General features: G+C 37.2%; 3 protein-coding genes across 8 annotated transcripts; 1 reads left to right on the top strand and 2 right to left on the bottom strand.

The window, feature by feature from the left end:
• Positions 1 to 5,200: 5,200 nt before the first annotated feature.
• Positions 5,201 to 18,671, bottom strand: LOC149833971 (persulfide dioxygenase ETHE1 homolog, mitochondrial-like). Of its 3 annotated transcripts, XM_090011148.1 has the most exons (10): positions 18,335 to 18,659; positions 16,362 to 16,490; positions 16,070 to 16,228; positions 15,161 to 15,295; positions 10,073 to 10,114; positions 9,910 to 9,969; positions 9,772 to 9,825; positions 6,463 to 6,487; positions 6,241 to 6,369; positions 5,376 to 5,514 (listed from the first exon to the last, which is right to left on the bottom strand). In XM_090011148.1, the coding sequence occupies exons 1-9, from the start codon at positions 18,599 to 18,601 to the stop codon at positions 6,266 to 6,268; spliced, it is 975 nt and encodes a 324-aa protein (XP_089867274.1). In that variant the 5' UTR covers positions 18,602 to 18,659; the 3' UTR covers positions 5,376 to 5,514; positions 6,241 to 6,265. The 3 variants fall into 3 exon arrangements, with proteins under 3 accessions (XP_089867275.1, XP_089867273.1, XP_089867274.1); XM_090011149.1 differs by having other exon boundaries at positions 5,201 to 6,369; positions 16,121 to 16,228; positions 18,335 to 18,671; XM_090011147.1 differs by having other exon boundaries at positions 5,201 to 6,369.
• Positions 18,672 to 70,460: 51,789 nt separating this feature from the next.
• LOC149833970 (C2 domain-containing protein At1g53590-like) lies at positions 70,461 to 91,984 on the top strand. Of its 4 annotated transcripts, XM_090011140.1 has the most exons (14): positions 70,483 to 71,000; positions 73,020 to 73,175; positions 73,880 to 73,954; positions 74,119 to 74,262; positions 87,398 to 87,493; positions 87,585 to 87,716; positions 88,757 to 88,909; positions 89,002 to 89,043; positions 89,283 to 89,349; positions 89,898 to 89,990; positions 90,082 to 90,265; positions 90,436 to 90,565; positions 90,648 to 90,983; positions 91,058 to 91,287. In XM_090011140.1, the coding sequence occupies exons 2-14, from the start codon at positions 73,050 to 73,052 to the stop codon at positions 91,070 to 91,072; spliced, it is 1,593 nt and encodes a 530-aa protein (XP_089867266.1). In that variant the 5' UTR covers positions 70,483 to 71,000; positions 73,020 to 73,049; the 3' UTR covers positions 91,073 to 91,287. The 4 variants fall into 4 exon arrangements, with proteins under 4 accessions (XP_089867264.1, XP_089867266.1, XP_089867263.1 ...); XM_090011138.1 differs by having other exon boundaries at positions 70,461 to 71,000; positions 90,651 to 91,984; XM_090011137.1 differs by having other exon boundaries at positions 90,648 to 91,984.
• An 18,991-nt stretch (positions 91,985 to 110,975) lies between these two features.
• On the bottom strand, positions 110,976 to 139,328 carry LOC149833969 (NOL1/NOP2/sun family protein). The gene is made up of 13 exons (XM_090011146.1): positions 139,274 to 139,328; positions 139,004 to 139,125; positions 137,151 to 137,562; positions 135,128 to 135,275; positions 131,632 to 131,769; positions 129,985 to 130,047; positions 129,574 to 129,695; positions 125,652 to 125,871; positions 120,305 to 120,516; positions 118,413 to 118,513; positions 116,557 to 116,638; positions 115,912 to 115,976; positions 110,976 to 111,301 (listed from the first exon to the last, which is right to left on the bottom strand). Exons 1-13 carry the CDS (start codon positions 139,304 to 139,306, stop codon positions 111,187 to 111,189), a joined length of 1,833 nt encoding a protein of 610 aa, XP_089867272.1. The 5' UTR covers positions 139,307 to 139,328; the 3' UTR covers positions 110,976 to 111,186.
• Between the last annotated feature and the right edge of the window lie 4,851 nt (positions 139,329 to 144,179).

Below are 144,179 nucleotides of genomic sequence, written 5' to 3'. Positions count from 1 at the left end.
GGGTCATCTGCTTGGATCTGTTGGAGGGTCCACAGTCCTACCTATCCATATTGGGAAACTATAAGAGAAATCCAGATTAGGATTTGCCCCAACTAATTGGCACTGAGGTGTAAGTTGGCTTTTGTTTATGTGGGCTCCGCCATGATTATGTGGCTGATCCTTATTGGTTGGTGCGTATTCGATGGGGCATGATTTGGAGGTACACGTAGGATAGGGGACAAAAAAAATATTTGTATGGATCCATACACATACCGGATTAAATTTTTTTTTTTTTTGTTTCTAAACATTATTGTATGTCTTAACAGAGTGTTTAAAGATAAGATCATTAGCATTTTGGCTTTGTTAATTTCAACCTGAGGGGTGTTGCCTTGAGGGGCATTTTGGTCATTTAAGATACGGCAAGACAGTCAAGTCTAGTCAGACCTGGCCTTTGTTCTGCAGCCTGCCTGGTTGGCTCGACAAGCTTACCGGGTCAGGCCGGTTGTCTAGGATCCAATATCCCCTTGCCAACTTGGAATTGAACCGGGCTGGATACATTTCGGACTCCTGTTCTGGTCATCTGCATAATACAACAAATTTGCTGGTTTAGTTTAGAACCTGATCATGCATGGCTGGGACCAGATCCAAACCCGCATAAGTTTCTGATCATAGTCACATGATATTGTCAAAATATCACAATTGTATAGCTATATATTCCAAAAAGGATAAAATCCGAATAAAGTCATGATATTTTTATTTTTCAAATTTCTTTATATTTATATTTTATTGATAATTTAAGTGTTGTATATGCTAATATTTTTCTGATATTTTCTTTGAAAAACATTTTTTAGCATATCATGATATTTTTCCTTGCTAAGAAAATACGGACAGCGAGATATGTGGTATCGATTTAGATTTGAGCCCATGTTAGGGTGCCAATAGTTTGGACCGGATCAGATCCAACTTGTTTGTATCCCACATAACAACCAGAATGTTATGGTCCCAAGGTAGGTTATCAAAGATGGCAATCTCAAACGAAAAAGATTACCGGACTGCTGATCACAGAACCATTTCTGGTTGGAGTGGATGCCACTGGGTCTGGTCCTATGCAGACCCAGTTTAATTCTTTCTTTTCCAACAAGGATCAGATATTGGGTCTGCATTAGGGCACCCAACTTGGTTGGTAGTCGGCTGTACCACTTGACCCATTTCAGCATAAAAAAATAATTTATTTTGAGGAAATCCTGATATTGAGATTTGTAACATTTCTAGGAATTATATCGAACATATGCAGGATTTCATTCGAAGATCATAAGTTGATGGGTGGTTGGATCGCAGAGCCAATCCCTTTCCTTTGGCCATAAAAGAATACCTATACCTATATATATATATATATATATAATACATCGGTGCTAAATGAAATATGTTAAATGGGTTTTTCGACTTTTTCAATATTTTTTCGTTGTTTGACCCATAAATGTGTTAGGCATGATGGATTTACTAGGAATCGTGTGTTTTTGATGAAAAAAATAATATTTGAAGCCTTAAAAATTGACAAAGATTTTGGACCGTTGATTTTTAAAACCTTATAAAAACCCAACCATGCATGGTGTTCGAGAATTGAATCCAACGCTTAAGAGTTGATCCCTATAAAATGAGATAATATCTGTATGGTGATAATTTAAAAATAAAATAAAAGAAGCCTGAAAAACCCATTTAGCATTTTTTATTTAGCACGAATGTATATATAATGTGAAACCAATGCCTTCGCACTATTGTCATCCTATTACAGGTGAGAGGTGTTTTGACGATGAACTTATTTCATTATTTGGCACTATAACACTCCATGAGTACTCTCATTCTACTTATGGATTTGGTCTTGGACTGTGTGCCTTAGATATTGAACGCAACTATCCTTCAACCTGGATGCCCTAAGCCAACCTACACAGCCAGATGCACAAAGCACTTGTAGTTGTAGGTACGGGTGTCAATGGGTTGGATTTTGTTCGAACCTATATAAAACCAGACTTGAACCAGATTTTCGGGTATGGTATCGGATCCAAACTTGGGTCTAATCAGGTCAACTATAAGAGAAACCATACCCATACCCATACCCAATAAAAACTACATAAACCAGACCCCAACCATACCCAGTAAAATAATATTTTTTAGTATTTTTACATTGAAAAAATGCAGGTCTTAATTGAAACTCGGGTCGGGCCCGGGTCTGGTATAAAATTTCACAAACTATACCTGGGTCCATGTATTAATCGGACCTTTGGGCCCAGACCTGATTCTTCTTATTTATCACCATACCCGGACCCTATAGGGTTTGATCTTGGTCGGGTCCGGGTAAAACCGACCCGTTGAGACCCCTACTTGTAGGCCACATTTATAAGGTTAGATTAAGCAAAACGCAGGGCCAACCATGTTTTTATTGCATGATCTTAACAAGGGTCTTAACGGATACATTCTTCTATCTTAAACACATTTGTAAGTGATAGGTTTGAGGCAGAATGTCATAACCCCAAATCTGACCCATGATCAAGTCTTAAGATGTGACTATAAGCCGTTCATTTTTTGTATGTTAGGTATTAAATACCACCAACAAATACTGGGTTATTCGTTACTATCTTCGGGCTTAGAATCCTGAACTTACTTTAGCAAAGCAAGAACATGAACATTTAATGAGCATTTGCACAATTTTATTTATTAAATTTAAACTTTTATTTCAATATCTAAAACAGGCCAAATCTAATTTTTGAGACATTTACAACATAAAGTTGTCAAAACTAAATGACTTCTTTCTCCATGCAACCAGTGATAGTCCTTCCCAACAGCTTTGCAACTATTATCACCCAGTTTTATTCTGAAAGCACAGTAACTATGTAATAAAGTACCATTGCCCAGTAAGTTACTAGTTATAACCTATTTATACTTTACATTAAAAGCATTTCTTTGAGAGCAATTTATTGTGAAAATATTTTTTGCAATTTCAATCACTTAGGAAACAATGCCTTGGCCGCTTTTAGAAGATCCCTTTTCACAAGTTGAGTTATTTTGTGATTCGTATTTAAAGCATAATTCTCTTAAAATACCCATTTCAAAGTACGATTCATGAGCCAAAAATTTCAAATTTATAGTTGGCCTTCGAAAACTTGGTCAATAAAGGGGATAGATTTGTAAGAGAGTAATTCAGTTTTAAAAACAACAATCATTGATATAAACGATACTTTAACATTTTATAGTCCTCAAAACATATTAACTTTGAGGGTCATACAAAATCCCTTTGTTACTACTGATGAGCCAACAATTATTTAATGTCAATTTTATTGAGCTAATAATGCCAACTGGTGAGAGATCCACTTGTAACTATTCAATTCGGGAGCCAATATTTTAAACGGGCAACATTTAATCTCATTAACTAAATTAAATCAAAGAATCTATCAAACGCACGACCAGTCCACTGAGTTAGTGGAGTTTCAATGATACAGTCTTTGGTTCATTTAAATATTTAATACCCAACATCAGAGGTTTTTCTCAAAATGTTTGTCCAGGGATCAACCAGCCAACGGTTCAATACAATTACAGCATAATAGAAGAATGGACATTCTTAAATTCATAAATATTTTAAAAATAAAAACCATTTTAAGTGTTCACATATACTTTCAATTAATACAACAATAAGCATATATTCTAAATAAACTATTATCATTTTTTTCTGTTTTTTTAACACAGGTGACAGATTTTTTCAATCATAATGGAATATTGTTTTTAAAATATCTACTCATAACTTTATAATTATAACAAAAAATATTGTTTTTAAAAGATCTGGATTGACACAGCAGATCAGGTCATTTGCCAAATCACGATAGAGAAATATTCTAACATCCCCACCCTCCATTAATCCAATGCAATTTGTGGGCCCACCACAAAGGTGCTGATGACATCAACATTGGCAGCCATGTTGATGGCCGTTGATCTCCTGAATGGACGGTGGGGATGTTAGAGCATTTTGCCGCCGTGCATTGACGCAGCAATCTGTAAGAAAGTATTGGCACGTCAAAGAAGCTGCTGTTACTGATTTTGGAGGTCTTTGTGCTTGTGGCGGTCCATATCATTCATCTTTGAGATCACCCGAGCCGCACCAAACACAGCAAATCGATGTGATCCAGTGTTAGCTTCTTGATTTAGATCCCTATGACGATTTGTTGACTCAAATTAGATCATCAGCAGTGTCAAGGACCTCAAGTGTTTTACCAACCCGGCGGTCGGTGATTCGGGTTGGAGGGGTGTTTTTCCCTTGGATTATCCAAGAAAAAATAACAAAAAGTAAACAAGGGCAACCGTTGGATCATGCTTTCAAAATACTCAAGGCCATTTGATGTTGTGAGACTGCTCTAGATTTCTGATATGTATGTGATAAGTTTGAACAACGGTCCAACGATTATTGGCAATATTTTGAAAATATTACAAATTTGACAGCTGCGTTCGATAAACAAGGAAACCATGATATTTTTGAAGTATTGTAATTTATCATGATGTTATCGTGATAATGAACATTTTTTTAGTGTTTATAGTTATATATATATATTCTAAATTTTTAATATTACAAGATTTCCTATCGCCAAGAAAACCCCAGTACAAAGGTGTGAATATCGTTCTTAAGATAATATTTTAGAAAGTTTTATTATTTTTTGGAAAAAATCTCAAGAGAAATGCCTACATTTACAAATAAAAAGAGTTACAGTATCACGAAATAGATAGAATACATAAAAATAAAAACAAAAAAAATCATGTTAACCATAGTAAATAATAATATATTAGACAATGATGACAAAATAAAAAAATTTATCATGAATTTATCATATACTTTGTGTTTTTATTTAATTTAGGGCACTAGAAGAAATTGGAGTAAGTTCAAAGCTTGCCAATGTTTGTGATATAGATTCAGACAAATATCATTTAAAGCGTATGTCACAACCATTATTGATATTTGTAAAAAGCCGCAATTTTATCTTGACATTTTCAAAAGTCGATATAATGCCAAAAAACACAATATTTTAAGATATTACCTTTTATGAAATTGCCGTATTTTTTTTATTGAATTTTTTATTTAACAAAACAAATTGTTTACGGTGTGATATTAATTATATTTTAATATCTGTGTTTTTTTACTTAAGACAATATTTTCATGAGATTTGTTATAAAACAAAACAGATTTTGGCCTCCTTAAGGGCCTTAACCAAGAAAAACAATTTATTGAGGCAGATGCAAAAATTACAACAAAGTTTTCAGAAAATCATCAACATTCCCAACATGATGACATCGAGACGCGATCGTGCTCCATCTCCATGAGTTGCAACTAAACGAGCTTCGGATTATAATGACCATCTCGACTGAACTTATTGGCATGAAAATAACACCTGATTTGTGATCAATCTTACAGCTCTCGACATCAGGATTTTCTTTGCATGGAAAATCTCGTGACAAATCAACAATTTTTGTTTTTGCAAGAAAATCACCACAAAGTGTCTGCACATAAATGAAATTAAAAAAAAATGTAAAAAAAATCGGACATAGAAGTGCTTTTATCATGTTAATATCGTAATAAAAACATGATATTTACAAAATAATCAATATTTTGAAAATATGGTGAGTCTTCACTCTTCAGTATTATATTGGCTTTTGAAAGCACCTTGATATTTCAAAATATCAGAGATATTTGTAAGGCGCTAGGAGACGTGCAAATGAAGAATGAGTGGTTAGCATTCACTCCCTCAAATTATAGTGATAATGATCATATATACAACTGGATGTATAAACATCTCCTATTATAGCCAAGAATAAAAAAAAGTGAAAAAAAAATGATCTGGACAAGCCAAATGCATGAGCGAAAATCAGACAGCTAGAACAACCGATCGACTTATCAATACATGAAAAAATTTGGTTGGAATTCAAGTAGTAGGTTGCTACCAGTCACTGATATCACCGATATTTTGAAAATATCACAATATTATATTTTTCCGAGATCTAACCGCTATGTTCAAAAAACATATTTGTTTATGTATTTTAAGTATCTGTTTTTGTTTCTTTTATATTTTAAAAGCTTTTTAAATTGTTTCTTTGCATTTTTGCAAGAAAATAATAGAAAACCGATTATTTTTCTATCTTTAAATCTTCCGAGAATTTCCCAAGAATTTTCTGACAGAAATCACCTTTTGAAAATATTTCCGAGAAAAATTTTCGCCGAGAAATTACCTTGATCGACATAAGTGACTGGTTGCTACACATTGACTGATAATGGCTCTTCTGGCTTCTCCTGCAACCCACAAACCATATTTGCTTGCAACGCGGCGTCTATCATTTTCGGGTTGGGCAACTTCATGCCTGTAAATGGGCAGATGTTAGTTGGACAATGCATCAGATAATCAAGTTCAGACGAAGGTAAACATTAATGTAGTTTATATACTCGATACTTACTATCCAAGATGGCCTTGAATGTTTCCTGCACAGATGAAAATGAAAGAATCAAATCAACATCCATGGAAAAACATGAAAATTTGCTTCTGTTTTATTCTTGGCTTTTCCATGGATTTTTTTTATCGAGAAATACATCCATGAAAAAACTAAAAATAAAACAGAAAAAGCATTTTTTTTATGCATCATGATGAGAAAATATCCACCACAAGAAAAAAGTCCTGTAATGGGTGGATGAACCCGTATGCAAGAACCAGTTCTGTGTTACACATGATCATTGGACACTGATGGATGAAAGATTTTGCCCAATCGATAGGGAAGAGAAACTAATCATACATGACCAACACAATAAAATGAGCTCAATGTGATACAAAGACAAGATAAAACAAACAAGTTAAACAAGTAAATTGGTTCTGAAAAATAAAAAGGAAAAAGAAATGATCACCTCAGAAAAGGAACATCTCCGGGTCTCACATACCAGATTATCTGTCCTCATAAAATGTTTCAAGAAATATCGTTATACCCAACATATATGTAGAGGAATCAGGTGGTTTCATCATACCACTTGACTGATACTGCATGGTATTAGGCATACCAACTGGTTACACTTATTGCATTAGCCTGATAACTGGTCCAGGATGCCATTTGTTGTACTCTATGTCACATGAACTCTTCTATAGGGTCGCCGCACCTGCGTCGATGCGACGTGACGCGATGCGGGTGCGGCACCCGGTACGGCTACCATAAGAAGCAGCAGCACCGGGTGCGGTCAACCCGTACCCAGGGTTATAAATGTATAGAAATGGACTCGATCAACTATAATTGAGTCCATTTTTATCCAAGTAAAAAAAAACATGAACAAAATCGTGTTTTGGGGGGCGGGGGTTAGGGCACAATTGCGTAACCCCCCCCCCCCCCCTCTTCTCAACCCCTCCTCCGCCTCCCGTCCCCACTCATCCTCCTCCTCTTTCTACGACATCAGATCTCCTCCTTCTCTTCCGACAACAACGACACTCAAGTATGCCTATGTCTTCTTCTTTCTCCTCTTCCGCCACTCAAGAATGTCTATCTCTTCTTCTTTCTCCTCTTCCGCCTCCTCTCTCTAATGAGATATGTGAAAATACAAAACAGCCTCTTAAGGGCTTACAAGATTATAAACACAAAGTGCACATGAAGAACACAAATTCAACTAAGGGCCAATACAATAGAACAAAGGCACTACACAAGCACTAAGTGCATTCAAGACAAAAAACAAATTTAAAAGAGCAACACAAGAACATAAAAAATATATATTTTATTGAGCATGAATACTTGAGAGAAGCATTGAAGAATAAGAGAGAGGTCCATCCTTATTTATACACAAGAGGTATTCTCAAATAGAGCTGTTGGACAGTTCCAACAGCTCTATTGACTAGCCAAATCAATGTTGACTAGTCCAAAAAGAACCCAACAGCTCTATTTGGTCTTTGACCAAATAGTTCCTATAAAAATAGAAAAGGACAAAAAGAACAAAATAAAGTAAAAGAACTAAAGTACCCCTAACAGGCACAACATATTATAATATTGTGAAATGATAAAAAAACCCCTAAAAGATATTGCCTATTACATCATTATAAATAATATATATATATATACACAACTTAACCCTCTTTTTTTTTCTTCTTCTCTCTCTCTTCTTCTTCCTTCTCCTTCCACCTCCTCCCCTCTTTGCCGCAAGGGCCGAACCCAAGGTTGGGTTTGGCAAAACTTGAACCCAAGGTTGCTGGGTCTGGCTCTACTAAACCCAAGCTTGGGTTAAGCAGAACATGAACCCAGATGTGGGTTCAACAAAACTGAACTCAGGACTGAGTTCGGCAAAACCTGAACCCATACCTGGGTTCAGAAGAACCGAACCCAGTACTGCTTCTTTTGTTAGTATAATTTGTTTTTTTCTGCTTGACTTGTTTGATTAGTATGCAATCTGCTTGACTTGACTTGTACTTCATAGTTAATTTGATTTATTGTATGAATTTATGCATGATGAATAGATGATAATAATAATTGTTTTATTATATGGTAATTATTTTTATTTTATTAGTAATGCTAACTTAAAACTGTTAAAGTATACATATACCCTCCCTGCATCCAAGTTTTTTTTTGAAGTGATGCATCGCCGCACCTGTATCTGCACCTGCACCTATGTGACATAGGTTGTATTCAAACATGGAAGATGTGCCACTCGATGAAGATGCGGAAAAGGATCAACAAAATCTGATGTAGAGGGATGCTTACTTGTTCTATTCTATTTTTGTATTATATCATTGCATTGGATATGATGGGAAAATTTGTAATCATGTTAACCCCTTCATACACCCCTTGAGTGCATTTTTGTTGTAATTAAAAAGGTTACTGATGATGACCAATTTTGGTGACTCAAACAAGAAGTCTCATAATTTTCAAGTTAAAGTCCATCTCAAATAATGGTGACATGTCACATAGGTACTGATGCAAGGGTAGGCACAACATGGAAATCTGTAAAAGGATGGGCACATTGATACGAATACACACACATATATATACACATGAAAATTTGTATAATAATACTACATTTTACAAGATGCTCTAGGTATGAAGTTATTGACCACCAATTAACTCAAAGTCTAAAGCATTTCATAGATTTGTAGTTAACAAACAAACATACAATTAATAGTAAATACTTGATATCGAGCATAGGTTACAGAGTATCCTCAGAAACCATATGGAAAAAGAGTTTATCATAACCACTATCAGTATGTAGACAACAAAGTCATCAGGAATAAACTTAAACTACTTCACGAAACACCAGTTGTACTGATGTATTATTGGATATAAGGGACCAACCCTAAAATCCTATCCAATCTAAACTTCTTGTAATTGAAATCATGCCCCAATGGTGATTTCAAGGATTCAATAACAGGTTTTTCGTCATGTTAATATCTGGGTCTCAATAGTGTTTGATTAAACAGTTAATAGAACTGACATGAAATATAGAAGATTTTTCAATTTATATACTTCCCTAAATCATATGTAAGTTACGAGGAGAACCAATTTCCATTGACAACCACTGACAGTTCCAAGATTATCCACATGTTTATTATTTACTGTTTTCAGGAAGTGGATGTTATGTCAGCAACTCAACTTATTTCACAGAATTTTATTTGATTGACTAGGAAGATAACTTAAATAATAGAAATAATTTATTTTTCAAGAAATATTCTAACACCAAAAAAAAATCAAACAGATGCTTCATTGTTAAAAGAAAACTAAAAATCAAACCATAGATATGCAGCTCACCTCATCTTTTGACAACCGAGGATTGTAGAGAATCTCTTCTTCCACTGTGCTAACCTGAAAGTTTAAATTTGAATAATTCATACACAGGTAACTGAGAATAATGCAAAGAACTACTTTTACTGATAGAACATTTCTTACAGTGAAGCCTTTGTAGTCATGACCAGGATAAATCAATGTGTTTTTTGGCAATGAGAAAATCTGAATGCACAATGACTTCAAAGTGAGGACTGCAGCTGATATGATAACAAGTCAAAAGTAGCATAAAAAAGGAATGTATCTAATGACCAGATGATGCACTTGCCTGAGAGTACACAGATTTGTAAAGTTGACTTGAGCTTCCTCCCTGCACACAGAAGAAAATATTGGACAAAGCAAAACAAAATACAAATTACTCTTCAAAAAATGGAAATTACAATGGACGAGACATTTCTCAAGTTCAGTCAATGTTGAGAAAGCCACTGAATCAAAGCAGATGAGGCTTGGATCAATCCTCAGTGACAAAAAAAGGGTAAGTTCTGAAAGGAAGTCAAGAGGGCTCAGTAAGTACCACAATGATAAAATGATCAAAGTAACACCTGAAGTTTGCTCAATAGCCTCGCTCGATAGCTGTTGGAAACTGGGATTTATACAGTTTCCAGAGACAATCCATGGTTAACAAGTGCAGCAAATTTAGCTTGTAGTCGAAGTTGACACATAAATTTTCTCGCTTTGGTTGTCCCACAGTTAAGTTGAAATATCAACTTCATCTTCTGAATGATGTCATTTAATAAGGTCAGTTCGTCAAGAAGAATACGGAATCTGATGCCCAAACAGTTCTTCCTAAGTATTCAACTTGGTATCAGGAATCCAATCAAATTCTTAACAAAGGCATTCTTCTTCTTCTTCTTCTTCTTCTTCTTCTTCTTCTTCTTCTTCTTCTGGCGCCTTGAGGCGCAGAGAGCCTCGCCTCAAGGTGAGGTGCACCTTTTGTGCCTCAAGGCGTGCTTTTAACAACACTGATAACCTATTCACATGAAGCAGCTGGATGAAACAGGGAAACACACGTTTGTGAGGCCTGATTCAGGATGCATAGGTAAATCAGGGGAGTGTGCTATGAGCATGGAAGAATGCCGGTAGCACTGACTGTAATCAGATTCTCAACCCATTGAAAGACTATCTAAAATAGGTGTGCTTCATTTTATGAATTCGTGGAGAATAATCCCTGTAATATTTTGAAATACCATTTGGAATAATTAGACTACTAAATATTCTCATTATTATTTGTCAATCTCTTTCCAGCTGAATCAATGACTCCCTCAAGTTATAGATCAATAACCATATTCTGCTTAAATCTCAACAATGGGATATCATGAACTGAGGGGGCTGCTATCTCATTAATAGGCATAAGAGAAATAATTAAAAATTGTACATGCAACATACCAGCTACGCCAGTCTCCAATGTGAACTTGCATTTTTTAAAAGGTAAAAAGGCGAAGAAAAAGAAAGATATAAAAAAAATAATAGTCAAATATTTATTAGAGAGAACAAGAAAGAATCCAGAGTGACATAAAAAATATGCTTTTCTTGAATACAGCCATACAAAGGATGATGCATATTGAATCTAATCCGACCAGAAAAGAAAAAATTCTGATAATTCTGAACACTGTTTTGACCATACTGTTAAAATGTATCTCTCTTTTATGTATATATATATATATATATATACATGTACCTAAAGAGGGATACATATACATATATATATATATGTTATATATATGTATATGTATCCATCTTTAGATATATGTAAATATCTTTTTGTAAAGCCCACAAGGGTATTATAGTCATTTCCCCCTTTTTGCGCATATTCATAATTATGAATATGTTGTAATATTTTTTATTTTTTTTTCTTTTCTTTTCATTTTCTTTTTTGCTTTTTATTTTTCTTTGACTAAGGTCAACTTGGAGGGGGCTCAACACTAGCTGTTGGGCCCCTCCAACGGTTAGAATTCTAACCCTTGGAGGGGCTCCAACAGCTAGTGGAGCCCCTCCAAGGCTCATTACCTCCTATAAATAGGGGAGATCCCCCTTTGTATTTCTCACTTCTTGGAGCTTTTGTTCTTCATTCTTCTCAATAAAAATTCTTTATATTTTGTATGCCTTTGTGCATTTGTGTTTCTTTATTGTACCTTTGTGTACATTTGTTCAAAGTGTTCTTGTGCATTCGTGCACATACCTATTGGTAGGGGTGGCAATTTCTGACACGACCTGCCAACCCGACCCGCCAACCCGCCTCTTAGGCGGGTTCAGGTTGGGCTTAAGCCAACCCGTTTAATAAACGGGTCGACCCGTGTAACCCGTTTATTAAACAGGTCGGGTTCGGGTTGGGGGTATGCCAACCCGCCAACCCGTCTGACCCGTTTAATAAACGGGTTAGGCGGGTGGGTCAACCCGCCAACCCGTCTGCCCAACCCGTCAACCCGTCAACCCGACCCGCCAACCTGCCTACCTGCCAACCCGATCCGTCAACCCGACCCGCGAACCTGAAAACCCGTTTACCCGACCCAACCCATTTATTAAATGGGTTGGCGGGTCGTGTCGGGTTACCCGTTTATTAAACGGGTCGGGTTCGTGTTTGCCACAGCCTACCCGTTTAATAAACGGGTCGGGTTCGGGTTGAGGTATGTTGACACACCAACCCGACCCGCCAACCCAACCCGATTGCCACCCCTACCTATTGGTGGTGTTGTGCTTATAGCACACTTTATCTCCTTTTTGAGATATTTTCACACATACATGATATACCTAGAGTCAAAAGTTAAAAAAGAAGGCCAACAGCACAATGCTGTCATGGTAATTTCAGCAGATCCACAAAGGTGGCCAAACTTTTTCGGAGGAAAAACTAGGAATATATAGAGTTATAGACAGAAAGGTAAAATTTTGAGAAAATGAGTTTTGCAGATTTTCCAAGTTCTATAATGTATATTAGGAATATCCTTGTCTATTATTTTGATCTCTCAAAGTCAGTGACACACTGGCACTATTACATTGTAATATTTTTTTGTTTTTCTTTATTTCCAAAAATTCCATTCGAAATGTTGTGATATTTCCAGTGTTTGAGTGTTATTTATAACAGGAGGAGGACAATCTCAGGAGCAGCAGATTCCAACTCAAAAATCACATTCAAGTGAAATTACTGGAGAAGCATTCACTTTTAAGATATCATGAGTCATGAGATTATGTGTACATGTACACATTATCAACCTCCATACTGTTCTTTGTTTTGTATAAAATATTATTGCATTAAAACTTGCTTTCATAAACTTTTTCTATGCTTTTGTATGAGTTTTTTTTTTAGGTTTAAATTCATCAAGGAAAAAGCAAATTCTAAAAAGTAGTTATGCCTGACCAGTAGGTGTTGCATGTGTGTCCAGCATGAAGAGTCTGGCCCACATATGTTTTGATTATGTCACTTTATTTTTAAACCCTCATGGAATCTGCCTCAGCTACTAGTCAATGATCCTCCTTTGGCCCACTACCTGCTTCTGGTTCCAGTTAACCTTTGGAACAACAAATGTTGGACTTTTGTCTGGCACTGTTGTTTACTTGCGTCTTGGTCGATGTTTGGTGGTTAACCGAAATGCACCTCTCTTTCATGACAAGTATTCCAGGCCCATTGTTCTGTGCAACTGTTTTCTGACTGCTGTTTTTTTATATAGTTGGCTCTAGAAGGGGATTCAATGATATGGGCAAGATGAAGCCTATCTTCAGTTGTAATATTAATCTTTCCCTCTCACTGCAAGTCAATTCCTCATCGGTCTTGTGTCGTTTGATTGGTTGGTAATGAAATGTTACTCTTTTTCTCAAAAAAAAAAAATGCCTACTTCATGAGTAAAACAGACAAAATGTGACAGGCCCTGGTGAAGTCATGAGAGCTTCATTTTTGAAGGTCAGAGTCAGCATCTCAGTCAGAATCATGTACTTTTTCTAATTGATTTTTTAACTGGATGGAATATAGCAGTTTTCCTTCGTCATATAGAAAATGACTGACTTTTAGGGCCATTTGAGATGCAGAAAAAAAATGTAAATCCTCCCTGATAAGAATGTCCCCAAAAAGCAAGGGTCCTATGCTATTTACCATATATAATTTCATGGGAAGAAAAGTTGCAGGGGTGAATTTGTCTCAAGAGAAAAGTCCATGGACAGATGGACACTGACAGTGGCCTCCTTCCCACCATCTGTGGTGAAACAAACATCCCTCAGGCTAATTTTCTAAAGGAATCACACTCACAGCTAGGGGTGTAAATGAATTGGATATAGGTATATAATTAATCTGAATCCATGTTCTTTCCAGATACTGATCCTTAAAGAAAGATCCGAATGAACATTTAGATCGGATTTGGATATGTTTATTTGGATTATTTTCGGATTCAAATAAGATGTGGATCAGTATTTCAGGCAGAATCTAATTCAGATTCAAATCAAAATTTGATCAGGTTGCATTTTTCCATGTAAGAGTTTGTTTTTAATCTTTTTTAGGCCTGTATCCAATCCATTTGCACCTCTACTCAGCATTTTTAGGCTTGGAGGCTAGCCAAATATTGTTCTGGCCAGCTTCATCCTTAATATAGATTTCTTGAACTAAAGAATATTATATATACATATATATTTTATGAAAATGAAACATACAATTTACAATGCTATGTATTAGTTTCTTATTTTTGTTTTTACCTATATGAATTGAGATATGATTCAGTTTCTCATGTTTATTTTATGCAATAATAAGTTGAAGACTCAACTATTTTTTAAAAATGGATTAATTTCATGTCAAAATATCTTGGACCCAATGTTATCCGTTCAGTTATAGTTCATGATAAAATCTGCATTTAGATGCATTAACCGCAAAACTAGATGTATTTGAATGAATAAATATTTGATCCAATATCAAATCTAAAACAAGGTCATATTCTGTATAGATTGGATTAGGTTGATTTTGGTGATTTTTATTGAGAGAGAGAGAGAGCAGGCACAAATTATAGGTGAGAACAACTTTTATGAGAATTGAAGTCACATGGGGTGAGGTATGACTTCAAATCCCATGAAAGTATCTTTGACCGAGATCTATTTTTCCATTGACTTGGGATAATAGATTCCATGTTTGAATTGAACTTATTGTTATATGAGAAAGATTGATTTTTATATGAAAATGAACCACTTTACCACTTTCCAAATGTGTTGATATGAGTTTATTAACCATCTCTAGATACTGAGATTTCTAAATCCTGCCATACAGATCTAGACAGTTCCGTATTCTAAAGCATTTTGAAATGGTTCAATAAAAGAAACAAAATAATTCATCCCAAGAGAACAAAAACTTTTATTTGTGGTCTTTGATCAAAAGTTAATATGGTACCTGAAAATCTGTTCTTCCACAGCCTCGTATTAGAAGAGCATCACCTGTAAAAGCCATCCTAGGTTTAGGCTGATCAGTCCCGTCGCCTGTTACATATGTGATACACCCTGGGGTATGCCCTGGAGTTGCACGAGCCTACACAACAAACTTTAGATTAAGAAGATGTGCATTGCTAAATTACATATATGAGAACTTGTAAAAGAAATAGGATAAGACCAAAGAAAAGTTTATGTTTTATAGTGTACCCAACCCTGAACATGTTTGAATAGATATTTGAGCATCATTTTATAATGGAAGACAAAATGAAGCTGTAAAGCTTATAATAAGATAAATGTCAAATATGCATCTAGATACAGAATATGAGGTAAAGTATTGTTCAACAGTTCTGCACATCTGAAACAAGAGAAGAAGAGAATACATGAGATCAGAAATAGCAAGATGCTGCAAGTGTGTTGGAATCATGGAAAAAAATAATTTCACTGAAAGTACTTACAGATGCTTATCAGGCCATAATATAGAATACTGACAGGAAAACATAGGAAGGACATGAAAGACATTGGAAATGATTGAGCTCATTATTCTAGGAGTTCTTATATTCATAATGCAAAATCATTAATTTCCCAAATGAATTTACTAGAAAAACTGGCTAAAGCCTCGAGGTGATTCACCTAAAACTACCTCCAGTCTCACATGTAAGGCTAACAGAATTGCAACAACTAGCTTCACCTTAGTGACATGCTATGTTTGCTATGCCTAGAAAGACAAATACCACTCTCTTAATGAATCGCAAGGGGTCATAAAAGCCACACAAAAACTATGCAACATGTTTCTAATTGGTAAAAGAAAAAAAGAGAGCTGAAAGCAGCCAAGGGCCATGCAAGACTAAAGTTGTTACTGTTTTCCAATCACCTTCTGCTTACTTGACATCACTTGCGAAATTAGTAAAGAGACATGCAGTACCTCCAGAAACAGATTCCCCAAATGTATTCTGTCACCAGCATTGATCAAAATATCTGCCTTGGCTTTGCTATCTTTTGAAATAATTGATTTCACATCAGGCATCTTTGTCTGCATAAAAACATTTGATGAACATGCATGTGGCACATGAAACCCAAGGAAAACAATAAAATATACAGAGGACAAGTTCAACATTGTGTATCCCATAATTCTATCAAAATTTTCTGAAAGAACAACTTGCTACCTTTATTAAGCCAGTTCCAGTGATATGATCAGCATGGCAATGGGTATTCATTGCATAAATCAGCTTTAAGCCTAATTCCTTAACAAGATCTAGGTCTCTGTCCACTGTTATATCAACTGGATCAATCAACTGGACAAACAAATGCTTTAGACACAGTGCACAAAGTATCGCAACATATACAAAAAAAGTTAAGAATCCAATATGGATAAGTGGATTGATTGAGAAAGATCTCTTGACAACATAAACAAAAACAGTAAAGAACCCAATAAGCTGATAATTATGAAAAAAAAAACACAAAACTAAGGGATTGTCAATTAGAACAGCCTTAACGATAAGCAATGGACAAAAAATAAAACAAAATTTATTGAAATTCACAGGTTTTCAAGCCTCTTGGTCTTGGAAATCTTATGCTTGTAGTTGAAAAAAATATATAGGCATTAAATTTAGAAACAGAATTCAATAATTGAACATAATATCATAACATAAGAGTAAATCTTAGTTAACATTTAGCAGGAAGCGGAATCTATCAGAGACTATAGAAGACCTAGAAGAAGGTACCAAATGTGATGTGGACTGTTGAGTGACTTGATGTTAAACACTAAAAATGAATAAGGGAGATGGGGGGATTTTCATGTTCTGAGTCATAATGCGCATCTTATTTGTGTCTTATGTCTGGAAAATTATTGGGATGCTTTCGAACCACTCTGGTTATGACAAACTCAACAAACAAATTTAGATGATAACTGATGTGTACTGCCAAATCCGATCTCATATTAGAGTCGTAATTAGAAAAACGTGTGCATGCTCACAGCAAAATGGAACAAAAAAGAAAAAAATATTAAGATTAAGAAAACAAGGTTGGCTGCCATCAACAATTCATGCATGTCCCATCATTGGAAGATTCCAACAAGTAAATCTCAAAATATATAACCAACAAAGCATCCTTTTTTTTTCGACCAATATATAGCCAACAAAGTATCCACTTTTTTTTCCTACCGACAAATATTTAATTGTTTTGCAAGAATTTACATTTTGCATAAACTTTTCATGAGAAAAAATAACTGTTAACTATTTTGAAGTGTTAAGAGATCATCTTTTATTAAAAAGGATTATGTAACTTGAAACTAAACAATTTAACAGAAGTTAGATAAAACGCTTAAAAGAAAACAAATATCAGTTTTGAAGGTAACATAATCAGAAGTATTATAAATAAGTTAAAACAGAATAATTAAATAATTATAATAATTAACAATCTAAAATAAGATGATTAAACAAGGCATAAAAAGAGAGAGAATGAAACGCTTACTTAATAATCCCGGCTGTAAAACCAAAAACAGAAAACATCAACAAAAACTCACAGACATAGAAAACTTCAAACCGATTTCATGAGAAAGAGAAAAAAGAGAGGCACAGAAAAAAGTAAAGTTTTAGCCTAAATTTACATCACAGAAGAACGCTTCAAAAACAGAACTAGACCACAATTGACGATTAATCATACCAAAATAAGGGGAAATTTTTTTCTATGCTTGCTTAGCATACATAAGAAATACATTTATTCATCAAAAATCCAATTTACGACTTTAATTAAGATATAAACTAAGCTACTTATTTCAAAAAAGAAAAAAGAACATCAACGTCTGCTTTGCATCAAACTAATCACACAAATTTAAGCTAAAAGCACACATGCCCACATTGAATTAAAGCCCAAAAAGTAAAAAAACAATACAAATAGATAAGAGAATTAAAATGCCTCAAAGAACTCGGAAGAAGCAAGAAAAAACCTCATCACAAAATCATGCGAAGAGTTATTGTCGAAAAAAAAACATGAGACTCAACGAAAAACAACAAATTTCGAACTTAAATTCCGTAAAAACCGAAAAATTAAGAGAAAAACTCATCTAAATCCAAATAAAAAGCTAGTGAACATGAATCCCATAAAAACAAACAAAATAACAAAAAGAAGAGATCCTCACGACGGCGGGCTTCTCCGGGTGACCGACGTCAGCGAGCAAGTACGTGTACGTACAGGATTCGATCTCGAAGAGTTGCCTCAAGAGAAGATTCGAACCATCTGAAGTGTTCGCGATCGCGGAGAAGGCCCTCGCCAGGAAGCCCCCGCGGAAAGCCGTATTAGGGAAAGGCACGGAGCGAGAGGAAGGGGAGGAGGGAGAGAGGCGAGAGAGGATTGGGGAGGAGGAGGCATTTATAGAGGAGGGAAGAAAGCGCCGGAGATGGAGCATCGCGCGCCTCAGAGAGCTTCGGCAGTGGAAGGTGACGGAGTTGCCCGATCGCCGAGCCCGACTCTATGGTAGTTGTTGGGTTGGGCTTTGGACAAATATCTTATACCCGGGAGAAACTACTAAAGCCCGAACCAATCGAACGGTTCTCGTTTTTTTTAAATATTTTTTAGGGAATATTCCATTTAGGGGCCACGCTCGTTTTTATGAATTTCCTAATACCCACTACAGATTTCCTGAAAACTGCCAAATAGAGGCTTCGGATTAGACACAAACACTTTGTAAAACATTATTCTTTTAACTCTATTATATTTCCCCTTTTGAAATTGAAAAGCAATCATGTACCCTCATAAAAAGACCAAGATATGTATTTAATTAATATGAAGGTATTTTTGTCTTTCTTTTTTTTACTCAAAGAAACCGCCCTGGGCTTAGGTCGAAGCTGGCTCAACCTGCCATACTTATGGTCTCTGTCCATGTCAGCATAAAACTCTGAGGGCTTACTCCTCAACCCCAAAGAATCACCAAGCTTCAGTTTGAACCTAAACGAAAGCCGATCAGGTCATGTTGAACATGAGCACTCGATTTGCATTTTAGAAAGCTCAAAAGTCAACAAACCATGTGGCATTCATCCAAAATGCAAAGAGACGGCCACGATGTTGGCATGAGCAAAAATACTCATGTTCAACATGACCTTATCCGCTTCCACTTAGGGGTGGCAATTTCTGACACGACCTGCCAACCCGCTTCTTAGGCGAGTTTGGGTTTAGCTTAAATGAGTTCGTGTCGTAAATGGGTCGACCTGCCTAACCTGTTTATTAAACATGTCAGGTTAGTGTTAGGGGTATGCCAACCCGCCAACCCGGCTGACCCGTTTAATAAACAGGTTAGGCGGGAGGGTCAACCCGTTTACCCGAACCCGACCCGCCAACTTGTTTACCCAACCCGCCCGCTAACACGAACTTGACTCGCCAACCCGTTTACCCGACCTGACTCGTTTATTAAACGGGTTAACCATGTCGTGTCGGGTTACCCATTTAATAAATGGGTCGGGTTAGTGTTTGCCACATCCAACCCGTTTAATAAACGGGTTGGGTTCGTGTTGAGGTATGCTGACTCACCGACACGATCGACCACCCCGACCCGATTGCCACCCCATAGTTCCACCTAAACTATAGGTATTATTATTGTCAAAGCCGGACTTGTAAAGAGGCCAATGAGGCTTGGGCCTCAGGGCCCCTGGGCTCAAAAAAAATTTAGGGGCCCAATTTTAAGGCCCGAGCTATGTTGTCAATTGAGAAAGAAATGGTTGAAGAACTTGATTATACTGATTTGATAAATATTTTTGCATCTAAAACAACTAGACGAGTAGTATTTAAGTAGTTTATATAAATATTTTATATATTGTTATTTGATATAATATAAATATTTAGAATATCACATTTGTTTAGTAAAAATATAAATCTTATCGTTATTTGAATGATGATACTATCAAGTTGTGTCTTATTCTCTTAACTTTCTTGTTTGACTGTAATTTGTGTTTTCTAATTTCTGTTAGCAGTTAATTTTTGTTAGTTAATTACTATTGATTATTGTTAGTTAATTTTTGTTAATTGATATTATTGCTTGTTAAATCTAAAAATAATATAAATATTTGTATTAGTTAATCTTTGTTAATTAATGTTGAACAACTTGATTAAATTGATTTGATAACTATTTTTGCCTCTAAAACAATCAGACGAGTATTGTTCAGGTAGTTTATATAAATATTTTATACATTTTTATTTAATATAATATAAATATTTGGAATATTATATTTGTTTAATGTGAATGCAAATTTTATTGTTATTTTGATTCTTTAAAAAAAAATCGGAAGCCCTGCCCCCAAACTCCTACTATTAATAGGGGCCTCATTTTTTCCCTCAGCCTCAGGCCCCATATATAAAACACAAATACGACTCTGATTATTGTCTTTCTTGATGATGAAGAACCCTCGCCAAAACGAGGGAAAATTAGGAAGGGGCATGGCTATCCTGTTTACGTGGCTTACCACTGAAAGCTACGACCATACTCGTATGCCAGTGAGATTTGATCCAGCATCTTCAACTCAACATCTTCACAACCACCCCATTGGCCATGCGGATGAACCCCGCGGTGGCCATTATCAAGTATTATGTATTATTGTCCTTTGCCTCGATTTAACTTAAGTTTTTTTTTTTTTGTTGAAGGAGGATTTAACTTGAGTTAATTGTCGATGATAAAGTAGGCCTCCGTTTGATAGCTTTTGAAAAATCAGAGGCCCGTTTCAAAAAAAAATTTAAAAACAGGAGGTGCTTTTTTAATATTAGGGAAAAAGTTTGGAGCGTATATGATGAGAAAAATAAACTGACTCGCTCACCAAGTTCATTGGCGTACGTTTTGAATATTCAATATCATGTTGAAAGCGAAGGCTGCAATTCTGAATAATTGAATATCATGTTGAAAGCAAGGGCACATGAAATGTCTAATTTCTAGTTATGGATGAAAATGGATCCGAGTTTAATTCCATCGATATTTTCCACCGTTAATTCCACAGATGGTTGCGATATTAATCAGAAATTTAAGATTAAGAGGAAGGTAGGGTCAAACCAAGGTCATTTTGACTCGTTTACTCTCGCCTCCCGTTTAATTGTTGATGACGTACTTAATGACGTCATGTTCATCAGCCTGTGTGTGAATTTAATCTGATTTTTATTAAAGATAAAAAGAAGCACGAGGCATGCACGCGAGTGGTGGGCCCCGCTGCACGGAGGCGCCCATAGATTGGTGCAGCTGAGTAAGAGTACCCGTGGCTGCTATAGTGAGGGCGTGTGCATTGGACGAGTTCTCTGCTTATCTGCATTGTAGATAAGGCCTGTGGGACCCATATCTATGTGGGCTCCACACTGACAGCTTTCTTTATGTGGACTATGTTTGTGAAATGTAGTTCAGGGGGGAGGACCCGGACCAAACCCTATAGGGTCCGGGTATGGTGATAAATAAGAAGACCCGGGTTCAGACCCCAAGGTCCAATTAATACATGGATAAGAGTATAGTTTATGAAGTTTTATACCTGACCCGAGTTCTGATTAAGACCCACAAATTTTCAATGTAAAAATGATAAAAAATATGGTTTTACGGGGTATGGTCCAGGTCTGGTTCATGTAGTTTTTATTGGGTTCGGGTATGGTTTTTCTTATAGTGGATCCGATTAGACCCGGGTCTGGACTTGATACCATACCTAAAGATGGGTCCAAGTCTGGTTCCACCTGGGTCTGAACCAAACCCGACTCGTTGACACCCCTAGTGTTCGTGAGGGTAGTTTCCCGTCCTTCATGGACAAAAAAAAAAATGAAAAACACCTGGTTTTCAGGTCCCACCTTTCATGTTCCCCCCTCAAACCCACTTGGGTCCTACCCACTAAACTAACGAGGTCAAATAAGCCAAGGGATAGAATAAATTGACAATTGAGGAAGCACAGGTTGGACATGTTGAATAAAGAAAGGCGCCCACAATTTGGTTTAATAATGCCGACCTTCAAGCCCCAAATCCAACCCAATCTCCTTGTCCATATACTATGACCACACGCTCAACTTGTTCGTATTCGTATGTGTTGGGTCAGCCAGCTTGGATGTCAATGGATCGTATTTAGTTTGGATATCCAACCAACTGCTCACCGTTTTGGTCTTATCGGTAAAGCATTTAAGATCTGATTACTTAAACAGATCAGGTTTGGTTTGGTTTGATTTTAGAGTCTTACAAATGGAACGAATCTAGTCCGTTTAGAGGTGCAAATGGATCGCATTTGGTCAGACATCCAATCCAAATCTGAGTGTTTACTCTCGAATATGGATCTCAAAGTAGAATCCGAATGTCCTCTGAATTGTATATAGCCTTTTGCCGTCATTTTTTTTTTTTGGTTTGGACTCAAATTTAAGTATATATTTTTGTAGTATGTATGTTTGTATTCAGATGAAACCCAATGCGTTTGTATTCTTTACTTTACTGGAGAAACCACGGGTATGGTTTGGATATCCCATTAGATGAGAAGTGCCACATTGACCACAGACCTGACTCAGTGTTTATAGTGTAAAACTCTAGGGGTGTCAATGGGTCTGGTTTACCTGGACCAAACCCTATAGGGTCCGGGTACGGTCATGAATAAAAAGACTCAATTAAGAGCCAGGTCCAGACCTTAAGGTGTAATTAATACATGGATCTGGGTATAGTTTGTGAAATTTTATACCAAACCTGGGTCCGACCCGAGTTCCGATTAAGACCCACAAATTTTCAATGTAAAAATGATAAAAAATATTATTTTACCAGGTCTGGTTCATGTAGTTATTATTAGGTCCAAGTATAGTTTCTCTTATATATAGTGGACCTGATTAGACCTGGTTCTGGACCCGATACCATACCCAAAATTGAGTTCAAGTATAGTTCTACCTGGGTCCGACCAAACCCGACCCGTTGACACCCCTAGGTACTACCCTCCTGCCCACCAAGGATAGTTTCCCATTTAGCTTCAGCCTTAAAGCAATGTACGCACACCCTGGGTATCAAACTCTTGGCCTCTCCAACTTGTAGCCTTAAGCCGAACAACCTTTTCCCATTGGATCTAGTACCCTATATAGAAATGGGTCCATATTCAATTTTATTACACTAGTTCAGACTCAGATCCAGACTTACTGCTTAAAAATTGGATTTAGATTATAATAAACTGCAACTGGCCCATATCCAATGCATTGGAACCACGACCTAAATCTATCCAAAGCTCATTAGATCTGCTCTTTTGTATAGATGTTGGATGGGAATAACATGACAGGCAAAAAATATGAACTTCAATTTTATTTGTCTTCAGTAGATCCATCAAATTTTGGGATCCAAATAGAGCCTAGGCTGATAAAATCGGGCTCAAATCACATGGGCCCGGAGCATTATTGGGAACCGGGTATGTATCTGACAGCATAGCGGGTATAATGGCCATTCAAATTTCCTACATGCGTCATGGATGACCTCTATCCAAAGATGCATCCAAGCAAAATAAGCATTGGCCTCATGCATTCAGAACTCAAGATGAGAGGGCATCAAATAAAACAAAGGAAAACAGCAGGAGAATTTTTTTTAGGGAAGATACAGAAACGAGTGAAACAAGAGATTAAACCGTACATGGGAAACGACAGATGGTGTCCCCCATGTGCCATTCCTTTCTTTTTCTGTTTCAGTTGGAGAATCCATGGAATAGGGCTATGGCAGTGGACCCGGACCCGGACCGGGGCCAGGGCCCGGGCCGGGACCGGGACCGGGGCGGGGGACAAAGTCTTCACCTGTGCCCCGTCTCAAAATCTGGACCTACATTCCGGCCTTCATTCTTGCACTGGTTTGGATTTTAACCTCATCCCTTCCTGCATCCCGTTTCATATCCTCTATCCCGTTTCGACACGATACGGTTAACCCGTTTAATAAACGGGCTGGGTCGGGTAAACGGGTTGGCAAGTCGGGTTTGGGTAAACGGGTTGACCCACCCGCCTAACCCGTTTATTAAACGGCCAGGTTGGCATACCCCTAACACGAACCCAACCCATTTAATAAATGGGTTAGGTGGATCGACCCACAAGAACACGTTTAAGTCAAACCCTAACCCGGTTGTAAACTAGAGGCATGGGCTAGAACCAAGTTGTAAACTAGAGGGATGGGCTTGTACGTGTATTGGAAGAACATGTTCAAGAAGTCCTATTCAATCAAAAAAGATAAATTAGATGGTTATCATTTTGATAATATATATATATATATATATATATATATATATATATATATATATATATATATATATATAGAGAGAGAGAGAGAGAGAGAGAGAGAGAGAGAGAGAGAGAGACCACTTTTCCTATATTATGAGTAGGTGGTAGCTGCTTACCACATTCTTTACCTACCAGCAGGGGCTTTTTTCATGTTTTTTCTTAAGTTCAACTATGAAAATGATTTTATACAAAACCCACTCTTAAGGTTTAAAATTTGACGATTTAAATTTTTTATAAATATTCAAAGTTTAAAAATCATATTTTTATCAAAAAAACATGATCTGAGCATCCATTTTTAAAACATTCGTCATCATGCCAAACACATCTGCTGGATCAGATTTGCGAAAAATGACCTGAATAGACATGTTTGCTTGCAGTAAGCTGACACCACAAAAGTGAGCCGTTACGGCTTTTTTTCTCTCTCTCTATATAATTTGGGAAAAAAACCTGAAAACACATGTTGGCTCGCATTAAGCTGACGCTTGGCAGTAAGCCAGAAACGTGGTAAGCAGTTACCGGTCTTTTCACACAATTTATATATATTGCTAAAAGATGAGCTGAAAACTAGGGATGGCAACGGAATGGGGTGGGGACGGAGGACAAGGCCTCCACCCCTGCCCCCATCTCAAAATCCGAACCTTCATTATCATGATTATGAATACTTTTGAGACATCCAGACTTTAAAGATTTTCAGTCAATTAGTTTGTATAATTTTATTTATAAAATTATCTGAAAATTATTGAGAACAGTCTTAGGCTGATATTGTCGAGAGAGCTTTCCTCGAGGGTCGTAATATTCAAATAAAGCATTCTCTTAGCTCATGAGCTTATACACACCGTGGTCCATATCAAGGTTATCGAAAGCACTATAGAACATGGGAAATTGTGCTTTTTTTTAAGTACGTTTCAAAAGTGCGAAACATGGTGCTTTTGAAATGTGCTGAGAAATGCACTTTTCAATTTAAGAGAAGTTGGCTTCCCATTTAGGAAAAGTTTTTTTTTTTTTCAGTTTTCCTCGCTTTTGGTTCGTTTCTTAGGTCGCTTTTGAGATAATTCTTAGTTTGCTTCTAAGTCATGTTGCGCTTTTCACTTCTTAAAATTTTAAAAGATTGTGAGTTGGGTATTGGTAGGATGAAAGAAGTTAACAAAGCTTTTTTTGGGAAATCTCAGTTATTATAGCGAAGACAGTTGACCCTTGGACCAATCTAATCTATAAGAAATATCACTTTTGTGATTCAATATGGTTTGCATAGAAGGAATCTACTGGTTGTGATGGAAGTCAATTAAAATTGGCTTCAATGTGGTAAAAGCCAAGGCTACATGGAAAGTTGGTGATGGTTGGAGTCTTGAATTTTGGTTTGACCAGATGGTCACCCTCTGATCAGCCTTACAGTAGGTAACACAGAGAAAAGCACATACAAGGCCTTTAGTGTTGCACAATGATTTGTTGCAATATCTTTCCAGTTTTGTTGTGCAGGTTCCAATAAATATCCAAGGAGCTTGTAACTATCTACCATATGATGACAATGTGTGTGTGTGTGTGAGAGAGAGAGAGAGAGGTATACCATTTTTTTTATAGTCAAGCTGAAGGTTAGGCAGACCCTAACCAATTCATTAAAAATCTAAGAATAGTAAACAATTTACAAAATCACCATCCAACAAGGGGTGTTAATCTGGGGTGATTTTTCCATGTTTTTGTTATTTTAGCTAGATATCTACTCAAAAAATCAGACTTGCAGTAATTGAAATTAACTTGTAATCTTTCAAAATTATACAGTGTATTGATAAGGGGCGTTGGAGCGCTTCTTTTGGGTCCCGCCCCCTCCAAAATTTGCTTAATATCGCTAGCCAAATCTGCTCTGCCAGTTTCAATGACTATTTTGCCTGTAATACCTGAATCCTTGATCGCATCTAACCAAGTACCGCATTCTTTGTCTTGCAAACTTCCTTAGAGAAGCATCCTGCTCTCATTATACTTATGATTACGCACCCAATACCCAACATGTAATCTTACTTTATAGATACTGTTTATGTTAAGCTTCACCCACCCCATGGGCAGCGAATCCCATGCTCGCATGTTTTGCCATCTACTTGCCACTGGAGCTAACGAGTTTTTAAGAATTACCATAATATTTTCTCTCACCCCACGAGTGATAGTCTTGCATAGCTTGATGCTGGGTTTTGAATGAAGGTTTGATTATCAATTCATTTCTTTTCCTCCAAATTACATGAAATGTTGGATTTAGAATCGGTTGAAAACTAAAAGAATTGATATACATGTTTGCACTAAACCATTGAAAATAAGACATAAATTGAATTTTAATGTAGGAGCTTAACTAAATCCAGTAGCATTCTGATAGATCATTGACGGGTATATACGATTTTTTGTATAAGTGATTCTTTTTCTTTCTCTAAACCTAATGAGAGAGATTGATTTCTTTTGTTGTTAACTAGGAGTATGAAGAGAGAGCTACTATATAAGGTTTGAAGACCATAACTTAATTGTAACCATCTGAAAGTTTATTTACAATTCAACATATCATAAAATTGAAAATTGACGCAAAAGAGAATAAGAGGTCTCTTCACATAACAATACCTAGGGGTGGCAAAACCTGACACGACCCGCTAACCCACCTCTTAGGCGGGTTCAGGTTGGGCTTAAACTAACCCGTTTAATAAACGGGTCGACCCGCCTAACCCGTTTATTAAACGGGTCGGGTTTGTGTTAGGGGTATGCCAACCCGCTGACCCGTTTAATAAACGGGTCGGGTTCATATTTGCCACAGTCGACTCGTTTAATAAACGGGTCGAGTTCGGATTGAGGTATGCTGACCCGCCAACCCGACCCGATTGCCACCCCTAACAATATCACACCATATGAGATACCACAAGGTCCAACCTCATTAGATCACATAATGAGGGCTTAAACTTAAGAGGCCCACACGATTTTTCCTAAAGTAAGGTGATATCCCAACTTGAAACTACTGTAAGATCGAGGCAACGAGTACTAAATGGGGGAGGGGGGGGGGTGAATAGTGCTTTTAAATAACGACTTTAGAATTTTGAAGGATTTTGAAATTCACACAGCAATCACATAAAGAACACAAGATTTTATCTTGGTTCGGTCTTCCTGACTTACATCCAGTCCTCAAATAAAACTCGCTTGAGATATCCACTATCAACCTTGTATCACCACAAGAACATACAGACCAAATTCAGTTCCACTTTCAGTAACAATCCCACTGAAAGCAAACAACTCCTTTAAACCAATGAGATCTTTTTTCTTTTTACAAAGAAAAAGAAACAAACAACTTACAATAAACCTACGAGTCTTTCTTATAAATGCAGATGAAATGTAATTGACTTCTGAGGTTATTGAAATACTCAACTCACGAATTCACTATCTCTCAAAAGAATTTGAGTGAAAATATCAAGTGAGTGAGAAAATGAATACTTGAATGAATAGGAGTGAAAAGCAAAGAATTCGATCTTTGTAATTCAATGTAATTCGATATTTTTGAGTGTGAAATGCACTCATATTTATAATTGAAATATCTCATACGTTGAGGGTATGAAAGGGTGTCAAAACAGTCACTTTTGAATGGTCAATTCGTTTGAAAAATGAAAAGACACACCTTTTAAAAGTTTCCAGAAAAACATTTATATTAGTCGACTGAAAGAGTTGTTAGTCAACTGAAATCAAACATTAGCAGATTGACAGTTATCGTCAGTCGACTACTGTTTTTAACAGAACAGTTTTGAATTCTGGAATTTGAAAATTAGTCGGCTAAAAAAAAAGTTAGTCGACTGATGAAATAATCAGTAGACTGAAAAAAGCTTTCAGTCGACTCCTGCTAAATTTTCAGAAATAAAACATTTTGTCCAGTCGACTAAGAAAACCTTCAGTCAACTCCTGCTAAATTTTCAGAAATCAAATATTATATCCGATCGACTAAGAGTTGATTAGTCGACTAATCAGAAAGTTGACGTTTTGCTTTGAAAAATTGACGCGAAAAAGTTGGTCGACTGATAAACATGAAAATGTGAGTAAAGAGTTTTCTAAAATGAATTTTGTCAAGGGTTTTTTTAGAAAAGTTTTTCAAAAGAATTTTTAGGTGTAATGCAAGTGAGATATGCACTCTAAGTAAGGCTCTTACAAGAATCTAAGACATTTAAGAAAATTTACATTTGCACACTAGTCTTTAATGATTCTTTATCGAATTCTTCAATTCTTGTTATCTTTCTTCATTGCCTTAGCTGAAATATAGTTGATTCACTTGTTCATCATCAAAACTTTATACTTGAAGTATCATGTACAGCTTCATTGTCGTAACAATCTCCCACTTTTTGATGATGACAAACTAGTCACAGATAGAGCAATGATACACAGATGGAGATTTTACTCCCCCTATCAATATGCTGTCAAAACATAAGAAGTTAACAATATTAAAGCATATATAACATATAGTTCTTATGCAATTTGTTTTTCTTATGCAAATTATTTTCCTTTTTCTTCTCCCCATATATCATATATATGGTTTACTCCTCATGCATTTGTTTATTACTTCTCTCCCTTTGTCATAATCAAAAGGAGTAAGTGCAGTCATAGCATAAGCAAAATGCAAATTCAAGTTCAAAATATTATAACTCCAAAAATTATCAATGTTCAGGAAAAGAAATGTTGTTTTATCAAAGCAATATCAGTAAGCAAAGTTCAAGAGAAGTGTTGCTTGATCATCTCTTTGAGTTCAGTGATATCAGACTGAATGAATGAAAGCTTCTGAGTAACATCTTCACGAAATGTATGTTGTTGAATTTTCAAAGCTTCAATGCGTTTGAGAATTTCACCATCATCTTTTCTAGTAGAGAATCTCTTCCTTTTGCCTTGAGATGGAGGCGATAGAGGGGATGATGATGGTTCAGAAGATGTAGGAGATCAAAATGATGAAGGAACTAGATAGGTAAGTTTCATGCGTTTAAAAACAGTTTCATCAAAGATTTTTGCGAACCGGATTTTTCATTAGTCAAAGACACTTTGAAATATTTGAAAATGCGGGTAAGAAGACATCCATACGGAAGAAAGGGTTTTTGTTTCCACAACGTAGTAAATTATACATTTGCCCAATTCGCAGAAATATTTTCAAATAAGACATAAAGAGCAGTAGAAAGATCTGTTGAAAAGTAATCAAAGGATCTAGTTTTAGGGAGGACATTATGGGCAATAATTTGTCTGGCAATGCGAGTGCGAGGTTGAAGATTGGTATTCTTGAAGAGAGGACAATGAGGAGTACCGGGAACAAAAAAAATTTCAAAAATATTTTCATCATTAAGTTCAATAGAATTGAATAAAGTTCCCGAAGATGGAACATCGAGGATTTGTCCAAGGAGTTTGAAATCAAACTCGATTTCAATGTCTCTAACAAAAGGAAATAAAATCGGTATCGTGATCGATTTGCAAATTTGTGTAAAATAAATGAATCAAGAGTGGATAATAATCACAATCGGAAGATGCATAAAAAAGATGTGAAATTCCTATAAACAATGCCTCAAGATCATATCATCAATAAACGTGAAAAAGAGCACTTCTACCAGGTAAGATGGGAAGAGCAGAAATAGATCCAAATGTGTCGTATAGAAGGGGATTTCTAAGTAGGCTAAGAGAAAATTCGTGACGTCCCTTGCCTGTCGGTGTGGATGAAAAAGAGGAACCTTGTGCGGAGGCGGCTTTCTGACGAGGCATGGTCGAAAGAAAAAATGAACCTGTCGAAGAGAAGCAGTGCCGCAGGGAGTGGCTTGTTGGCGAGGTTAAGATGCTATTGAGGATGACTTCCAACATTGCAGTGAGGATGTCTGGTGAGAGAATGCAAGTGTCTGATGTTGCAGACGTTATCTAATGTTGCAGAGGAACGCTGGTGCAAAGAGGTGATCGTTTGGCATTTCAGACGTGAACTACTGTAGAAACAATCTGGTGCGACAAGAAAATTTTGGTGAGGAGGAGGAATTTGTCCAGTCAAGAGATTGAGTCTCCTAGGGTTTGTGGAGGAGGGAAAGGAACGACAGAGAGAAAGGATACGTTCGGCTTCAGAGGAGGTGTAAACACGCGGGCGTGTTTTGTAAAGAATAACAACTTCCCTTTTAAACAAGACCAAGGGGTATCAGATCCCTTCCTTTTAAAAATTTAAAAACAACCATCAGTCAACTAATTGATAGTTGTCAGTTGACTAAAAAGTTCAATTTTGAAGATTTAAAAAAAAAAACAAAAAGTTCTAAAACAAATTTATAAATCCTATATTTGCAATATATTTTTTCAATTGCCTTCTAGTTTGGACACCACTCTTTATTTCTCCAATAATCTGCTCATGTGGATGATTAGGAACTTTCCAAACCGATGGAAGAATATTTTCATGAGAAATGCTTTCTATCAAAGGTTCTCCTTGAAGTATGACTTCTTCTCCTTTGCTTAGAGGTATAACCTGCTCACCATTCTCATTAAATGCAACATATAAAGATTCTTCAATGCAAGAAGTTCTTTTATTAAAAACATGATAAGCTTTGCTTCTAGAAGAATATCTAAGAAATATTGCTTCGTCTGATTTTGAATCAAACTTATCAAAATTATCTTTGGTATTTAACAAGAAGCATTTACTATCAAAAATTTTGAAATATGAGATTTTTGGTATACGATCATAATACAATTCAAAACATGTTTTATGTAAGAATGGTCGAATAAGAACATGGTTTAAAACATAACATGTTGTATTTATTGCTTCAGCCCAAAAGTACTTTGGTAAATTTTTATCTTGAAGCATGGTTCTAGCCCATTCTTGCAAAGTTTTATTCTTTCTTTCAACAACTCCATTTTGTGGAGCCGCTCTAGAAAAAGCAAAGTTGTGAGATATACCATGTAAATCATAAAACTTTAGAAAATATTCATTTTCAAATTCACCACCATGATCACTACGAATGGTAATAATAGATGTAGATTTTTCATTTGTAATTCTTCTACAAAGTTTAAAAAATTTAGAAAAACATCATTTTTGCTTTTTAAAAAAATCACCCAAGTAAATCATAAATATTCATCTACTATAACAAAAGCATATTTACTACCATTCAAACTTTGAATTCTAGATGGTCCAAATAGATCTAAATGTAAATGTTCAAGAGGACGCTTTGTTGAAATTATATCTTTTGCTTTGAAAGAACCCTTGATTTGCTTACCCATTTGGCAAACATCACATAAGTGATCTTTCTTATATGGTATTCTAGGTAGGCCTCTAACAAGATCATTTTTGGATAACTTAGAAATTAATTTAAAGTTAACATGTCCAAGTCTGTTGTGTCATAACCATTGAATTTCATTTGAAACGATAAGACATTTTTCATTAAAAATGAGTAACTCATCTAGATAAAGTTCATATACATTATTCTTTTTACCTTTAAAAATGATCTTTTTAGAATAAAAATCAGAAATTAAGCATAAATCATGTTCAAAAGAAACGAGAAAACCTTTGTCACATAATTGACTAATAGACAACAAATTATGCATTAATCCATCTATAAAAAGAACATTTTCTATCAAGAGAAATTTTGGATTACCAATGTTACCAATACCGATTACTTTTCCCTTGTTATTGTCATCAAAGTGACAATTCCTCCATCCTTACTTTGAAGGGTGAAAAATAACTCTGGCCTTCCAGTCATATGTTTGGAACAACCGCTGTTCAAGATTCATTTGCTCTTTATTTTGTGTACCTACAACAAAATTGGAAGACAAAGCATTTGACCCTTTTTTATTTTCAGGTCTATGAGCGTTAGTCTTAGGAACCCATATCCATTTGGATTTTGGTTTCCTTTGAGAATAAGTATTCTTTCTATAAAAATATTTAGCATTTCTAGAGTAATTATGTCTAGGCTTATAAGCTTTATAAGTACCAAGATTAGATGCATTTCTATTATGACTAGAAAATTGAGTTCTTTGAACCAATGATTGAGAATTTTGACTTTGATTATTTACTACATAATTTGGTTTATTTTGAGTATTAAAGAAACTATATCCCAATCCAATTTTATTAACCGAGCATCTTTGAAAACCAATAAGTCTTTCTAGATTTTCTTGGCCATTAATGAGCTTAGTCACTATAGAAAGAAAATCATTTGATTTTTCTTTCAGACTTGATATTTCTTCTTGTAAGACATTGGTTCTAATTCCAATTTCTTTTATCTCATATGCTTGACAGGAGTTTTCCTTCTTGAGATCTTTTATCTCTTAAAGTAACACTTTATTTTTAGAGTCAAGAGTTAAGTTTTCAGTTCTTAACTCTTTGTTTTTAGAACTTAGACTCTTAAATCTAGTATATAAATCATTAAAAGCTTCTAATAAATCATCATACTCAAATTTACTTACCGAGTCTTCTTATGCTACAAAGCACATATTGGCGACTTCTTCATTTAATTTTTCGTCGGAGGAGGAATCACTTTCATTCCAACTTGCTTGAAACAACTTTTTCTTTTTGATTTTGTTTTTAGTCTTAATTTTGAGAAGAGGACAATCTTTCTTGATGTGTCTTGCCTTTTTGCAGTTAAAGCACTTGACTTCATTAGGATTGGAAGAATCAGTTTTCTTTACCTTCCTTTGAAATCTTTTCTTTTTGATAATCCTTTTATATTGCCTAGTGATGAGGGCAATATCTTCATCTTCTTGTTAATCTTTAGAGTCAGAAGTGACATTGAAAGCAAGAGATTTCTTCTTGGATTCTTCTTCTTATCTATCATGAAGTTGGACTTCATATGTCATTAAGTTGCCAACCAAATCTTCAAGAGAAAGGGTGTTTAAATCATTTGCTTCATCTATTACTGTGATTTTTCTCTTCTATTTAAGAGTTAAACACCTTAGGATTTTTCTAACTAAATCCACTTGCAAATATTCTTTTCCAAGGGATTTTAGAGTGTTAGTAATATCGGTCATTCTTGTTACCATGTCCGATATAGACTCATTTTGCTTTATTTTAAACAATTCAAATTTATGAATTAAAGAAGCAGTATTATATTTCTTTACCTTTAATGTACCTTCATGAGTAACGAGAAGAGTATGCCAAATTTTATTTGCTGTAAAATATTAAGAGATACGATTGAACTCTACCTTGTCAATGACACAATATAGCACATTCATAGCTTTGGCGTTGAGTGAAGTAGTCTTCTTTGCTTCATCGGTCTATAGGCTGAAATCAGTTGATGGTGCATGGTACTTTTTTGAAACAACTCTCCATATTTCAAAATCCATAGATTGTAATAATATTGTTATTCTTACTTTCCAATAGCCATAATTCGTTCCATCAAAGAGGATGACGAATTGAGGAGCATCATTCTTTGTGCTGAGAAGACGATGTTGTTGTCATGCTAGATGATGGTAAAATCACGATATAGCAAACCTTTCTTTGATACCAAATAAAAGTATTGTAGGATCGAGGCAACAAGCACTAGAGGGGGGTAAATAGTACTTTTAAATAACGTCTTTGAAATTTTGAAAGATTTTAAAATTCACACAGCAATCACACAAAGAACACAAGATTTTATCCTGGTTCGGTCTTCCTGACTTACATCTAGTCCACAAGTAAAACTCGCTTGAGATATCCAGTATTAACCTTGTATCACCACAAGAATATACAGATCAAATTCGGTCTCACTTTCAGTAACAACCCTACTGAAAGCAAACATCTCCTTTAAACCAATGAAATCTTTTTCCTTTTTACAAAGAAAAAGAAATAAACAACTTACAATCAACCTATGAGCCTTTATTATAAATGTAGATGAAATACAATTAGCTTCTGAGGTTGTTGAAATACTCAACTCACGAATTCACTATCTCTCAAAAGAATTTGAGTGAAAAACTAAAGTGAAAATATCAAGTGAGTGAGAAAATGAATACTTGAATGAATAGAAGTGAAAAGCAAAGAAGTCGATCTTTGTAATTCAATGTAATTCAATATTTTTGAGCGTGGAATGCACTCATATTTATAGTTAAAACATCTCATACGTTGAGAGTATGAAAGGGTGTCAAAACAATCACTTTTGAATGGTCAATTTGTTTGAAAAATGAAAAGACACATCTTTTAAAAGTTTCCAAAAAAATGGTTACATTAGTCAACTGAAACAGTTGTTAGTCAACTGAAATCAAACATTAGCAGATTGACAGTTATCGTCAGTCGACTACAGTTTTTAACAGAACAGTTTTGAATTCTGGAATTTGAAAATTAGTCGGCTAAAAAAAAAGTTAGTCAACTGATGAAATCATCAGTAGACTGAAAAAAACTTTCAGTCGACTCCTGCTAAATTTTCAGAAATCAAACATTCTGTCCGGTCGACTAAGAAAACCTTTAGTCAACTCCTGCTAAATTTTCAGAAATCAAACATTCTGTCTGGTCGACTAAGAGTCGATTAGTCGACTAATCAGAAAGTTGACGGTTTGCTTTGAAAAATTTGCGTGAAAAGTTAGTCGACTGATGAGTCTATTGGTCGACTGATAAACATGAAAATGTGAGTAAAGAGTTTTCTAAAATGATTTTTGTCAAAAGTTCATTTAGAAAATTTTTTCAAAAGAATTTTTAGGTGTAATGCAAGTGAGATATGCACTCTAAGTAAGGCTCTTGCAAGAATCTAAGACATTTAAGGAAATTTACAATTGCACACTAGTCTTCAAAGATTCTTTATTGAATTCTTCAATTCTTATTATTTTTCTTCATTGCCTTAGCTGAAATGCAATTGATTCACTTGTTCATCATCAAAACCTTGTACTTGAAGTATCGTGTACAACTTCATTGTCGTAACCATACTAACTTGAACCTCTTTTTCCTTAAACCTTCTCCAAGACCATCTCATTAGATTCTCCTGCGAACCTGCTGGCCATTTGAAATCGCAAACTTCTGCAGACCTGCTGGCCATTTGAAATCGCAAAATTTTCAGTCAGTTTTGAGTTTGCAGCTTGCCTTCAGTTGCCAATTTAAGAGTGAGAGCTGCTCTTGGGGGTTTGCTTTTGTGTGAGTCATTCTTCAAAACATTGTTTCGCTGCCATCTTTCTATTATGCGATCCCACACATTTCTCATAGAGAAGCCATCCACTGAGTTCCATTGAATCACATCTTTAACCCCTGTTGCCATGTGTCCTTTTCAAGCTCTCGTGATTAAAGGTAGAAACTTTACCCCCAACATCTTGAAGCTTCATGCATGGAAAGTTGTGCTTATCAATGATCTCATTAATGTGAATTCATCAAAGGACATTATACAAAAATTGTTTAGAATTGGTAGGCAATTGTTGAATGAGAGGGACCCCCTTCATCCAAGGATCAAACTAGAATTATGTTTCACTTTTTTCCTCAACTACCCATCGTATCTCTTCCAACAAAACCAGTGCCCCATTTCTTACTCTCCTCCATCCATGATACACTACATGGGACTTCTTTGGTACTCACATAGATTCCTTATGCGAGCATTTAGATTTAACAATCGAAGTTCAAAGAGTGATTTCATTCTAGCATACTCTCCACGCAAGCTTGTATAATACAACTTTCTTGGTCTCTTCCAGATTTTTATTCTCAAAGCCCTCTCTCCATTTTGGGCTTGCATACCTGTTCTCAACTAAGTAAATGAGTTTGCCTATGATTCTCACCATCATGCCACAAGAAGTTGCGTATGATTCTCTTAATTTCTTGGATGGTTGCTTGGGGCAGGCTAAAGCAACTCATCCAATATTGATGGAACAAATAGCTGCCATTTCAAGTAGCTTGTCATGCCATGATTCTAGCTTTGCTCGAAATTTCTCTACCAGCTTCCCATACATGCTTAATGTTACTTTAAAAAGGGGAAGGCCTGAGTATATATGTTACTCGAAGGTTCTTTGTCTACCAACCACTAAGTTGTTGAATCTGTGAGATCCTTGCTTGGGAGAGGTTGAAAGGGGTAAATGTAGTTTTTTCCTTGTTTATTTGGAGTTCTATTTACCCATTAGAGATAGGAAGTTTTTAATAGAGTTTTCTCGGTACTGTATAAAGAAGAGAGCATCATCTATATAAAAATTGTGGTTTTATCTGAAATCTTTTACCTGATAACCGACCTTTCCTTTATGATTTATGAGGTACATTAATCTTTCCATTACTAACAGAAAAAATAGGGTGACATGGGATTTCCTTGTCTGATGCCCTTGTTACTAGGAAAGATGACGTGTTTCCCTATTGATGAGAACTGCAATCAGAGGGGTCTTAACACATTGCATGATGAACTCGACCCATTTATTATCAAAGCCAACTCGATCAAAGTTTTCTCTATGAACTACCACCCTATGTGGTCATAAGCTTTAACCAAGTCAGTTTTGAACATGAAACATTTCTTTTACACCTTTGCCAGAGTCCATTTCATGGGCTAAGAGGATGTTGTCTTGTATTGATCTACCCTTCAAGGTCATCTGATTACCATTGATAATTTGTTCCAACACCCCACTCATTATGTTAACAATAATTGTAGTGATAATTTTGTACATAAAATTACAAAGGCTGATAGGCCTGAGGCCTGAGCTAGCTGAACTTGTTGGCCCTCTCAATCTTTGGAATCAAAACAATGTTGGTGTGATTGATTCTTTCAAGCATTTTCCTATTTTTGAAGAAATTTATGATGGCCTCGCATAGATCCCCTTCAACTATGTTCTAATATTTTTGAAAGAAAATACTTGAAAGTCGTTAGGACCAGGGGCACTATCAGGGTCTAAATAAAAAACTGCCTGACGGATCTCTTCCACCCCTACCTCTGCATTTATGTGGGTATTCCGAATGAAAAGCCCATTGAAATATGTTATAGCCTCTCTCTTGATGTCTTCCTGACCTCTGCCTTCTGTCCAATATTCCTTGAGGATGAAAGCAATATTTTTCTTCATTATGTGCTTATTGTCCATTTCATAAAAGAACCACATGTTTTGATCTTCCTCCTTACGCCATCTGCATTTGAATTTTTGCTTCCACATCTCTACTTTCATCTGGCATGAGATCTGGAACTCGTCACATAGGTGCAGCTCCTTTATGATGTTACTAACATCACCCATTTTCAATTCCTTTTGGCAGGTCTATAGCTCCTCCCTGATTGCTTGAATTCTTTAAGAGATGTGGCCAATATTTTCCTTATTCCATTTTCTAAGACTTTCCTTCATTGCTAAAGTTTGGCTACCAATCTGTACATGGGACATCCATTCACTCTTCTATCCCATCATGCTTTTACAATATCATCACATCCCTCTCTAAGCGTTCAGAACTTAAAAAATTAAAGGATGGTCCCTTCCTTTGGCATTACCGGTTTCTCTGGTTCTACTTTATTTTGTGGTTGGAGCTGAGGGAGATCCAATATCCAAAAATATTAAAAAACATTAAAAATAACCTCACAGCACTAAGATCTCAAAGATGGTGATTTCGATGACTAAGTGAGTGATCTTACCACTATCATCATTATGTGGATCCCCAAATTTTGAAAACCAAAAAGAGGATTTTATCCGAACAAGATTTTGGATAAAAATCTGGATCCGAATATAAGATGAGAGGTTTGTCTGTCATATTTCAGTTGCTTAGACTTTGTTCATGAAGCTGCAAGCATTGTGGTACATCCAACCATCCTGTATTCCTATATTTTGGTGCATTTTCACTATTCATTTTATGAATCACAAGTTCATATATTTCTTGGTTATCCGTGAGGTTATAATTGTTATTGGAAGAACCAAAATTTTGGGATTCTTGTTGAGTTTTAGGTGCAGTTTTATCTGACTTAGAAAAAAAAAATTGGCTAGGTCAGAATATTTTTTTTGTGAGGTTTCATACAAAAGATATATTGACGAGGACATGTTAGAGAAAAAACACTTAAATTTTGCATGTTTTTGCTACTATGAGAGGATCAGGTAAATATATATAAGCTATGTCCTAATAATCCTAATTTTTATTCCTTTTCTTGTCTTTCCTTTCTTCTATTACGCATTTGTTTCTTCTTTTTCTGGCTTTTCTTTTCTCTGTCTCTTTTGTCGTTGCTAAACATTTCTGTTCATAATTTTAGGATGTTTACTATGTTGGTATTAGTTATAGATAATTAGTTTAATGCCTTGACCTCTCATTTTTATAACCAAATTTATCTGGAGATAATCATTCTTAATTTCATTGGATGTGAATCTTGAAAGAATGGTATTTTTGCTGATATTGTCAAATTCTTTGTGATACTCTTAAGGGTCTCAATATTCTTAAAACTGAAATATCACAAGTTCATACACCGATTGCTCACTATGTTGGTTGCCATAACAGAACATGGCCATATTAGTTTGATTACTTGAAAGGAAGTAAAAGGAAATGTGTACATGTTTACATTAACCTTTGCTGCTAACACATGGTTTGAAGAAAACAGTGAAGTCTGGTTTAGAGCAGCTTGGCTTTGCTTGTCAACTATGGACACAGAAAATTATATTTGTGGGGATAGAAGTCTAAAAAATTAGTGGAGGCTAATTGAAAATAAAATGGATAAAATTCGTTGGTGAATTTATGTGTTGGCTTCTTGACCTCTGTGTTGTTTCTTGAACAATTGTTTACTTGCTGAAAATATGATAAAAAAAATGACGTAAGAAAGCAAAAAATAAAGGTCTCCCTCTCAGCTCTTTAAATGGCAAGAAGTTTATTTTTTTATGTTTTCCTTTTCTCAATGCTTTAGCTGGCAATTGTTATATTGTTTCCTTTCAACATGTACTCATTCTTGTTTGATTGAAGGTAAACTGCATTTTAGTTCTATTAACACAATATGGTACCCTATCAAGAGCAGAACACTAAGCATGCATGGTTTATCTTTCTAGCCGAACTGGTGGTTTGGAAGAGGCATATGATTTCATCAAAGGGATTTCATTTGAACATTCTGCTAGTATGCAGGAAACTCTGCTTGGTGCATGTCATTTATATGAAAATGTGGAAATTGGCAAAAGGATTTCCAGCCATGAAGGATCCAGTTTATCGTGGAAGTTCTCCACATGTAGGTAGAAGAAATCTAATAGAATGCTTGCCGAGAAAGCTCCACTTAAAGGGAGCTTTTACCAGCATTTTCTACCAGCAGGAATATCCAACTTGACATCAACAATATGCTCTGTTCACTTTTGGATTAAGTTTATTATTTGTTACTCATTGATGGAATTGATTGTGATTTCATGTAATTGTGGAATGAAATTTACGTTTCATTATTCTGTTTTATTCTTATATGAGATGCCAATGTTTATATATATATATATATATATATATATATATATATATATATATATATATATATATATATATATATAGAGAGAGAGAGAGAGAGAGAGAGAGAGAGAGAGAGAGAGAGAGAGAGAGAAACGGTCCTAAATGCTATGTGAAAGGGCTATTTTGGGATTGTCATTGGGGTTTAGGAACGGCTAAATAGGATTGTTCCTATAGTTTAATAGGAACAACCGCTTGATTTGTTGGGAAAAATTAATTATGATCGTCCTCGTAAGGAAATTAGGAATGGCTGGCGACTGCTCCTAACATTATAGGAACACCATTTGTAGGACTGTATGCTTTGACGAGTAGGAGCACAAGCCTGACCATTCCTAATACTTGTTAATGTTTAGGAACAGTTTTGGCCTTTCCTAAATGTTATGTTGTAGTGAATGGATTCAAGTGGATGTGTTGTCACGGATAAACAGTTCATGTTTAAACAGACCCATTGTTTTTTTTTTTGACAGAGAAAGCTGGGGTTATGCAGATCCCTACCGGTTATAGAATCATACCACTGGGATTTGAACTTGAAACGTCACAATATAAGGTGACGCACACCAACTACTCCTGCTTGACAAGCGGAGCCCCGTTGGTAAATAGACCCATTGTTTAATTGGATAAGATATCATCATTTAACAAGATTATATATTAATAAACACTACCATAAACACTTGTGAATTTAAAGTTCATTAAAACTATTATTCTAAAATTTAGAGATCCAAAGAACATTACTTGAAATGGGTTTTTGTACAAACCGCAACCAAGTTTGGATTAGTTCGATTGATGGGTTGGGACCTGTTTTGAGGATATATGGGTCGATATTTCAGACCAATCTGAACCCAAGTCTATGAAGATATCAAGTTTAATCAGTTCGGAAAATTGATTTGGGCTAGGCATAGTCAACCGGGTTACACCTTTACAAACACCCTTAAAGCAATGACAAAAATAAAAATTATTTTTTTAGATAAAAAAGTTATTTATGGAATGTGCCGTGGTGTATGTTGTTTGCTGATGATATTGTTTTGATTGATGAGTCTAGAGTTGGGGTTAATGCTAAGTTAGAATTATGAAGACAAACATTGGAAGCAAGAGGTTTTAAGTTGAGTAAGATTAAAACAGAATATATGGAATGTCGGTTTAGTAAGCAACAAAGTAGTGATGGGAGTGTAGTGAAGCTTGGTGAGCAAGAAATACCGGTGGATGATTGTTTCAAATATTTGAGATTTATCATTCAGAAGTATGGAGAAATTGATGGAGATGTAAATCATAGGATATAGGTTGGGTGGATGAAATGGAAAAGTGCAACTGGAGTGTTGTGCAATCATAGAATGTCATTGCGGTTGAAGGGAAAGTTTTATAGGACAACTGTTAGGCCCGCTTTACTATATGGTACGGAATATTGGGCTGCCAAGAGACATCATATTCAAAAAATGAGTATAGCTGAGATGCGTATGCTTAGATGGATGTGTGGAAATACAATAAAAGATAAGATTCAGAACGAGGAGATACGTAAGAAGGTAGGTGTTGCATCCATTGAAAATAAGATGAGAGAGAATCGTTTACGGTGGTTTGGACATATTCGACGAATGTGTAATGATGCTCCAGTTAGAAGGATGGAGAAATGGGAAAATATATTAGTTAAAAGAGGTTGGGGTAGGCCTAGGAAGACTTGGATGAAGATGATAGGAAAGGATATGAATGCTTTGAACCTCACCGAGGGCATGGCATTGGATAGAAATGATTGGAGGAGAAGGATTCATGTAGAAGACCCAGAATGATTTTCTTTGTTGGTTCATATCGCCGACCCCAATTGTTTTGGGATGAAGGCGTAGTTGTTGTTGTTGTATAAAAAAGTTATTTACTTTTCAAATTTAAATTGACAAAAGATACCTAATTACTTTTTGGAAAATGTGAGACTTTTTCTTTTCCTGCGAAAGAAAAGGCCAACTCATCTCTATACTTCAAATATGAAATAACCATGTATTCCAAAAATGTATTTCTTTTAGGGTGTTTTCATCATTTAATAATATAACTAGTTTAAAATTATATAGTGCATCTATTGTGGTGCTGATCCAAACTAACTTATGTTCATATTCTCTTGATTTATATAAATTTGATCTCCAAAAGCAAAACCCAACCTTTTGATGATGTTGCACATTTGGTTGCTCCTTTAAAAAGATTCAGAATCACATGGTGTCTCATGTGATTTTGAATCTCATTCAAATTAAAAAGTGCCTCTCATTTTCCAAGGGAAATGAGAATTACCTTTTTATGTTTAGTTGAGACCCCACCTGATTCTAAATCACGTTGATTCTGAATCATTCTTAAAGGAGCAATCAAACGTGTTTGTTTCTTTCCTTGCTTTCATGTAATAAAACATGACACTAACATGATCGTTTGGGCCCACCATTCATTTTTTCATGAACTGTGAGTTGTAGATATTTTACCATTTTGAAAGCTGAATTTTGTCGTAATAAATAAGTTATGATAAAATTTATCTGTGTCATTAGATATAACATTCGGTGTCTAGATGCACACAAACAAGAGTGTACCATCGATACCCTCTCTTTCTCTCTTTATATAAGATATAAATTTGTGAAAATCATTTGTAAAAATAATCTAATAGAAAACACCAAATTTTCACTTTTTTTTATAGACGTAACCTTATAAATGTGATCTATATAGTTTCTTTAGTAGAAAGCAGGTTTCGGATAATGTTTTTGCAACATATAGTTGGTTTTCCAAGGTCTTCAAAAACAATGGCCTACAATGTACCAAAATTTCATGACTCAAATTATATTTCTAAATGAAAAAAATGATCAAATTAGCAAACTATGCTGAGTACATCTATGAGGTCAGATTGAGTGGATACAGTTTGGACCTATGATTTTCCAACCAGATTGTAGATACAATACACAGTAGCAAATATGTATACAGAATAAAGATGACTGCATAAACACCTTCACCTTGGGAAAAAAGTCACAATTTTCTGAATTTCTTTCCTCGAGTTCCTTTATCACTGTTAATTTTACAAATTTCCCACGCAGCACACACCTGGCAGCACCACAATCTTGGCTTGGCATCTAGACCCTGCAATGTGAGCTTACCACTGCTTTAAAGAAAATTCATGATCCTGTTCTTGAACTTAGCCAGCAGCTAGACATGCACCCACATAACAATGTTTCCAAAAAGAGTGACAAGGTGGTTGGGGCCAGTCAATTCCTCACTTCCCACAACCATGATGCCACTGCCATCCGGCCTTTCCACCACCACCACTGCAGCCTAGAGTGAGATTTCTTATCCTTGAAGTGACACCAAATGAATGAAATCTATGCTTGACAATAATCATCAAACCAACTTTCTAGCGTAGCCAGTAGGGTGGTTGTAAAGGCATTCAGTTGAAGACTCAGGATCAGACCACGGGTGTGTTCGCAGCTTTCAGAGGTGGGCCCTGTAAGGCAGGGTGGTGGTGGGGCCCCCACCCGGGGTTTTCCTCGCTTCGGCAAGGGTTCCTTGTCATCAAAGCAACTTTTTAACACAAACACTGAATGGTAATCTAAGTTTGACAATATTCAAGCAACTTTACTAACACAAACACTGTATGAATGGAAAACTAAGTTAGACAATAATCATCAAAGCAACTTTGCTAACACAAACACTATAGGAATGCATTATAAGTTTGACAGTATCATCAAAGCTACTTTACTAACAGGAGACGCATTCCGCATTAGATCTCATAGCTAGATGTTAAGAACATGGATTGTCCAAAAATTTTCCTCAACAATTAGTTGGCTTAGGCATATCTGCACCTGGAATTAGATCCATGAAATCCATCGTCTTACTGATCAGCTGTTACTCAAGTTCTCTTTTAAAGTCCATACTTTTTTTTTTCTGAGAACAGATATGCATCTCCACTTCTCTGTCATGCTTTTGGTGGCACAAATGTGTTTGGAGTGAGGTCATGGCGTGCGTTTCTAGGAACATGCTCGAGACTTCGCATAGCCAACCATGAGCAGTGCATCAAGGCATGCAGCTATCCCCAAATAATTAGTCGCCTGCAGCTGCCCTTCAGATCCTTCTTCAAACCACTGTGAGATTTACCCATCCTTGTAAAAAACGAAAAAGGGGGATAGATCCAGGCCAAGATGCAATGCATATGACTAGGCTGTGCGGTCTTGAGCATGTTATATATTGAACCCACAGGATCTGCTCCGTCTGCAGACAGAGAAGAAATCTTAGTAAACACCATCAACCACCAACAGGAAGAAAAAAAAAACACTACAAAATCGCAATCACTAATCTGAAATATGTGTGTGTGCATGAGAAAGAGAGAGATTGGCCTATGGAGGATTTCTATTCTCACGAATATTTATAGATCAAGGAGAGAGAGGAGCGATGTTGTGTTTTTCATTTGAGTCCCTATTCATGGAAAGCCCACAAACGTGGTCAAAATAACAAATAGGCCATTTTGTTTGCATTTTTTTTTTTTTACATAATTTAGTGATTGCATTCCATTTCTATTTTCGGCTTTATAGAAAGATTGGTCACCACAAGCCAAACTCTTACCCCAAGAGGATTTCACCAAAACAAAAGGTTACTTTACCATACAGACTAATGCATGATGATACTCTGTTTTCAGGTAAGAAATACAAGGTCGGGCAGCGAGTTCTGAATTCTTCTACTGATCTCTATAGAAAGAGTGTAATGGCATACTAAAATGTTAAAAAAGGTAAACTTCTGTTACGGTATTATGATAAGACATGTGGCATACTACACTGATTAAAAAAAAAGTTAAATTTCTGTTCACAAAAGTGGCAAAAGCATGGGCAACCTCTGAAGCAAGAGACCAGCAGGGGCTCCACTTGTTTGGTAGGGAGCTGTCATTGCACGTCACCTTGTGTTGGGACGTTGCAAGTTCAAAACCCAATGGGTCATTGTATAACTGGTGGGGGTCTACCTAACCCCAACTTGCCTATCTAAAAAAAGAGATGAGCTGAGCAGGACGGGCTCTCCTTAATAGGATGCTGCAAACAAAAGTAAGAAGAGTGTCAGATTAGCTATTATTGGCAGGAATAGCCAATATCTGCAGGTGGGTAATTAGGGTTTCATAAATTCAGGGTCAAAGTTACCTCTAAGAGAGGGCCCCAAGAGAAATGATGGCACTTGCCACTTGCCACTTGCCAGTCAGGCTTTCAAAAAATCAGCATTGTTGCTAAAATCGAATCGAATTTCCCTTCACCCATTGAAAAGCTCTCTGAATCAGTTTTCTTTTTTTAATATTCTGTGATAATTATGATATTTGTTTGCTATTATATATTTTAAGTATTAGATGCATATTTTAGAATTTGATTGAACCTGTAAGTCATTTTTACTTTATTTCTGTATTTTTCTTCTTCTAGATAAATTTTCTGAAATTTTTTATTCTTTTAGATTTTTTTTCAAAATCAAATTTTTGTAAAATAAACCGATTCAAAATGATTTATAACCCGATTTGATTCAGGCCAATTTTCTGAATCATTTTTAAAAAATGATTTGGTTCATAGGACAATCCTAACAACATTGGAAATGAGGCTTGGTAATTAACTCAACCTAACTTGTTACTGTTGGGTTGGTAATGACATGAGGCTTGGTCAAATTGTTACAAGAGTCTTTAAGGTTCAATAATAATGAGTTGGTCCCAACAAAGAAGAGCTCTAACGTTTACATCACGCTCAATGTGGACCATTGATTAGTGGCCCAGTGAAAATTAAAGAGGCCCAAGTTGTTGTTTCTCAAATTGTGGTAACCTTTTCTTTAGACTGAAAATAAAAACGCCATTAAATAGAGAAATAACTCAACACATAAAGCATATGGGAGGGTGATGAATGGTCACATTGCAATATGATTATTATTATTCATTTTTTTGAAGAAAAATATAATACAAAAGGGATTCTATCCTTTGACATATAGTACAATTGATCCTACTGTAATTCTAACCATCCAACTGATGCATCTGGACTGCTAGAATCAGCCCACATCTAGGTGAGAATGTAGACCAATCCTCACCATTCTTGAACGGTTACGATTGAATGTAGGACCGGATCCATCATATGTCAAATGATAGGATCCTTACTCCAGAAAACAGGGCACAGTATAAACAAATTTTAACAACTAAGAACGTGGATTGCGCTCATTTCTGGAGTTATCTATCCTCCTTTCAGCATGAGATGACAGCAACCGAAGCACCCACCACCCTAGATGCTTCTGGTCGGCATTGTGCACCATAGGGCCTTGGATTGCAACAGACATTTTGGAAAGGAAAAAAGAAAATGAGGACTTGAGATGGAATTACAATTATGAGACTTTGGCTTTAGAGAGCATTAAAGTCTCATACTTTTTTTTCTTTTATGTAACATGGAGAAACCACTGTTATGGTTTGGACTTTCTGATATGGACCGGAGTTAGTGTTCCACTGTTATGGTTTGGACTTACTCATATGGCCCGAAGTTAGTGTTCCACTGTTATGGTTTGGACTTCTCATATGTTTCCGGAGTTAGTGTTCGCAGTGTAAAACTCCATCAGTACTCTTCCCCTGTCCATAAGAGAGAGTTTCTCATATGGTTAGGTCTTGTAGCGAAGGACATGCATCCCTGGTATCGAACTATCGTCCCCCTTAAACTTAAAAGCCTTAAATCAAGAATTGCTTCAGCTATAAGTCTTGATTCTAAATGTAAAACACACACACACACACACAGAGAGAGAGAGAGAGAGAGAGGCCTGCATTAGTGTTTTTCACCTGTTTATTGATTTACTAATAGAAATAGAGGGTTAATCAACCAATAAAATTTACAAAAAGTCTAAAATAAACATGCCAAACAATATAAAGACAGGAATGCCTATGATGGTAATATTATCATCTTTGAGAGACCCTGATGACACTAGGTTTATCGTTAAAAGCACTGGTAGAAACTCCTATGATAAAGTCCAAACGGGATATCATAAAGTAATGTCATTCAAAAAGACCAGACAATCATAAATTAGTTGCTCTATGAAGTAATTTCCTCTTTCACTTTCTTTTTTCTAATGATATTATACATACACTAAAACAAGTGTGCATGAATGGTGTTATTAAAAGAAAAAGTTCAAAAAACAATATGCATGAGTGGGTAATCTTATGTACATGCATAGTGGACAATGGTCATGATCGTAGACCGGATTCTTCTTGCTTCATGGGGATGCTTGAAGCTCGCCTCAAAAGTGAAAAACTCCTCATTTCCTTCAAAGGAGGGAAAGCTTTGGGTACTTCTAAAATATGAAAAACTAGATTCTCTTTAGTGAATAGCCCACTTCCTCTTCATTTCTCAAATCAAGTCTTTTTAGCTTTCTTAATGTTTTTCTCTCACTTCTTACTTGTTTCTCCCTCACTTTCTACGTTTTTCGTATTAGAAAAGTACAATATTTTATAAAAAACTTGTGTCAGTTTTATATCTATGTATATTTGTTTTTGGCATTTTTTATTTGCTTCTACCCCCACTTTATATTCTAGGTATTTTCTTTTCATCTTTCATGTTTCATGTGCTTGCACAATCGCTTCAAAACTGTATCGCTCCTCCTGCTTCATCGTACTTTTTAGCACTGGCTTTCCGGATTCCGATGCATCCCCTTGTATCCATTTTGTTTTCTGGTAACTATGGTCATAATATTAGATTTCATTTTATGCAATGTTTTAGTGACATCTGAAATTATGTGCAAATAATGAAAAATGGGCTGCACCTGTGGCGGGTTTAGAGTTGCTAAGGTACTGTGTGACTGCATGACCAGTTCCCCAATAGGGTATGGCGGGGGCAGGTTATATGTGCACCCCCAACACGCACTGTGGCTACAGTGTATGTTTGGGGTCCAGACTGAGCGCCATGTGGCACTCATTCGAGTGTATGAAGACACCGCACACCAGCCTGTGGGCTGTACGGCAGTGTACAACACCCCGTGCACCCGACTGAGCAACACACGGTGCTCAGTCGGGACCCGAAAATGCACTGTAGCTACGGTGCGTATTTGGGAGAGAACACGCACCTTGAGGCAAGGGCATATCAGGTGCAATCACATTGCACACCAAAAGTGTGCCACTGCACCTAACTGCCCTCCATCTTTAGGTACACTCTGTCAACTGTGGGGGCCAACAGTAAGATAGAGGGTGGTCAGGTGAAGCGGCACACTTTGGGTGTTCAATGTCATTACACCTGTTCCACTCTCCCGTAGGGCTGGGTCCATTCTCTCGGGGTTTACTACTATTAAGCAAGGCAAAATAAGGGTCCGACTTAGTGGGTTCCTAGCAGTGTTGTGAGAGGCGTACGCCTCGGTACCTGAAGCATACGCCTCAGAGGCGAGGCACACACTCAAGGTACTGAGGCGTGCTGTGATGCACAAATTGCCCCTCATCAACCTCCAGAATCCCCTCCTTCATCCCCAAGTCTTCCTCCTCCGCCCGATTCGTCGGTTGTGCTAACCCCAAGTGTCGGTGGATCCACCGCCATGTGCCGGCCAACTGCTCCTCCGCCGCTCCCTGTCTCCCCTCCCACCGCTTCACTTCCATACCAGTTGTGAGAGGCGTACACCTCAGTACCTGAGGCGTATGCCTCAGAGGCGAAGCGCAGGCTCAACGCCTGGCTTCGCCTCATGGCATTTAACAACCTTGGTTCCTAGTGCTTATCCACCTCAACACAATGATGGCTCATCATAATCATCAAATATTCTTCTATTTGAACAACACAAAACCATCGAAGAAAATTAAAAAAGTGTCATAAAAAAGCTTGAGCATTAATGATAGGTGCCAAATGAACCAAACAGGGCATGTCCGGGCTTGGCTGGTGCTCGTGTTTAGCCAAGCCGAGCTTGAGCTCGGCTCATGCATAAACGAGATAAGTTGAACATGAACTTGCTCATGTAAAATATTTTGTTATTTATTACATAAAAAATATATAAATGTTTATATATTACACATAAATTATATGTATTTTATATATTATACTTAATAGTTCATATATATATATATATATATATATATATAGAGAGAGAGAGAGAGAGAAGCTCATCCAAGCGGAACTGAACTGAACACCCTGTGTTTGGGATAGACTCATTTAAGCTAAATGAGCTACTTGTGGCTTGGCTCGCCAGTTATACGAACACAAATTCATGATGAGTCAAACCGAGCCAAGTCATGAGTTTCTCAGTTCATTTACCAGCCCTAATGATCAACACACCATTCATCAACATTGGTCATTATCTGGTCATGTACATTAACATCGTTTCATCATGCATGACATTAGACAAAGGAGCATCAAGCTCTCACTGAGCATTAATTTCCACTTAAGCTGAGGTTTCTTTATCCTTTTTTTTTATGACAAAGGAACCCTCACCGATAACCTGGCCCTCCTCTCTGCGAGGTAAAACTACAGGTTGAGGGTACGACCACCCAGCCTTATCTGCTCCAACCGAGATAGAGCAACGGCAGCCCACATACGCCAGCGAGATTCGAGCCTGGGCCTTCAGCTTGACACAAGATCCTGCTGAACACATTGGTGTGATTCTTTTCCTTTGTTAAATATCTCCCTTCTTAAAAAAAAACTACTAATTTCATCACTGTGAAAAATGGGTCAATATAAGTTAAAACTGTTAACAACTCCATTAGTTTAGTAACAATCTGTTACCATCAAAACATTTATTTGCTCTGCTCTTTAGAAACGAGTCTTTTGTTTTGGTTACCTACTTGCTAATAGACAAAATTGCCCTTCATCATGATCTCTAATCAACTTGTCTAATCTCACGTTAAAACCAAAAAATATCATTGAATCCTTGATGGCGTCCAGACAAAAGCTGAACAGTGCACATGGTTTCCTTCAATGGTAATTTTCAGACTGGTGGAAGCATTTATTAATATATGCACCGAACCCCTCAGTGGGATGGCATTTTGGTCATTTTCCACGTCACGCTTTTCCTTGTCACAATGTCTTGCATGCCAGTTTTCCTTACCGTAGATGATACTGGACAGGGTTATTGTCATCTAGCCCACCAATGTCACTATCCCCTTACTGTTTTTGTTACTCAGTATTCCTCTTTTATACTGACAAACACCAAACCCTAAGCATGCACGTAATTGCTATTTTCCTGCAATGAAGACCCCTCTTTAGTGTCACGATGAAAACAACTTGAATCTACCACATAACTTTTTTTTTTGCATTTTTAGTGACAATTCACACCTATTTATCCATATTCTGTGTGTTTGTGAAGCTAGGTCTCTTGGTAGGGTTTGGATCTGTGTTTGGTATGTAGAGGTTGCATCACTGTTAGGGTTTCAGTGTTGTGATTGAGGTGTAGGGTTTGTGTTAATTTTTATGGTGCCCATGTGGTGTTTTAGGTGCAAAGATCATATTGGTTATAGGACTTTGTGATGGTGTTTTAGGATTGTATAATGTATAGATGAGATATCTAGCTTTAGGTGTTGCTTTGTGTTTGAGGTGGGGGGACCATTGCAGGTTTTCCAGGGCTTGTGGGCTTATTTCTCAAATGTAGGAGATGCAAGATTTTAAGGGTTTTTTGCTTTGTATGCGTTTGGAAAGTACAGATGTGTATGGGTTCTAGGGTTTTTGGCCTCGGTGTTTCTAGAGGAAGATTCTGACAGTTTTTCGAGATTTTGTTCAAGATAGTGCAACTAATTCATCTGTAGAGACTCGTGATTGTGATCTATTTGGCTTGGAGGAGATGCATGAGCTAGAGAGATGAAGAGGATGTGGGGGCTTTTGTTCATGTATAATCACAGATTGCCGCCTCGACTGCTACTTATGAATTAGTTGTACTATCTTGTCCAAATCTCGCAGCTGCGGAGTTTGTAGTTTGATCATTCCTCTTCTTGAACTACGAATAACTTGGTTGTCTCGGCTATATCTGCAGATGCCATTCATTTTCATTCTGTAAGTTGTGCTTTATTATGTTATTTTTTCCAACTGTTAGTAAGAACTTGGCCTTTTCATATTTTCCCCTCTCAAATCCATTTTACTAGTTGGTTTTCCTCTCTTTAATTTTAGTAGGTGAGCTGGGGGGACTATTGCAGTTTTTCCAGGCTTGTGGGCTTATTAATTTCTCAGATGTAGGAGATGCAAAACCTAAAGGGTTCTTGGTTTGTATGCATTTGTCTGCATCTCATGCGGTTCAAATCACATGTGATTCTATCTCATCTGATCTGAAATCATGCAATTCCAAATCACAGGGTGGAAAATGGGACTAAGAATCACATGAGAAGCGAGTAAAATGACCCAAAGGTGGTTTCCAATCTCATTGTCCCATTTTCTCACTCTTGAGCGTGAGAAATGGGACAAATAGCAATTGTTTTCTCACTGCAGCCGTGAGAGAATGATTCTCATCGTACTAAGTTTGAGGCCTAGGGATTGCTTTGACTGTAGGATGTTGCCTGAGGTCTTGTGATTGCAAGCATTCTAGATTCTTTTCATTTTGCAGAAATTGTGCTTTATTATGTTATTTTCCCAACTGTTAGTATTAACTTGGCCTTTTCAATTTTTTCCCCTTTTTACAGATTCATTTTTTAGATGGCTTTCCTTTCTCTTTTTAAATTTAGTAGCGCGGTTTATCTAATTTAAATTTCTCGACTCATGCCACATTGTCTGTTTTGCAGGAAGGTGGTTGCTGTTATACCTTTGGTGGATGTGTGTGTGTGTGTGTGTGTGTGTGTGTGTGTGTGTGTGTGTGTGTGTGTTCCTGCTATTGTACAAGAAACACGATCGTTCTTACTCCTGACACAAATTAATGGAATGGACGGAAGACTTTGGTGGCTACAAATGTTCTAAGTAGTCCCCCATCTGTGTATATTGTTCAATACATTTTTTATGAAGGAAAAATATTTGATTGTTTAATACATTTTTATTTTGATATTTGATCAAAGAAAAGCGCCTGAAGACAGACATGCAAGCAGACGCTCACTGAATGGCTGCCTGATGTTTGGTATTCAAGCATGAATTGCCACTATAAGTCACCTTACCAGAACCGTCTTGTTTTTGGCTGCACAGAAACACTTAGCTATGTGTGTATGCTTTGGTGCTGTGGCGGATGCCTAGATATGAGATTTGGTCTCTTTATGTGCTTGGGTTGAGCTACGAACGTAGACTCAGGCCCAACCAATCTTTGGAGGGTGGTGGATCGGGGACATCCTGGCCAGATGCTGGCATGACCAACTTGGGTTTGCAGAGAGCATTACTTTTACAATATGACTTTTTTTCAGAGGTGAACCTGATGCCTAAAGGGATGAAACTTTAATTGAATTATCTAAAATATTATCGGGTTTATATTTGGTACACATGATTGTACCTACAATCTAGTTTGAATCTCATAATATGAGTTTTTTTACATAATCTAACCTCATAGATGTGTTCAACATGTTCAATTTAGTAGAAATCAACTCTTGGTTCATGTTCTTTTGAGGAAAAAACATGGTTTTATGAGTCTAGAAATAGCTGTTTTTTTGAATCGGAAAACTATATATAGGTCAGATTCCGATCCAAAAGCTGGTTCTCACTAAAAAAAACCTGTAAATCATATCTATGGTGTCAGATGTGAGAAGAAAAACCCAAACAAGGGGGTTTCGCTCTATTTGTTAGGTCATTTGTGCATACAAACAACTGTTCTAGGACAATCCAAGCTTCCAAGCTCAAATTATAGCCTATGTTGATCCTAGCCATCCAACTAATGCATCTTGATGTCTAGGATTAGTTCACACCCAGGCGAGAATGTGGACTAATCGTAGATGTTGGTTGGAAGAATATATATTGGGGTCCATTTGTTTGGGGAACAATATTCACTGGGATAAGAAGTCGAGTGGGTTGCTTGTTGGTTGGGTTTGGATCTAGGTGTAAGGAAATCTCATTTAATTGAATCTAGAATGATGAATTTTAGACGTGACTTTGGACCTGTTGTAACATACTCCCTTATATTAGAGTGTTGCTGGCACCTTACAATATGCTGCTATCACCCGAAGTTAATCGAGTATGTCAGTTTATGCACAAATCAACCACTGATCATTGAGTCACCGTCAAGCGTATTCTTTGCTATATAAAGGAAACCATTCACTTAGGGTTCTTAATCTGGCCCATTGAAGTCACTAACTCTTTGGGTCTTCTAAGATGCAGATTGGGTTGGCAACCCCGAAGATCCGAAATCAACCACTGGTATGCAGTGTTCTTAGGCTTTAATCTGATATCATGGAATTCCAAGAAGCAACATGTTGTTGCACATTGTAGTACTGAAGTTGAGTACCTTGTTGCCAACAGTGCTTTGAGGTTTCTTGGGTGCATTCCCTTCTTCAAGAACTTGGGCCACCCGTTGTCTCTCCTCCTACCTTATGGTGCAACAATGTCAGTGTTACCTACCTTGCCGCAAATTCTATTGTACACAGTTAAAGAAAATTTATAGAAATTGATGTGCATTTTATACGTGATCCGGTGTCAATGTAAAACCCCTCCGGCAAAGTCGCCGGAGGGGATAAGCATTAAAAAAAAAATTTAACGAAAGCAGTGGTTTCCCCAAAAGGGAAACCGCGTAACGGGAGGGGGTGAGGATACCTCACCCCCAAAATCCGCGGAGGGTGAGGGTTATCCTCACCCTCCGTGAGGGCTATAAAAGCCTTCACGCAACCTCCCTCCACCGCATCTCAACGAGTGGCAGAGGGAGAGACAGAGAGAGAAGGGGAGTGTCAGGGAGAATGGGCACTTACCAGCAACGGCGGCGAGGTAAACTCCCACCCTCTTCATCTTCTTCTTCGTTCTCATTTCCTGTTTTGAGCTAAGAGGGCCGACAGCCATGGCTGCCGGCGGATTCCTGAAAAAAAAATTTATAACAGAGGGAGAGAGAGAGGGGGGGTCGGCCGACTCCGATGGTCGGCCCCAACGACCGGCCGACACCATTGGCAGGCCCCGGAGGTCGACCCAGGCCTGGATGGGAGCAGAGAGAGGGTCCCCTGCACCTGGGATCAGAAGGGGCACAACCCCTTCCGCTCTTTTTAATAGGGACCCGTTCTGTTCGGGCACCCAGATCGAACCGGGTCGGTCTTGGTCGCGCCCAGACCGAGCATTAAAAAAAAAAATCAGAGGGGGCTGGTTCGGCCTGGGTGCGACCCAGACCGAACTGGTCGGTCCAGGTCGCACCTGGACTGAACCGAGACAAGTTGAAAAAAAATAAAATAAAATAATTTTTGTAGTTTGGGTGAAGTGGATCGGGTCGAACCGGTTCAGACCAAACCGGTTCAGATGGAACCAATTTCAGTAGAATCGGTTCAGACCGAATCGGGTCTGAACTGAACCGGTTTGGATGAACCTGAGTCAGGCCGAACCAGTTCAATCTAACTGGATCTGGGTTCTCAGCTTGAATCCAGTTGGATTTGGACTTGTTCTGAATCTAGACTGACTGTTCTGGATCTGATTGGATCAGTCCTGGATCCATTTCAGAACTGGGTCTAGATCAGACTGTTCTGGATCCAGTCAGACAATTCAAGATCCAGTTAAGGATGGCAGTGGGGCGGGCGGGGCGGGGGACAAGGTCTCCACCCCCGCCTCGCCTCAAAATTTTATCCTCCACCCCCGCCCCGCCTCCGGGGCGGGGATGGATTTTATCCTCCACTCCCGCCTTCATCCCTGTTTCATGTCCTCCATCCCCGGTTCAAATGGGGATGAGGCGGGGCGGAGATATTGCGGGGAAAAGTGGTCGGGGCGGGAATCGTGACGGGGACGGGGACGGGCGGGGATGAGGCGGGAAAAATGCACGTCCATCCCCACCTCCACCCCCGGACGAGGATGGATTTTAACCTTCGTCCCCGCCTCCATCCCCGTTTCATACCCTTCATCCCTTGTCCAAACGGGGCGAGGTGGGGCGGGGCCTCGCTTTCCCCCGGTCCACTGCCATCCCTAGATCGAGTCAGACTGTCCTGGATCCAGTTAGACTGTCTTGAATCCAGTTAGAGGGTATGGATCCAGTCAAGCTATTCTGGATCCAGTTAGAATATCCTGAATCCAGTCAGACTTTCTGGATCCAATCAAGCAGTTTTAGATCCGGATAAGTGTTGGATCTAGATCCAAGCAGTCAGGGTTTGGATTCAGATCAGAATTTGGATTCGGATTGGTTCATGAGATAGTCTCAAGTTGTCTCGAAATCCGAAATGACCAAAATATCCAATTGGATACCCGAGATCCATTTCAGTAAAATGGATATATCTTTGCACTCCAAACTCAGAATTGAGTGAGGTTTGGTGTGTTGGATTTGTATTGAAGAGGGGAATCCATTAGTTCATGAAATTCAGTCAAACTAATAATGCAAAAGTCATGGATTCTTGAGTAAAGTTCAGGAGAGGTATTTTGGTAATTTGGTAAGAGGTTTTGTGAATTAATTTAAATATGTTGCTTTAATGACTAGATCCTACTGTTAGAGCATCTTGAGACTCACTTTTGGTGAAAGTACAATGTTTGCACTTGAGGTAAGAGATGGTATAAGTAACGTTAGATGTTAATAAACCTTGTTTTGCGTTGCTTGTTATTGTAGTGTTATAGACGTTATGTGATTTGCATGATAAGTTTGAGTTAGACCATGACATGCATAAATTTCACGCTTGACATTATGAGTTAAGTTATATACATTATCATCGTGATGTGTATGTTAATTTTGATATGTCTTGCATGATAGGAAGAATTTGAACTGCGATTGCATGTTTCTATGACCGTTAAATATCATGCATTATGATGAAACCATGCTTAGTTAGAGTCTCATTTAGTCTATTCACGTGTGTGAATAGATATTTTGAGATCAGCATGCATGACCCCTTAAATCCCGGAAGTGGCGACCTGTGACAAGGGCTACCTGATTCGCGGCAAGAGTGCAGCCACCATGGAGAGTGGGTCGCCGGTGATTTAACAATGTAGAGACACTACATCATTGCATGCTAAGTGAGAGAGGTATGAGTCCTAATGTCACCATGAGATTAAGAATGAGATTTATTATGACCAGTCACGACACCACTTGTGAGAGAACGAGTGAACTATGAATTGAGAATATTGTTCAATGTGTGAACTTAGTTATGACTTAGGATTTCACTCACACCGATTTGAGACTCTAGAGGACCATGGATGGTTGATATCCATCATGGTTAGGAAGTAGCATGAACCATACCGAGCTTGAGAGCTTGACCTCCTGGCTAGCTACTGGTGGGGTCCCCGTGGTGGTTCACTACAGTGCCTGGTGGTCCAGGGACCACTGAAGTGTATGGTTCATTGTCTGGCCAACATGTAGAATTAGGGTGTTTTAGAGGGTTGCTACGCCCATAGATGGCTATTACCGGTATAACCAGCCTAGTGATAGTTGTGAGAGAGAGTATTTGAGAATGATAATAGGGGTAATTAAAATATACAAACATGTATGGTGTGTCGAGAACTAAACTAAGACTAGAGGCTTAGAGTCCACTACAATTGTAAGTTGATTGTTTATTTACTTATAATTATTTCTTACTGGGTTATAGACTCACCCCCAATTTTGTTTAATTACAACTGTAGGTTTCAGGCATTAGTATCAGTCAGCGTGTGAGCAGCTTCTTCAGCAGAGTATTGGTATCTTTTACTTTCCTTGCCATTGAAAATAATGTAATTGTTTTTCTTTTGTTATGAATGATTAATATTGTAAAGAAAAAGTTGATTATGGAAATAAAATGAAAAGTTTTTTTGTCACATTTTCTCAGTGTAAACTTTGTGTCACATTTTCTTAGTGTAAACTTTGTACTCTTTCCATCTGGGAAGTAATACCAACCGAGCTCGGACTTTTGAGGTCTCAGATCGGAGTGTTACAGTCAAAGCACCAACTTCAAGTTTGACATATTCCATCATCTCATCAAGTTGCTGATATTCTTATAAAACCTCTTCGAGCTCCGAGGTTTAATAAGTTGTGCTTCAAACTCAATGTTCGTCCTGCACCATTGTGTTTGCAGGGGGATTTAGAGCATATGAGTCCAATGGTAACACACTTGTAGGTCCACAATCCAAATCAACTCAAGAAGCATCTAAAGAAGTCGCCTATGAGAAAGATTAAGAAGGAAAGAGTCCACCTTCCATGAGGACTCAAGATATTAAGAAGGTTCAAGAAGGCAATAGTTCATGTTTCATGAGGACTCAAGATATTGACTCATCTATTCTTAGAAAGAGTCCTATTAGGACTGAAGCCGTAATGTGAGAAACTTCCTATTTTCTGTGTGCATCTATTATTGTAAATTAGTTGGACTTGTATTCATCAAGTTATAAAAACGATAATAGAGGAGCAACCCCACCATCAGAGAATTTGGTAAGGAATACAATGGGCATAAAATCACATTAATCTGAACCACTATAGATCTTGTGTCAAACCAATATAGATTGTGTGTCTATGTTTCATCTTCCTTCATATTTCTTCTTCTCAATGTCTTGAGTGCGGTTTTAGTGGGGAGATAACAGGGGGAAGAAGCATGCTCACAGAGCTCATTGGTGTAAAACCTCATGTCTCCCTAAGAGTACAATGAGCTTCGACCTCGTGGCTAGAGATACAAATGGGTCGGGTTTCAGATCCTAAAATACATTGGGGAGTCAGGTTGGTTCGGATCTAGGACAACTAAATTTTGCAAATTGGATCCGGCCCATTTGCAACCCTACTCGTGGCAAGTGATGCACATCAATGGGTTTCAAACTCGTGATATTTTGTCAACTTTGTGATATTCACGTCACCCCTACCAGATAGCAAAGGACCCGCCTCTTGTGTTTGAACATACCCTATTTTGTGCAATTGGCAGAAGGACATGATAAAACATTGATTCATGGTAGGGATACAAAAGAATTGGATTCAGTTTGGATATCTACACATAATTGACTCCAATCTCAACAGATTTTGCACTTTTTTCTTTTTTTTTGTGTGTTTAGAATCAGATTAGAGGTCAGACTAGATTCTGATGAAAAAAAAAAGTTAAAATTGAATCCAGATTTCACTAGAATAAATAGCTAATCAGATATATGATTTACATGTATTGGAACTTGGGTAACTGTCAGATTAGACCCAAACCAATCATATCTGAACCCCTTAACCCATATAGGTCTACTTTTTCAGCCAGACCCGAACCCAACCCTAATCAAAATGGGTCTATTAAAGACCCGATCGGATACATACCCGAACCCGATAACCCATATAGGTCCATAATTTCTCGCTGCACCCGAACCCGAATTAGATTGGGTCGAGTTTGGGTCTTACTTTTAGACTTGATTCAAAGTCGGATCTGATAAGGCCCGAACCGAACTGATGAGTTACACCCCTAGTCGTAGGTGCAAACTTTGTTTTCCCAACCTGACCCACAACTGCATCAAGAGTTGTTTGTTTAGCAGGATATGTTCATTGAATCAATACATTTCAATGTAAAACCCTTTTTTTTTTCATGATGATATTTCATGCATTATGAAACATGTTGGCATTTTCTTGCAATATCAAACACAAAAAGTGTACCTGAAGGTGCCATAGAGTGCGCGTGTGGGTGCTCGACGTTCTCTTCAATCGGTCGACGCCCACGATGAGCCCAGGCTTAAGGTCAATGGTGAGCATGACCCTGAACCCACTAAACCGAATGTGGGCTAGGGTAAGGTTGTTACTCTATGACAATGGTTACTCATCATCCATTGCAGTCAACCACCTCTTTATATAGTGGAGAAAGGAGATGAGGTACAATGAATATGGATAATCTATATTCGCCTAACCTCCTCTCTTATGACATTAGCTGCCCTCCACTATCATGCCCACTAAGTTTTCAATGTCAAACTGGGTCACTCAATGGGTTGGACTCGATCCATATGTTCAACATTTTTCCACTTGACCCATTGACATTAAAAGTGCACTAAATCGAGGTTTAAACCGTTATCTTAATTTAATTATTTATGTGGGTTCACATGCTACCCTTTATCATAAGGATGAATCATATGAGTCATGGAGATGAACACTCTTTTATGAAATGTCATATTCCATGTTCTACACTACAATTCTCCTTCAGTGCTTTAGCATGTTGAAATTACCTTTATGAATAGGTTGGTCTCTTACCTATTCTATTGGTCTTTTAATATTGTTATTTTGTTATTCTCTTTAACTTATATGAGAGATCATATATGCGAAATCAACAATACACAAAATCATAGAGAATCAAATTCATATACACAAATGTGATTGCATAATATATTGTCGTACATTAGAAGGAATAAAAAAAGACACATCCCCTTTACATGTTGAAAATACAATCCTAGTGCTAGCCTTTTAGTAAGAGGATCCACAGTCATTTTCTTCATCCTAATTGTATCAATATATACCAGATGATTCTCAGTTCTTTTTTTAACAACAAAATATTTTAACTTCATGTAACGACACGATGTTGAGCTCTTATTGTTATTTGAAAAAGGACACGGCTGCTTCATTATCATAAAAGATCTTTAGTGGTATCTCAATAGAGTCCACAATATCAAGACCCATAATGAAGTTTCTTATCCAAATGACCTAAGATAAAATCTCGTATAAAATCAATAATTTTTGTCCCAATGAATTTCAAAAATTCTTTCACTATCCTGCAGTGAGAGATGACACTTCAAATATTCTGAGCTACTCGTGATTATAAAAACAACAGGCTAAGATTATTAAAACACTCCCACTTCTCATGGACACCCTTTTAAGCGCTCTCACTTCTCATAGATAGCCTCCAGAACAAATGTTTTATTCTCTATATGAGTGAAAGATGAATCGCTCAATACGAGATTTATATTGAAAAGGTAAATATGAGACCCCTTATTATTCACCTTTTCTGAGACAAGCATAGTTGAGTCATTATTGTTCTATTTGGTAGAAACGACAATACTCATAATTGCTCCGTCTCTTCAATTCTCAAGGAACTGACTTCAGTTGGTGAAACTAGCAGATCATGTAACTAAAAGAAATTCAGCATTGTACCTTTGGGTACGAATATGCTTCATGGGCTGGAATACACATCTACTATTACACCTTGTATGAATTTGGAACACAACTATAAAACCTGCAAAATTTTGGTAATTATCGAAATAAATAAATGTTAAAATTTTTTAAAATGAATATGATAGTATGATATAGATTTGATCTAAATGAATCTTGAATCTGAATAAGATCAAATGAATCCAGTAATTGGATTCAGTTAAGACAAGTGGATTCAGATCCTTGATGGATCCAAAATCCAATTTGAATTCAATTGGATCTCAATGGATCCAAATACGATCGAATCTCAATCAAGATCCAAAAATCTAGTTAGAGAGTTCAGAAGATCTAAAGTATAGACCAAACTAAGATTTGAGATCCGAATCCCAACCTGATTATAATTGGATCTCGATAGATCCAAATATCTTGTGGAACCTTATTCAAGACCCGGAAATTGATTAATGAAATTTCGTAGGTGTGTAAGAGGAGTCGGGAGGATCCACTTGCAAACTTGGAAGCCCGTCAAAGGGAAACATCAAACGAAAGCTTATATACATTAATTCTGCCAAAACAAACAACGGAAGAGAGTGTGGTGTAGTGGTGAGACTTGTTACCTCCTGGGGTTTGACACAGGTTCAAAATCCACCTTGCGCACTTGCAACAAATAACATTGTTCTTTTTACATAAAAATCGAAAATAAGCCCAGACAGGTTTAAATAAAACAAATTTCACACTACTTGCAATGAAATGCAATATAGCACAGTGGTGGGGATTGTTGCTTCTTTGAGAATGGTTCTCAGTTCGAAACCTCATGTGCACTTGGCTTTTTGCACGAATTACTTGCATTTTTACCTTTTCATGGGGCCAAAGAGCTCCTACGTTTTAGCCATTCTCAACGAAAAATGTGAGAGGCGATTTGCTACTCCTTTTCACTTTTCCACATTTTTAGGGGAATCCCACCACAAGAGGAGGAAGGGTACCGAAAATGAAAAACAAAAATAGTTGGAAAAGCAAAAATCCAACTAAGGAGGAGGGGCAACTTAGGAAGGTGAGTAAGAAAAGGGAAATCATGCATGGGCTACACGGTTTCCACTTTTTTTTCAAAAAAGATTTTGATAGCCTACTTTGAGGGAGATAAAGTAAGAAAGGGGCTTTGAGAAAATCGTGAAACCCACAATTTTGGCTCCACCATTCTCTCTCTCTCTCTCTCTCTCTCTCTCTCTCTCTCTCTCTCTCTCTCTCTCTCTCTCTCTCTCTCTCTCTCTCTCTCCTAAGCCCCCATTGGTTGACGTGGGGAGCTGTCTTCCTCACCTTACGTGGAGCTCCAACCGAGAAGAAGAAACGCCACTCATGTGTTCGATCTATCGAATAAGGTAAGGGCACAACTTCTCTATGCGTGTGCGCAGTGTCGTGGGGCACGTATATGTATTTGGCCATGCAAATACATGTACTGTGATACATGTATTTCAGCTAGTAGCTACAAAAATAATCGAATCTGCATACTTTTCTGTAGATGTAAGTCTAAATCCATATTCAGGTGGACCATAGTGTTTATGCATCTTTTGGCTTAGACCAATATGCTGGTCATCGATCTGCATAATGTCCCCACTAACTATGTATTACAATGGTGTGCATCTATCCCCGATTAAGCATAGCGTTTCTTCCATCAAAGAGGAGAAGTGTTGTCGAATTTTCTTAAAAGATGCTCATAGAGCTTAAAAGAATGCAACATTTTCTCCGTCAAAGAAAAGAAATGCTGCCAAATTTTTTAAAAGAAGTCCACCGAGCTTAAGAAGAGCGTAGCACATACTCTATCAAACAGATGAGGTGTTGCCAAAATTCTAATAAGTTACTTTCTATAAGTAGAAAGGATTATCATGCTTCCTCCATCAAATAGAGAAAGTGCTACTGAAATGTCTGACAAAATACTTTCTTGAGCTAGTTTGAATGACACAAGGATGCTATTGTCAAAACCCTATCAGAATGGCTTGTTCCACCTTTGCCTATAAGGGCATCATACTTGTAAGGGTTGATGCGCCAGAGTAGTTGTTGTGCCTTGACTAGGCCAATGCTCGTTGCAGCTACGTGCACCGAAGAGTCGATCCAAGGTGATCGTTATATATGCATGCTCATGTGAAACTCTGTTATACAACAAGACTCGTAAGAGCAAGTATGTTGAAGTTAGTTGTCCACCCGAAAGGGTGAAACACTCATGAAGGTCGTAGATGTCAAGAGCAAAGTCATGCATGCATATGAATAAAACTTAACAATAGTTCATTGACCACATGGATGACTGTGCTTCAGAATACTGAATGGGGTTGGGGTACATATTTCTCTTAGTACAGAATGCACTAATTTGCTCAAGTGACATTTGAATGTCCTATAAGAATGGTTGTGCCACTGAACTCCTTCAAGACTATTGTTCAGCATGGCAAACGATGATAGTATAGCCGTGAGTGACATAAATTTATTATGAACCAAAGAGTTCAAGGGACCTTTTGTCACTCAAAAGATTTGGAGGTCAGGTTATCCTTAAGATCTAAGGATTCAATCTCACTACTGCAGTAGAGGATGCATCTAAAATGGCCTAGTGAGGTTATCCTGGTATGAGTTTTACTGCTCCACCATGGACAGGGTCATCAGGCCTCTTGGGTATCTAAAGTACATGGAATAATAAACCCCCAGAATATCACGTTGATGTCGAAGTTCAAGCTTCTCCCGTATACTAGGGAGTGAACAATTAATATTAAAACAATGCATTAGTTTGAGGTTTAGCGGTGTATAAATATATGAATGAATGTGTGTTGTTTTGATGATTCTTATATAACCTTGTGAAAGGTGTTGAGATTGGTATACTACTGGACCGATAATGCAAAGACCTGCGTTGCATCCGTACGACTAAGCTAAGCTTGAGGAGCTCTTTCTTAGATTCATGGAATATAGATATGCAAAGTCTTGGAGACTTGAGTTTGATGTTCTAATTATGGTCCTGAGGAGGCTTTTGTGATATATGCTAAATCGTGGATACTTGAGCGTTGTTATTCTAAATTATGGCCCTAAGTGGCTCCGTGTATTTTCACAAGTTTATACTTGCCTTGAATTTGAATGCTTTCCTATCATACCAACGATGGTTCTTACCTCGTTTAATGGAGAATACAGGTATTGGACCTGCGATGCGATATGCAGAGCAAGGCGGCATTGAGTTTTAGGGTTTTTCCTGACAGTGTTGAACCGTTTCATTTTATAAAACTAGTTTCATAAACTACTACTTTTTTAAGCAGTGGTGTTTGTAATAAACAACTCATTTTGATAAATGAAATACTTTGGTGGTCAATGAGTGTTTGGTCGCATACTTGTGACTTGCCCAACGTTTTCTAAAATCGATGACTCATTATCGTTTATTTTCGCTGCTAAAAACCTTTTCTAAATTTCGCTGCAAAGAAGAAAAAAAATCCAGGAATTTTTGACCAAGTGTTTTATTTTGAAAATCTAGGGCATTACAATTGTTCTGCAACATCTTTTGATTTTCTTCCTACATGACCATTGCTTATACTTTGTTGATATAAGGCAAATGTTTTATAGTCATAATTTGGCTCTTAACGGTAGTGAATGAGTCATTTAAACCCATACAAAATTGGTACACATTTTCCTGTTGTTGACACTCGTTCAATTGCTTAAAAGCTCCACATGTATATCTAGAATGTGGGAGTACGAATTCAACTCATCCCAGAGAGATTTGAGAGTAGTGTAATATGAAGCAAGGGATAACTGGTTTTGCTTGTGATTAGAAATTAGTTTTTTTAATTGGTATATTCTTGCAAAGTTCCCTTCTGAAAAGTGTTCTTCTAGATCGACCCACAATTCTCTAGCAGTGTCAGCATATATGACACTATTGACAATATCATTAGATAATGCATTTAACAACCAAGATAATACCATGTGATTACAACGATCCCATGCTTGGGAATCTGAAGATGGTGCAGTGGGTTTTGATATAGACCCATTGATGAAACCAAATTTATTTTTCGCATTGAGGGTCATTTTCATGGCTCTCTTACAAGTTGAATAATTATCACCATTTAAACATGACGAGACAAGAACTGCACCTGGATTGTCTGAGAGGTGGAAAAAATAAGGTGATTGAGTGGAATCACCGTCTCTGAAAGATTCAACATTTTGATTGATGATCACAGTCATAACGTGTGATTATCGAATAATGTGTCACAATGAGATATAGTGGTAGATGACAAACGGATTCAACAGGCCATGAAAGTGTTGGCTACCACATGGTTTCTTGGGAAGACATCAGTCCCAGATGTGAAGATCGATCTGAAGATTCTGCAAAACAAGTAGTAGTTAAGCAAATACGATAGTGAAATACGATAGTGAAACTGGAGATACAACATGATAGCCAATGATAGCGGCTGTTGAAGACACGATAATGCCAATATTTTTATGGGCTGAGGGATCTAGCGGTTACAGGAAGTCACCAAATCTTAGATCGATCCTCTGCTCTGATACCATAAGAAGTGTGAAAATGATAGAGGATGAACAGAAAACAGTTATATGCTATTGTTGTACACGATACAAATTTATAAGCATCAATCCTATGATCAAAGGAAGACATTACAACAGATTACAATAGCAATCTCATGATTATAGGGATGAGGATACGCGCTGGATGTTGCTATTACTGCAGATAGCTGGATACGGTTACGAGGAGATGAGAATATGTGCGGGAAGAGATACAGTTATGAAGAGATGAGGATATGCACTGGATATTGCTGTTACGGTTATGAGTACCCATACACACCCAAACAACAAAGTTATCGGATTCAGATTCAGGTTTTCTAGGTCAAGAAAATGAAATCCCAAAGATCCATATAAGTTTAGAAGTTTGATTTTACTAAATATATATACAAAACACTAGGGTTGGGCCAGGTACCTAGCAAAAAAACAGGGTCAAATTGGATATCGAACAAAAAATCATAACCCAAACCCAGCCTGCATATTACTCGAGTCGGATTTGAGCTGACCTGAGTTTGCATTTTTTTACACCCATACCTAGAAATTTGTGTTTGGGTCGGGTATCCAATACAAACCCGACCCATTGATAGGCCCATATCCAATTATCTATTTAAGCTTATTAGATCTTGGATTTGGTACTAGCCCATTGCCATTTAAATTCAAATCTGACTCCTAATAATCCGATTAGGCGATATCCAGTTAGGTTGAGTTTTGTACACGAACTTTGACCCATTTACATCCCTACTATGTCGACACTTGATTGTCAAGTAATTATCCAGCACCCAGAGATGGTCAATCACCACAATTCATGCAGACTGTTAGGTGTTGCCAGTCATCAGCAGCCAACCAAAATTCCAGGTTGTTTGCAACTGGAAGCTTATCTGAATTTCCTAACGTGGTTCTTGACTTGCCCTGGTAAACGAGCCGAGCTTAAACCGTTGGGGCTCAGCTCGGTAAGGGCACACCCCAGCTTGAGCTCAATATGAGCTGAGGTGAGATGAGCCCGAACTTGTTATCGGTTGAGTTTGGCGAGCCGATCATGAGCTGACTCATTTTCTTTAAAAAATATTTTTAAGTGTTTTTTAAGCTTGATAATATATATAATATGAGATATGAATGTATAATATGTAAAAACCAGCTTACACAATCCGATCAGAGCTTGTCATGTTTGTGCTTGGCTCATTTTATCTAAATGAGCTGGATGGTAGCTCGCCGAGCCAAACCGAGCCGAGCCAAACGGTGAACTGCTAGTCAAAGTTAGTTCAAACTTACCTTACAAGAAAGAGACCCACCACCTGAAGAGGAAGACGAGAAGAAATATTGGAGATTTTTAAAAAGAAATAGAGAGCATTAATGCTATACTAAACTGTGACGTAGTTTGCTTTGTAAAGATTTATTAGTTGATTTTCATCACGTCAAGTTATACTCAATAATTTAATATTTATTTAGATTTAGTGATACATGCAGGAAGAAGAGTTGGCACCTTATAAACCATTTGTTTTATACTATGGAAATCACAAAGTAATAAACATGTGATGTCCACCTGATCTCAGCATATGAATACAACAAATAGATAAATAAATCAGATGTGTCATGAATATTATTTAAGTTCAATGATGAAAGCTGAGGGTGAATTTAGTATCATGTATTAGGTGCGAAGCGTCGGGCTCACATTCTTCAATAAGCCAGTGTGATGCGATGATTCTTTTTTACCGTCGCAAGTCTACTTATCGCTTTGTCACGAGCATAAAATGCTTCTGACGGCAAGAAAGAACTGTTAATAAAGAAAATAGGCTTAAGATTAGGCTAATGACTATAGAATAAAAAAACATAATTCTAATCCTCAACAAGATTCTTTGTGACATATATAATGAGTAAATATGCATCAAGTTTTGGGACTACTTTACCAGCTCCAACAATCCCTTGGTTTGAAATCAAGGGTATCATAATAAACTTGCTGCCACATTCCATGATGATTCGGTCTTACGTCACATCTATTCCTCGAAAAAGATCCATAAACTATGCTTTTAGAATGGGAGTGGCCCGACCTTACCCATGCCTTCATCCCAGGAGGGGTGTCAAATGGGTTGGGTTTTTCTGCTCCCGACCCGACCCTAACCCAGATATCCTGGTAAGGGCATAAAAAAATCCAATTGGAATTCTGGTAGACCCAAACCCAACCCGGGTAACATGTAGACCGGGCTTGTCCGTTTGGATTATGATTTTTGTTATGTATCCAACCTGATAAACCTGGCTGACTTGAGTAGCTAGTTTCTTATATATTTGTTAGAGAATGACCTTTAGTCCTACCGATGGATCGAAGAAACAATCATGAAAAAAGCAAAAAGAGAAAATTATAGATGTTAGGTGGTTTTTGTCAAAAACTGCCTATGTCTATGACTCCACTGAGCCTTTTATATTTTATTGATTGGGATACACAATGAAGAACATAATGCCTCTTCCAACAGGAAGAGTTTACTAATTTTATATAGAGTTTAAGTTGTTGGACATAAGGAGTCTAGGGTAAAATTACATAACTACTCTTTAAAAAAAATTTACTTCGGCGCTACCACCCTTGAACCCTTCACCTTACGAGCAAGGGGCCACCCTCCTACAACCTCTCACTAACTTACCGCGAAGTTGAATTCACGAAAATTATAAATTTATATCCAGGTAGGAAAGAGGCTCTACACTCCACCAACAATATTTTTTGTAAAAAAAAAAAATTCAATACTCTCTAAATTATGTGGCTCAGGTTCTAAATTTCATTTTCTCGACTCAACATATATAAACCAAACACATGCATGTTACCATATATATATTATTTTACTAGGTATGGTTTGAGTCTGGTTCATGTAATTTTTATAGGATCCGGGCATGATTTCTCTTATGATAGATCCTATTAGACCCAAGTCCAGAGCCGGCGCCATCTTCTCAAATCAGGTATGGGTTTGGTTCCACTTAGGTCCGAACCAAACCTGACCCGTTGACACCTGGGACTATGGTAATTAAGAACCATATTTCTAAGATGAGGTTATCTGATCTCGCGCGCTCACAAGTTTATTGGTATAAAAACGTCAAGGTCCTCTTGCCCACCAGAGTGTATACTCAGTTTCGGCCTCACAGCAAGGGACATGCACTTATGGGTTTTGAACTCGCGACGTCCCTTCAGCTCGATAAGGTCTGCAAGTCACGACTATCGGGTCTGTGAAGCCCTCTTCGACATGAAATTTATCTAATTAATTGACTATGAAATTTGTCACCAAAAATTTTAAGCATGACTTGACTTGTAGGATGCTTGTAGAAACTCTGCTTGTTTTTGTATGTTTTGCTCTTCTTTTAAATATGACTAAACACTTGATCATGGGCATTGCTTCCCTTCAACCTGTCCAGAAAAGCCAAGACTTCACGTTATTTTCCATTAATTAGAGTAGAAAGTCTCGTAAAAATTAATTAGGTAGGTCCTTAACATTAATTCCCATATATAACTTATTTTGAAGAATTCTACTTCATTAATAATATAATTCTCACCAAATCCACTTATTTGGTGGCTTAGTGAGAGTAGTTTCAATCAATGTCAGTATTGATATCGGTCCCGAATTGTTGGGCCACCGATTCATTTGTATCGGCTCGAAAATAATAAAAAAAATATTATGTATGTGTCATTCATATGCATTAAGAAATTTTATATCATCCTTAATTTCATGAGAACCAATCCCCACTTATAGCTGGAAGTTTAGTTAAAACTAGGGTGGGAACATGAAAATGGAACACACCTAACTTGATATGGTGACAAATAAGGAAAGTGGGACCCACAAGCGACACACAAACAAGAAGCCCCACACTAAGTCCACACGCAATTGAAGAAATGAAAAAGAGAAATTTTGAAAATTGATATAAATTTTTGAATGCCTATTATAAAAGAAATTTTTGAATTCTTGATTGGCTTGACTTGACTTGCTTCATAATAGCTAGGAATTCAAAAATTTATATCAATTTTCAAAATTTTCCTCTTTCCTTTCTTCAAATGCGTGGGCTCTTGTGTCGCTTGTGGGTCCCACTTTCCTTATTTGTCACCAATAAGTTAAGTTAGGTTTGTTACATTTTCATGTTCCCACCCTAGTTTTAACTAAAGTTCCAGTTTTTAAATGGGGATTGGTTCTCATGGAAGTAAGGATGATATAAATTTTCTTATAATGCATATGATTGACACATAATAATCTTTTATTATTTTTGAGTCATTCAGTTGAGTATCGATATCGGGCGATGTGTTCCAACAATTCGGGACCGATACCGATACTGACAACATTGATTGAAACTACTCTCACTAAGCCACCAAATAAGTGGATTTGGTGAGAATTATATTTCTAATGAAGTTGAAACTGGTAGTCCAGCTCATAATATATCTAATGAAGTGGATTGGGCTAGATGTACCCTAACCTGTAACCAGTTTTGATTAATGGAGTCTATCACGACCATCAGTGATAGACTCAATTAATCAAAACTGATAGTCCAGCTCCCCAATAGGGCTGAAAATGGGTCAGGTATGGGTCGAGCGTCTGCAGTTAGGCTGACATTAGACTGGTTACAGGTTAGGGTACATCTAGTCCAATCCATACCCGAATTCACATTCAACTTTAGTCATGCATGTCGGCTGCATTTAGTTTATTAACTATCTTTTTGAAAGAATATATTATGAACTTGTTAAAATCATGAGATGCCTGCAAGTCAAAATTAGGGTTGAGAAACAAGCTGAGCCGCTTGGAACTCAGCTCATGTTCGGCTTGCTAATCGCTCTTTAAACTCGAAAAATAAGTTTTTAGTTTTTTTTTTATAATCTAAGAGAAAAAAACCCTATCACGGACCGCACCTTGGCTGGCTTCCTGTTGGTACATCCTGCTTCAACCTTGCGGCAGGGGATGCCACATGTGGGTTTTGAACTTGTGATATGCTGTCAACTTGGTGACATTCACAAGTCACCCTACCAGATGAGTTGAACCCTTGTGGGCGAACTCGATCTCGAAAAATAAGCTTAGCAATCTGAGCATGAACAATACAAACTTAGTTTTGACTTGACTCTTATGAGCTTGTTAAGTAGTAAGAAATATATTTTGCATCGTATAGTACATGCAGAACATATGATTGAACTATTTGGTTTGCAAAATAAAAGTTTAACAGTAACATTTAGTTTTAGCTTTGAAAATAATGCATTATGTAATGCTTCCAGCTCTAAAACAATGTACTTTTTATGTAAACAAGCCAACTTGAACTCGACTTGGCTTGCTATAAGAATGACCCAAGCTTGAACACTTCAATCTTGGTTTGTTTGGACAGTTTACTAGCCCTACTCAAAAGTGTTAGTTGGATATGGCTATCTATGGCTTTTGGATTTTAGATTTAGTTGGTTTTGACCCTATTCATATCTATAACCAGTCATTTTTTTGGGTCACTAGGCATCCACACCCAACAAAGGTGTTTGTTCATGGAGGGAGGTGTGAATCCTTTTGATAGGAAAGTTACTTTTTTTCTACTTTTTTATATTAGTCCGAGTCCACAAGATTCTTCTTGTGAATGTCACTAAGTTGATGGGACGTCACAAGTTCAAAACCAAAAGGAAGCATCCAAGGTTGGTTGAAGCTGATGTACCCTAATGAGTTGGGAGACTTCAAGGGTTTTTACCAATTGGTGGACAGCCAAAGTGTGATCCCCAATTAATGAAGGGTTTTCACTTGACATATTGACTCAACTGAAAAAAACAAACTTGTAGGCCCCACCCCATATTTCTGATATATGCGATCTTCCTCATCTTTGTTTTGTTTGCTTTTTTTAATCCAAAAATTAATCTCTGCAACTGCCACAACGAAACGGCAGTCCTACAAAAACGTCATATTAACAGGGGAGCTCTAACATCCTTACCGTTCATTACGGTGATCAACGGCCATCGTTAAGGCAGCTAATAGTGACGTCATCAGAAACGTTTTCTTGGAAGGGTAAGATTGGATCAATGGACGGTGGGGATGGTAGAGCCCTCCGTGCTTTGGCAGGCCTCATGTGGATCTGCTCTCCATCAGTGTGGGACAGCGTGAATTTATTCATGATAGACGGCGCCGTGTTATCCTCTCTCTCTTTCGGCTCTCTCTCGGTGAAATCGTGTCGGCGCCGCGTCTGCTGACGAACCGGAACCATGATTCGAAGTAATCCTATTTCTAATCGCGGGGAGGTAGATGATGAGTTTATGAAGCGCAGCAGTGTGCTGGAAACAGCCAGACTCCCTTTCCCCCACCACTCACTCACCGTTTTCCGGCCATTCCACGGTTTAGCGTCTGTGTGGACCTCGAACGCGATTCCACGGACCCGGCCGAAACGGCCTGGCCGGAAAATGCCGGCTTCTCGGTCGTGTGGAGCGGTTTCCGGCCAACTCCACTGTTAGCCACGCTGGATTCCAGTGCGCCGTCTGCGAAATCGACCGGTTGTGGGATTCCGATTTTGCCGGAAATGGCCGATCCCCTGTCTCAATCGCCGTCTTCCGGCCGTATCCGCGGCTAACCGCGAGGGACTGCGGTTTGTCAGCATTTGAATCGTCGCGTCCACGTGGTACCTCTCGGGAGAAAGCTTCGTGTCAGACTCCCGAAACGTTCTTCGTGAGCTATAAATGTGAAGCCCTTTCGTTTTCTCGGGGAATTGGAATCCCGAGCAGCTTTTCGATCTCTTTGATTTCGACGTTAGTCCCTGCTCCGTCTGCTCTGCGGAAAAGGTAATTCTTTTCTCTTTTGCAAAATTACGTTTACGGCTTCAAAATCGAATCAGATTCTGGACGATTCTCACAAAAAACTCAGTAAATTTTGAGGTTTTCTGATCGGTGAGATGTGAGATCGAGTTTATTTGTTTATGTGAAGAGTGGTGATTTTTGTTAAATAAATCTTCTACCTTTTCTCTCCCCGTTTGCGAACGAGAAGTGTTTGACTTGTATCTAAGATCGCCAGAATATCCAAAGAAAAATTTGAATTTTACAAAATAATGGAAATTTTCTCTTTTTTTCTGTCTTACTTCCTTTTTCCCTCTTTCAATTCTGCTTTTCAAGTTATTTACATATTTTTTTATCATTATAAACAAAAGTTTATATTTGAATAATTTCATTTTAGTAACTAAAGAGAAGTGCGTAGTACTTTTAGATCTGTATTTGTTTTTTGTCCTACCGAAGGTTGAGAATTCCTTTAGAGGAGGTCTTCAGAGAGCGTGGAGAAACAAGTTCAATTTTGAGGAATTTTATTGTTGATTGTCTTCAGAGAGCGTGGAGAAACAAGTTCAATTTTGAGGAATTTTATTGTTGATTTTTTTTGCTTTGATTTCTACTGTTTCATTGAGAAATTATAGGTAGAAAAATTATTTGTTTGTTTCTTTAATATGTTAAAAAAAAACATATTTCCATCCTTGGGAGATTCATTTGGGAACATGATATAAGCAGAAACATGGAGAGAACTATTTTAAGTTTCTTTCAAGATTTGAAGATATATATATATATATGTGTGTGTGTGTGTGTGTGTGTGTGTGTGTGTGTGTGTGTGTGTGTGTGGAGACATTTCCTGCAAATTCTACCTCTTATATTGATTATATTAATTAAGAAGTTCCAGACGAGGAATAATTTCTTTCTAATTATGGAAATTATTAGTTAGGATGAATTTTTACTAAACAATATGGAGAGAAGAAACTTGAAGTTAAGTCAACTATTTTCTCGTTGTCTTTTTTTAGACTCTTTTCTTTGAGGTGCTTGTTTAGCATGTATTACATCATAAAAATTCCATTTTTTTCGTGGTGCAAAAGGGGCAATTCAATGGGAGGACAAATTTGTTCCCATGCGGCATGAACTAATCAGTAGTCACTCTATCCCTAAAAGTTAATTATGTATTTCAAAAAATTAACATTACTTGTAACAGTGTTTTGATCATTTCAAGCAGTTGAATGGCTGCAAATGTTAATATAATCAGTTTAGAGTTAGATAAGTCATATATATATATACATATTTATTTATTGATTCATTGATTTATAGAGAGAGAGTTGCAATTTTTGTTCCAAGTGGTGAAATTACTTATTATTACAATTATATGGTCCTTCTATATTTTTCTTTGATGGCATAGCAGGCATCTATTTTATCACTTTGTAGATATTTTCAACATAACATACTTTTTTGAGTCTTCAGAATGATGGTATCTGGAACACATGATGCATATATCTTGCTTGTGCGGGTACGGGTGCGACACGGGTGCAGAGCAATTTCAAAAATTTTGGACACGGGGACACGGCTATATATATATATATATAAAAGTAATTCTATTGAAGTAACAACACAAACTTACCAAAATATAACACATAAAGAAGCTTGTGAATATGATAACAACAAAACTTATCATAAATGGACAAAAATAGACTTGGTCAAAGTTGACCGAGTCCAAAATTAATTTTAAGAAATGGATAAAAATAGACTCGGTCAAAGTTGACCGAGTCCAAAATGTAGACGGACTCGGCCCCGGTGTGTTGACCGTGTCCGCCCCATGTCCGAAGCCGCACTCGTGTCCGCACCCGTGTCGGGGTGTGTCGACCTTTTAGCCGAGTCTGTGTGACTTAGTTTGTGTGTAATTTTTATTTATGGGGGCCATGGGCCCAAATTTTTAGCAAAGAAAATAAGGTTTGTAGTTATTGCATTTCATCATTTTGTTAGTTGTTTTGGGGAAACTTGCTCTAACCTAAGTTTTTCACTATTCTGTTCCTCTTTCAGTGTTGAATTAACTTATAAGAGGCATGTGAGATGGATATAACTCAAATTTCGATGGTGTATCACTTTGGCCTAGTACTGGCTGTGCTTTGGATCTCTTCTTCATTCAGTTTCTGCCACCCGGTTGTTTACTTCATTTGTTTTATCTATCTCTTTCAGGTAAACCTTTGGCTTGGGTTTTTTATTGACAAAACACGGAAACAGAATTTTTTCCTATACCTTGCTGCTAGCGTTTCTTTCAGTATTATTTACACAAAGGGATTTTATTTGCTTATGTTAGTGTTAACCGATGTGTGGGAATATTACATCCGTACGTTGGAAACATTTTGGCAGATGGAAACTTGGCTACAAAGAGCTGGGGCGAAAAGTTCTCGTAACACTGCTTTCATAAAATAATATGCATTAGCCAAAAGAATGTATTATGAGAAACCAATTCCTGTATGGATTCATGCTTTGGAACATGCCCAAGATTTGAGTAGATGAATCAATAAGTTAAATAATCAAAATCCCCTTATGGTGGTTGAGTGCTGAAATGGTTTGAGACTGTATTCTACAGAACCAGAAAATACGAGCCACTGTTCTCCAATTATCAAACACAAATGCCTGGTGTCTGCAAAAGCACAATGACAAAAATAAATAAAGCAAATAAAAAAGAATTTCATGTGTATTAAATGTATAATTAAAAAACAATTAGAAAAGGGTTGTATAGGCCTCAAATCCCCTGCATGAATGATTGAATGTAGAGGTCTATAGTGTGTTTTAATAAGAAAATTTTGATGCCATGTTTTATAATTTAGCAGCTTTATCCACTTCGTGCTAATTAGTCTGAGCTTAATTTGTCTTTTTCTTTTCCTCCTAAATAGGTTAATGAACGTTACATTTTGAAGCTAAGGAAGAGGTTACACCATCAGGAAAGGAAGCAGGCAAATCAGAAAAGGGTAATGCATCACCCCATAAAATGAACCTTGGCATTCCTTTAATCCTTTGTTAGCTTTTCAATTTTGAAATTATTTCATATGATCCCCATAAACCTGTAAAGATCCATACAGGTAGAAAAAGTGGATAAAAAGGAAATAAATTTCATAACTTTGTCTTGTTGCAGCTTCTTTCTGATTCAGAAACAGTACGCTGGCTAAATCATTTATTGGAGAAAGTTTGGCCTGTATGCATGGAACGGATTGCATCGCAGAAAATACTCTTGCCCATCATACCATGGTTCTTGGAGAAGTACAAGCCGTGGACAGCAGTATGGATCCACTTCAATAATTTGCACCCTTTTCATCCTCTTAGTAATTTATTAGTTCAGTAGTAATTGTTCCACTGAAGCAATGTTGTCTACCTCTTGGAACTTTAAATTTTAATGGAAGATGATGTGTTTTATAGGTTGTAGAACATCTCTTAGATAATTGAAATGGCAACTGTGTGACTAGACTCTGATTTGGAGTATAGTCAGTTTCAAAGATTTCTGGCATTGAATTCGATATGATTTGACAGGTCAAGGTTATATGAGATTTCCATTGAATAATCATAGAATGGTTGCACAGTTTGAATAATTGCTAAGATGAATATAACCATGTGAATGCGACGTGCATTGCTCATAAGGTTATCTGCAAACTACTCTTGCTTTATTTTCTAGACAATGTGATTATTGGTGGTGGAAGTCTACTCTTTGTGCTCACCCAATAAACTGTTGTTTATGCGTACATATGGACCTATGTTACCGTGACACGACACTTAGGGTGTCAACATGGGGTACTGGTACCTGGACACATCATTTGCCGTGTCCTATATTATATTATATATTATATTTTCAATATATAGTATTTTAGATATATATTATATATTTTAGATATAGTATATATTTTAAATATATAATATATATTTTAGAAAAATAGTATATATTTTTCAGTATATTTAACCATGTCCCTGTACCCACATTTTTTGGAATTGCTGTGTCGTACCCTCCGTACCCATACCCACACCCATACCCAGGTGACAGATATGGATGTTGTACCCTCCGTACCCATACCCAAGTGACAGATATGGATGTGTGCACGCGCACACACACACACACACACATACACACATACATACATACATGTACACATATTTTGAGAGAGAGAGTGCTTGCACGGACACCCAAGGCATAAGGTCCATGTCATCAAGTCCTCTCTCATCTTCCACAGCTTGTCATCCACATTCTGGTGAGGGTTCCAAACTCAGGACTCTTGTATTGACTTTGCCTCATTGTTGAGGAGTTGTTTATCAGTTGTCTGCCCTGTAAGAAAGTGAAAAATACACTACAACAAATGTCTCTCAACAAGTTCTCACAAATACACCATAAGAACCACAAAGGTTCACAAAGAGAACTCAAGAATACACACTACCCAAAACGGGTATAAAAAAATGAAAAATAAACAATTTTATTGATTTGGGATAAAAACCCAAAACAAGAGTAATTCTTTACAAGGTGAATAGCCCCATATTTATAGAGGTAGAGAGAAGCCTTAAGAGAGTTGTTGGACTCTCCAACGGCTCTAATTTGGAGCCGTTGGGGAGTCCAACAGCTCTCTTTGGATTTACCCTTTTTGACTTGGTCAAAAAGGTACCTTTTTGACTAGTCAAAAAGGTAAAGCCAAATCAGTCCAATGATGGACTGGTTTGGTTAATTCTAGTTGTATTTTAACTAGAATTAATTAAACAAAAAATCCTAACTAGAAAGGAGATAAAACATTATATGTCTATGAGATTACATATGAGATATTATATGAGATTACATATTTTAACACTCCCCCTCAAACTTACGATTGGATAACCGAAAGTTTGCCTAAGAGAAAGTGAAACCTAGGAGCAACGAGAGGCTTGGTGAAGAAATCGGCTAGCTGATATTCTGAAGTAACATAGAGAAGATTGATGGTGCCACGCAAAAATTCCTCTCGAACATAATGGCAATTCATTTCTATATGCTTGGTGCGTTCATGAAATGTCTGATTGCTTGCAATATAGATAGAGCTCTTGTTGTCACAACACAGATTTGATGCTTTTGGACTTTCAAAAGTAGACGTCGAAGCCAGACTAATTTCATAGTAGTTGTGGCTATTGCCCTATATTCAGCTTCAGTTGATGAGAGAGAGACCTTTTGTTGCTTCTTACATCGCCATGACACCAAAGATTCTCCCAAGAAATAAAAACATGTAGTTGAGTGGCGGTCATTTGGATTACCACCCCAATCTGCATCAGTATAAGCAAGCAATTCTAAGTTAGAGGAAGCGGATAAAAATAATCCTCGAGAAATAGAATTTTTGATATATCTAATAATACGCAAAACTGCTCCCATATGAACAAAAGTTAGAGCATGTTGAAATTGACTGGCTGTATGGACCGCATGTGTAATGTCAGGTCTTGTGATAGATAGATACGATAGAGCCCCAACAAGTTGCCTATACGGAGTCGGATTTTCGAGTAGCTCTCCATCATCAATCTTCATTTTGACATTCACAATCTCAGGAGTATCAACATGTCTTTCATCTGAAATATCTGACCTGACAACAATATCCAATGCAAACTTAGATTGAGTTAGCAAGTAACCTCTAGGTGAGAAGGCAACTTCTATACCAAGAAAATATTTCAAAAAACCCAAATCACTCATTTCAAAATGTGTTTTGAAATTTTTTTTAATATCATAAACTCCTTGTTTATCACTTCCAGTGATGATCATGTCGTCAACATAGAGTAGAAGGATGATAATACCTGCATCAAAATTTTTAACAAACAAAGTTGTGTTAGTAAGACAAAATCGAAAACCAAAATCAAGCATAACCTTACTAAACTTTGTTAAATTGTAATTTATAAGACAATGTATTTTCTATATATATTTTATATATATAAAAGAAGATACATATACATATATATATTTCATATATGTATATGTATTCATCTACTTATATATAAAATATATATTTCTTTATTGTATTGGTTGTAGGGGTATTTTAGTCATTTCTACATTTTACGCATATTCATGTTTTTTAATATGATTGTAATTCCTCCTTTTTATTTTTTTATTTTTGTAGTTTTTTTCATTTCTTATTTTTGTTTTTTTTATATAATGTTTTTGTACACAGTCAGTGGCTGACTGTGTACAGTGTACAACAGTCACCCATTGACTGTACACACAGTGTTAAAAATATAGACGTTGGGCTGATTCCCAACGTCTCTAATAAGAGCTGTTGGGAATAGCCCAACGTCTCTTAAGTTTGCTTATAAATAAGGCTACGTGAGCCCATTGTATGAATTATTAGAGTAAGGAGTTGTCTCCTTAAGCTTGTAAACACTGTGCATTTATTGCACTTTCTTTGGTGTAAAACTTATAAACACTGTGCATTTATTGCACTTCTTTTATGGTGTAAAGCTTATAAACACTGTGTATTTATTTTGTGTATTGAGTATTTGAAGTATCAAGTTATTTGAAAACTTGATTGTTTGCAAGGATTCTTCACATGGTATCAGAGCCTCGTTGAAGAAGAAGAATTGCGATTCTCCTCCATTTGAATACCTCGAAAAGCATGCCTTCAAGCTTTTTGAGATCGAAGTGGATCATCTTCTTCGGGCAATATTTTAGAAGCCTCTTTTATCAAGAAAGACGCGAAAAATACTTGAGGTACGTATTATTTCTTGTCTTCTTTCCTCTCTAATGGGCGAAAAAGACTCTCATTTCTCTCTTGGGTTTAAGCTTAATGGCTCAAACTATCATGTTTGGGCCGGTAATATGGAAGCCCATATTAAAGGAAAGGGGCTTTGGGGTTACATTCATAGATCAATACCGGAACCGGAACCGGAACCCAAAATCACCATCATTGAAGAAGGGGATATTAAGATCCTTGAAGGGGATGAAAGACAAAAGGCTCTTGAGGAATATTCTAAAAAGCATGATGATTGGGAAATGAAGAACTTCAAGATCTTATCTTGGATTTTTTCATCCGTTGAGATCAAGATAAACGCCAATATCATCAAATTTAAAAAAGCTTCCGAAGCTTGGTTGTATCTTGAGAAAATGTACACTTCAAGAGACTTATCTCACAAGTACTTTCTCCAAAAGAGGGCTTTGACCCTCCAACAAAATTAAATGACCATTCGGGAGTACTTTGCCGAATTATCCTCTATTTGGGACGAGCTTGCCATCCTTGAACCAAAATGGAGTGGAGAAGCAATCGAATTAAGGCACAAACAACTTGAGGAAGACCGGTTCTTCAATTTTCTAAATGGACTTAGACCTGAATTTGAACAAGTTCGGTCATCTCTTCTCTCCGCTTTCACATCTCCCTCACTTGAAGATGTAATCACCAAGCTAAGTGGTGAAGAAACCCGTATGGGGATTAGCAAGAATAATCCTAGCATTCTTGTTACCTCTTCTACTCAAGAAGATAGTGAAATGGTTAATACCGTGTCAAGACCGGGGAATAACGTGAAGACCTATAGACCTTCTCATTTCAAGAACCAAGGTCAAGGAGGAAATGATCGGTATGGCAAAAAAGACTATAGCAAATTGAATTGTCACTTTTGTAAAGAACCAGGACATATCAAACCTATGTGTCCTAAATGGAAGAAATTAATTGCAACGGCTATGGCATCCCAAGCAGAAGAACGACCTTCATCATCAAGTGAGTCTCTTTCCCTTCAACAAATCGTAGAAGCATTGCAACCTCTTCTTAAGGGAGGCATTTCCGGAGCCGCCATGTCATCTTCTTCCCCCGGTAAGACATCTTGGCTTTTAGATTCCGGGGCATCCTTTCACATGACCCCTAGTACTTGCTCTCTTTCAAATTTTTCTAAAAATTCTTTTCCATCCTTTGTCTCAACCGCGGATGGAACACCTCTTGAGATTAAAGGAATAGGCAATTTTGAAAGACAATACTTCTTTATTCCAAAAATTCGTCTTATCCCAAAACTTAATTTAAATCTTTTTTCCGTCTCCCAACTCTCGGACCATGGTTGCGATATAAAATTCTCTTCTAATAAATGTTGGATACAGGATCGCCAGTCCGGGAGATTAATTGGGGAAGGCTCTAGAAGAGGAGACCTCTACTACGTTGATTTTCTTCAAGTTCCCAAGAGTCAATTTTGTAATGTTGTTCAAAACAAAGATATTCATGTATGCATAAAAGATTGGGTCATCCCAATATTGTTAAAATCTCCTATCTGCCTTTTATTAAACATCTTTGTAAAAGCGATTTTCTATGTAATGAATGTATTCTTGGAAAAATGAAATGTTCGCCTTTTCCTTAAAGATCCATGTTTACGACAAAACCATTTGAAATTGTCCATTTCGATGTATGGGGTTCGGCTCCTGTGATGTCAAAGGGAGGATTTTCATACTATGTGATTTTTGTGGATGACTACACTAGGTTTTGTTGGATTTATTTTCTTAAACATAAACATGAAGTTTTTTCAACTTTTAAAAGTTTTCATATGATGATTTTAAATCAATTCAATGGATGCCTAAAAATCCTTAGGTCTGACTCTGGAGGAGAATACCTCTCAAATGAATTCAAAAGTTATCTTGAAAATTTTGGTATTCTTCACCAAAAATCTTGTCCGAAAACCCCCCAACAAAATGGGCTAGCCGAACGAAAGCATAGGCACATCATTGAAACAACTAGGACTTTACTCATTTCATAAAACATTCCAAAGAATCTCTGGGCTGAGGCAGCCCTTACCTCTGTCTATCTCATAAACAGACTTCCATCGAAAAATTTAAGCAAAATTTCTCCCTTTGAAAAATTATACGAAAAGAAACCTGATTATAGCAGGTTAAGGGTCTTTGGGTGTAAATGTTTTGTTCTTACTGATAAGAATGACAAACTTTCTCCTAAGGCCATTCCTTGTGCCTTTCTTGGCTATTCTGAAACCCAAAAGGGTTTTCGTTGTTATGATGTCAAAAGTGATAAACTGTATGTTTCCAGAAATGTGAGTTTTTTAGAAAATCTTAGTGGATTCGAACGTTGTGAATCTCATAATGAAAACGTGGATTATTCTTTTCTATTTGATTTACTGAATAAAGACGATGATACTAGTGATGATGAGTCAGATCAAAGTAACTCAAATGAATTTGAAACTAAGGAAAACATCCCCTTGCTCCCTTCATCACATCAACATATTGATGAAGGATTACCTAGAGACCCTATCACCTATACTCATAGAGATCGAAACAACTTTAGAAGTGCTCTTGAAAGATATAATGATGCTAGTCCAAGTACTCCTCAGAGCGAAGTGATCCCTCGTAGAACCGAAAGAAGTAGAAAGACTCCTTCTAGGTTCATTTCATATGACTCTTTTTCACCTAAATATAGGGTTTGCCTTAGTGCCATTCACTTTTATATAGAACCTAGAAATTTTGAAGAAGCACGAAAGTGCCCTGAATGGATTAGTGCAATGGATAATGAACTTGAGGCTCTGAGAAAAGCCAAAACTTGGGAGTTTCAAAATCTTCCTAAATGTAAGAAAACAATAGGGTGCAAATGGGTTTTCAAAGTAAAGACTAAAAGTGATGGATCCCTTTAAAGATATAAAGCTCGTTTGGTTGCAAAAGGATATAGTCAAGAGTATGGTATTGACTACAAAGAAACTTTTGCTCCTGTAGCTCGTATGGTCACTGTCCGATGTCTTATAACCGTTGCTTCTATCAACAAGTGGAACATCTATCAAATGGATGTTAAAAATGTTTTTTTAAATGGCGATTTAAACGAAGAAGTTTATATGGATGCTCCACCTGGAATGGAGACTCCTAAGGGAAAAGTGCTTCGTCTTCAAAAAGCACTTTATGGTCTAAAACAAGCCCCCAAGGCTTGGTATGATAGGTTTAACTCTGTAATGATTGAAAATGGATTTTCCTCTTGCTTTACTGACATTGCTCTATTTGTTAGAAAATCCAATGCAGGGATTGTGATTTTATTATTATATGTTGATGACATGCTCATCACCGGGAGTGATTCTAATGGGGTTAAGAGTATAAAATCTATCTTGAAAGATAAATTTGAAATGTCTGATTTGGGTTTTCTAACTTATTTTTTGGGGATTGAAGTAGCATACTCCCTCAGAGGATATTTCTTATCTCAAACTAAGCTTGCTTCTGAGATCATTGACAGGTCAGGTATTACAGATGAGAAGCTTTGTGAAACTCCTGCAGTAGTAGGGGCAAAAATGAAAATTGATGATGGGGTTCTCCTTTCGGATCCTACACCCTACAGACAGCTTGTAGGATCATTGATGTATCTGAGTATTACCAAACCAGATATATCCCATGCAGTCCATACTGCAAGTCAGTTTCAGCATGCGCCTACATCAGTTCACATGAGTGCCATCTTGCAAGTCGTAAGATACATAAAAGGCACACTAAATAAGGGAGTATTCTTATCCTCTTCTTCTGAATTAAAATTAATTGCTTATACTGACTCTGACTGGGGAGGTGACCCAAATAACTGTCACTCCACCACTAGTTTTTGTGTGTTTTTAGGAGACTCGTTGATTTCATGGAGATGTAAGAAGCAGCAAAAAGTGTCTCTATCCTCAACAAAAGTTGAATATCGTGCCATGGCGACTACTACCATGGAAATTGTATGGATTCATCAGCTATTAGAAGACATGGGGATCTCAATAGCAGGGCCCACCAAGCTATGCTGTGATAACAAGAGTGCAATATACATTGCCAAAAATCATACTTTTCATGAGCGGACTAAACACATTGAGATGGACTGTCACTATGTTCGGGAAGCGTATCTGAAAGGAGTTATAGATCTTCCATATGTAACTTTAGAATATCAGTTGGCAGATTTCTTCACCAAAGCTTTGTGTGCTCCGCGGTTCAATTTCCTCCTTGTCAAGCTTTCGGTCATCTTGCCCTAAGTTTGAGGGGGGTGTTAAATTGTAATTTATAAGACAATGTATTTTCTATATATATTTTATATATATAAAAAAAGATACATATACATATATATTTTATATATGTATATGTATTCATCTACTTGTATATATAAAATATATATTTCTTTATTGTATTGGCTGTAGGGGTATTTTAGTCATTTCTACATTTTATGCATATTCATGTTTTTTAATATGATTGTAATTCCTCCTTTTTATTTTTTTATTTTTGTAGTTTTTTTCATTTCTTATTTTTGTTTTTTTTTATATAATGTTTTTGTACACAGTCAGTGGCTGACTGTGTACAGTGTACAACAGTCACCCATTGACTGTGTACACAGTGTTAAAAATATAGACGTTGGGCTGATTCCCAACGTCTCTAATAAGAGTTGTTGGGAATAGCCCAACGTCTCTTAAGTTTGCTTATAAATAAGGCTACGTGAGCCCATTGTATGAATTATTAGAGTAAGGAGTTGTCTCCTTAAGCTTGTAAACACTGTGCATTTATTGCACTTTCTTTGGTGTAAAGCTTATAAACACTGTGCATTTATTTTGTGTATTGAGTATTTGAAGTATCAAGTTATTTGAAAACTTGATTGTTTGCAAGGATTCTTCACAAACTTATCATACCAAGCTTTTGGAGCTTGCTTGAGACCATACAAAGCCTTGTTTACGCGAAGTGTTTTTCCTTTAGGTATATTCATTCCTAGTGGTGAGTCCATGTATACTTCTTCAGCTAAAGTTTCATTTAGAAAAGCATTTTTAACATCCATTTGAAAGATATGTCATCCCTTTATTGATGCAAGAGCTATTAGGATTCTAACTGTGGTCATTCTAGCTACTGGGGCAAAGGTCTCTTCATAGTCTATTCCATATTCTTGGGAATAACCTTTTGCCACCAACCGGGCCTTGAATCTTTCAAGAGTGCCATCACTTTTGGTTTTCACCTTGTACACCCAGCGACAACCAATAGATTTCTTGTTGTTTGGAGGATGGTCTTGAATGGTCCAAGTATTTGCTTTTTCTAAGGCTTCTAATTCGACTTTCATAGCCTTGACCCATTCTGGTTGATCCTTGGCTATATCATAACTAGGAGGTTCTTCATAGGAATGAATTAGGGCAATAAAGACTTGATGTTTTGGTGAAAAAGACTGATATGACACAAACTTTGCAGGAACCCTCGAGATCCTAGTGGATTTTCTAGATGAAGACGCAGATTCTTGTTCCCTTGTGCATTTATCCAGGGCACACTGTCTTTCTAAATTTCCTCGTCTAGAGTATTGAATACAATCTTAACTATTTCTAACAAGATCAAAATCAATCACATCTATCTGATCATCTAGATCAATTTCTCTTTCACTATCCTTTTGGAACTAGATCCAACAAGAAGGAATGCTCATCTATTTCGGTAGAGTTTTTGTTTTCAAAAAAAAAATCATTTTCTAGAAAGGATACATTCCTTGAAATATATAACTTGTTGTGTTTAGGGTCAAAACATATGTATCCTTTTTTATTATTTGAATATCCTAAAAAAGTACAGGGTATAGCACGGGGAGATAATTTATCATTCTTATCTGTAAAAACAAAGCACTTGCACCCAAACATCCTCAGTCTAGAATAATCAAGTTTTTGTTTATAAAGCTTTTCAGTGGGAGAATTATTGTTTATTGAGGATGAGGGCATCCTATTAATAAGATACACAACAGTCAAAATAGCTTCGGTCCAAAAAACTTTAGGAACTTGATGTGTGATAAGTAGTGTTCTAGTTGTTTCTATAATGTGCCTGTGTTTTCTCTCAGCTAACCCATTTTGTTGAGGGGTATAGGGACAAGATTTTTGGTGTGAAATTTCATGTGAGTTCAAATATTCTTTAAATTCAGTTGTTAAAAATTCTCCCCCTGAATCAGTGCAAAATATTGAAATATCATTCTTAAATTGATTTTTGACCATATTATGAAATATTTGAAAAAAAGAGTACACTTCAAATTTGTGTTTGAGAAAGTAAATCCAAATATATCGTGTAAAGACATCCTCGAAAATTACATAGTATAAAAGCCCACCTTTTGACGTAACTGGTGCAAGACCCCAAACATCAGAGTGAATTAATTCAAGTGGTCGAGTGGAGACAAAAGTTCTTTCTTGAAATGCTAGTCATTTCATTTTTCCAAGAATACATTTTTCACAAGTGAAAGTTTCAAAATTACAAAAATTTTCCATGTTTGAAATGTACTGAAGCTTGGATATACAAGGGTGACCAAATCTTTGGTGTAAAAGATTCAATCCTACTTTTTGAACATTGCAGCATAATGTTTTTGGGGTAATTCCAAAAAGTCCATGTAATATAAGCCTCCTTCTCTATGGCCTTCCCCAATCAGCTTCCCTGACTGGTGATCCTGTACTTGACAATCATGAAAAGAGAAGGAAACATTACACCCATGATCAGTTAATTGAGAAACAGATAAGAGATTTAAATTAAGTTTGGGGTTATATCTGATTTTTAGAACACAAAATCCTTTTGAGTTTTGAGAGTTATTTTCAAAATTTTCTATTCCTTTTATCTCAAGGGATGTTCCATCCGCAGTAAAAACACTCGATCCACTTGAGTCATAACAATGCTGCGACAGTAATTTTAAATTTGGTGTCATGTGAAAAGAAGCACCAAAGTCAAGAAGCCATAGGGGTTTACCTGGATCGGAAGTGCCAACAGAAGAGATCGTAGCTTCAGCTGAGGGAGAAGTTCATTTAAGAAGAGGTTGTAGAGCCTCCACCAGCTAAGACAGGGACATGCTTTCAATGGATGTTTCATTTGATTCTTTTGATTCAACAACTACCTTCTTCTCATAAGATTTTTTCAACTTTGGACAGTAAGTTCTAACATGTCCGGGTTCATGACAGTAATAACAAATAACTTTTCTCTTTTCAAAATCGCCTCTTTGCCTTTCATTGTTTATTCTCCCAATATGTGGAGGTTTGTATGTGCGAATGTGATTACCTGGTCTAGATACAGCTAAAACTATATCATCATCATTTTTGTCGACTCATTTCTTGAGTCTATTTTCTTTCATACTTAGCTCTTCAATAGTATCTTCAATAGAGGGAACATTTCCCCAATGTAGAAGAGCGGACTTGATTGATTCGAATTCCGGTATCAACCATATTCCGAACATTTTCTTGTAAGTTACATATATGAGCAATATCTTTAAGAGAATACATTCTCTTAAGATATTCCCACGCATCATTAGCATGTTCAAATTTTGCGAGACTTGAACACTTCTTTATGTCTACACTAGAAATTAGCCAAGACATGATCTTGGCGTGACCCATTCTCCATTCTTTCCATTTCTTTTCATATGTGGAGATGGCCTTAGTTTTTTCCACCTCCGAAAGAGGCAATTCTCTTCCACCAGCGTTAGTTTAGGTTCCTTATCGGTTCCATCAACTAAGCCCCATAGACCCTTTCCCCAAATAAGATGCTTCATGATTGAAGCCCATGTTACATAGTTTGAATCATTGAGTTTTATGAACTTAATGGTGACATTATCATTGTCATCCATTTTACAAGCTTGGGAATGAGAGGGAAAGAAGAAAAGCAAGTGGGAAGAGGAATATTTTTACCACAAAGATCGAAAATAAGTAGCCTTCCACGCCCTTTAAGGCTACACACGAGCACTCCTTCAAAGAGACTTCACTTTCTTAAAGAGTAGTTGCATGGCACGCTTCCCAATACACGTTCACCAACCTTGCTCTGATATCATGTGAGAAAGTGAAAAATACACTACAACAAATGTCTCTCAACAAGTTCTTACAAATACACCATAAGAACCACAAAGGTTCACAAAGAGAACTCAAGAATACACACTACCCGAAACGGGTATAAAAAAATGAAAAATAAACAATTTTATTGATTTGGGATAAAAACCCAAAACAAGAGTAATTCTTTACAAGGGGAATAGCCCCATATTTAGAGAGGTAGAGAGAAGCCTTAAGAGAGCTGTTGTATTTTAACTAGAATTAATTAAACGAAAAATCCTAACTAGAAAGGAGATAAAACATTACATGTCTATGAGATTACATATGAGGTATTATATGAGATTACATATTTTAACATGCCCTACATGTTCTACAAAGTGTTTGACAGAGCCAGCAACCAGTCCTCAGTGCCCTTGATCTTCCAAGCGGATAAGTTTCTTAATTGTATTAATTTATTTCTATGGCTTTTTGAGGGAAATGTTGTGCATGGTCGGTGGTAACAGCTCAACCTAGAGTTTTCCTGTAGCAAGATTGTGCCAAATGGTATATCACTTGGCTTTGCATGTCATACTTCTGGCACACCCATTGATAATTAGGGATGTCAACGATGTGTATACCGCCCAAACCTATGTCACATGGGTGCGGGTGCGGGTGCGGGTGCGGGTGCGACACGGGTGCGGGTGCGGGTGCGGGTGCGGGTGCGACACAGGTGCGGCGCAATTTGAGACTCGAACCTGAGAAGTGAAGTGCATGTGCGACACGGGTGCGGGTGCGGGTGCGGGTGCGGGTGCAGCATAGGGGGGCAGCGCCCTCCGGAATTTTTTTTTCTGGGGCTTATGTTTGAGACTCATGCTATATATATTTTTTTAAAAAATATATAAAAAGATCAAATTTTTTTTTTACCCTAAAAATGGACAATTTTTGGACTCAGTCAACGTTGACCGAGTCCAAAAAAGGATGGACTCATTGACCGAGTCCGACTCGGCGTTGACCGAGTCCGGGCCGTGTCCGAAACCGCACCCGTGTCGACTCGGGTGCGGCGCCTCCCTAGCCGAGTCCGTGTGACATAGGCCCAAACCCATATAGTCACATTTGATAAAAAAATATTTCAACCCCATTAAGTATACAGCTTGAACTCAGTTTTGTATGACAGAATCATATCGGATTTGGATCCACACTCGGTTTCTTCGTTAAACCCAATCGGATTCTTAAAGGTTTCAAAATGATGGCAAATATGAGACTCGAACCTGAGAAGTGAAGTGCACAAACACCCCTTGAAATGCCACACCAACCACTGGTCCACTTCCAAGCCTGTGGTAATAAATGAAAAAAATATTTTAGGAAATATGTGCAACCCAAAGTGCACATTTAGGCAGATTTGGTTCTGATTTGGTTATTACTTTCACTGTTTGACTCGAATATGGTTAAAGTTATATATTTGAGTACTAACTGGAATCCAACTCTGAGTAAAGCACATCTTATTAGTTGGATTTGGTAATATCCTTGTCCAAACAGAATCCAACCCATTCATATTCCTATTGATATTGCAACCATATCTTTCATGGAAATTGAATTTGAAAGCCAAGGGCTTAACCTCTTAGACTTGTATCTCTTTATGTATACTCTCGAGAGAGAGAGGTTATTTTTGCTTGTCATTTCTTTATCTTTCTGCAATCCAGGGTTCTGTCTTTTGAGAATCAGTGCTCTGATATGTGCAGCGGAAAGCAGTTGTGCATGAGCTATACTTGGGAAGGAACCCTCCTATGATCACAGAAATTAGGGTTCTAGGTCGATCAACAGATGATGACCATTTGGTATGATGTGGATAAGTTGATTTCATTGCCTAATCTGCAGGTTCGTTTTTGCTATCTTAATGTGGTTGCTATTTGCAAATTGTTATTACAGGTTTTGGAGTTAGGATTAAATTTTCTATCCGCAGATGATATGAGTGCAATACTAGCAGTGCAATTAAGGAAAAGATTGGGATTTGGTATGTGGGCAAAAATGCATGTGACTGGCATGCATGTTGAAGGAAAGGTCTCTCTCTCTCTCTCTTGTATTGTGTGAACATCCAGACACAAGAAGCATTCAACATTGAACGTGTGTTCTTTCTGGTCTTGTTGTTGTCGAGCTTTGTGTACATGCTTTCTTAGAATTTATACTTATTTTTTATATTCTATGGATGTTAGTCATATGTCATCTATCTGGTAATATTACCTAGTCTGTTTGAATTACTTTTATTATTATCTTCTTCGTGTCTTGAGAATTTTGCATTTGGTAAATTATGAAGGTGTCCAATTTACTAGTCCAGATTTTGACTGTCTTCTTTACTGACTAACATAAATGGGTTCATCTTTTCTCTGGCATTGGTCAAGATATCCTTCTGTGAGCTCAAAGTTATGGTTATGCATCTGATTTAATGCCCGAGCACTATTTACACGTGATTCTTGAAATGCCAATGGCTGTCCCTTCTGTTGTGTTTTCTTTGGGGCACTTTGAATGTATTGTGATACTTGTGTGGCTTTTGCAATAATTATATACTGGATACATTTCAGAATTACTTGGAAATTTTTTCTTTCTAAAATGGTGCCAGTGCAAATCTACTTAAGTTAGGAAGACAACCTAGTGTTCCAGGAGTTACAAAAGCTACAAAACAAATCTAGGATCTAACCCTAACATAAAAAAACCCACAATCCAGATAAACACCAGAAAGCAAATAACAAGTTTTGTGGACAAACCATGGAACCATGAATATACCTAAAGCGCCTGATTCCAACTACATCAAATAGTCAACATGATTTAATATCTGTTCATGTCATTTACCTTTTTTTTCAGTTCAGTGACTTCAATCTCATTGTTCTATTTTTTCTTTTTGGAACACAAAATTGTCTTCTATGTTGTTGTTGATGATGATGTTGTTGTTGTGACAATGTTTGGGTTATGAACTATTTCCCTGTGTATGTTTGGTTAAACAGTTTTCTAGTCCTTGTCGAGCTTCATTTTGGCAATTTTTTATATGCTTTGTTTTATTTTTTATTGCGAGAATAGTGAATTAATTTGCTTTATGATTCTGGTAGGTTTTGGTTGGTGTAAAGTTTTTGCAGCAATGGCCTTTTCTGCAGCGTATACGACTCTGCTTTGTGCAACCCCCATATTTTCAGATGACTGTGAAGCCTATTTTTAGCCATGGTCTTGATGTTACAGAACTTCCAGGAATTGCTGGATGGCTAGTATGCTTCTTTGATGTCTCACAGATAATTAAGCATCAATTTTTTTAGATGGATCTCATATCTTTTTTATGCAATCTGACTTTTCTTGGCAGGATAAAGTCCTGGCTGTTGCTTTTGAGGAGACATTGGTTGAGGTTGGTACTGCTACAATCCTATCATCTTATATTCCTTCGTTTTCCTGGAATAGTTTGAAGCTTGTGTATGGTTGCCATTTCCCCTGAAATGCTATTGTATTGATACAAAATATTGTCCTTCTATTGACAAATGACACTGCCCCATATTTACAAGCAGAAGATGCTTAATGAGGAAGAATTTTTGTTGTATAAATGATGTACCTGTCATAGTTGTCATCTAATGAACATCTCCCATGCAGCCCAATATGCTCGTTGTTGATGTGGAGAAACTTGTGCGATCAACAGAAAGTGCATCAGTTTCAGAAGGTAAGTAATCTTCTATTGATTTTCATTGTAATTTAATAATATTTTTGAACAGCATTATCTGTTTAATTGGAAAATAAGATTTAATGGAAGATAGTAATTTTCTTGTTTGTAGTAGAAATGGAAAAATGAACTATGGTATTATTGATGCAACTGCTTTTCCTGGAAGAAATGGCAGCTGTCAGGGAAGATATCCATCTTATAGTTAATGTATATCCGAGTACTTGTCTTGATATTTATAATTTAGGTCCTGCATATCAATTATGTTAGTTGCTTTCATGCTAATATGGGATAATATAGCAAAAGATTTGAAACATGGGTTTTAGAATTGAAAGTGTATGACCTTTCTGGACATCTATTTTCCAACAAAAGGTACTATTGGCTCTATATGGGCTGCAGGGAGGCTAAGGCTAAATTTGTGCCACACACACACACACACACACACACACACTAGCTTAATAAAAACAGTTAGAACATTCTGGAAGGGGGAAAAAAAAGAAAAAGGTTCTGTTCTTAAGTACATCTAATCCTATGTTATTTGCTCTGGACAGAGAACTGGTTCTATGTGGATGAAAAACAGATTATTGCTTATGCAAAAGTAGAAATAATGGAAGCAGCTGACATGAAGCCGTCTGATCCAAATGGTATGCTGGAATATGAGCATAGACCTACCCAAATATTTATGTCACTTACTTCCTGTAGCTTTCAATATTAAATGAGTGCATTTCATTGCAGGGTTAGCTGATCCATACGTGAAAGGCCACTTAGGTCCATACAGGTTCAGGACAAAAATTCAGAGAAAAACGTTGGCTCCAAAGTGGCAGGAAGAATACAAGATGCCAATTTGTGCATGGGAGTCTCCCAATGTCCTTGAGCTTGAAGTTCGTGATAAAGACCTCTTCTTGGATGATATTCTGGGGTACTTATGCTTCTTACTGTTTCATTCTTATAGCATATAGCGGTTTGGTTTTGAGAGAGAACAAATTTGTGCATCCATTTCCTTAATTATATGTTAGGCTTCACTATATATATTGTTTCATATCAACTCATGGTTCTGAAGTAGTGTATCCTTTCTGTGCTTATCTTCAGCAACTGTTCTGTAAATATTAATAATCTAAGGGGTGGAGAGAGGCATGACAAATGGTTGCCTCTGCAGAACATCAAGATGGGGAGATTGCATATCGCAATCACTGTAGTTGAAGTTGATCCAACCGGAAAGGTGCATAATATTAGTGCCTATTTGCTTCATACTGCAGAATTCAACCTTGGATTGTTGTTATTAACTCTGTGAAAATTTTTAGCAGGAGGGAGAAGATATTAATGATCAAGCATGGAATAAAAGCGGAAATGGGATCCGTGTGGATAAACACATGGTTCCTCAAGAATCCAGTCAATCCGAAGCTACGAAAGATTTCAACAAAGTATCAGATAAATTTGAGCCGATTAGTATAGAAGGACAAAATGATACAGGCGTCTGGGTTCATCAGCCAGGAAGGGATGTCTCCACTACTTGGGAGCCAAGAAGAGGGAAGAATAGAAACCCTGAAACTGAAATCCTTAGAGAAGATCGTGGAAATCTGGGCAACCCAACCTCCATGGATTCTGCTCGCAATGGCAATAGCAGTGAGGAAGAAAAGGTATCAAACAAAGACCATAAGTCGATTGATGCAATCAAGAAGAATATTCAAAAAGTGGGTTCATTTTTCTCTAGGGGGCGCAAAGGTGATGGTTTGAAGAATGCCAGAGAAATTCCACCAACACCACGTGCCAATCTTAAAGCGCTAGGTGAGAAGGGAAGATGTGTCACACTTGTGCTGGATGACACCCCTGAGGAGCTCAAAGAACAGTTAGCAGGGAATAAAACAGACAAAAAGGGCTCAAACCCGCAGAAAAATGAGGCTGCTAGCCCGGGGAAGGGTAATATGAAGAAGGTGGCTAAAAGTATTCTAAAGCACACTGGCAAGTCCGCACATGAACTGAAACACAAATTGAGTAGGAAGGGATTTTCAAAATCAAATTCTAGCACAAATCAGCAGGATGGTTCTGACAAATCCGATGTTTCCGATGAATCTAATGCAAGCCAGGAAGAATATTCTCCCAAAGTAGAGGACCATCATGTAGATTCTGCTTCTCCTCTTGCACAAGAAAGCAGGTCTTTTAACAGCAGAGGTCATGACAGTTCACAGGCTCAAACTCCCCGGCTGCCTGAGCGTTATGTCGATTCTCCTGTCTCAGTGGGATCTTGCGAGGAGTCCAACAGTTTGGAAAATGATGCATCAGTTACCAGAAATTCATGTGAGCAAGGGAATGCAGCAGTTAAGGGAGACTCAGGTAAGCAATTTTTTTGTAAAAGATGTTGAGGTTGGTAGTTGAAGGACTTGTTAAGATGTAAACTTGTGGGAGGGTGTGAATACTTGCTGTGCTCCCCTGCTAGTGTTCTTGTAGGAGGCTGTGAATACTTGCTGTGCTCCTCTGCAAGTGTTTTTGCTGTTTGTTTGACACGGTTTTGTTCATACATGTTTCTATTAAAGGTAAAGCCACATTGAGTTTCATAAGTCATAAAGTTTACTCTTGGGGTGCAATGTATGAATTGAGCAAGTTTTTCTGTATAAATATCTTGCAGAATTTGCATGGTTAATTGTCTTAGTTCATTATTATTCAATTCATTTTTTCTGTTTGGATCTGATGGCTCTAGTTATCATTGGATCTCCTTATGATCTAGTGTCTTACAGTAACATTTGGGCGTCAACCTGAATACGTTTCCTCCCAAAGGTTGTGTTTAGATGTTATACAGTTTTATTTTGTGCATGTGGGCATGTGTCATAAGTGTTGAGAGAGAGAGAGAGAGAGAGAGAGAGAGAGAGAGATTTGGTTAGGCTCTGTTTGGGAGCGCCTCACATTGAGATAGAAACACCATTTCCATGTGTTGCCAAAATATGGTTTTGCCAAATGCGTCGGTGAGGATGGAGTTGCCAGAAACATTCTTGTGAATGGCATTGAAATGTGGTGTCGGGGCTGCCAAATCCATCCCCAATCAGTGCTTTGGAAACACCAGTGCTCCCAACCAGCAGGCATGAGAGCACCGGCTGGGGGGGGGGGGGCGCTGTTGGGGGAGGAGGGAACTGCAACACACCTCCGATTCAAGGATCTCAAAGAGAGCCTTAAATATGCAAAGACTAGAATGTTGGCGCTAAGTTACCTGTAATCCTGTGTAACTTACAAGACACTTTCTAGCAAGGGCCTTAAGGCACTGTTTGGGAGCTGGTACTCAGAGGTCTCAGGAAAGAAACTGGTGAATCCCCAGCATCAAAATGTGTGATAGAGAGAAGCTACCATATCTGCTATTACTACCTATTTATTTCACAAGCCTTCCAAGAAACCGTACTCTCTCTCTCTCTCTCTCTCTCTCTCTCTCTCTCTCTCTCTCTCTCTCTCTCTCTCTCTCTCTCTCTCTCTCTCTCTCTCTCTCTCTCAAAAACAGAAACTCTGACGGCTGTCCCCCAACTCCCTTGCTTTTTTGGAGATACCTTATAATTAGGGGTGTCAGGTCAGATCTGGTTCAGACTCAGGTGAGTCCACAACTGGATCTGACTTTGAGGTACCAGCACCGGGTCCAGACTAGGGTCCATCATAAGAAAAACTATACTCAGGTCATATAAGGATACATTAACAAGACCCAGTCCACACTTGGTAAAATAATAGTTAGAGTCAAAGCATGTTTTTTAGTAAATAAGCAATGATAAACGCATTTACAGGCTTGGATTAAGCAAAAAAACTTGTGAAAATGTATTTTTTAAAGAGGCCTAGGACGATCTCAAAGATAAATGGTATGGAAAATACACATTACTCTCTCTCTCTCTCTATATATATATATATATAGAGAGAGAGAGAGAGATGTCTATCTTCTAGACCATTTATCTCCTATCCTGTCCCAGACCCTTTTAGAAAACATATTTGCATGTGTTTTTTGTTTAATCTAAACCCATTGATGTAGTCTATATACTTTATTTAGTTGAAAAAAATTATTAATTTTAGCATTTTAGATGTTTAAATGTGTTTTTAGCTCAATGAAAAATCAGTAGTATATGTTGCACCAAAAACTTTTTGAATTTGATCTAAATCATAGTTTTTAGCAATGATAAGCACATTTGCAAGTTTGGATTAAGCAAAAAACTTGTGGGTCTCAGATGATTTGGGAGATAAATAGTGTAGAAGATACATATTACTCTCTCTCTCTCTCTCTCTCTCTCTCTCTCTCTCTATATATATATATATATATATATATATATATAGTGGGATAAGGTTTGCTACAATCATTTGTAGGAGAGAACCAACTTTTGTTTGGGTTTTTTTTCTCACATCTAACACCATAGATGTGATCTATATGTTTTGTTTAGTGAGAACCAGTTTTTGGATTGCCTGAATCCAACCATTATACGGTTTTTTTGTGCAATCCAAAAATCAATGGCTATGAAGGCATCAATTTTTCTTAGCTCATAAAAATGTTTTTTGGTAGAAAAAACATGATTCAAGAGTCTATTCCTACTAAATAGATCATATTGGACACATATATGAAGTTAGATTGTGTCAAAACAATTTGTAAGATTCAAACTAGATCGCTGGTACAATGATTGTACCAAATATAAACGATATATATCAAAATTTTATTTCACAAAAAAAATATTGCCTCGGGCTATATGCTTTTAAAAACATGCTCTCCAGTCCAACACGTACTAAGAGAAAAAAGAAAGATTGCACTATAAGGCCGAACAAAAAGATCCGTTACCGCCCGCTTTTGTCCTGACAATTTCTTCCTTTTCTTCAAAGCTTTTGGTACTTTCATTTTGGAGTTTCCCTCTTCTCATCTGTAACCTTCTTCTTGTTCTCCTTTCGAGCCGCTTTCTTGTTCGCTGTGGTTGTCTTCTCATCACTGGATACAAATCCAGTGCTTGCATCATCATCATCATCAGAAGAGCCATCTTTAAAAATAGTTGTATCCCCATATCCACAACAGCATCCATGTGACACTGAAAGCTGGGTCACACCTCCTCCTCCACCAACCCCCCCCCCCCCCCCCCCCCCCCGCAATGGGGAAGCACTTTCCCATGTGGGCATCCCCTTTGTGGGAAAATGGCTTTTCATGGGTGGGGAAGTAACGAAGGACACCTAGGAGCATCCTGATTCTAGCTGACTTGGATGAGAAGCTCCATAGAAGGGTGGGGTTTGTGGTTGTATGACAGGTCAGCTCTCACAACACAATCTATGGAACATGGTATTGGTGTGAAATAGGAAGTTTGCTGAAGTATTTTTCCCGAACGTACTTATCGACGCCTCAAATGAAAAAAACTAGATACAGGACACAATGTAAAATCCTTGAAGTTCACTACAACAGTAATGCGGAACCTTGGTTGAAGGAATTCACTCTTAAAACTTGAGAAACAATATTCAACCACAAATTGTCATTATGAGATCACTGAAGCCACCAAACTAAACAGCTCACCATCATAGTTTATATTTCACTCACAATATTATAAAGAGCAAACAGCGCCAATGCATGCATGTGGTAGACAGACATTTTCATAAAATTGTGCATTGTGATTTTTCCATGCAGTTCTTTTCATCTTTTATAGTCAGGCAATCATTTACTTTCTCTCTGTGTCTCTATATATATTTAGAGAGAGAGAAGGTGCCTGAGTTCATGCACATGAAAATGATCTACATTGACTAAATAATATCATCTATATCACATAGGAGAAAAACACGCGAAGCCTCTTAGATAGGTGGGAAGCTTGCTTCCCGAAAACTCGCTTCAAAAGCGCGATACTTCTCGCTTTCGAAACTTGATGAAAATCTTGATTCTTCCACTTCTCTTATGCTTTTCATATGCTTCATCTATTATTCTTATATGTTTTCTCACTATACTTTTCATGTTTTCTATGTGTTTTCTCTCACACTTTTTGCTCACTTGCATGTGTTTTTTCTAAGTTGGCAATCATCATTTATAGATTTTATTAAAAATTTAATTATTGCACTAAAAAATCATGAAATATAAGAATAGTGACATTTATTTTAGTTTTTATTAGCATTTCATTTCTATTCTCATTCAATTCTTGTATTGTTTTTTTTATTTCTCACTTCCTATATATTTTAAAATGCATTGCTTCCGCTTCCCGTATTGTTTCCCACTTTCACTTCCAGGTCTAACAACCTTGGGGAAAAAACCCTTTGCACGTGCCCCATGGTGTCATGATCATGTGAAATGTGTTCAGAGAGTAGCAGTGGCGGACTGGTGAGATGATCCCACAACAATGGCCATGGGAGTTCTCGGATGAATGAATACTTGATATTTCCCAAGCGTTACTTCGGTAGGATATTCAAATGATCCCTGCATTGCTAGATCAGATTCAACGATTTCACTTAAAGATTACCAGAACAAAAAACAGATTCTGCAATTTCATCTTCAGGGGACAGAGCAGCATCCATCCCTAGCCAGAATTCTTTGTTGAACCTGAAAATTTTAAATTATGAGAGTCGACACATTTTTGCATGTTATTTTTACATCATAATGCAAAAAGTGATAGAAGGTGAAATTTTTTAACCATAATGCACACGCACACAAGCCATTCACTAGCATTACAAGACACAAAGGAAATCAATTTCTAACACTATGGAATGTTAAGCCATGTTACCTCAAAATAAAGCATATCATACTCACTTAAATATCCTTGCACTAGTTTGCATTTATGATAGAGGGTCTTCGTTACACCGATAGGAAAGCGTGTTGAGATATGCACAGGTCCAAAACGAGCAGCTTTGGTAAGGTCAATCCAGAATCATGACAAAGCGAGAGGTAGGCTAGAAGAGTTACCAAAAGAGTCCAGATTTTAGAAGGGAAAGGTGTTCATTCTTAAGGAAAGTTCTTCATAAGAACTACTTGCTAAATTAAAGGACCTTGTACTCGTATATTCCTTACATGCCAACAGAGGCCTTGTAAAGTAAGTCTCCTCAATCAAGGAGAAACCAAAGTTGTATTAATAATATAAATACTCTCACGTTGTGAGAAAAGAGAGTTCATTGTTGTGGCCATATGGTATCATAGCATTGTTTTTCCTAAGAATTTCCAAAACCTTATATCTTGTGTGTCCAAGTCCGCAATGCCATGTATCTAACTTTTTACCTTTCCTTTTTTCTACTAAATTAGATTCAGCACTTCCTGCTGTATCCCAAACATATAGACCTCTTTGAAGAACCGTTCCTCTCTGCAAATCCTTGACAATAAATTAATGAAGAAGGAATTCAAATTTACACTTATTATCCTGAGTAAACTCAGCCACTGCGGGAAGATTTTTCTTAATGTCTAGAACATGTAAAACTTATTTTTAAAATAAAGGGAGCTATCGGAGTTGAGAGCAATATTACCCATACCCATGATGGGCCAATGGTGATAGTGTTGTAGCCTTGATATTCTTTCTTACCGCTCATGTCACCATCTTCGACGATCACATGGTGTGTCACTCCAGTGTTGGGTTACTAGGCTGTATCTTGAGTTAAGTTGACAGCCATAGCTACAAACACCTTAGGTATATCATAGCATGTGCGGGCAGTGTGATTTTTACTACTGCCAAAATTGGCATACTACATGTCCCTCTTCTTGAGTAGTTACATTACACATTTGACCGGAATCAGGTCTTATGTTGGAAGTTTTGAAAGTTTCGACCACTGGTTCCTTTACCTTGTCCTCGACCTCTAAGTTACCACGACCCTTGCCCTCTTGAGAAAAGAAGGTAGTAGATACGGTTTGGACTTAGTGAGGTTGCTTATGATTTGACCAAGAATAGGCTCAGTATTTGTAGCCTTTTAGTCCAACTAAGTGTCAACTGGTCAGCTCTTTTTCACACTAGATACTCCGAGTTTGGACTGATCTTATCTCCTTCAACAACATACTGATTTGGAGCAACAAAGAAACCATCAAGATATTTAATAAGATCCTAACTAAACATGAACGATCTGGCCAAGAGCTCCTTTATAGCTATAATACCAATGTGTTTTTTCGCAGATATTTGAAAGAAGAAATATATATGGTTTAACGATTAGGTTTTGAAAATAAATATTTTTTAAATAGCTCTCTATGGCTTAAAACACACCCCCTTATGTGTCACGGACTTACTTTTTCCAATAAGCCAATGTGGCGCGACGGTCCTTTCTTACCGCTGCAAGCCTTTCTATCATTCTGTCATGGGCATAAAATGTTTCACAAACTCACGATGTGCCAAGCTACCCAAGCTGGCCAGCCTAACAGCCAAAGGCCGCATACCAATACCTTTCCATGTGCTGAATCATTTTCATTAGCCCTGCGTACCACCCCGTACACAGCTGCCTAGCGGAAGCTGATCAAGTGCATTTCCAAATGTGCATTATATTTTGTCCATGTCGCTTAGTGCATAGTCGTCACATACCAACTGTCACTTTTGAAAGAGATACAAACTTTTTCTTGCGTGCCATGAAGTGTATTGCAGCTTCATGTGTACGACATAGCAAAACCTCATCACTGAAGGAACAAAACCTTGCGGCCCCCAGTCCGAAAACTAGTTGATGATTGAACACCATAGTGAAGAGCACCACCCAGACTCATTCATTGGCGCCTAGGCATTCACTCGCCTAAGCCCTGAGTCACCATACTCGATTGGAATCACCAAAGGTGAATCCTGAGATAATTATCCTTAACAACGATACCATCACACAGCGATGCACTAACGATGATATTGATGCCTATCGCATGTCGTGCTACCACCGCACATCATCGATCAAGTGAACGCATACTGCGCATTCCTACACTCGATGCATTTTTCACTTATTAGAGGCCCTCACTGCACATGCCCCATTCTGAAAGATCGGCCTAGAACATTCTCCTCCACCTAAAACCATTATCGTCCTTGACAATGTTGGTGCAGGTAAGAATACAGTCTTCACTGATATGACAATTTTCATTTATACTTATCTTCTGTTTACTCTTTTTTTTTTAGCCTACTAAACTTGTTCTGGATTACATACATCATCGTCACAACCTTTAACACGCCAAGTCTCATTCCTTAACGCATCTTTGATCACTTAGACAATAGTCTTCTATATTATCAACATCGAGCATTCTCTTCTCGTGAGACCTCAGTGCAGTTTCAAATACAAACGGGTCATCATCACCCGCATAACAAACTTGTCATCTTCATGCTCATGGTTGGAGTGCCTACCAACCCCAACAAGGGCAAGTCCAAGCCCTTCGTGGTCCTCACAGAAAAAGACGATCACCAATGCATACCGCAGAGATATCAACTCCCTTAAGCACAAACTTGCAATTTTTCAATGGTCCAAACTAGTCCTCAAGTGTGGGATGCCTTCTTGCGTATCACCCCAAAATGGTCCTTCAAAGCGTCTTCTTGGGCACTCGTCCTCACATAGGCACCTTTGGCTCAATGATGGAACTCCCCTCCCGAAGTCAGCATGTTGTAACTCTTTCTTAGAGTCAGCAAAACGTTCCCGCAGGAACCAACAAGCCATGAATAATAACTTTTCTGCACACAATCCATTAAGGATCTGCCAATTCAAGAAACTAAAACAACAAGCATTATGTTCAACGTGGGCACTCCGTTAACCCACAATCTTGGAAGATTATCTAGAAGTTTAATTGAGTCTCCCATACCCAAAGGTGCAAATCCATCCAGCTGAATCTAACGTGCATTTTCTGCATGCACAAGGCAAACATCACGCTCTACCTGTAAGCCTAAAGTGCAACTGGTAAGAATCTTTGGCTTATCTACGTTCTCTTAGCCAACTAAACAGCAACCTTACATTTCTGCTTGTTATCGACAATATGTCTCATACCATCCTGCCAACATCTTGCTTCTGTGCTTGGTCAACCACACTTCAACTACAAAAATTTACGTAACCAAGATAAACCATCATTGTCCTTTACAGTGACGCACATAATAAAGAACAAGGTCTTCATGAATCTTTCTATTCTAATACCAATTTGTCACGAGCTTACTTTTTTTAATAAGCCAGTATGGTGCGACGATCCTTTCTTACCATCGCAAGCATTTATATCGCTCTGTCACGAGCATAGAATGCTTCGCAAACCCATGATACGCTAAGTTGGTCAGCCTAACGACCAAAGGCCGCGTACCAACACCTTTTTATGTGCTAAATCATTTTTATTGGCCCTACTCACCACCCCATGCGCAGCTACCTAGCGAAAGCTGATTAAGCGTATTTCCAAATGCGTATTCCATTTTGTCTATGCCGCTTAGTGCATAGTCATCCCACACCAGCTATCACTTTTGAAAGAGGCACAAACTGTGCCTTAGCCTTATGTGCCATGAAGCGTATTGTAGTTCTATGCGCACGACATAGCAAAACCTCGCAACTGAAGGAATAAGACCTTGCAGCCCCCAGTCCGAAGACCAGTTGATGATTGAACACCATAGCGAAGAGCACCACCAAGACTCATTCGCCGGTGCCTAGGCATGCACTCGCCTAGCCCCGAGTCACCATACTCGGTTGGAATCACCTAAGGTGATTCTTGGGAGAATTATCCCTAACTCACATGCACCCCCGTGCATCCAACCGCTATGCGTGAGACATTCTTGCAAGCCAAAAAGTCTTTAACTAAATCTTCAAGGGCAATATCTTTTGATCCGTTGGCACTGCTTAACCGAACAACGCTCCATGTCTATGCCATCACACAACGATGCACTAACGACGATATTGATGTGTATCGCATGTCATGCTTCCACCGCACATCACCGATCAAGCGAACGCATACCGCACGTTCCTACGCTCGATGCATTTTTCACTCAATAGAGCTCCGCACTCCACATGCCCCATTCTGAAATATCAGCCTAGGACATTGTGCATGGTTTTAAAAATTAAGTTAGTATATGATTTTGTCTTGGTTTTGTTGAATTTATGTATGTGGATGACATTATAGTCACTGGTAATTCTGAAAAGTAAATATTTAATGTTATTCATGTGTTTGGCTAAGAGTTCTCCATCAAAGATCTTGGGGAGATGCATTTTTTCTGGGCACTGAAGTAAAGCATACTTATGATGGTATTGTCCTTTCATTTACAAAGGAATATATACATGATATTTTGGTAAAAACCCAAACAGCGGAATCAAAACCAATGGTGACTTGTGTTGTCGGCAATGTAACATTATCAAAATTCAATGAAGACCGTTTGAGGATCCATTCTCTTACTAAAACATTGTAAAAGTTCTTCAATACATCATAATGACCAGGCCCAATGTAGTTGATGTTGCAAACAAGGCTTGTCAGTTTATGCATAAACCTACCAGGGAGCATTCAAATCTTGTCAAGAGGATTCTATGTTATACCAATGGCACCATCAACTTTGAGTTAATGATATCTCAATCAAGTTCAGAAATATTAGCAGCATATTCAAGTATTGATTGGGCTGGGTGCATAGATGATAGAAGATCCACAGGAGGTTATATTATATTTCTTGGTTTCGATGCCATATCATATGGTACGAATAAACAACACAAGGTTGAGTAAGGTGTAAGCTGTAGCAACTTCAAAAATAATGTGGCTGAAAAGCTTAGCTTGGTTTAAATCAAAACGAAGCTCCAATATTGTGGTGTGATAACTTAGGAGTTATATATTTGGCAGTCAACCTTGTGTTTTATGTCAGCACTAAACATATAGAGATTGACTATAATTTTATACAACAAAATATTGCAAAACAAGAAATTAATAAGGACAAATAACATATATCTTTACTAAAGCTCTTAGGACCAAGATTTTCTTTCTTAAGAGATGAGCTCAATCTCATAGATATGGAGATTGACTTGAGGGGGCGTGTTGAGATATCGGAGGTGCAAAAGAAGCAGCTTTGGTAAGGTCAATGTAGAATCATGACAAAGTGAGAGGTCGTCCAGAAGAGTTACCAATCCTAGTTTTAATAAGGGAAAGTTGTTCATTGAATGCAAGTCCTTACAGCTGAAGAAACCCACTTCTAAGGAATGTTCTTCACAATAACTACTTGCTAAATTAAGGGACTTTGTACTCGTGTTTCCTTGTATGTAGATGCTAATATAGGCCTTGTAAAGTATCCTTAACGAAGGAGAAACTAAGTTGTATTGATAATACAAATATATATTGGAAGACTCTCACGTTGAGTGAGAAAAGAGAGAAAGCTCATTGTCGTGGACGTAGGTCATTCAAGTTAGGCTGAACCACGTTAAATCTGCATCTATGTAAGTGTGGTTGTTTCTGATATACCATTTAAGAAAGCGACCATAAGTATGGCAGGCTGAGCCTGAGCGACTAGGTCTCTGATCTCAGGATGGTTTCCCCGTTCATGTTAAAACAAACACAAAAGCTCATGAAGCAGTATAGAAGGCTTGCACAAATTGGCATGCAAGTGTGCATTGGCATACATGTATGCATTCATGCCTGTGTGGCATGTCGACGTACGTGCATACATGCATGCATATGTGAGAAAAGCCCTTGATTTCAACCATAGGTGGCCTTAACCAACAAAAGGACTGTCCCAAAAGAAAAGAACTGTGTTCTGGGACTGATGGGAACAAAAACAAATAGATGTTCTAGTTTAAAAATAGCAATATAGTTGAAACCTTCCATAAGATTTAATTAGTTAAAAGAAACAGGTAATGTCTTAACCTTTTTTTTGGTATGATAAAAGTGTGAACTAGATACAGATCCCCTTGCTTATAAGGTTGCTTTATGATACCTCTACTTTTAATATAGAAATATAAATTTGTACATGAACATCTCTGAGGTAATTGTCCTTTGGAACCTTGTTTTTCCGAAAGTCTTATTAGATTATCAAAGATCACCACTGGTCCACCTCAACTAGGGTTTCCCCTTGATAAAAAAAATAATAAATAATAAAAAACACTTGAGATGAGAATTTTTTTCATATGATATTATTTTCATGTAAGATAATTCTCATGAGAGACAAAAGCTCATAAAACTTGCATTGTAGCAAAAATGAGAAAATCGAGTGTGTGCACACACAGTATAACATTACAGTGTTTAATAGCTTTTTTGGCATGAAGTCCAAATCTTGATGAGGGCTCTCCTACTACAAAAGCTCTCTAATTAAGTTTTTAGTTTATTACATCTAGCTGAAGTGTCTGCCTGCTCGTAGGACGGGCACTTCATCTATTCATAGCATACATTTTCATTAAACCATAATACCTCAGAAAATAGAAACCACAGAAATAGAAAAGAATGACAACGTGCAAAAAGAAAATTGAAGATTGGAGGAGGGGTTTGGAATTTACCTATCAATAACCCCAATTAGATGAGATTTAGCAAAGTAATAATAATTCACGCTGAGTTTTTGTGGTTTTCAAAAGGTAGAGAGAGAGAGAGAGAGACGAACTATAACCATCAACATTACGAAACGAAAACAGGTTCAACCAACATTGAACCTATCGGGTAACCAAACACGGGCCCAAGACATGCCAAGGAGCCCCAAAAAGGAAAAAGAAAAGTAGAGATGCAAGGAGAAAAGGAAGAAAGAAACAAGAAACAAATACAGTTAGGCGACGAGCATCATCCTGGATCATGAATGGTCCCTGGAGGCAGATGGTGTTGCAGATCAGGGATGTTGATGCGGAGAATGGCGTATACGTCCGCCAAAATAAGGTTCACCATTTTGTTGAACACTGCCGGAATATGCCGAAAAATAGCGTTGTTGCGAGTCATCCATACGGCCCACCATGACGAGAGAAGCCAAGTTCGCCAAATAAGACGTCATTTGTTGCAATGACGAACTTGTTGAGGACCCCACAACAAATCGTTGGCGAACGATTCCTGGCGCACGCTGACCCCTGGCTTATTCCAAGTCACCTTAAAGATGTTTTGAAAGACAGAGCACTCCCAAAAAAGGTGAAAGGCAGATTCTTCAGCCGTCTCACACAACACACATTTACTCGGCAGATGATATTCGATGGATTTGAGGAAGTTGTCAGTCTGCACCCGATCGTGTAAGATTAGCCAAGCCAAGAAACATGATCTCGGAGTGGGACCCTTGCCCCAGATCAGGTTCGTTGGGAACCGGTCCACCCCCGATAGAAGGAGAGTGAGGTACCCTTCTTTTAGCGGAAAGATCCGTTCAGAGCAAGGTTACGACCAAAGAACTGAGACTGCGAGTCAACATTGCCATTATGCGACAGAACTGCAGACCATGCTTGGATCCATGATCGCCGAAGCTTAGACATAGTTCGTTGACGCACGCTTGTGGCCCCCACCAATGATTTCACACCACCGTATTTAGCTAGAAGCACACTTGCACACGAAGACCCAGGTTGGTGTGCCAGCCAGCTCTGCTTCACGACAAGAATCATACTCCTCATTCGGGGATCCTTGATTCCCAACCCCCCCCCCCCCTATTTGGGGGAAGTCGAAGAGTGTCCCACCCTATTAGGTGGCGCTTGTTTTTGGAACCTCGTCCAGACCACAGAAAGTGCGTCACTACCTGAGCTATCTTCTTACTAACCCCCATAGGCATTAGGAACATAGACATAAAAAATTCTGGCATAGCAGAAAGAACGTGCTTGATGAGAGTTAGTCTACCCGCGATAGAAAGGTAGGACGCTTGCCAGCCCGATATTTTTTTCTGAACCATTTGGATAGTGGTGCTCCAGGATGTCGTTGATACACGACTGATTTGAAGTGGCAGACCCAGATAAGAAAAAGAGTTATCCGAAACCGAGCATCCGAATATCCGCTGGCCCATGTCCAACATTGATGGAGGGGCTTGACCATGGATAGACAACACTTCTCGTAGTTTAAGGATAGACCTGACATCGATTGAAAAAAAAGAAGGACAAGCTTGAATCTTAACATTTGTTGGATGGAGGCCCTTCCGAAGATAATTATGTCATCAGCGTAGGTCAGGATCTGACTACGACACTCTTGAATACCGAGAGATTCAATTAGATCACCCTCCACTGCCCTCTTAACCAAAACCACCAGGCCTTCAGAGACAACGTTAAAGAGTAACGGAGACAGAGGACATCCTTGTCGAAGACCACGACCAAGCTTGAATTGTTTTTCTTTGACCCCATTTATCTAAAATTGTGATTGGGCATTGGTTACGAACTCATGCACCCAGCTAGAGAAACGCCTATCGAAGCCCAAGTTTGCCAACGTGTTGAAGAGGAACGACCAATGAACCGAGTCGTAGGCTTTATGAAAGTCAAGCTTCAGAGTGAAAAAGGCCCCCCCGCTGATCTTGAGAGAGTGCAACACTTCTGTGGCAAAAATGAAGGAATGTTGAAGCCTTCTGTTAAGAATGAAGGCGAACTGTGCCTCCGAAAAAATCCTAGGAGCAATTGACTGCATCCTGTTAGCTAAGACCTTGGCGATAATGCGATATAAACTCCCTAACACTGATATAGGTCTAAACCGCGCGCGAGAGAGAGAGAGAGAGAGAGAGAGAGAGATGTTCAATACTTGGATACTTTTACAAGAAAAGCAAAATTTCAATGCAGCGATACAAGACGAGCAAAACATGAGATACAAGAAAAAAAGTAGGAGGTGTGTGGTGATAAATTTCCTGATGCTTTTTAGAAACGTGATGCAAAAAATGACAACTTTGTACAAGTTAAAAGCACAATAAAGTTGTAATATAGTCAATGTATCATATTTTAATCGTTAGAAGTGAACGTATTGCATTCCGGTTTTATTTTAACAACAATATCTCAAGAAACAAAAAAGTCATTAGTTTTAACTAGTTTTGTTTTTTTCTCTTCTCATCTAATTTTTTTTCTATCTTTAATTTGGTTGGACTAATTTTTTTTCAGACTTTTTCACATATTGTAACTCACCCATGTGCATGTGGTCGGCAGACACTCGTGGAGTTGTCACGAACGTTGAGATGAATCGTGGAAAAAATATACCAAACAAGCGGTGATGTATGTTTCAGGGATTTTTTTGACTGAGTTGAACAATCATCTTTCTAAAACTAACCCTCACATTTGCGTTGGTAATAGGTAGGGTGTCAACAGGCCTGGTTTACCTCGACACGACCCGAACCTAACCCTATAAGGCTCGGGTGTGGTGATAATTAAGAAGACCAGATTAAGATCCGGGTTCAGACCCGAAGGTCTGATCAATACATGGACCTGGGTATAGTTGGTAAAATTTTATACCAGACCCGGACCCAACCAGAGTTCCGATTAAGACTCGCAATTTTTTAATGTAAAAATAATAAAAATATGGTTTTACCGGCTATGGTCCAGGTTTGGTTCATGTAGTTCTTATCAGATCCGGGTATGTTTTTTCTTATAGTGGGCCCAATACCATACCCAAAATCTGGTCTAAGTCTTATTTGACACCCCTAGTAATTGGGATGAGCCATAGCATACATTTGCATCACCACGTCATTCTTGAATTTTCTCAAGATCCTAGGACTGCAAATCACTTACTCAAGTTTAATTTTTGATGACGAAAGAACCATCACCCTACAACCTTGTTGAAATTTGGCTCAAAACTATTAATAAGTTTTTCCTCTTATTTTTATGTTTTTCTAAGTTCATGGGTAATGAGTTTAGTTACACGTTGAGGGGTTTTAGGAAAACTCTTATCCTTATATAGAAGGGTGGTACTTTAAAGGGCAAGGCCCTTATGGGCATTAGATTTTGGGATTGTGCACCACTTATTCTTGGATCTTGATCTTAATCTTGACCCTTGACTTTTGGGTCTTGGGCCTTGGATTTGGGTTTGAATTTGAATTATCTTTTTAATACTTGAAACGGATCTAATCATCAAGCCTAAAATCAACTCTTGACCAAGCCGGATCCATTTGGACTTTGCCCTAATGTTTTTGCATGGACATTTATGGACTAAAATGATTCAGTAGCCACTCCTTATGCTCGACTTGTTGACCGTTGACCTTTTGACTCGGCCAAGGTCGTTCATGAACCATCTAGAGTCAATTTTAACCCATTTTTGCACTTTTTTTTATTTAACCGTTTGGGCCTTAGGTTGGGGCCTATATAAACCCCAGCCCCTTCTCACTCGTGTTTGAGAATTTTGCAACTCACTAGAGAATTACAAAATATCAATAAAGATGATAAACTTATGGTTTACTATCTGGACGAGGTCAAGTTTCTTGCAGATTCTATAAGTGTTGTAGATGAACAAGTATATGATAATGATCTTGTTAGTTTTACTTTCAATGGTCTATCTTCCGACTATGGAGCTTCGTGACTACGGTCACTACTATGACTCGTCTTCCTGATTTTATTAATATATATAAAATGTTATTAAATCAAAAAAAATGCTGCAAATGATAGCCCCTAAGCCTCCAAGCCGTGATCAAAATACTACCACGACTTTCTTTAGTCAAAGGAGAAGAGATGGACGTGACCATGATTGGAATAGGAACTATGAAAAAATTTAGAAATCAAAATTTCTATCGCAACGGAAGAGGTCAACAGGATAAGCTAACTCTAAAAATGGTGGTAACTCACAAGTCACCTGCCAGTTTTGTAGAAGAATAAACAACACTGCCCGACAATTCTATGATATACCGAAAGCCTTTGCAGCTATGGCTCTAAACAATGCGATGAATCTGAATTAGTACTCTGACAATGGGGGCGTCCCATCATATATCAGAAGATTATTCAAAACTGAGTGGTAAAGAGGATTATTATAGCATGAAATGAAAATAATGATGGTGAATGATAATAATTTGCCCATTTTATGAATCGGTAATTCACTTACCATTTCAAACTAATAATTTATGTTTAGAGAATGTGTTAGGTGTCCCAAACGTGAAGAAAAATCAGAGGGCAAAAAACTCTGTTTAAATATCTGTTGAAATTCATGATGATAAGTGAAAAAGTAAAGAAACCATAAACTTTTAACATCGGGGGCAATAAACTTTATGAGGCCGGAGTCACTGAAGTCGTCCTCAGAAATCTGACAACTTTGGTGGTATTCTAACACTTAACAATGATAATGGTGTTGATATGATGTGATGTGGAAGTGGGACATGTTGCTGCTGCTAATAATGACGTTGGCTTTTGGTTTTTGTAACACATGATGATGATGATAGTCACGATTCTTGTTTTTTAACAAATCTCGGTAGTGATATCTTCAAAATTTTGTTTTTTTCAAAAAATCCTGAGTTCAGTTCATATAAAAGTATATATAATTATAATGAACATATAAATAATACAAAAAATCTCAAAGAAACACTTATTTTCAAAATAGATGATATTTCGAAAATACCATGCTTTTATTGACAAAAATATGGTCCCTAAGATAGTACATTAAAATCATGATATTTTTCAAAAATAACGGTGATACTTGTTACTATCATGAACATGATCATGATGCCTGTGATAAGTCCTAGACACCTACTATTACTCGTGTGTGTGCACGTGTGTGCATGGCTACTATTCCTCGTGCGTGTGCATGGCTACTATCTCGTGTGTGTGCGCGCGCTTGCGTGTTAAACATCAACCATGTAAATGAGTTCCGGTGTCTACTTCTAAGTTTGTGTTCACAATTTCCTGATCAGCCAAAAGAATCCTAGCTCCGTTCATCAACAGATCTAATAGATCAGGATCGATGATGCCTCACACAACTATTGTTAGTTCTAAAATAATAGTCTATATTATAGATGCTAGCAATAACAAAAAAAAAATTGATAGAAAATAACTATGGAATCAGATGGTGATGATGAAGAGGGTGATTGTGATTACCACGAATGATAGTTGGCTCCAACTAAATTCCAAACCTGTCAAACAACAGCAGCCTTAGCCTTTTAGATGTCAGCTCTTCTAGAGTCTGCTCAAGACAGCAGAGCCTGCCCACCACTCTTTGTCATGGGCCATTAAGCAACTGAAGAGGCTGGATGGTCTTGAGCAAAATCTAGAGGATGCTACAACCCCCACAGTCATTAATCCACTCCTTACATTCTCTAATGCCTCCAACAGAACACATCAAAGGAGTTCTTAAATGCCACAAAAATTGAAAGTATTAAAATTATTGACAATATGCACAATGATCATTAGGTGACAACAAAAAACCATTTTTTCCTTTTTTTCACTTTTCTATTTTTTGCCTCCCTTTAAGGGAAGCCCACGTTTGCTTTGCTCACTGGTGGGATGAGCCATTACTTGAGAATGTTGATCATGGGGTCAGTCTTGTTACCAACTTTCTCAAGTTTCAAGCGAGAAGAACCCTCAAGTGAGAATCACAACAAGCTGCAGTTTCTCATGAAAAAAAAACTCGAGAAAGTGTTGTGATTATGATTTGCAAATACCAAACAGAAAGGGACAATGATCAATACAACCATGAGGTAGCTAAAAGTAGGGGGTGTTGGCGGGTTGGTGGGTCAGCATATCTCAACACAAACCCGACCCGTTTATTAAACGGGTCGGCTGTGGCAAACATGAACCTGACCCATTTATTAAACGGGTAACCCGACACGACACGGTTAACCCGTTTAATAAACGGGTCGGGTTGGGAAAGCAGGTTGACGGGTTGGGTTCAGGGTTTTACATTGAAAAGTTTACCGGTTGGCGGGTTAGCGGGCGGGTTGGCGGGTCAGGTTCGGGTAAATGGGTTGACCCGACCCGCCTAACCCATTTATTAAACGGGTTGGCGGGTTGGCATACCCCTAACACGAACCCAACCCGTTTAATAAACGGGTTAGGCGGGTTGACCCATTTAAGCCAAACCCGAACCCGGCTAAGAAGCGGGTTGGCAGGTCGGGTTGGTGGGTCATGTCAGAAATTGCCACCCCTAGCTAAAAGTAAGAAGATGATAAGCAAACGGCATGGGAATATATTAATATTTTTACTTTCACATGTGAAAAAATATGATATCAAAAACTAAAATAATTAAAATTAAATTAAATCGAGATAAACACCTCTACGCCAACTTGGCTATCAAATAAAATAAAGAAAAAAAAGTCCTTTTCAGGAACAATCAGGCATGGTAAGTGAGGACCAGCTTGCACCAAAGAACACTAATCAACTAACATGTAATTCTATAAAACAAAAAATAAGAAGTAGATGCTTCATGTAAAAGATATGCTCTAGCCAAAGGATTGTTGGGGTTATATAACTATAGGTGCTACAATCAAGGGGCCACAACTACCTCTACTACAGAGCTTCGCCGGTCTCCAAGATGGATGGTGAAAGGAAACCAAGCATCTGCTATTATTTGGCTTCCCTACACCGTTTTTATTCAGCGATTCCCATCATTCAAATAAAAACATATATACCTCAAGATACCTCCTGCATAGGCCGTAATTGTCTTTGAAAACTACACTAGCATGAATGTATATTCCAAGAAAGGGAAGCCTATGAATTTTACGAAGAATAGCAAATACAAGGTTGTAAAAGAGGGGCAAAAAATGAAAACAAGTCGTAACTAAGGAAGCTATCCATTGTATGCTATATCAAAAATACTGAGAGAGAGAGAGAGATGAGCACTTGGAGGTCTATTGAACTTTCATTTATGGGCATCTCGCCTGACTTAGGTTGAAATAAAGCATCCCATCACCATAAAGGTCTGACCAGGCAGTGGAAACCATATTCCCAATTACATGAGCACCATTTTCACACGACCGCATTACACCCACAATCATACCCTTCCATCTTCAAGATCCAACGGTGACCCTTATGCCTACCCACCATCCAATGTGCAAGTGCTCATGGCATCAACCTGAAGCACAAAAATACAGACAACCCCCTTTACCACGTACGGCTTAAGTAGTACCATGAACATTTGAATATCACATCAAGAAAGAAAAAAAAAAGTGATCCTAAAATTTTGAAAGGGAGGTCCTTTAATCAATGGATGGCCCTTCAGCTAAACACACACCAAGTATTTATCTCGAGGCAACGACCCGTATCGGATTTACCTGATTGGAAGACATTGAAAAGATTGGCATCTTACGGGCGAAGTAGTTTCAGAGCGCCATGGCATCCAGAATTTTGCAGGATGAAGATCATCTCGTCCTATCTTTTCTTGGTGTCTCCCTTTTGTGGTTTTGATTCAACATGTTGGTTGTCAATCTTTTCTCGTCACCTTTCATTATTTCCTTTAACTAAATCTTGTGTTAAGAAAACATAGAGCATACCGGTTTCATTATTTTGAAAATCGAATGGAATCGGTTTCTCACCGATTTAATTGTAAATCTGCCTGAATCGATTTTCTTTTATTTTTTAAATTTTAGCAAAAATTGTATACACTATCATATTGTTTAGGCGTAGGATGTAGATCAGCAACTGTTGAGCCAGCCAATGTAGCCATTTACAGCACTGAAGTGTACACCCGCACCACTAACCACTTGTTCAAGCTCTCAGATGGAGACAATCCTAGAGTTTAATTGATGCCGATGCTTTTCAGCCCTTCTTCCAGTTGGGACTGAATGAAGAACCGTCTTGGCCTGACGCAGTTCTAACTCTTTGAAGTCTTGAAGACATTGTCAAGGAGGGCTTTCGGAATTCTTGGCTTATTGACAAGATATCAGTGCCATCAATGTTACAGGGCAAAATAGTTCGTCCAAAAATGAAGCAACCATTGAATTGTGTGGTTCAACAGCTTGGAATCATATGAGACATTAAGAATGTTGTTGAAAACATTAGTGGAATACCCTAATCCAAACAACAATGAACATCAAGCTATAGATAATTGCACCTCCAAACTGAAAAGCAACTGTATACTCTAGCAAATATGATCCGTAAAGGTGGAAAATGGGGCCAGGTTCCTACAAAAATTATGACAAAACTGCACGCAAAATACAGGTTAACAAGACTTCAGCATGATCAGATCTCTTTCTCGCTGACACAGAACTTTGCAATGAAGAAGCCAATGGTGTCAAGTGGGGAAGAAGGATCAAATCTCTGAACAAGCCTTTCTTCACCAGGTCGAAGCCATTCCCTGAGAAATTATATGTATAACAGTGATAAATCAAGCCTTATGTTAACTGAAAATAATCTGAAGAGAAAATGCTCCAAAACTACAGAAGTTTTCTTGATTCAATCTGCCAAAAAAATCAGGAATATTTGATGTAAACAGTATCCCAAAGATTCCTATATCAAATTATATAATGATCATTCAAAAAGATCTCCTATGGAAATCCTAAGGCAAATTAAAAGTGTTTAACATGATTTAGCTGTAATAAACATTTTTATCTATGTTAGAAAATAGAATAATTACAATTGTACAGATGAGGCATATGATGGAAGTAACTAATTATACCATATAACGTAAGGGGTTTTAAAGTGACTACCTTCGTCCACACTTGAATTGGTACTCAGTTTCAATGCACCAGTGCATTTTACAAGCTCATAAGAACATAAATACAAACTAATGTCATCTGAACATGTACAAGAAAACCCTGCAAGATTAAAATCATGTTTTTATGCACATTTGTAGCCATAAACTAGTCATCTAGTGAAGCTTTATTATTTTTAAACATATCTCATATGTAAGCCACCAAGGCAGTGTTATCAAAAATGCACCTTGCGACACAAAAGGCGGGCCTCGCCTTGAGGTGCGGCCCTCTGTGCCTCAAGGCGCAAGCCTGAGGCGCAAAAAAAAATATTTACAACAAGACTTCTGAGACATAATCAAAAAGATTTTTGTAGGTTAATCTCATATATTTTTCAGTTATTTCAGTTATGCAATTAGTTTCTTAGTATATTACTATATTTTAACTTTTGTTGGTTAATCTCGTATATTTTTTAGTTATTTCAGTTATGTAATTAGTTTCTTAATATATTTTAACTTTTGTTGGTCAATCTCATATATTTTCCAGTTATGTAATCAGTTTTTTAGTTACTTTTATATGTTAATCTCATATATTTTAACTTTTGTAGGTTAATCTCATATATTTTCCAGTTATGTAATCAGTTTCTTAGTATATTTTAACTTTTGTTGGTTAATCTCATATATTTTCCAGTTATGTAATCAGTTTTTAGTTACTTTTATAAGTTAATCTCATATATTTTAACTTTTGTAGGTTAATCTCATATATTTTCCAGTTATGTAATCAGTTTTTTAGTTACTTTTATATGTTAATCTCATATTTTTTAGAATAATCTCATATATTTTAACTTTTGTTGGTTAATCTCATATATTTTTCAGTTATGTAAACGGTTTCTTAGTATATTTTTTCTTTTATTGGTTAATCTCATATATTTTCCAGTTATGTAATCATTTTTTTAGTTACTTTTATATGTTAATCTCATATTTTTTAGAATAATCTCATATATTTTAACTTTTGTAGGTTAATCTCATTTATTTTCCAGTTATTTGAGTTATGTAATAAGTTTCTTAGTATATTTTAACTTTTTTTTTGTTAATCTCATATATTTTCCAATTATATAATCAGTTTTTAGTTACTTTTATATGTTAATCTCATATTTTTTAGTACTTATTTGAGATTTTCTATTTCTTATTGGTTGTTATTTCATCAATAAAGTATTTCTTTATTTATTTGTATTTTTAGATATTTTTTATAATTTTTTTAAAGTTTTCAAAAAAAATTGAGGCTTACGCTTTACGCCTCGCCTCGGTTTTTGGTGGAGGACCTCGCTACGCCTCAACGCTTTTCACAACACTGCACCAAGGTAATCCTTGTTTTCTTCTACCTGCTTTCATGCTTCGAGTCCACCACTGGCTAGTAGTGTAAAACCAATGTTGTAAGTACCGCTGTGTATTGTACGATACATATCACATCTATTAGGTTTTTTGATATGAAACACACCTGTATCTTGATACAGGGTGTATTTTACGATACACCCTGATACAGAGTGTATCTTATGATACACAGTTAACGAAGTTTAAGTTGCACCAATTTCGACTTTTTTTTTCAAATGCATGGTCTCTTAAGGCCAATTCATACTCATTCCTAAAGAGCTCAAGAGTGATTTGAGGATGATTCTTGCAAGAAGAAGAAGATGATGATGATAATAATAATTATGATTGACATTATCTAGTTTGTTTTTTATTAAAAAAACTAGGTTATGTAAAATTTCTATGTATTGAAAAACACTTTGCGATTTTGTTTTTTGTTTATGTAAATATGCACTAATATGAATCTTGTGACTTGACAGCATTGTTTAGTTGTTTAATATGCATATTTTTTATAGTTTACATTTTTTTTGTGACATATGCAAGCCATTCATAACATATTATCCTGATTATTGGTTGTTTGATGTCTTATGCAGCTCATAATTTTTTGATATGTGACATTATGGTTTGTCCTATGCAATTCATCATTTTTTCTTGTGCTATGAATTTTTTAGAATTTTTTGATTTTTTAATTTTTTTAGATTTTTTAAATATGATTGTTTACAATACGAGATGGTATGTATCTTATTTTGGGCATGCCCAATACAGGTCATGATATGTGTTTTACAACCTTGACTAAAACTATAAAAGTCATACTAATAAGAAATGATGTTTCAGCCCTTTGCATAACGAAGTAAATAATTAACTAAATGCCTGATATTAAAAAATTCATCCTACTTGAGATGAATTTTGTGTAAACATCAAAATGTTGCATGAGTTCCTTGTATCACACACCCATGATCAATGTGCCAAATTTCTTTCATGGGAATACTTTTATAAGGTCATGTTAATTATTAGCTTCACAAGAGTTCAACTGACCCTTGCCAGAAAGGATAATACCCATAATCATATCATTGTGAAAGATAATGCAGTGGCAGTCCTGTAATTGTCTTGTACATACATAGCTATTTTACTCAATCACTACTAATCCTATTTTATCATTTGTAGCAGGTATTTTGGTAAAATACCCTAGGGGTCATTAAAGGGAACTTAAGGAAGTATTATAATGAGATTGGGATGTCTCAAGGTAATCAGTTTTGGGACTTCACCGTCTAATGTTTCCTTTTCCACTCATCTCCTATTCCTCTTATTCTTTGCTCCTCTCTCTATATTCTGTATTTTCAGATTTACAACGTTATTGCAGCCATCAATAGCAAGATAAATAGAATTTCTGACATGGTTTTAGAATGGGAGGATCTCCAAGGTCAAGTACAATCAAATCCATCCTTTGTCCCAATCTCATTTTTCTCTTGTTTCTCTTTTTGTTTCCTTTCCGTTATCTTCCTTTGATCTCCTATCTGTATCAGATTTCTTTGATTCTTTCTACTTCTTGAACCAATTTCCTTTTTTCTTTCTCTCTAGAACCTACTTTCCTCTTTCTTATTCCTTCTTACCCGAAAGGATTCCCATGGGTGCCTGATCTGATCAGATCCTATTTTCTAGCAATACCTGTTCTCTTTCATTGTTCCAGCAGTTACATCCAACCTATCAACATTCTTGAAATAACTAATTAATTAGCAATTAGGTTGTTGACATCCTTTTTATCAATTTTATGAAATGAAAAGAGAGATTTAGCAGAGCATTTTGGTCATTTAAGAAAATCAAGGGTCAATACTGCCATTTATGGAAAGGATCGATTGAAACTGTTTTTTTCTTTCGTCCAACTTTTTATGTTACAAAAAGCCAGTCTGCAGCATTATATAAACAAAAGAGTCTTTGATACATCTCTGAATATGAATAAGTTGATCTAACCAAAAAAGACTGATTGAAGCACAAAATCAATGTGATGATAAAATTAACTTGAGCCAGATCGGTTCCACACATACTGCAGTTACGCAAGCCGGATTGGTTCCACTTGTATTGCAGTCACACACCAAAGTTCAGTCAAGTCTTGGTTTTGCAAATCACAAATAAAAAGAAAACCATAAACTTACATCAAATTCTGCAGCTGTCACATTATTAAAGAAGCTAGCTTACTTGTATCCTAACATAGCATATATATATATATATATATATATATATATTTTTCAAACCCGGTAAAGGGTATTTCAGTCATTTCTCATTTTGCACACATTCTCATTTGAGAATATGACTGTATTTTTTCATATTTTCATTTCTTTTAGTTTTTCTTTTTTATTTTTTTGTTTTTTATCTTTTATTATATGGGGGGTCCACAACACATACGTTGGAGCCCCCTCCAATGATTATATTTATAACCGTTGGAGGGGCTCCGACGTATATGTTGGAGCCACCCCCCCCCCCCCATTCCTCCAACATGTATATAAAGGGGTGCTCCCCTTCTAGTTTTTCTTATGCTTTTGTAAATCCCCTCTTGGGACCCAATATATTGAAGTTGATATTTTTTATGCTCTTGTGCATTTGTATCCGTGCCTTTGTGCACTTGTGAAAGTTCTCCTTTGTGCACTTTGTGCTTCTAGCTTTGTGTTTATACACAAAATCTCTTTTTATAGAGATTCTCACACATACATCTTCCCAAAACACCTTCAAGTCATTCAAAATGTGTGCTCATAAAGGATCAGCTATGCTATCAAACAATGAACCATATATGTTTGTCTGTTGAGTCCTAAAATGGAGAAATTATTTACAAATTAAAAGCAAAAGAAAAAGAACAAAATGGAAAAGAGATCGCATTTCTCAAGCTAACTTAAAGCCATTCAGACCAAAGAGCTTACTCAACATACTCCCCATCAAATAGTTCACAACGACCAACAATACCTGGGCCTCCAATATGCTGGTTCTGAAAATACAGACAATAAATGTACATGATTAAGAACTTAAATTGCCAAAAACTGGTGATCATTTAAAATAACATCCACAAATGGCAGATTTCTAATAAAATTTTGTAACTTCAAGTTCAAGGCAAATTCTTTGAATAAATCTTGTCTTCAATATTAAATAATGCAAGTTAATAAAATTTTATTGGAGAAAGTTTTTTAAACTCCCCCTGAAAACTGAGTGCTAATATTGGATTAATTGAAAACTAACTGTCATGAGCAGGGTGGTAGTAGTAGTGTGTAGGTGCGCGTGAGCATGCAACTCTGTGCAGAGTATGCTAGTTATTTGGTCTGGTTGTGGCTTTGTCAGCAGGGTACATGGTTACGCATCTCTTTTTACAAAAGATAGCACAAAGTCGTAAATCGTACAACCATGGTTTAAAGCTACAAAAAGATGGCATAAAATTTATTACATTGGATAAAACCAAAACAGTACAAGACATCAACATGCCATTAGTTCAACTTTATCTATTCCTTGTAACTATAGGACTTCACAATGATTACCAAAGAGTGAAATACAATAACATTGTCATAAAAACGTACCTGAGGCATCAGGGAAAGGAACTTGTATGTATCCAAAGCATAACGTACTAATGCCTCATTCTCTCCAGGATTGATTGTACACCTGAATGAATGATAAGTTGGCACCAGTTGCACTCTTTTAGAGTTTTTATTGCTCTTAAAAAGTAACATGCTAACAATATTCTAAGAAACATAAAATGTGGTGTGTGTGTGTGTGTGTGTGTGTGTGTGTGTGTGTGTTTGAGAGAGAGAGAGAGATTTTGTCTAAATATATTGTAATTACTGTAAGGTATTTGAGAACATAAAATAACTATGTTCAAATAAAGAACAAGTTTGTTATCTGAGGCATCCAATACTTTAGAAGGAAATCCTGCCCTGCCTTTTATCATTCATGTTACAAAAGTTCATCATCCTTGCAATCAGCTTTGTCATCATCAATAGTTATCATACTTGATCTGTAGCAAATAAGCAACCTAGCAACCGAATGTTGATTTACTAGATTGTCAAGGAAGAAAATTTGTACATTTCAGCTGAATCACTAATATTCATCACCCATCTGGTTAACTAAATAGCACAGATTTTATCATGTAATTAACCACCTTCTATGGGCTGAGTAACATGCTAATAGGGATCTCATTTCTCCTATTGATACAAGATGGATAGTCGGGAAGGTATACTGGGACTAGGAAGAGAATTATGAGCTCTACATCTTGGTTAAACTCCGTTGTTATTCTAAATAATTAATGACTTTGACTTCAGCACTTATATCACAGGGCTCCACAGATTGAAGTACCCTCAACCACACCAGAAATTTCTGGAAATTCCTAAACAATCAGAAGTCTAAAAGTTGCTAAATGTAAACCATATCATATCATCTTTCAGTCTAAGTAGTTATGCTCCTCCAATATTTCTCTTCATTCATTCAAATACCAGGACTTCCTCGAGCCGTACATAAGAGAAGGCATCCCAATTATCTTGAGCTTTTATGTTATTTTAAATATTTTTGCCACCATAATTTCAGTGCTTAGGTCATGTTCCTACTTAAGTTGTTTAAGTCAAGTCAAATTTTTGTAGAATTATTTAAAATTTAAACATTTTGAAAGCTGTAAACTTGCACAATATAATCACATTGTTTTTTCTTATATTTTAAAATAAGCAGTTAAATTTTTCTTCAATATTTTCTTCTCATCTTTCAAATATCCAGGCATCTGCTCAGTTTTACCACAAATACCCTTATGCACTAGCCCACAAGCATTTTGGCATCTCAAGTCATTTTCTAATGCTTGTGCACAAGTGGAATTCTCCACAAGTACCACAGCTCTATGCTATGGCTTTTACCATACAGGTGAAGTGTTTATGCTCTGGTTTTTGTGGTACTGGTGAATACACAAGTCGGCAAATTCCTGTTTGTCTTTTTGAAACAAACCATGAAAAAAAAACATGTCCTACACATAGAAAAAATGAAACAGCTAATAGCTCTAGGGAAGTAAACCTGTCAGTTCTATACCTAGAGCATTTTGGTCTAGGACAGCTAAAAATTCTATAAATGTGGCTTCTGTTGCGTCTCTCAAACTTTTAACCACAATAAGCCATCTCCTTTGACTTCTATATATAGTCAGTTCATTGCACAAACATGTTATAATCTCCATAGAAGTATAAACCAACAAAAGAGTATTAGTTAATTTTATCTTTTATCAATACTCAGCCCTAAACTTTCTCTGGTAAACATATTCAATATCCATTCCACCTTAACTTGCATATCTCCATCAAACGTACTTGACCAGCTCATCATAATCGTATTTAGTGCAGTGCAAATCATTCAAAGAGAGAGGAAAGAGAAAAGCATCAATGAGTATCCCATTAAAAACTCAACTTACGTTGAGTATACAATAACTCCACCAGGTCGAACAAGCTGAACGGCTTGGTCAAACATCCTTCTTTGGTACTTACCATGGTTTCTTAGTGATTCTAGTGTCTCCTGTAAATAAATAATGTGTCATCCACATAAAGTAGAGAAAGGGGGTAAAAGATCCATCTAAGAAAGTAGGACAAAAAACTCCACACATAAATAAAACTCCAAAATGCTAGAATTACCTAGATGCAGTAGTAGTAGTAGTTGTTGTTGTTGTTGTTGTTGTTGTTGTGTTTTCTATATATGTGTGTGTTACTTTGCTTCTGATGAATTTTTCTATAAAAGCCTGAAAGCATGTTTAGCATTATGAATTATGTAATATGTTATTTATAGATGTATCTGTTTTTGTGCTTCTGTGAAAGGTTGAAAGCATATTTTGCTGATTATACTGAATATGTTATGAATAATTGAAATATATATATATATATATATATATATTTATATATATATATATATCGTGTGTGAGTGTACAATTATATATATGTATATTAATATATTTTGTGAAAGCATGTATAGTTTTGTACTTGTGTAATGAAATCATCTTATTAGTAAAAGAATTAAACATATTTTTGTATATTTTGTGTACTTTTTATATTTAATTGGGGTAACGACTAGTCCCGCCTAGTCCTCGACTAGTCTTTTAGGGGTCTACCGACTAGGCGTCCCCTAACGCTTTTGACTACATAACTGTGCATATTTTGAGAGGTGAAAAAAGATGTCGACCACTTGTTCATATTGCTACAGTCATTTGTATGTGCAAATGACCTAGCAAATGGGGCAGAAGAGGTTGCCAGACTAGGAAGCGAAAGCGAGAAACGATGTGTTTTAAAATGTATAGGAAGCAGGAAGCGAGGAATATTAAAAACAAAATATAAGAATTGAATGAGAATCAAAATGAAACACAAATAAAAACTAAAATAAAGTGACTAATATTAAATTTCATGATTTTTTTAGTGTAAGAATTAAAATTTTAACAAAATCTAAAAATGATGACTACCAATTTAGAGAAAACACATGAAAATGAGTGAGAAGAGTGAGAGAAAACACATAAAAAAACATGAAAAGTTGAGTAGGAGAACATATAAGAAGAATAGATGAAGCATGTGAAAAGCATAGGAGAAGCGTGGGGGAATCGAGGTTCTGATCAAGTTTCGGAAGTGTGGAGTATCGTGCTTCCGAAGCGAGCTTCCCACTTATCTAAGAAGCTTCCGGTAACTTTGGGCAGAACCCTGTTGTTTGGTTTTTTTTCTCACATCCAATGCCATAGATGTGATCATGTGATATACATGTTTTGTTTAGTGGGAATGGGCTTTTGGATAGCCGGAATCCAACCTATATACAGTTTTTTCCAGCGATCTAAAAAACAATGGCAATGAAGGCATCGAATTTTCCCAACTCATAAAAACATGTTTTTTCGAAACATGACCCAAGAGTCGATTCCTACTAAATCGAGCATTGTGTCAAAACAACTGGTATTGTGAGATTCAAACTAGATTGTAGGTACAATCATTTGTACCAAATATAAACCCTATATATATTGAATGTCATATTTTCCTATATTTTTCTTTAATTCCAATTGAATCTCTATCTCTCTCATATATAACAGAAGTGCTTCATCACTTCAGAACCTACAGAAAAATTCAAGGATAAAGTTGATGATTGTAAAATTAAGCATCCACTACACAAAAGTTAGCAGATAAATAAGCATGTGCTTAAATAAAAATAACTGCATAGATCTACAAAGTTCAGCGAACATTACTGGATTACAAAAAATAATTTCCCATTACATGAGCAACACTACAAAACATTATGCCACAAAATACGCGCTCAAAGTGTAAATGTCAGATAGAATCATACTTCTCCAGCAAAAAGTCGGGGACGCAAACCTAGAGCAGAACATGGAGCATCAAGAAGAACACGATCAAAGCTATTGGGACTAAATCCTTTGGATACTTCGACCCTGCCACCCTTGCAGTGATTTCTCCCTGGTCCATTTCTCAATCTTCTGAGATGCTTCCTTGCTTCAGCTTTGCTGGTGTAAATTCTCTGACTTGATTCTTCTTTTAAAACTGTAACAATCAGTCAATTAGACTACACCATCACATCACAAACAACTTTTTAATGTCTCATTTGGTAAAGGGAAAAGGAAAATGAATCTAAAATTCTTCACTAAAAAATTAGGGCAAAAAAAAGTGTTGAATGACAATAGGAAATTATGTATCCATAAAAAAAAATCTCCTAAAACCTATGTCACAAAGATGCTCCATTTTGGCAACTGAATCATGCCCCATTATATACTAGTCATATTGAAAACTTCATAGAAATGGCCATATCCATGTGACAGCCTAAAAATAGAACTATCATTAAAGGAAAAGACCTAGTCAAAAGACTCAAAATATTCCTAATGGATTTTCATCTACTTGCAAGCAAAAAGGGTAAAAGGAATGATCTACAGCAGGACCAAGATTGAGAGCAGGGGAGGAGAAAGAGATGCCTAAAAGCAGCAATCATCAAGGAGGAGTTTACAAAATATTGCTAAATAGATAAATATTTGACATGAGAAAAGATTGGGTCACTAAATATAACAAACTGTTAAGGGTTCATTATGTAATTGAATGTAATTTTCAATGCAGCTTTACTGATTCATTTTATATTTATATTTTTTGTTTTAAAATTTTCAATATTTATATTTGTCTGATGGGCATGTCAATATAAAATCAGTTATATAGAAGAAGACCAAATCACCTATAAAAGCACTAACATGTTATCTAGGTAGTGAGCCTCTTCAGGGCTTGTTGGTCGACATAAGCTTCTTATTCTTATTTTGACAAGCATGCACATGCCTCCTTTTGCATTTGTGCATTGACACACGTGCACGTGTATAGATAGGCAATAAAAGTAAATTAACAATAAACTCCGCCTGTGTAGTTATACACTGCCGGTCCCAAGCCCGGATAAAGGAGGAGGGTTGCGGTAGGCCTGTGACAGCCAGCATAAAAACTTTGTCATATCCTATGAAAATGAACCAATATGAGAATTTCGTTGGGGCGTTCCCTACTGAGCGACGCGCTGTACTCTCTAGGCCCGGAGGCAGTGATAAATGTGCAAGGGTTGCTAGGTCGTCGCCCAGAAGCGACGCGTCACACCGGCGCCCGGGTGTGGTGTCAAATAGGCAAGGGTTCCCTCACTTTGTTGGACGGGTAGGGGTAAAGAAGTTAGTCTAAGACCATAAAATTAGGTTAGCCACTTGGAACATAGGGTCTTTAACTGGTAAGTTGGTAGAGTTAGTAGATGTTATGTGTAGGAGAAAGATTGATATTTTATGTCTTCAAGAGACCAAATGGGTAGGTGAGAAAGCTAAAGTGATAGAACCTTGGGGATATAAGATTTGGTATACAGGAATAAATAGGAATAGGAATGGAGTAGGGATTGTTATGAGTCGTCAGTTTATAGATAATGTAGTTGAGGTCCGTAGGAAGGGTGATAGAATTTTACTTATTAAATTAGTATTAGGTACGGATATTATTAATATTATTAGTGTTTATGCACCTCAAGTAGGTTTAGATGATTCCATTAAGCATCAATTTTGGGAAGATTTAGATGGAGTAGTACAAGAGACATCTTATGGAGAAAAGCTTTTCATCGGCGGTGACCTTAATGGACATGTAGGCATTAGTAGGGATGGATTTGAGAATATCCATGGAGGCTATGGTATAGGAGAAAGAAATGAAAGTGGAGAAAGGATTTTAGATTTTTGTTTGTCCTATGATATGATCTTAGCAAACACTTGGTTTAGGAAGAGGGAGTCTCACCTAGTAACATTTAAAAGTGGGGTTAATACGAGTCAGATAGATTTTTTCCTACTTAGAAAGAGAGATAGGGGTTGTTGCATCGATTGTAAGGTTATACCAGGAGAAAGTGTAGCTACACAACATAGAGTCTTAATTTTAGATCTTAGAATTAGACAATGCCGCAAAAGGGATAGACATAGGATAGATCCTAGAATTAAGTGGTGGGCACTGAAAGGAGCTAAACAAGGAATGTTTGTAGAGCAGGTAGTTAAGGAAGTTGATTGGTGTCTCGAGGATGATTCAGAATCAATGTGGAATAAGATAGCGGGTGGTATGAGAAAAGTAGCTAAGGAGGTATTGGGTGAGTCTAAAGGCGGTGCACCACTAGGTAAGGATACATCATGGTGGAACGAGGATGTCAAATTAGCTATTAAGGTTAAAAGAGAGTGTTATAGAAATCTAAGTAAGAGTCGTGATAATGAGAATTTGGAGAAGTATATGATAGCAAAGAAGGAAGCTAAAAAAGTTGTTCGAAACGCGAGGGCTAAGGTATATAAGGAGGTTTATGACAAGTTGGATACCAAAGAAGGCGAGAAGGATATTTATAGGCTTGCAAAGATGAGAGATAGGAAATCGAAGGATTTGGATATGGTTAGATGTATCAAAGATGAAACGCAAAAGGTTTTAGTCAAAGATGAGGAGATTAAGGAGAGATGGAAAGATTATTTTGATAAGCTATTTAATGATAGTCATGCTCAAGATCTTGGAGACTTCTCCATTCCTTTTCATGAGATAAATCGTGACTTCATGCGCAAGATTCAAAAGAAAGAAATTGCAGAGGCTTTGAAGAAAATGAAATCAAGAAGGGCAGTTGGCCCAGATGGTATACCTATCGAGGCTTGGAAATGCTTGGGAGAGAAAGGTTTAGAATGGTTGACAAATCTTTTTAACTTGATTTGGCGAACAAATAAGATGCCTAATGAGTGGAGGAAGAGTACTTTGGTGCCTTTATATAAGAATAAGGGTGATATACAAGATTGCACAAACTATCGTGGTATAAAACTCATGAGTCATACTATGAAACTTTGGGAGAGGGTGATTGAGTCTAGGTTGAGGAAGGTTGTCATGATATCGGAGAATCAATTTGGTTTTATGCCTGGAAGATCAACTATGGAAGCTATACATCTTCTTAGACAACTTATTGAAAGATATAGAGAGAGGAACAAAGATTTGCATATGGTTTTTATTGATTTAGAGAAGGCATACGATAGAGTACCTAGGGACGTTCTCTGGTGGACAATGATGAAGAAAGGTGTTTCTCTCAAGTACATTAGTATAATTAAAGATATGTATGAAGGAGTAGTAACCAATGTCCGCACTTGTGGAGGGGTGACAACCAATTTCCCGATAACGGTTGGGTTACATCAAGGATCTGCTTTAAGCCCTTTCCTATTTGCGATAGTGATGGATGAGCTTACGAGATCAATTCAAGAAAATGTACCGTGGTGTATGTTGTTTGCTGATGATATTGTTTTGATTGATGAGTCTAGAGCTGGGGTTAATGCTAAGTTAGAATTATGGAGACAAACATTGGAAGCTAGAGGTTTTAAGTTGAGTAAGAGTAAGACTGAATATATGGAATGTCGGTTTAGTAAGCAACGAAGTAGTGATGGGAGTGTAGTGAAGCTTGGTGAGCAAGATATACCGGTGAATGATTATTTCAAATATTTGGGATCCATCATTCAAAAGTATGGAGAAATTGATGGAGATGTAAATCATAGGATAAAGGTTGGGTGGATGAAATGGAAAAGTGCTACTGGAGTGTTGTGCGATCGTAGAATGCCATTGCGGTTGAAGGGAAAGTTTTATAGGACGACTATTAGACCCGCTTTACTATATGGTACGGAATGTTGGGCTGCCAAGAGACATCATATTCAAAAAATGAGTGTAGCTGAGATGCGGATGCTTAGATGGATGTGTGGAAATACAATAAAAGATAAGATTCGGAACGAAGAGATACGTAAGAAGGTAGGTGTTGCACCCATTGAAAATAAGATGCGAGAGAATCGTTTACGGTGGTTTGGACATATTCGGCGAAGGCCTAATGATGCTCCAGTTAGAAGGTTGGAGAAATGGGAAAATATATTAGTTAAAAGAGGTCGGGGTAGGCCTAGGAAGACTTGGATGGAGATGATAGGAAAGGATATGAATGCTTTGAACCTCACCGAGGACATGGCGTTGGATAGAAATGATTGGAGGAAAAGGATTCATGTGGAAGACCCAAAATGAATTTCTTTTTTGGTTCATATTGCTGACCCTAATTGTTTTGGGATGAAGGCGTAGTTGTTGTTGTTGTTGTTGTTGTAACAATAAGCTACATGAATCACTAAAGATGGTTGTGCCACTCGTTGAAGCCATGAAGGGCAACTAATAATGTAATTAAATATGACCCCGTTCATGATCTAAGCATCAATAATCATATACAGAAGCAACAATAAACTTATCATTGATAAAGCAGTTCGCAACATGATACCTTAGGCCATGTTCTAATAAAAGTATGTCCTTCATGCACCTCTGCAAACAAAATAACAAGTGCATGACAAAAGCAAAACATGTTACCGGACGACCAAACAATGCATGTTGTGACATGAAGAAGGATAAAAGTTATTTCAAGTGAAAAAATGATCACATAAAAGAGGCATGAAGCATCTTTTCCATTAAATTGGTTTGTCATATATTACTCCACCCACAACTTTCTAGCTCCTGATATGAGGCAAGTGCCATGTCATTATTATGCAGTCATACTATACCTTTACATAGTTTAACATCATTAGTTATCATAGAATCCTCTATTGATAGATAAACCATAAAGAGAACAAGAAGAAACACCACCAAATGTATATGCAAAGATTTTATATTTCTCATTCAGTTCCAAAACACGACAGAAAATTTTTTTCATGCATTTTGAACTTTCCCTCATTTTCTTCCAGCAACACTCCTCTATCTTCATCCACCTCGGTGTTTCTTTTTTTTTCTTTCATACTTTTGTACTCCATTAGCATTTGTTACTCGTTTGCCAACTCTTTCCTTTTTTCTTGTTCCTCTTCTACACACTCAGCTATTTTTTCATCTTTCTCTCTGCCTTTGCTTCACTATTTTCACCCCATCTTTATATCCATTTTCCTTTATTTTTCTCCCAACCTTGATGCATTTTGGTACCTAACTCTGTAGTTGTCTAAGCATTGGAAAAAGACAAACATGAAAAATGTAGAATCAGTTGTGAGCTTGCTGGTGATTGTGAAATAATATGAAAACATACATAAAATAGGATTATCTACAAGTTCATCACAATGCTATTCCTTCCAAGATGAGCAAGACAACTGAGAAATAAAAGTGAAGAGTTTTGCATGTACCAGTTTCATTACAAGTCAAATCCGTATGATTGCTTTGTTGTTCATCAACATTCTTTCTTTCTTCCTGAAGAAAGTGAAGCTCAGGATTTATGTTATCAATGTTCTCATGGGGAGCATCAACAGATGTCCGTGTACGACAAACAGCTTTAAGGGCATCAAGCTTATAAGCAGTTATGCAAGTTAAGCCCATCTCTGCAGCCAAATTACAAATCTCCTGGACCTGAAATTTTGCTTAGGATTATAATTTATAAAAATTCATAACAGCATCTGCAAAACAACAACAAAAAAGAAAAATATGATGTCTTGAAATTTGAAACATTTGATGAAAGAACTATGATAGGTAGGATTAGGGGTGGCAAAATCTGACCCGACCTGCCAACCCGCTTCTTAGCCGGGTTCGGGTTTGGCTTAAACGGGTTCGTGTTGTAAACGGGTCGACCCGCCTAACCCGTTTATTAAACGGGTCAGGTTCGTGTTAGGGGTATGCCAACCCGCCAACCCGTTTAATAAACGGGTTAGGCAGGCGGGCCAACCCGTTTACACGGACCAGTGAGGGCGATGGTCGTAGCCCTCGCCGCTGCCGTTACCGTAAATTTCAGCAACCGCCTGGCCGGGGCAACCACCCCACGAAAGGGGTTCTCCACCATCTCCTGGTGGTCAGCCGGCATGAGGCTCAATGCGGTCCCCCAGCGTCACCTCGCTTGCCTCTGGCGGGGCACAGAGCACCATCATCGCCCTCTGCTTCCTCTTCCCACAGCACCTGCGGCAGCAAGGGCCCGACAAAGAAGGGACCTCCCGTTGCCTCTCATGACCTCCTCTATCTCCTTCTCTGGCGCCTGCTTCCCACATCGAGTCGATGCACCTCAAGGTGGGTCTCCCTCCTGGAACGCAGGTAGCCTGGCAGCTACCTCTCTCCGACGACACTGAGGGCTCCGCCCTTTCTCTCGGCAGCACCTCAGGCGTCAGACGACGATGTCCACAACGACGGTCCTGAGGCTAATCGAAGGGACAGAGAGAGAGCAAAGGGTTGAAACCCTCTGCAAATCTGAACAATGAGGGAGGGCTGCGAATCTGCGATGGGTATCGTGTAATCGTGTCGACCCGACCCGTTTATTAAACGGGTTAACCGTGTCGTGTCGGGTTACCCGTTTAATAAACGGGTCGTGTTCGTGTTTGCTACATCCGACGCGTTTAATAAACAGGTCGGGTTCGTGTTGAGGTATGCTGACCCGCCAACCCGACCCGATTGCAACCCCTAGGTAGGATCCAGACAAACACATGTGGACATCCCATTTCATTCTAAAGACTTCATTTACTGAAAACCATACAAAATATACAACCTATGATACATAGACAAGTCTAACAAGCAATCGTACCCATGTCGACAAGGCCCGACACAGGTATGGGTACCGGATACAGAGGCACGGTTACGTGCTAGTTCGGATTGGGTCAGGTCAAACCTTGACCTAACCCACATAACATTTTTTTTACTTTTGAACTGGGGTCGGCAGGGAGGAAGGAGAAAGAGAAAGAGAAGGAAGAAGAAGAAGAAAGAAGAGGAAAAGGAAGAAAAAGAAATAGATGGAGAGAGAGAGAGAGAGAAACGGTTCTTCCCAAGGTTGTAAGTATTATATGTTACCCGTATCGGTCGGGCCCAAAGTAACACCGTAACGTATCCTATCATAAATTTTTAATAAAAAAATTAAAACATTTCAAAAAAAATCTAGAAAAAATCAGAAAATTTTAGCATAAATTATAAAAAATCATATCACACAAAACAATGATGGATTGCACAAAATGCAACCATAAATGCACATATGAAGGCAACTACATAATTTAAATTAATAACAAACCATGCAACTGATAACTGACAAGCTATGTCACAGGGATTCGGCTAGCAGGGTGCCGCACCAGCGTCGACGCGACTCGACGCGGGTGCGGGTGCGGTCAACCCGATCCTGGGTGCGTTGACCGCACCCAGGGTCATTTCGGTCCATTTGTTGGATTTTTTTTAATTTTGCCCTACGAAATGGGTTGCGGAATTTTAAAAAAAATTTGTTGACAGCTGCTTGATGTTGCTCTTGTTTTATAAAGGGGCACTTGTGTCCACAACATCTCACGAGCTTTGTTGGCATCCCAGATTCCCATGCTATTCCTGCCTCCAAACAATTAATTCGCAGCATTGGAAAACACATTGTTAACTTCGAAATGATGATCCATCTTCCTCAAAAATTAAAACCAAAATTCAAGAGCCTCTTGAAGTCTTTATCCTTCAAGGCTTCAACGATCCAGATCCTTCTTCGTCAAGGATTTTCTCTCTCAATAATAAATGATAATGATGGTGGTAGCCTTGGTGGCTATTAGTATTCACTTTTCTCCTGATGAGATGGGTGCTCTAGTCGTAGCCTTGTGTAGACCTCTCTTTTCCACATGTCAAATCCAATAAATTTCTTTTAGCTGTCATTTGTGTGCAATTGTATATAAAATGAAATTTGAAGAACCCTAGGCAGTGGCGTGGCAGTGGAGTCGTAGGCCTCATGAAGACTCTCTCCAACAAACCACATCAAACCTTTGCTAATATTTTTTTTCGTAAAGATCAGGGAATTTCAGACATGATTGAATCATGACAGTCAGTAGAACGCAGCAGGCTAGGTCGATAACTGGACCCCGACCCGCGCCGGGGGAACCTACGGTATATATATTTACATTTTTGCCCCTGCCGCACCCCCGCACCCGGGTTTTTTGGAAGTGCCGAATCCCCGCACATATATATATATATATATATATATATATATATATATATTTACATTTTTGCCCCTGCCGCACCCCCGTACCCGGGTTTTTTGGAAGTGCCGAATCCCCGCACCCGCACCCATGTGACATAGCTGACAAGGCAAATAAAAGGCAACTATATAATTTAAATTTTAAACACAATTAAAGCCTTACATTTAACCAATAATAGTTCATGATAACTAAAAACATTACATTTAACCAATGTCTTACATGTCAATCTTCATCTCTATAGTTCTATAGTTCTAGAGTTCTAAACTATAAAGATCCTAAAACTAAACTATCTTCTAGAGCCTATTTGTCAAACATCAAGATAGTATTTCCTTGGTTATGCATTCAACTGTTGCTCGATGATCTCTTTATGTTGAGTCATTTTTTGGCAAGTGGGTTATCATCATCATCATCTTCAGAATCTGGAAAAATGGTTGGAAGTCCTTCAGCTTTGCATTTTTCTTAAAATTCTTCTTATTTGAATTCCTTCTAGTTCAATGATAACATCAGCACCGAAAAGTAGCAAGAATAGATAGAAAATCACATGGACATACATTCTGATCTTGACCTGCAATATGTTGCTTAAATCTATCCAGCCCACCTTTAATAATAGCACCACAAAACAAAACATGAATATGATGTGAATGGCAACTGTACCTTTCTCAAGAAATGTTTTACCCAATCAACAACACAAGAAGTCTTAAGTATCATGGCAGCATAAAATAGGCCTCCAAAGAAAGGAGAAACTGAATCAACTGCTACAAAGTGCCTTCTTAGTCTATCACAGTAAGATTAAAGAAAATAGAAATAAAGAAATTGATTCCAACAGCATAGAAGAGGCAAGGACTGCTAGCTGGCTCCCAGCAAAGTGTAAGCCCATCATGCTAGTATGAAGAAAGGGACTTAGTTTTAGAACCATGCATTAACAGTATTATAGGAAACAGCTGGAGCTGCTGGACTCATTTCAACCTTTGAACAATGAAAAACCCAAGGCAACCAGTCAGACCAAAAGTTTGCACAACTGAAGTGTTCCAGTTTAGAGTAAAGCCAGAAAAGTAGCCTTTCATTCCTCAGCTCTTACTTTCATGCTTAGGTGTCAATGCTCTCCATTATCTAAACGATTGACAGAGCTGAGCCATACCTTGTTGTGGGATCTATCAACTGCAATAACCTCTCCTTTATCCTTCATTAGCGTGGCAATTGCAGTCGTCTTACCACCAGGAGCAGCACACATATCCAATACCCGCTCTCCTTGTTGAGGATCTAATATAAGAAAATCCATTTCAACATAAGCACAGAGAGGTTGAATTATTGGATAGCATAGTCAAAGAGTACACACAGAAGTAGTCCCACAATCCAAGATTGTCACAAGTAGGAGCTGAACCTTAAAAATATATGCATATCCACACATGCATCTAAGTTGATAAATCAACAATGAGCAAATGCAATAATGAGAAAGAAGGAAAACTGCCAATGTTGATTACAATCTATCTTCCCGTTTATCTACTTTCAAGAATACTCAATCTAATTGTTTTGTTTGTAACAAATATACCTAACACACAAGCAGTGACAATGCTGGGCAAGTTTTGAAGAAAAATGTCTCCCTCAAGAACATCTGTCAAAAGCAAAAGGAAATTAATATTAGATGAAGTCATAAGCACGTTAACCAAAAAGCTAAAAGGCAAGGCCAGGTAGCAAGACTAGTTCAAGAGAAGGTATAAGCCTAGAGTCATACCAAGGTGCAAGCTCAAAAGCTAATATTAATATTAATATTAATTAAGATAACAAGTAAAAAGCACACACGGGCTCCTCCACTCATCTGGTAGGGGCGACTTGTGAATGTCACCAAGTTGGCGGTATGTCACAAGTTTAAAACTTGGCATCCCTTGCCGCAAGGTCGAAGCTGGGTGTACTCCCCAGTGGGCAGGGAGGGCTCGAGGGTTTACCAACCGGAGGGCAGCCAATGTGCAGTCGGTGATGGGAGCATTTTTCCATTAGATTATCCAAAAAAAAAAAGATAAGTAAAAAAAGTTCAAAAAGCATTTACAATAACAATCAAATCAAATTTATAACAAAACTTTTATTAAAAGAAAGGATTTTGAATTGTCATCTAGATATTTAAAGGTGGTCAGAATTGCAGCTAAAAGCCCAAAACTCTGTGACCACCTTTAAAGATCAGAATGCTTTTCCCTACAAAGTGAAACAATTTATTCCAAAAAATGCCTCAAAGCTCAAAGGTCTATGCTTCCTAAAACATTGGATATAACAAATTCCAATATACTAACAAAAAACCATATGATTGCATTGCTTTGTCATCTTTTGTTCATGGTAGATGCATTACAATCTCAGTCAACCTTTGCCAGGATGTAGATTAATTTATTGATGCTAATATATTCAGAATTCAGACAATGTGCAGTCGGTGATGGGGGCATTTTTCCATTAGATTATCCAAAAAAAAGATAAGTAAAAAAAAGTTCAAAAAGCATTTACAATAACAATCAAATCAAATTTATAACAAAACTTTTATTAAAAGAAAGGATTTTGAATTGTCATCTAGATATTTAAAGGTGGTCAAAATTGCAGCTAAAAGCCCAAAACTCTGTGACCACCTTTAAAGATCAGAATGTTTTTCCCTACAAAGTGAAACAATTTATTCCAAAAAATGCCTCAAAGCTCAAAGGTCTATGCTTCCTAAAACATTGGATATAACAAATTCCAATATACTAACAAAAAACCATATGATTGCATTGCTTTGTCATCTTTTGTTCATGGTAGATGCATTACAATCTCAGTCAACCTTTGCCAGGATGTAGATTAATTTATTGATGCTACTATATTCAGAATTCAGACAATGACCTAAAAGAATTAGTGATGATTTTTCATAGTTTTCAGATTTCAGTGGTTTTATAATATCAAATTATGAGATAAGAAAGCAATCACATAAGAGTATGCCGCACCAATTAATGAACTATGCAAATAGATTAATAGAATGTAAAAACCTATCAAACAGTATGAAGAAACAAGTTTCAGAAGATTATCCATGTTCAAAAGTGAAATTTCTGATGAAGCAGGAACAAATTTAATATAATATATAAGGAAATAGTAATATAAAAACCTATCAAACAGTATGAAGAAACAAAAAGACTATCCATGTTCAAAAGTGGAATTTCTGATGAAGCAGGAAAAAATGATAACATACTATAGAAGGATGGAAGTTGAAAGACTCTATTTGTCATCTCCACAGCAACTCCTTCAGAAGCTCTGAAAATACCAGCTCTTGACATCAAAGCTATCCCTTGGCCAATGTACAAACCATTCCTCTCATCATAATATGCATCTGAAAATATGAGGATCAAGACAAGAAATGTCAAAATGGCAAACAGTTTGTCATTTAAAATACAATATGGCAATGGAAAGAGTTTTCTTTATTTTCTATTGATTTAAATTCATCCAATATTTTATCCTTTTATGTTATAATGAGAACAATCAAAACTGTGTTGTTAAGTAATAAAGAGGATATCATAAGAAGCAACATCACAGCAAACAAGCAAAGATGCTTAAACCACAAATTGCAGCAGTTGAGTATATATGTATGGATACACACATAAAAGTCAAAAACTAGAAATTCAGCGCACATTTGCAAGCACCTGAGAAAGCTGAGAAAAAGAAGCTCAACCCAACGAATTCCTCAAGTGCTTGCAAACTTGAGAAAGTGCAAGCTGAGAAAGTGGTGGATAGTTGAGAGTTGATGCCCAATTACCTGAAAGTGGGTCACGAGTTTGGCCTGTGACTGGCTTTCTCATCAATGGCACTCTCACACTTTCTCAGGTGAATACCTGAGACAGTTGCAAACATACGCTCAAGAACACAAAAGAGAGGGGCCTTCTATTCCCAAAATCTGTTTAAAGAACCCCTAAACCTAAAGAGAGCTTATAAAGAGACCCAAAGTCTGGGTTTCAGTTTTCGGTTGCTCATTGTTTAATTTAGCAAAAAAAAAATATAAATGGATATGGAACCCATTCACTAACACCACTCTTTCTTGTTCCTTAGTCAAGGCAAAAGTCCTCATAGCAACATTATTGGGATTAACATGAACGACCTAAATACAACAATCACTAGGTTGACAATAATGATCGACCTCCATGTTCAGAAATTGCCACTCTCCCTTTTTTATATCAGGAAAAGCCACACCACTTAACCTCCTTTAGACCATTGGTTTTGCAAAACATAAGGTTTCTTTCAGACTGAATGTGTTGGCCACCAACTATAACTCATATCTATTATCACCAAGACCTTGGACATCTTCATTTTCCACATATATACACACATATATAGGGTATATATCTTCTATTGTCTACTGTACCATACTATTGAATTAGAAATCATAGATGCATTCTTTGACTAAGACAATCTGACCCACAGATGCACTCAACATGGTTTGTCTGCTAGCATTTTGGATTATCATTTGAGTGTCAAAAAATGTTTTGTCAAGAGAGAGAGAGAGAGATGTGTAGCTCCCAAACCATACTAGACCCCTTTAGAAAGCATAGTTTCATGTACTTTTTGCTTAATCCAAACCTTTAGATGTGATCTTTATAGTTTATTTAGTAGAAAGTGTATATTAGATTAAGCATTTTTCATGTTTAGATATGTTTTTTTAGTCATAAAAAAAAATCAATGGTTGATATCGCACCAAAAACTTGACTAAATACAAATGGAAGATTCCTGTTAAATGGATTCCTTCCAAAGCATGAATTTTAGTAAATCAGCTAGCACAGTGATACAAAAATCCGATAAGCAGCTGTATCTGGTAGCTTTGGTTGTTGCCAGACATTGACCAAGGAAAAGCTAATTTTCCTATCATATTGGATTATGGCCCCACAATCATGCATGGGAGTACATTGCCTTTCAAATTTTGTGTGGTCAGAGTCTATGCAAGAGAAGCTTGAGGCAGACCCATGGGAGTAAAATTAATTTCAGCTCCAGAAGACCAAATTCTAGACCATCAAACATTGCATTCACAGCCAAGTCTTCATAGCGCTCTATTGGGTGTTGAAATTGGAGATAGGTCAATCAAGGAAAGAAAGCTAGGAACATTCCCATGAGGGCTCCAGTTGGCACAAGCATCAACTCAATTTTGAGCCAAGTTAGATCCGAGTTGGATAGTGAACACTCTAAAGTCCAAATTCATCATGAAAAAACACCATCGTGGAATATTAGAGGGCTTTGTAGGGCCTAGACACGTAAAAAAATCGCATCTATCATTAACAAAAGTCATACTAATCATACTTTCCTCTTAGAGACTAAAATTACTGAAGGTATGCTGCAAAAAAAAAATCATAGAAGCTTTAGTAAATATCAATATCATTCAATCTTGCACCACTTGTAGAATGTGTGTTTGGAACCTGATAAAGGCAGATGTGGAAGTACTGTGCATGTGGACCAGTTGTTCATGTGAAGAATGCTTTTCTTCATGGAGATTTAACCAATATTACATAATGCCATTAATGAAGAAGTGGATGTCACGGGTCTGGATCTTCAGATCCATGACCCGTAACCAGAGAAAACACTTCTTTTCAGTTCACAGTCAAAGCTAATTGGCAAGGTGCGAAAATGCTAGTTTCTGGAATTTATGCACATAACTATTATGTGTAGTGCAGGGTGCTTTGGGAGCAGTCATGCATGATGGAGACGAATCAGCCTTGGATCTTATTAGGTGACTAGAATGTTAAGCAATATCCAAAGAAGAGATGGGACTTCTCTTTCATAAGAGGAGGCCTTACCATCTCATCAAATTCTCTTTCATAAACTAGTATTGGCAGATGTTAAGCTCAAATATATGTGGAATATCTTTTTAATTTTACAGTTGTTGCCTTTAGGGGTGCACATGAGCCAAGTTCGAGCCGAGCCTGAGCTGTTTGAACTCGGCTCGCTGAGAAACACCCCCTGTTCAAGCTCAGATCGAGCTCGGAGCCAAGCTGGAACAGCCTTGTCCAGACTCAGCTCGATTCTGAGCTTGATCTGAGGTTTAAAAAGGTTTTTAGCGTTCACTTTTGAAGAGGTGGGATTTGATCCCCAACCTCTCCAAAAAGTGGACAACTGCCTCACCGCTAGGCCAAGCTGACCATTTTTAATTATTATGATGAGAAAAAATGGTACATATTCTAAAAAGACAAGCTATGTTATTGTAAAACCTGAAAAGTCTAAACAGGAGATTCAAACTCGCTACCTTTAGTGGAGATGTCCAAACACTACCTGTTAGAGAAACGGTTAACTTTTGGTTTTATTCTGCAAACATATTTATATATACTATTTTTATGAGCTTACTTGAGCTTTATCGAGTTTAGTGGCTTGATCAAGCTCGGCTCGTTTATGTTGATCGAGACTGAACTTGTGTACAAGCTCCGCTCATTTACTTTCATGGATGAGCTCAAGTCAAGCTTAAACAAGCCCAGCTCGAGCTAGCTTGGTTCGTTGTGCACCCCAAGTTGCCTTAGATATAATTCATATAAAATTTGTAGATCATAGATTCACCATTGATTCTTCATTATACATAAGTTCTGTATTATAAATTTATAACCAGCAGCCTATCAATGTTTTCTCTACAAGTCAATGGACTAACAGAAATTATGAATGCATAACTGGCTTCACAAATATATTTTGACAAAATTAATTTAAAAAATAAACATGATGACCTGTTGCCAGTCCTTGCAAAACAGTCCCGCGTGTCATCGCTACTCCAAAACCACTATCAGGAACATACTGCTCCACAGCAACTGAAACTGCAACAGTGTTTCCTTTCTCAACATGTGAGCTGCAAGCCATCACACCAGGAACATAAACCTACAAACAGAGCTAGCAGCACGACAGAATAAGTCAAATCAACATATATTCTAACATAAAAAAACATGGCTACTCTAGTGCAAAACAGTCCCATATTGAGTTCCAAGGAAAAAGGTAAGTAAAGAAGAACAGATAAACAATAAGAAGTAGGAAATTTTTCAAATACCCACCAAACTTTTGAGTCTGACTCTAATTCATGTGCACACCAAACTTTTGGGGGTTTTCAATTTACCACCAAATGTTTGCCACCATTACTCAAGTAACCCCATTTATACACTGTCATTAGTCTGTTCTTGGGTTAACACTAATTCATATTTTTAAATTATTAATTTACCCTTGTAACAATTGAAGATTTTTTTCCATGATTGATTAAAATTACTGATTTACCTTTACTTTAGGAGTGCAATCACGGATGCTATTCAAAGTAACTTTAATCTTAAACGAACCAACTCTTGGCTGAGAATTACTAATTTACCCTTTTGAGAAATGCATTTGAGATTCTTCTACATGCATGATTAGAAACAATATTTTGCCCTTATAGCTAAAGGATCTTGTCAGTACTTTTCAGCAACTACTGTGATGGTACTCATATCTAAACCAATTTAAGCTTCGATTTGGCCATTCTAACCTATATGAAACGGATTGTCAAGAAAACATTTTAATGGAGACCCTTTTCTACCATTGTCATCATAAATAGACACCTCAGGATACCATGTAGCCCATGCCCACGTCAAAGTGTCATCCATCCTATACATGAATCTTTTTTTTTTTTTGGAAAAAAATTGTTTTATTCAAATGTTGGAAGAATTATTACACAGATGAAAGTGAGTGGCGAGGAATCGCCCTATAGCAGAAGACTAAGGGAAACACGATCTTCTACATGAACCAACATGACTATCAACAAGTTCAGCCATAGAACCGAACAAAAGTACTTGTCTTTCAAATTAAAAAAAAAAGAATTAACTAGGAAAGAGAAAAGGAAAAATAAAGCTAATTGGGTCGGTGTAATATACACTTATCTCATATAAGACCTGAAGCTAAAGGAACCATGGAGTCCAATGTACCGCAGCAACACTTTCAGCAATAAACATGCAGGAAGTGACCGGTGATGCAGTAGCAGCAACAGCAGGAGTTGAAAAAACAACAAAAAGTACCAAGAAGAAACAAGGTTGATGATTCCAAGGAAGATTAGCAGCTCTAGATTTAAGAGGAGCAGCATCAATGGCAATGATGATGATATTAAAAGCCAGAGATGGAGTGTTTTAAGGGCATGAGAGATAACACCATTGGCTGTCTCTAGACCACAGCAAAGAAGGACGCAGTAGGCTTCCAAAGTCTCTTCACCCTTGGTGGAAGCAGAAGTGCAGAGAGAGACTAGGGAAGATAAATGAGACGTGCATGGTTAGTTTCCTAATAATAAGGCTTTTTTATTTGAGAAAGATTTATCCTAAAACTGCATGGATAGAATGGACATTTTAATAAATAAATAAATAAATAACAGAAGTTACTACTAGTTACTAACCGGATGTTATTTGCTTTAAAACTTTGGTGGGAATTTGAAAACACCCAAAAGTTTGGTGTGCACATGAACTACACGTAATTTTCTTAGGCTTTAAGAAAAATGATTACATAAAACATGTTGCATAAGAAGATGCCACCATCTAAATCCTACCAAGGACAGCGGTTCTCCACAGTTTCATGTGTTTTATAGGCTTCAATTAACTAAATGACCATTTTATCATATAGGAATGATAGCAATAACAAAGGTATATTGCAATCAGCACAGAGGGGATTTAACGCACGCAAATGCTACTCCTTGTCATAGAAAACAAATTATGCACAACCAACATAAAGATATCATATAGAGACACATACATGAGCTCCTCGAAGAACTGCCTCAGCACACTTCCGGCTCACGATCACCTCCTTAGGAGGCCTATCATCATCCTCAACACCATAATTGATCTCGTGTGGTCCCGAGCCTTCGACAATTACAACATTCTCCAAACCGGGCACCGTGCACTGGTACACATGCAACCTCCCCGAGCTTGTACAGTTAGTGATCGCATCACCACATGATCCCAGCAACAACCTACTTTGCATCTGTTCACAAACACTCTCACAGTTCTCTTTCACAATGAAATCACTAGCAGCATTCTTCCCAATTATGTGCTCACCATCCTTCCCAGCTCCCGTTCTTTGTAACAAAGGCACTAGATTCTCAATGACAGATTTGCATGTGGACCTAAGTGTGTTCACCCGTATACAAGAATAACGAGATGGGCGCCTAGCGGAAGAAACCAATCAACTGATCATCACAACCAACAAATGCAGGGAAATGAAAGATCCTAACATGATCACAAAAATTAAAAAACCCACAAAATTCACAAACCGATTGCTTGATTAACAAAAGTCAATCAAAACATGGACTCAATCAGGATCAAATCAAGCACAACTAGACAACCAACTTTCATGAGATGCAGCCTCATCTGAAACAGATTAACCATGTTTAAGCTAAGAACAAAGACATTAAGATGAAGATTACAGGGTGCAACACAGAATTAAACGCAAATGTCATGTTCCAATCATGTCATGCTGCCAGATGGACAAACCCAAGGACAGTTCTGAAATTAACAAAAGAGTCCAGGTGATTTTGGGAGAAAACTTTCAAACTCAACTGGCGGCAAACGTAGCTACGGTATGTGAGAAAGTAGAGAAGATGAGAAAGTAGAAGCTGTGAGGGCATGTTTGCAATGCCCTGTTACCCTTAGATTTTCTCAAGATCTTATGTTTGTAAATCACGGGCATGTTTGCAATGCCCTGTGATTTTTGGATCCTGTGATTGTAAATCACAATCACTATACTTTCTCAAGGTTAGTGGAACATGAAAAAGTAGTTGTGATTGTGATTGCCAGCTGTGATTGTTTTTGCCTCTTTTTGCCTTAAAACTTATGAAAGTAGATAACAAGGTTTACCTTGTGATCTACTTTCTCAGCTTCTACTCTCTCGAGCTTCTACTTTCTCACCTGTGACCAAAACAAACATGCCCTAATTGTGAACCACAAGGTCGACCTTGTGATCTACTTTCACAAGATTAAAGGAAAAAAGAGGCAAAAACAATCACAATCAAACTTTTACTTTTTCATGTTCCATTAACCCTGAAAAAGTATGGTGATTGTGATTCACAATCACAGGATCCAAGAATAACAGGGCATTGCAAACATGCAAGTTTTCAAACTCATCAAAAGGCCGAGGGATCATTTTTCCCACCATATCACAAAACAAACAGAAGCAAGCAATTTCTCATTTGGAAACAAAACCAGAACTCTAGAACTCAATCAACACCTGACAAAGTCCAAGTACATGAACCGTCCGGGATCATAAACCGCGAATAAAACGAAATGCAAACACAAGTACCGACTAAACAACTAACAAGGAGGATTTGAGTACTTCAAGCGAACCGAATTGCGATCATGGCATCCAATCTTGCGACCAAGAAATCCTTTCCCACAACACGATCAAAAGTTCAAAAAAGAATACACAAAATTGAATTAAAACCAGATTGAATTGTAGTGTTCCCAATCGAAACAAACGCAAACACGGATACCGAACAAACAACTATAAGAGGGAAAGTCCAATTTCCTCAGGATCGAACCCTTAATCACGGCCCGATCAAATATCGAAAAGAAGGAAAAGAAACAAGGAATCGAAACCAGATCAAAGCGTACGTTAGGGCATCGGAAATCCGGGAGAAACGATCGCGCCCGTACGCCGCGGAGAGGTATTCTTCGACGCGAGGGTTCCACCGGAGGGATGGTTTGAAGGTGTAGCGCTCGCGGGCATCCATTCTCTTGCAGAAAACCCCACCGAAATGAAAGGCGAAATATTCAAATCAATTGAAGAATCAACGAAGATTAACGAAATTGAAAAGGAAGATCGACGCAATAATTAGCGAAAACTTATTGAAATGAGAGAGAGAGAGAGAGAGAGAGTTTTACAGTGAAGACAGTGAGCAAGTCCCTCCACTTCATGAACGAACATTGGCGCCCCAGAGGAAGCGCGAAAAACAAAACCCAAAGGGTTTTTGTTTCTCTCAATTAGGGTTAAAGCCGGGTCGGATATGGGAAGGCCCAGATATCGATCCAAGATCATGCCAAATTGGATAGTTGAAATCTTGATGGTTGTCCGACCCGATGCCCACACCTAAACAAGGAAGCAAATAGATCGGAGTTTCAATTCTGATCTGAACCAGATCCAAAACTTAAATAAAATCCCTCAATTGAGGATCTTTTTTCTTTGGGAAAATCTCAAAAAAATATAGAGTTAATATCACAATAAAAATTAAATGTTACACTACAATTTTACCAATACATTTTTTGTATATACTTTTGGATATGAGTTCTATAGTTTGGATTCTTTCATATATATGTAGTATGGAAAATGGAAACCTACAAAATGAGCTCAGTGCTAAATGAAACATGCTATTGGATTTCTGATATTTTTTATAAAATTTGACCTTAGAGATGTCTTCAACATGGTTGATTTGCAAGAAATGGACACTTGAATCGTGCATTTTAGATGGAGAAAACGGTATTTAGAGCCTCAAAAAATTATGAAAATTGTTAGCCCTTATTTTTTAAACCTTATAACTATTCATGCATCGGAATCAAATACTCCACTTTCGAATTTTGAAAAAACATCAAAAATCTGATAGCATGTTTCATTTAGAACCGTGCTCATTTTGTAGGTTTTCATTTCCCTAAGTAGTGTATCATCCGAGTTTGCATAGGATGTAGGAACTTGGATGCAAAAATGCAGCAGGGTGAAGAACACGATGTTACGCTCGAAATCGCCAGGGAGGTCCACACTCTCAACTCACTTACAATTTGAATGTCTTTCTTGTAATCATAACTATTACTTTTTTTGTATATTTTCTATACTCTTTCACTGCATTTATAAATTTGTAAAGAGTTCAAGTTTGAGAGACATCTCTAGAAGAAATCCCTTCATGCCCAAGAGACACGTTTCTTTGTATTTTGAACACTGTGGCCGTTGGAATAGCACCCAAGAGTCACCTTATGGCCATATAACCTTACATTTTTCACTTGGCCATAAGGGATTTCCTATATTTATATGTTTGTTCTTAATCGAAATAGGAACCTTGCATACATACTCTTTGGGCGATCTTTACTCACTCACCACTTGGATATATCTAAATCTCATCTAACTCATATGTCTAGTGAAAACATCCTTAGTGACTGCCTTGGTTAGCGGATCTACTACTGTGTCACTTAAAAGAATATAGTGCACTGCTATTTTATTTTTCATAAGCATATCATGAATACATTGATATTTAACTTCAATATATTTACTTTTAGAGATATTAGCTTATGTTTGTATTAGTCTTATAACAGTTTTATTGTTACAATAAAGTGTACTAGATCTTTTGAAATATTCAATTTCAACTCATTTAGGAAATAATTTATCCACACACCAAATGTGGTTGCCATGTTATAGGCAATATACTCAGCTTCTTGGGTATATTATACTACACACCCTTGTTTCTTATATGACCATGCAATTGCCCCACCTCCTAACATAAATACATAACCAGATGTGGACTTTGTTACATCTCTATCACCCGCAAAGTCAGCATCTTAGTAGCCTACAAGCTTTAAACTATCTGACTCATAGCCTAGCTTGAGTTCTTTAGTTCCCCTTAGATATCAAAAAAAAATCTTCACTGCTTCCCAGTGAGAGAGCCTGAGATTACATTGATATTTACTTACTAGACTTACAGCAAAACTTAAATCAGGTCTAATGCAAAGCATTGCATACCAATTGCCTGAATATAGGAAACATTCAATTTTTCTTATCAATCTTTTGGAAAGGCATTCTTACTTAGTTTTTTGCCTTTTACTATAGGAGTATCATTTGCCTTGGTACTTTCTATTCTAAATTTCTTTAGAATGTGGTCAAAATATTTTTCTTAACTTAAACATAACAATCTCAAATTTCTCTCTCTGTATCTTAATTCCAAGGATATATTAAGCTTCACCCATATCCTTCATTTCAAATTGAGAACTTAACCATGATTTAGTTATATTTATCATGTCTATGTCATTTCCTATAATTATTATATCATCAGCATAGAATGATAACTCAGTAAACTTACTCTCACTATTCTTGGCATATACACAGTGGTTCAGATTATTTGCCTCATAACCCAATTTAGTTATAGTATTATAAAAAGTCAAATACCATTGTTTTGGTGACCAATTTTAAAACCTTCTGGTTGCTCTATAAAAATAATTTTATTTAGTTCACCATTTAGGAAGGTTGTTTTCACATCCATTTGATATAGGTTGAGATCAAAATAAACTACCAATGCCAAAATAACTTGAATAGATGTCAATTTGGCTATAGGAGAGTAAGTTTATTCGTAATCAATCTCTTTTCATTGAGAATAGCCTTTTACTATTAATCTTGCCTTAAATTTATCAATAGATTCATTTCTCTTGAGTTTTTTCTTGAGAACTCACTTACTACCAATTGCCCTATATCCATTGGGCAAAGTAGTAGTTTCTAAACTTTATTCTTTTCTATGGAATCCAACTTAGTTTTTATTGCTTTCTTCCATAGTTCAAACTCATTGAAAGCAATTACATCTTCAAAGCTCAAGTTGTAAGAGTTTCATCCAAATTCATAAAATAACATAATTTCTCACTTAAGAATGTATAATAATCATTCAAATATGATGGAGGAGTTCCTGTTCTTCTCAATCCAGTTACTGAATATGAATTTTGCTCATTATTTACAACTAGATCGTTATGCTCTAACTCTTGATTTGGTACCTCAAGATCATTTATGATATCTAGAAAGACATCATCATCTTTAGGATCAAATTGCTTTTTTTTAGTTTTCAACAATTCTACCTCTTTACTCTCTATAAATCCCTTTTCAGGATTATATAGACAATATCACTTTAATCCTTTTGGGTATCCCATGAAAATGCATTTGATAGTTTTGTTATTTAACTTATCTTTTATCTGACTAGAAATCAACACATGAGCAGGTGACCCTCGCTTTCGTAAATGACTCAAGTTTGACTTTCTACCAGTTCATAATTCATGGAGTGTAAGCTCTACAACCTTATAAGCAAACATTATTTATAATATACATGGAACTACAAATTGCTTTTCCCCATAATTTCTTAGAAAGATTTGTATGTGCCAACATGGACCTTGTCATATCCATTGAGGTTTTATTCCTTCGTTCTGCTACATTATTTTGTTGTGGTGTGTAAGGCATAGTTGTATGAGGAGTTATATTATTATCATTGCAAAATGTCTTAAGCTCATTAGAATTATATTCACCTCCTCTATCAGATCTAATAACTTGGATTTTTCTTTTTAGTAATCCTTCAACTTCATGTTTATATGCCTTAAACTTTTATAGAGCTTCAAATTTCTTAGAGATTAGGTATATGTATATATACCTTGAACAGTCATGTACCAATGTGATGAAATATGATTTTTTTCATGTGTTTCTACTGTTACATATATCTATGTGTACTAAAACTAGTAAGTCACATGATCTACTTCACATTAAAAAAGGTTTTCTGGTCATTTTACATGATATGCATGATTCATATTTTTTTAAATTCTATATTTTTAAGAGAAGGTAATAATTTCATGTGAATTATTCTTTTTATTTTATTGACATTTATATGTCCTAACCTTAAATGCCTTAAATATGCATCGACATTAAATTCGCAATCAATATAACCAGAAATATTTATTGCATTATTTATAGAAAGAGTTACATTTAAACGGAAAAAAATATGGCCACCATCATGGCGACCCTTGAGCTTCACTTTTTCATCTTTTTCAATAGTGACCTTGTCACCCCGAAAGCGGATTTTGAAGCCTTTTTTAGTAAAATCTTTCACTGCTAAAAGATTTCTTCTCATAGAAAGTACATAAAGTATATTTGTTAGTAGCAAACTGGTCTCTTCTACTTGAAGCTTGCAGGTTTCTATCCCGACCACATCACTATAGGTGTTATTTCTCATATACATCTCATGATCTCCAGGCTTCAACTCCTTTATTTTCACAAGTCCTTTTGACTTAGATGCATGTCGCGTCGCCCCTGAATCAATCCACCACCCTGAGCGATCAACATCTGTGATCAATTATTCAGACACAATGCATATTATTTTTCGTTCTCCATTTACTTGCTTTTCTGGATCCTCTTCCTTGGTTCTATTTAGGTAATTATTCTTGAAATGCCTAACTTTTCTGCAAGAAAAATATGGTCTCTTGGTTACAGTCTTGAAGTTTTTGGTTTGCACTGGACGCTTCTTGTTGAATTTATTATTTTAATTTTTTTTGAAGAATGTGCATTTAGGCTTGAACTTATAAGAGGTTGTCGGGAAGGATTCTTGGGTATTCATGACTTCTCCCTTCTTGTCTTTTGATATGTGCTCTTGCTCAAGGGCTAACTGCAGAGGGAGCTCAGTTAGAGTAAGGCTTTTTTAGTTTAATCTCATGGCAACTGATATCATCTTATAAGTTGGAGAAAGGTTGTTTAGTATGATGGAGATTTGCATTCGCTCATGAATATCATTTCTACCTATGGCTAAGTCATTAGCCATTACAAGCATTCAATTCACATGATCGACTACATTGTCTCACTCTTTCATCTTGCATGAATTGTATTGCTCCAAAAAAAGTTGAATGCGTGTCTCTGAAGTCACATCATACTTATTTACAACTTCTTTCATCATTTTTTTGCAGTGTCAAAGTCTTCAAATACTCGGATGAGGTCATCTTACATAAATGTTAGAAGAGTTGCTTGAGCAAGTTGATCATCTTTGATAAACTTATTATGAGTTTTCTTCTC

This window comes from Nuphar pumila, chromosome 6, assembly GCF_984573655.1.
Source record: "Nuphar pumila chromosome 6, dmNupPumi1.hap1.1, whole genome shotgun sequence".
Classification (NCBI taxonomy): Eukaryota; Viridiplantae; Streptophyta; class Magnoliopsida; order Nymphaeales; family Nymphaeaceae; genus Nuphar; species Nuphar pumila.
This window is presented reverse-complemented; position numbering and strand designations above follow the sequence as displayed.

Bases quoted from the DNA above. Each gene is read 5' to 3' on its own strand.
- LOC149833970 (XM_090011137.1), top strand. From the start codon at position 73,050: ATGGATATAACTCAAATTTCGATGGTGTATCACTTTGGCCTAGTACTG. The intron at 74,263-87,397 runs GTATGGATCCAC...TGATATGTGCAG, and splicing joins AGTACAAGCCGTGGACAGCA to CGGAAAGCAGTTGTGCATGA. The intron at 89,044-89,282 runs GTTGGTACTGCT...TCTCCCATGCAG, and splicing joins TTGAGGAGACATTGGTTGAG to CCCAATATGCTCGTTGTTGA.
- LOC149833969 (XM_090011146.1), bottom strand. From the start codon at position 139,306: ATGAAGTGGAGGGACTTGCTCACTGTCTTCACT. The intron at 120,517-125,651 runs GTACATGCAAAA...TGATTGTTACAG, and splicing joins TTTGACTTGTAATGAAACTG to TTTTAAAAGAAGAATCAAGT. The intron at 111,302-115,911 runs GTAAGCTCTTTG...ATAATTTCTCAG, and splicing joins TTTGATGGGGAGTATGTTGA to GGAATGGCTTCGACCTGGTG.
- LOC149833971 (XM_090011147.1), bottom strand. From the start codon at position 18,601: ATGCTCCATCTCCGGCGCTTTCTTCCCTCCTCTATAAATGCCTCCTCC. The intron at 16,491-18,334 runs GTGAGGATCTCT...TTGTTTGTCCAG, and splicing joins ACCCGGAGAAGCCCGCCGTC to TTGATTGATCCAGTTGATAT. The intron at 6,488-9,771 runs GTGAGCTGCATA...TCATCTGTGCAG, and splicing joins CTCGGTTGTCAAAAGATGAG to GAAACATTCAAGGCCATCTT.